The sequence below is a fragment of the Aplidium turbinatum genome, chromosome 7 (assembly GCF_918807975.1).
Source record: "Aplidium turbinatum chromosome 7, kaAplTurb1.1, whole genome shotgun sequence".
Taxonomy (NCBI): domain Eukaryota; kingdom Metazoa; phylum Chordata; class Ascidiacea; order Aplousobranchia; family Polyclinidae; genus Aplidium; species Aplidium turbinatum.
This window is the reverse complement of record NC_137478.1, coordinates 537,888-662,241: the sequence shown is the minus strand read 5'-3', so window position 1 is coordinate 662,241 and position 124,354 is coordinate 537,888. Positions and strand designations below refer to the sequence as shown.

Below are 124,354 nucleotides of genomic sequence, written 5' to 3'. Positions count from 1 at the left end.
TGAAAATAGATATTCATTTAGGGGGTGGAGCTAATAATCATCGAGATAATTTTATTTCCAAGTATTTTATAGCTGTCATAATTTATAGCGATATTATGAGCAGTTTAAAACTTTTCAAAAAAGATTTTTGAGGGAGGCAATGGAAAGATAGTATTTCATTGATTAATACATCATATTTTATTGATTAATAAATCCCATTGTAAACCTAACAAATGCAACAATGACTTATGACAAGTAACAAATAAAACGATCGCAACAACAACAAGGAAAAAACTCGCAGCCACGTGTTGCGTAATCTTCACGTAGCTTGCTTGATGTTACGCGAGTATCATGCTTGCGACAAAAACAATCATTTTCTTCGCAATACTGCAGGCCTCGAAATTAACGGCGGTCATGTCCGCCGTCACAGAATGTGATGTCCGTGGGAAGTACCATCGAGATCGGTCATATTTGTCCGCCGAGAAATAATACAGGAACTACCATACAAATTGTCATTGCAACAATTGTTGCCAATATACAATTTCCCGCGCACTCTAGCGCATATCTAGAAAATATGGTATCCCTTAGCTTCCATTCAAGCAGGAAAACTTTCGATTTTTACGTTGCTTCAACGATTGATGACATTGAATCAGCTTAACAAAGGTGAATCCTTCGCTAAGAACCGATGGGAGTACTTTTACACTAGTTAATCACGCGCAACTTAGTTCAAGTCTTACGTCACAATGTCTAGCTTTGATCTCCGAGTAATATTGATAAGGCAAGGTTGGTTACTAAACTAGATTATACGAGTAGGCTATTACAGCAAGATGTAGCAAAATTTGTTCAGTTTTGGTATTGCAATAAGAAAAAAAAACGCCCAGGGAAAATTCACTTTCGCTCACATGACGCGCAAAAATATACCTAAAGAAAAAAGCCTAATGAAACTTTGCACAACAGAAAATAGTAGCGTTAGTGTAGAAGTTTTCAGACTCGTGCCCAGAGCATTGTGACGCAAGAAGCCACACGATCTCGTTAGGTGGAAGTTAATCAGTTATGCGGCGCTTTAACTTTTCAAGCGCACGTCGTTGGTCTGAAAGTGACTTCGCTGAAATTTTAAAAAGTCTTCTAAACCGTAGCTATAGTTCTCAAATGGTGAAGAAGTATCAAGATAAAGTGATTAAGCATGACAATCACCGCTAAAACTGGTGTGTCCGCCGTGAGACTTAATTTGTCCGCCGAGATAGCTGCTCAGACTGGACACGTTGTCCGCCGTCAACAAAAACGAATTTCGAGGCCTGTACTGTATCGGTTCACCTCTTGCTTTACGTTGACTTGAAGCGAAAACCAATGATCAATAAAAGATTTAAACGTCCGTTCAAATTACATTTATTTGCAGTAAGTAATGTAACCTAAACGGGGTGGCTGCCACCCCGCCACAGCCGTTTCGGGGTGGCGTGGCCACCCCGTAACCCCGTAAGTCGGCGCCAGTGGTCCCAACGACCCCAGTTCCGAAAAAACTTCAGCTTATCGGAAGTAAAATGGAGTAGGAAAAAGGCTTCTTTCTTATCTTCTGTAAGCAAAGAAGCTGACAAGCTGGAAGATTTGGAAAGAAAATTGCTGGGACTAGAGTTTCAATGACAAGTGACTGTGAAACTTTTGAACTCCAAACGCTTTGCAATCTCTGCCACTGGCCGCCCAAGTGTTTTTGCTCTTGAATATAGCCGACCAAGTAATTCTACATCGCACCACTTTCTAAAAACTATTCCCTGCAATAAAAGACGTCGTTGCAGACAGTGTCACAGCCAAACGCGTTTTCTTTGTGGGATGTGTGACGTTCCTCTTCATTAGCATTGCAATGAATTGTACCACAAAAACAGGCAATAATCCAAAGTAGATGTGTTCAAGGACATTGTGTTTTATTGAGTGCATTTTTTATGTACTTTTATTTACTTACTTATTTATTACTCGTATGTTTTTACGGTACACGACAACTGGGCGAGACAAAGGGGGTGATACCCACTTGGGCGAGACCAGGTGGGCGACGAGTCAAGTGGGCGACGGACCAGGTGGGCGACGAGTCAAGTGGGCGACGAGCCAAGTGGGCGACGGCCAAAGTTGGCGACGGAATCGAAAGTTTAGCCGTTCAGAAAAAATATGACTTTTAATTTTTACTTTAAAATGCAATGGTTGATTTGTAGAAGGGAAGCCATGAGAGTTCTCCCGCTGAGTTTCGGGAGCAAGTCTTTTAGGCGCTGACAATTAGGCGCTGGTCTAATTGGCGCGCACACTGTGGCGTCTGGATATTTAGGTGCGGAGCACTGTGGCGCCCGGTCATTTAGGTGCTATTCCTAGTAAAGTCTGTAGATTGTATCAGCTTGGCAGCTTGCCAGAAAATTATATCATGGCTTCCGAGAGTGAAGCTGCTTAAACCGGCAATGCCTTTCACACAAAATGTTACATGGAACAGAAAAATATATTGTTGTTTTATTGATTTATTATTGTTTTATTTGTTGTTAGTCCAGGTTTGCGTTGGTGAAAGCTTTATCAATAAATTATTCAAGCTTCCGAACATTATTGGAAGTAATCCTACGGAAGTATCCCTACGTCGTAAATCATGGCAGATCCATAGTCTTTGCCTGTCTTTTTTTGGCTACGGTTATAATATAATATTTTGTGTGAAAATCATTGCAGGTTCAAGCAGCTTCACCCATATATTTTTCTGTTTAATGTAACATTTTGTGTGAAAAAGCATTTCCGGTTTAAGCAGCTTCAGTCACGGAAGCCATGATATATTTTTCTGTTCAATATAACATTTTGTGTGAAAAGCATTCCCGGTTTAAGCAGCTTCACTCACTGAAGCCATGACCAACAACGCACACGCATTAACAAAACAATATATTTTTCTGTTCAATATAATATTTTGTGTGAAAAGCATTGCCCTACGCCCCTACCTGCCAAGCTGATGCAATCTGCAGACTTTACTAGGAATAGCACCTAAATGACCGGGTGCCACAGTGATCCGCACCTAAATATCCAGACGCCACAATGTGCACGCCTATTAGACCAGCGCCTAACTGTCAGCGCCTAAAAGACGTGGACCCTGAGTTTCACGAAGCATTAGAAGCAACATTTTCATTATTTTTTGTGTAATAGCGCTTTGCATTGTGACATCATCTTGTCACATTATTTTGCAATTTGCGGCGTCAGGGTTTATCGTGAAGCTTAAGAGAAACCTCTCAAGAAAGAGACAAACGAATGGCCAAAGAGTGGTTGAAGTCAGTTATGAACGTTCCCTAACCGTTATCAAAGCTTGTCAGTATAAAATATGACTTTTAATTTTTACTTTAAAATACAATGGTTGATTTGTGGAAGGGAAGCAATGAGAGTTCTCACGCTGAGTTTCACGAGGCATTGGAAGCAACATTTTCATTATTTTTTGTAGCCTAGTAATAGCGCTTGCTGTTTGATGTTAATTTGCATTGTGACATCATCTTGACACATTATTTTGCAATTTGCGGCGTCAGGGTTAATCGTGAAGCTTAAGAGAAACCTCTCAGAAAAGAGACAAACGAATGGCCAAAGAGTGGTTGAAGTCAGTTATGAACGTTCTCTAACCGTTATCAAAGCTTGTCAGTATAAAATATGACTTTTAATTCCTCCTTAAAATACAATGGTTGATTTGTGGAAGGGAGGCAATGAGAGTTCTCACGCTGAGTTTCACGAAGCATTGGAAGCAACATTTTCATTATTTTTTGTAGTCTAGCATAGTCTAGTAATAGCGCTTGCTGTTTGATGTTAATTTGCATTGTGACATCATCTTGACACATTATTTTGCAACACACAATCCAGTCTCTGAATATTATAAACACTTGCAGTAGGTCACTAGGTCAGCCAGTGGTGAGATCTTAACTACTAAGTAGCTGGTTTGGTAGGTACATGCATTAGACATTTGAATGTTTGTAGTGATTTTCAAGCGAAACAGAAGTTTTTGTTAGTTGTTCGAGTGTGTTATTGTTTAAAATACATCTAAAACTTACATACGAATCATTAACTACGGAGATTAGCATAAATTTGATGCTCTAAAAATAATCCATTAAAATAAAATTTTTGACAGAATATCTAAAACTAAAGTCATATTTTTCAATTTTTAGGTCATAAACAAAATGGCCCTAGTAATGACTGTCAGTCACAATGTGTTCTGTAAACTGCTGATGCGGCTACGCAGCGTCTAGACTAGAGCATTCGGATAAAAGTTTTATTGGTACTTTCACATACAACATTGTAAATGTAAGTAAATGGCAAGTCTCTATGAGACATTGGATTTTCCGCGCACATACGATTTATAACGTCAAGAACACTAATTGAGCGCTGTTTTTTTTTTCGGTCATTGACCGATTTTTTAGAAAAATGTCCGAAAAAAATATTGCCTAGCCAATTCGGTCAAAATGTGCAAACAAATATATAGTCAATTCGGCCAAGTGTTGCAAGGTTGAGTTTCGCTGATGAACGTTGAAGAAACGTTTGTCTGTTCCAACTTTTCTCAGGTAAAACACGACAATGTTTCTCAGCGAAACTTAATGTTGTAGCGAGTCAGAAAGTGCAAATTTTGGTTTGTATCAGCTACTTGAAAGGAAATATTTTCATCAGAAAAATTGACCGAAATAAATAAAAAATGACCGAATTTTTACAAGTCATTTCGGACAAATGACCAAAAAGTCTCAGCGAAAAAAAAACGTGACCGGAAGTTTTTGCAACATACTCCATCGATAATGATATTTGAAATTCTTGATGATACGTTGGTCTGAAAGATGGACAGAAGAAGTTGTGTTTGCTGGAAATAAAACACAACTTCTACTTGCTTAAGGTGAGCTTTGTCGATGTTGTTGTTACGATGGTTGTTCAAGAGCTTTTCCCGTGCCTTCCATATCCGTGAAATTTGCGCCTGTGCCACATCAAATTTTACTGCAACAACTCTCTGCGGCATTTTCCTTTCTAACTCTTTGATTACAATTAGGCTACTCTTACTACCACTCTTTGACCATTCGTTTGTTTCTTTTCTGAGGGGTTTCTCTTAAGCTTCACGATAAACCCTGACGCCGCAAATTGCAAAATAATGTGTCAAGATGATGTCACAATGCAAATTAACATCAAACAGCAAGCGCTATTACTAGACTATGCTAGACTACAAAAAATAATGAAAATGTTGCTTCCAATGCTTCGTGAGACTCAGCGTGAGAACTCTCATTGCCTCCCTTCCACAAATCAACCATTGTATTTTAAAGTAAAAATTAAAAATCATATTTTATACTGACAAGCTTTGATTAACGGTTAGGGAACGTTCATACCTGACTTCAACCACTCTTTAGACAATCGTTTGTCTCTTTTCTGAGAGGTTTCTCTTAAGCTTCACGATAAACCCTGACGCCGCGAATTGCAAAATAATGTGTCAAAAAATAATGAAAATGTTGCTTCCAATGCTTCGTGAAACTCAGCGTGAGAACTCTCATTGCCTCCCTTCCACAAATCAATCATTGTATTTTAAAGTAAAAATTAAAAGTCATATTTTTTCCGAACGGCTAAACTTTCGCTTCCGTCGCCCACTTTGGCCGTCGCTCACTTGGCTCGTCACCCACTTGGTCCGTCGCCCACTTGGCTCGTCGCCCACTTGACTCGTCACCTACCTGGTCCGTCGCCCACTTGTCTCGTCGCCCACCTGGTCTCGCCCAAATGGGTATCGCCCACTTTGTCTCGCCCAGTTGTTGTGTACCGTGTTTTTATGCCACATGATTTCGTTGTTTGCGATTGTGAATAGAAAACTATGTTTTCGCACTTGACTAAAATATGGTCTTAGATTTTTATATTTTCAGAGGAAAAATAGAAAACAGTCAAAAGAGAGACGCAGAAGACGCAAAGGAAAAGGAGTCTTAACACTCGATTAGTCAACCAATTAAAAAAAATTTATCGCTTAACCGCTGATGTTGCGTTTTTGCAACGCCTCAGCTTTTGCATAAACAAAAAAAAATTGGAATTTTTTTTACTAATTATATATCGAAACTGGAAGGGTGTTACTAACATATCAGAAAATGAAAAAAAAATAACTTCTAGAAATAGGTGCGGCGTTTAATGGGTTAACAAAACTTTATGACAATGCTTTCCAACATGAATGATCACAAATATACATGCTCGGTTTTTGTTGATCTGAGTAAAGCCTTCATTCCTTCAATACAATTGATCATGGCATACTTTTATAAAAACTTCACCATAATGGCTTGAGGGGCAAGTTTTTAAAAGTTTTAACATCTTATCTAACAAATAGAATGCAAAGTACAAAAATTAGCGGAAAGAATTCTAATTTCAATGTTGTTCAATGTGGTGTCCCACAGGATTCAATCCTTGATCCTTTGCTTTTCTTCGATATGGGAATGATCTTTCAAATTTATCCTCTTTTTCAACTACACACTTTGCTGATGATTCTCAGATAAATATCTGTCTTCTCTCCAAAAAATGTCAATAGAGAAATAGAAATAAATGATGTGTGCATGAAATCCAATAAGCTGTCATTAAATTATAGTAAAACTTCTTGTATGATTCTTTGCAATAAAGTGCAGCAGAAAATTTTAGTTTGTCAGTCAGTGGCCAAAGTATTGAAAGCAAGAAAGAAAAGTAACTATCTTAATGTAACTTTGGATGAAAGATTGCAGTGGAATAATCATAGTATTGATCTTAGAAAGCAGATTGCAAAGGTATGTGGTATAGCATTTAAGCTAAGATGTATTGCTCCATTAACAATGCTACAAACTTTATATTCTGCTTTGATTCAACCAAAATTCAACTGTACGTTTTTGTTTTTATTTACGTTTCGCATCCAAACAAAAAAAATAAAATGACCATTCAATACTCAGTTATGCACTGGGAAAGTGCAAATTCTACACTACTTACTTCAATTCAAGTGCCGACAGAACAAGTTTGTCCAATCGTGTCAATTTTTGCTAAGATCAACTATTCTTAAGCATAAATTTAATGTGCTCAGAATTAAACATATTCATTAACTTAGAGGCTGCAAAGTTCATGTACAATTATGTGCAGCAAATGCTGCCATGGGTGTTTGTTGACTGCTTTGCTTATGTAAATAAAATTCATCAGTACAGCACCTGTCGAAACAAAAGTAATAATTTTGTTGTTGTTTTGCTATATTATGTTAAGCACCGGTATTGTATTCCATGGCTTTGGTGACCTTTTGATCTTTCGCTGCCCTCCTTGCTGTGCGAATAATTGTTGTTTATTCGGCAGCAGAAAAAATAAATAAATTGAACTGCTATATAACTTAATTCATCCTCATGTACTATCTTGTATATTTAGATGCAAGCAGCATTACAAACAACGCTGAGACCGTTGAAAAAACAACAAGTATTTCTTCCTTTGCAGCTCAAAGACAATCATTATTTTCCAAATTGGGACTTCTAAGAATCACTGACATCTATACATTAAAAGCAGTCATAATGTATCAAATCACTTACAAAATAATTAGACATCTGAATTTTAATCAACATTCTATCAACATTCAACATATCAACATTCAACATTCTATCAACACTCTATCTAAAGTTCATCCTTGCAATACAAGACAGTATTCAAACAATAACCGCATTATCCTAAAATCTGCAAGTTCATCTGAAGAAAGTCTCTAACCACACATGGTCAAGTGGTATGGTTTACTTTAAAGTATCAAATGGTTTCAAGAATCTTTCACAGTGATCAAAATGAAAACAATATTGCTGACAAAACTACATACAGTTCAGTTTGTTTTTATTTCTGTCCATCATAGTAAAAAATCCGTCCAACATGTTGGATTCAGAAAAAAGGTAGAGCGACAAAATGCAAATGCTAGTATTACAGGTTAACAGCATGTACCCTAAATGGGGGTCTTAAAAATGCAGTTACATTTAACTATATATTGTCACAATGTATGCAAAATAAAATAATTCATTGCTTCATGATTAATTAATGGTGAAAACATAAAACGACATCAAACCTCCAAACAGACTCCAAACCAAGACGATCTCTATAATTATAGAGATCGCCATGCTCCAGACCAGACCCACTGGGCAGGGATGCCAGCGACAGATTTCCAATAAACTTAGATTGTGTGCTAAAAAAAAAACAGTTGAGGCAAAAAAAAACCAGGTCCAGAAAATATGTAGTAAAGCGGTTAACAAAACCTGCATGTGCTTTTAGCACCACTTGCGTTTCATATCTATTTTGCAATCGCACTATCAGGAAATGCTTTCCTACAAACATCAAGATGATTAATGTGAGTGAATGGTACATGATGCTCAGAAAAATAACCAACAAGCAATGCTTCTGCTTTGGCAATTTCAACTGACCGCATGGCTAAATTTTGTGTTAAAAAGGTACCGTGGGCTATTGATTTTCACACGAGACTGCAGCACTGTAGTTTTGTTTTGTTTTTTTCAGTCTTGCTGTGAGCTAACAACATTGATTTAATAGCATTTTTCAGTATGGCTTTGCAACATTTACAAAAACTGTTGTTTTTATTTGAAGCATCTTCTTTCATTCGCAACCAATTTTTAAATTCAGGAACTTTTAGCCAGTCCTTTTTGAATGATTGTCCATGCCACAATTTTTGCTTCTTTTTGGGTGTTTCATTTTCATCACTCATTTTTGTAAGAATACCGGTACGGTACTGTAAAAGAGTTCAGTTAATTTTATAACATTAGATCTACAGCTACCGCAAAATGACTTCGGACCTTTCCAAATTTTGAAGAAAAACTAACATTTTGTATACAATGAAACCTTTCAATAAAAACAATCAACCATTCATAAAATTTTGTCAATGTTAAAATCTTCGTCACATTTTTCACAATCTTTGCATTGTTTGTCATAATGCTTAATGTTAGCCGTATCATCTGATGTAAAACGCACAGCGACAAACTGGCGTAAATTTTGCTGTACGCAAAAAGGTCCGAAGTCATTTTGCGGTAGCTGTACAGTGTACACTAACAGTTGTATTTGAGTCTTATAGCTTAGGCAGCCTAATACCAATACCCCCGAGAAGCGTAATAAATGATGACAAATATATGTATCAATTAAAACCTGCTCACAACTCACTAGGCTACTGTATACCAGCTGGCTGTACCTCACTGACTACCGTACAATAGCTGATGCAAAAACATTACCGTACGGTACCGTATCATTTTTGTGTTGCAGTGTGGACCATTTACCAAGGATCCCAGTGCCTTAATACCGTGCAAGCTCTGTACAAAGTTGAAAACCAAAAAAACCTAGATTTACCTAAATTTGAAAAAAAAAAATTAAAACCCAGATGTGGTCAAAAAAACCCAGATCTTGGTGGAAAAACCAAGCTCTGGCATCCTTGACCCAGAGTGAAATAAAATAAACCAACCAGCTGACCAGAGTTGCCAGATTCAAATTTCAAAAGCTGCCAAATGCACTTCAAAAAACTGCCTATTAGGGGGGGAAATGTCAAATGTTATTTTAAGAGAGTAAATCAATAAAAAAATGAGTCATTGTTAGATAATGTTGTTGGATGCTTTCTTTTGATGCAAAAATAACATAGACAGTAGCCTATCTAGAAGGAACGATCCACCTGACATCAGCGGCTCTATCCACTTTTAGAATTCGTGGAGGTGATTTTTGGACAGTGGGCTAAAATGTCATTCTGTAGTCATTTCAACTTCTGGGAGACTACGCCCCTCAGACCCTCCCATTATAGTGTATCGCCTGAGAGCTTTGCCGCACTTGCTGTTGTTTCTCTGAGCAAGAAACTTTACGATAATTGCCTCTACCCAGTGATCGATTTCGAGTAATGGGTAGTACCAAATTTAAGTCATAAGTAGAGTAAACAACCGGAAACAGACATTGCCGTCGGCTGCAACGTGGGTCAGGTGTACGTCGGAAGGCGTACACCGATGCATAGCGCTCAAGTCCGCTTTCCCGCAATGCAGGATAAACCGATAAAGATATGAAAAACAAACAAACAGGATAAAGATAATAAAACAAAACAAAAAAAAACTCTGACGTCACAAGCTTCGCTTCACTGGCGCCGAGTAGGATTCTGGAATATTCCTGCATTTAATAGGATGGATGGATGGTCATTTTATTTTTGTTTGGATGCGAAACGTACATAGAACAAAAAACGTACAGTGTGCATCCAATAAGAGAGTGCGAAAGACCGTAGCCCTGAAGGCGTAGGAGGTCGTCGAGTCTGCACTCTCTCATTCAAACAGTCATACGAAAAAAAGTATTGCGTTTTTTAATAGCAAATTGACACAAAAAAGAAGGAAGGAAAAACAGAAAAAAAAATACGCAAGAAATACGCAAATACGCAACAAACGCAAGAAATACAAAAAATAATAACAATGGACATAAAGTCAGATAGTGGATGTCGTGTAACAAATACCGCGAGCTGCTGCTCTCGGAATTCAATCTAGCAATCAATTTGTAAGATGCCTAAACCGCATCGACACGTAGATCTGCCGTTGTTTTGCGTTATATGGTCGTGTGTAGAACTTGCAATGCTTGTGGCTTCGTCTTTCTAATCAAACCAGAACTCTTCTTAAGAAACGTAAACCATGATTGCACACACACACACTCACATTCTCAAAAAACGTAGGCTAGTTCTTAATTTCCGAAGTTAAGTTAAGTGTGCACACTCTGATAGCAATTCTATTCTTTGAATGTTAAGTTGATAGCCTCATGTATAACGACAGTAGGCTATGCTACACCATACTGAGTTCTGGTGGTGGAATTGTTTGTCGTTCTGGTGCTTTCATTTTTGCTGTTATTGGATTCTATTTGTAATCAAGCGTTAAGATTAAGTCAATAAACAATGCAGCTGTGAAGGACTCTACTTGCAATTTCAGTTAAAGATTAAGTCAATTAAGTCCGCCCCGATAGCTCAATTGGTTGGCGCGTCACTTCTGGAACGAAGAAGCTTCAAGATCAAGCGGCGCTGGTTCGACTCTCGGGGTGTGCGCTTGAGCACAACGCACGTTAAGGACTGCTCTCCATTCAGTGGCATCTAATGGATGGAATAGTTCCCCGGCAACAAGACTTCAACAATCGGAAACTTTACTCTGTCAATCTCGGTGACCGGGCCTGCGTCAGTGATTCAAAGCCTCTACAAGTATGCGAAACTGCCAGGATTAAGCTCTGCAAGAAGCTTTCCAAGTCCGAGGATAAAGATTCAATCAATCAATCAATCAATAAACAATGCAGCAGTGAAGACGATTTCGTGTCCCGGTCATTCTTCGCCAATTAGGCCCATGCCCAGGAATGTCGCCGTTTTGCTGACGGCTGTATATGAGCGCGCATGCTGATTAGCAGCGTCCGCTACAATAGCATTAGCTTCATTGATCATCAACGTGCACGGGATTTCCAAATCGTTTCACAAAGCATGTTTTAGAAAGGGCATTTTTGAGTAAGCAAACTAAGTTAAAACTCCACAGTGTAAAGGCCTGGCTTGTAGTTCAGGGTTGCCAAATCAAAAATTCAAAAAAGTGGTAACAGCAGAAATATTTTTTTTCAAAATTCGATCAATAAAATATCACAAAACCTTTTCAAAGTCAAATGATTGGAGGGTGATTTCGCATTGCTTACCCTCCACTCCAATGATTGGAGGGGTGATCACAGTGATCATTCCCTCACCCTCCTGGATAGAGCCCATGCCTGACATAGCCTAATACTTAAGGATGAGTAATTGAGTACCATACATTTGTACTCACTACAAAATTGACCATTGTGATTTGATCACTTTTGTCTTCACGACAGCCATGAAGAGTTTTCCAATCAACAAATGTTTCTCGGCAATCAAGTGTAGCAATAAATCAGAGCGAAAGACACATGTTTTGCCAATAATAGTCTACTAGGCTGATCAGTATCACTAATTCATGCCTCAGAGCTCTCTGCCACTAATGTGTCAAGCCTTATAAGCAAAAAACTTGATTATGGCTGTCAATTTTGCTAAGATTCACTGTCAACAAACATTTGTTTGTTACAAAAGTCTATAGGCTACGTTACATCAACAAACAATATATTGTCATTGACTTAGTCTTAAATGTTGCAATTATTTTGGCATGCCTTTAGTATCTTCTCAGTAGATGCACAGCTGCTTGCTCTGAAGCGGTGTTATGGCCTGATGCTAATAGCGCAATGCAGGTTGTCATAGCAAGGTTCATTTAACTACTATCGTTGCCAATTGTCATTTTACGGAAAACAGAGATTATTTACGATAAACAGAAGCCCTTCTACTGCCAGACGTATTGAAAGCCTTAATATCCCCTTCTCTAGATATCCCTGCTTGGTATATCTAGGTATACCTTAAAAAACTTAACAAATCAGTATCTTCACCTGAGCTTGTACTATAATAATTTGTTTATCACCCAACATTTTAAACATAGCCTACTATTTTTAAACTGTTTGCTGATATATCCACCTGTTCCGCCGTTGGGGACTTGGGTACTTTGGACTACGTTTTGTCTGACCTCTACCTTTCGACCAACCTGGAATGGGTGGCCCTTCTGGGAGCTGTTAGCTCTCGCCAGTACCGCTTTAGAAGTCACTGAGGCTCGGAAACTCTCTCACTACGTTTAAGGTAGTAGTTCGAGGAGAGAGTCAAGTCAGCCAAGCTCAACGGCTGTGAAGGCTGCAGCATGTCACCAGCTCCAATCGTCTTGGCTTGCCTTGCCATTGGATAAAGCTGATGGCTTCGTCAAATTTATGTGTGCTTGTTGAGTGTGCGCCATCAAGTCCACGTTAATCAACTCACGCACAGGCGTCTTCGCAAGACACCCAAACTGATATATTATGTAAATATTTGTTCCTTCCTCTCAACATGGCAAGTGCATGTCACGGAAGGCGACAGTGGCTTGGTTGAGATGTTTGCTCGGGTGACGTTTCGTTTTCTCGCAACATTTCTCCTTCTGATTGGTTTATCGTTGCTTAGATTTTTCCCAACTGTATGAACGCAATACGGGAAATAAATTCCTTTGTGAAACATATATGCATCTGAATTGAAATACGGTACATTTTAGTCCAATTAGGCTATCTCGCGTTCCAAGAATAATCTTTCAATTTGTTGCAAACCACCTCTTGCAAAGTCAAAGGTGGCTTTGAGCCATGTCGTCCACTCTACATCCGAGAACACAGCGCTATCATTTGTTAACATTTCTGTATTTAAATGTTTCAGAAGACAAATTGGTTGAGAGCTAATGAAATTCGAATGAACTTAAATTACTTTGTCGTCGTCAACTACAAAGGGAGGGCACCAGCAAATTGTGCGACAACAGACGATACAACGAAATACAAAGAAAGAAACAAGTATTTGTGAACCTATCAAAACCAATGCCAGTGTCCAGCTAGGGGGGAGACACCTGACCATCAAGAGGGCGTTAAACCGGCGTTACATGTTATGTAACAATGTGCAGGGCGTATCAATATAGGCTTATAAAAAGACAGGGAATGTTTCATTGCCCCAGATGTTGGAAACCCAAGTTTCATTAATGTCTCAAGACCTTTACCAGAACCTTCGAAGCATTCCTCATGACAACAACCAGACAACAAGCTGATAATCGTTCAACGATTGCTCACCCCTCCGCACATGACGTCATCATAACTATTAATGACATGACAGAACATAAAGCTTCTCATGTGATTTGATAAACTTGAAAAATTTCGACAAAACATCACTCACTTCACTGCTTTCCAAAGCAGGTAGGCTACAATAAATCAACGAGGAATGCACTGGACCATGATTAGTACCAAGATATTTTGATGATGGCGTCGTACAAATCATTAAACTTTGATAGCTGTCAATCAAGTTGATATCTCGCTGGTGTCAATCATACCGCTGTCTCGATGGCTGGGCTTTTTAGTAACTGAAGCGACTCGCCTTTTTGCATGTTCTTTTGTCACGTTTCCATTGGAAACTATCGCTTTGTATGACGTGTCTTGCGAATCTGGATGACATACGTTTGTTGAAGCGCTTTGCGCAAGGAAGCTGTCAGATAACGTTGCCCTCGGCGACGAATACGCGCGTTCACCGTCAGAATCGGAGAATAGTTTGTGGTCTTTAAGAAGAGGTTTGCCCTCGTGGGTCACAACGTCAGATTTAGCTTGGTTGGTCGTGTTCGCCAGGGAGGGGTCGCTGGCGCTTCGTTGGCTTTTGTGCAGGTTGCGATTGATTGATGCAGTCGCTGTTGCCGACGACTGGCGGCCACAGACGGTGTGGTTCCTTTCGCGTGTGCTTTCATTAAGAGGGCCGATGGTGGGGCCGAGTCTTTCAAACAAGCAGCCCACATGGGGTTCGTGAAATTGGGGGAGGGAAGGGGAATCGGGGCTATCCATCGATCGAATCCCGCTACTTGATGACTGGAGACGATGCGTTATAGATTCTGCGCGGTGGCGCTCTAGTGACCCACACACTTGACGCATACAGTCAGGATTCCTCTGAAATGAGAATTACGTCAATAAACGAATGGAATTGTTCGGCGACTGCAAATAAGACTCGATAAAAAGTCATTATTGCAGATTTTCCTTTAAGTTGATTTTGCTTTACGATGCAAAGAGAATTTGTACCACAAGTTAGAAAGAAGACAAGAGAAAGTTTTCTATTGTCCAGACAAGAAACAAACGAATGTACACAAACGTTTCACTCCAAATGACCCAACAATCCTTATTGGAGTGCTGGTACTTGCCATCTCGAACACATTGATGACGCAACAAAAACAAAGCGTCACCCACATGGAAGAATACGTCACTACTGTCGCTGGACTTCGGCTGGGGCTTATCAGGTGGGAAAACCCCTGCTTCGATAACAACCTTCCCGGACGTTCCTGGACTAGTTGTGGACCCTTGGAATTCTTTGTCTTTGAGGCAGCCATGCTTGTTCTCGTTACGATGGCCTGGAATGAAGTTTATTTTACATATTAACTGAAAGTTTTTTAAGTTCTTTAACAAAAGATTTTGGTCTTGATTTTATTGAGTTTGAGTTTGCGTCACAAAGCTGATCGATCTAAACAACCTGAGCTTGAGAATCGTCGTCGGAAACCGCCACGAGAGGTGCCAGTGATGCTTCCACTGGTCTCAATGTCGGTTTGTTTGATCCGTCGCAACAAAACCTGGAAGAAACAGATTCATCAAATGAGGAACGAAACCACCAGTCGAAGAAGCATCAAACAAAACTACTTGTCCATGCCACACTCAGGCAAACAAACTGAACACGAAGAGTTGCTGGAGGGAGATATTGTGTATCGTGAGTTAAACATCAAAATCAGCTTCTGATTGATGAGCGATACAGTGACATTTAATCAATGCCACCAGAGGTGCCATAAACACTCACATCTATGCAAAGTTGGAAGAAGATGGGCCAACCCTCATACCGAGCAGTCCGAGCTGCCCTCACAGTTTGGTGTGAATTTGATGTTTACGTAATTGAAGTGGTACCGTGAGTCCCGAGTTCGATCCCGCGTCTGGCTTCGAGGTGTCTTGGGTTGGACACTAAGCAGACCGCTCATCTGGACAGCCTTACAACCCGCTTGGGTTTGTCCGAGATTTTTCAATATGCCCTTACATGGAGTGGATGCACATAACAACTAAATTATGAGGCAAAATTACAAAGTATTTCCCGAAGATTCTTACCTGCAGCTCCTGCTTATAGCGGACATTAGTGAAAAGGTACACGATAGGGTTCAGCATCGGTTGGAGGAACGCCAGGCCAAAGGTCAACCACGTGACTAGGGTAGGTGACTTCTTGCCTGATGACGTTTCGCTCAGCACCCGGCTCTGTGTGAAACTACGCTGTTGATGAATTGACGCTATAGCACAAATAACTTAAAAGAAAAACGTGTTCAGAAGTTCATCCCTATCACAACGACAATAGTGGAGGCTGTTCATAAAGAGCCATTCTTCCATCACAATACCATGGAACAACACAACAAAATCGATCCTCGTCGCCCATAAACTATTAAGATGAAATTCACTACGTCATCTATTGTTTTGACGTCAATTCCACGTAATTTTGACGCACAATCGACGTAAACTCCTGACCGCGTGGTGGGCACGTGACGTGATCGAGCCTTGTTCTAGATTTGGAAACAATCGAGAAGCAGGAAGTAGTGGTCAGGTAGAAACTTGATTGTGGAATTTGTGGACTCGATGATCGACCATGTCCTCGAAGCGAAAGGGATCAGAGAAGAATTTGACCACTCAATGAACTTCCATTGCAACTTTTCACTGTGTTAAAACCAATGGCCACTCACCACGTATGGGAGGTAGCACACGATGAAGATGCAGCAGACAGCCATGGTTGTGATGGTAGCACTCCGGGTTCGACTCGGCGCTCGCGTCTTTCTTTGTGCCAGAGGTTTGTGCTGAAAAACAATAAAAGATTTGCAAAAGATCTTTTAAATTTCCAACTTTAATCACAAGAGTAACAGCGATCAGCTTTTGGCAGTTCCAGCAACACTCCACACTCAAATGCAGCAACACAAAACTGGGAGAAACTAGAGTAAAGTGCATCTTGATTTAAACTTCGGTTGACTATCTAAAATTATTGACGTATAACTGTATTAGTCATAATAAAGTCAATTAGGAATTGAATTAGGAACAGTTCGCAATGGGAGATAGCTGGCAACAGTTTTTTTTATTTCTGTTAATAGTTCGACGCCAATTTTATCAAAGGAGGTAACTAATTTTGTCAGATATGTAGTCATTGTAGTCTCACTACTTTCAACACAAGAAGATGGTCATTGGTTAAACATCGGTCTCGCCTCCCCGCCGCATCTTGCTCACATCTGAAGAACTTGCAGCAAAGGTGCACATCAACAAGCAAGGTATTTGAAGTGAGAGTTACTTGAAATGTTTCATCAGTCTGTACGACCGGCCTTTATTAATTAGCTGGAATAGTTAGAGGTAACTAGAGAAGCAACCAGAGAAGAACTTGGCTGACAACTAGGGTGGCTCGTTTTTGAACTTTTTTTTAAATTCTCTCGGAGTAGTGGGGAAATGGTGCTAATGAGTGAGAAAACACTCATGAAAAAATTTGAGATTCGTAACAAATTGTCTTCAGCCTCCACATGGAGCTCAAAAATCGAAAATGGGGTCAAAAATGCAATTTTTCCAAAAATATTTTTAGTTTTGGTAGATACAATATTGTTTAGACATATCTAATTTAACTAAGAAAAAAAATTGGAGTCATTTAAACCAGGGCTTCCCAAACTTTTTTGCTCCCGACCCTTTTCAATCTCCTAAAACGTTTCGCGGCCCCTTACAATTAAAACGACGAACAGTGCGAAATATACACTTGTGGTATTAATTGAAAATCTTAAATCTAACAAAAATCAAAAACAATTTTCCGTTCTTAATAACAACGAAGCCAATGGGTAGCCTACTGGAACCAAAACAAAAAGCAAACACATTTATTCATTGTGATGGGTGTGACTGCTTTCTGCAACAAAGCAACTCCAGCCGTGGCTCAGTGTTTGTTAATGCAGGTCTCAAGGGGGGTTTAATAGGTTGTTGGAACGGTAGGCGAAGTGAGAACATTTCAGATAAATCATTTTGAAATATTTGTTTCCAGATGTTCAAATTTTTGATGAACGCATTAATTTTAGATCTCAATGCAAAATATTGATGTTTTGTCCTGGGAGGGACAAATTACATTCGTTCAGTTTTTCAAGGAAATCTGACATTTGGCATAATTCCAAAAGCTAGTATAGATGTCATTGCGAAAATGGTGGACCAAGACTGAATTCTATTCTGTTAGAAAAATCACGATTTCGGCATTCAACGTTAATTGGCTAGCCATTTTAAAGCTTTGACTTTTGAAAGCCACCTCACTTCAAAATGCAGTAAAAGAGTTTTTAACTCCGATTCCATTTCACCTCTTAAACTTTCAAAAATACGGGTAGCCTATTGAGTGCGTAACTCTTAATAAATTCCTAATAACTGTCACAACATCTCGCATAGAAGTGTTAATATGCAGTACCTTGTGCAAATTGGTATACTTTCTGCGACCCCTGAAGTTCTTTACGCGTTCCCTTGGGGGTTCGCGACCCCCAGTTTGGGAAGCCCTGATTTAAACTATTCCTTCAGCTTCCTCACAGCTTCTGAAAATTTCGATTTTGCTGAAAATTTCGCATTTTTGTTTGTGGTTCGCTCTTTCAATCTCGCTGACAAAGTGCACGTCAGTGGTTCAAAGCCAGGGAAGGAACCAGCAAGTAGCCTGAGGTGAGGGGGATTTCAACCAAAAACAATGATGTGTAGGTCTACAATATACATTAATCCAACCTTGCAAATACACCGTGAATAAAGTTACATTTCCCTGTTTTAGGGGGCGAGCGCTCGATTCGCCCCCTCCGGATCAGTCACTGTTCAAACCTTCCACTAACATGCGTGCTTCCCTCAGTCCGAGGGCAAACATTCTCACAATCATTTATAAACGGAAGAGGAATTCTACGTTTATTCAACGATATTTTTCCGTTTTAAAGTTTTTTAAATAGTTGTTTTTTTAGCTTATTGATTATTGAGTTGCAGAAATCAACCGGAAAAGAAAAAAAGAACGCGCAATGACGTTCCCAACAATGAGAATAAGATTTCGTTTTCTTTTTGCACTGTGACGTCATAAATGACGTGGCTATGACTATCGTGGACTCTGCAAAGAAATGCAGCAGAAATAATTATGATCATAGTTTATTTTGCACGCATTCCGACAGCATTCTGTGGTCACGTAGGCAGCGAAGGGACGTGCAGCTTCTGAGTCAGCTGCCCCCTATTTTGGCATGCCTTTGCCTAGACACAGCCACGTGCTCTGGAGCGATATCGAACCCATATCGTTTCGAACGTCGCGGAGACGTTCTTAACCCTCAGCCATGCAGCCTTCAAGTAAAATAAAAGTAGTATTTCCGATTCTGCCAATGGAATTTTAGGGGCATGTTGTTTCAGCCACTGAGGGGGTGGTTGTAGTCCATTAGATAACCGTGAAATTGGTGGCGTGTCTAGACTGCTTCATTAGCAAGCACCAAAGTGCTTGTGAATATTTAATAACTTGTTCAGCAGTTAGTAGAATCTTCGTAAAAACGTAGAATCAACGTTAAAAAACAAGGAACTGACTGTTTCATTCTATTCAAATTACTTTTATAAGAAAAAAAAGGCGAAGTGATACAATGATAATAATTGATAACCACTTAATAATGGGCTCTCGTAACTGTGCATAAGCTATGGCGCTTGAAAGAAATCCTGGTAGTGTGTTACTGTGTTGGTGTGAAAGCAAAATGCTGGTCTACAATTCTGATGCTTAAAATCCCTTCCTGCGTTACTGTGTCTTTATAATAATAAGTGAGAATGATTGTCTTATTTGCTACAATAAGTAGGCTAAGTAGGTTTCCGTTTGTAGCCTTTTTTCCTTCTTTACTTGTGAAAACAATGCATCACTCATGGCCTACTTGCACTGAATATGAATCAACTGGAGTAGGCTAATAAGTCTTGTTAAAGGGACATAAGTCCGTCCAGTTACATCAGTGGTTACGCGCCAGGCTCAAGATCACGTGGCGCTGGTTCGACTCTCGGGGTGTGCGCTTGAGCAACGCATTTCAGGACTGCTTTCCATTCAGCGGCACCTAGTGAATGGAACAATTCCCCGGCAACAAGACTTCAACAATCGGAAACTTCACTCTGTCAATCTCGGTGACCGGGCCTGCGTCAAGAACAATGAAAATGTACGAGATCAACAAGTGACTGCTTCATAAGAAAAGAGAAAGTTTCTGTGAAATTTCAAATTTTGACTTGCTGCTTTCGGTATGTCATCAGTACATCACCATTGAAAATAACAAAACAATCTCATTGCGCCCAGCGGCGAGATGTTTAAGGGATTAATCTGAGCGTCTTTGAGCGTCTTTGTAGCGATCGACAGATGGAGAATGTTTATGCGACGAATGTCTCGGATTGTGATTAGTGACTTGACGGGTGCCACGATTAATGGAAGCTGATGACACTAGAGCTGCCATACAGCGCACGCCTTCGCGCCAACGTGTGCTTCGTCACAATTGGTTTGTTTGTTCTTATAGCGTGGCGATGACACCCTTGGGCACCCTGGACTTCAAAACAAAGATATGTGATAACTAAAGTCTATGACGTCAGTGAGGTGGGTCGTTTGTAAACAAGATGACAAAATCTCTGGGGATTCCCCAACGGGCCACGTGAAACGATCTAGCGTGTTCTGTAAACGCAGAGCCGAGAGCATCATCTTTGTCTGTTTTAGATAAAATCAGAGTTCGATTTATTTTTCACAATCAACAAACACACTGCCACCTCACAATGGACTCGGGTTGCTTTCTTGAAGGAGAAACGGAGCTAAACCCACCGAGATGGGAATGCCAGATCTACGGTGCTGTAGAACCCATGGTTACCATGGGAGATGTGATGTTCTGAGTACATACATCACAAATTGAATTGTCGACGAATGTGACGTAGATTTCGTAACAACGGACGATCACAAGTTGCAAGTGTGACGTCAACAAAATTAGCAGGTTTGGAAACTCGTATAATTTATTGATGAAGCTTTCACTACTATAAAGACTGTAATCTATATAATCACTACTGCACGACGGCTTCTTCAGTATCTTATTCAAATAGAATTGGAGGCCGACTTGTTAGTTCTAACTAAAACTTTTCTCTGTGGCGCCCTATGTGGGACTTGTTCATCACATCGCAAGTACAGAGGGGAACCACCGTATGACGTCGCATTCGAAGTCTTGTGTCGGATCAACAACAAACGAGGACAAATACAACACGAAAACTAATAAGAAAATAATCACTAATAATAATAAGTTAATGATAATTTATAGCAAGGTAATACTTAAAAGCTATCTTCTTCGTTCCGAAGTACTGTCATATGTAATAGTAAAATAATAATTATACTGAAATAGCCAAGTCATAAAAATAATGGAAATATCATAAAAATAATATCTTAAGCAATAACTGTTCAATAAAAATTGGTCGGTCAAACTCTACTCGTGTCATTGAGGGAAGCAGCATGGCTTAGAGGAGGTGTAGACTCCATGCGCCTACCGATGAGACTTGTGTAACATCGCAGCAATTGGATCAGAATGATGGTGTTGTTTATTGTGCTTGATTGCAACAACGCCCTCTCTGTGACGTAACATACGTCCAAAAGGGGGCGTTTTGGGGTTCAACCTACCTCTAGCCATGCTATCGCTTGGAGGTGGTGCTACCCTCTTGTTCTGAACCTCACCTTTTTGGAGAAGGACATGGTCGTGATCTTGGTCTGGAAGGCCACGCTGCAGACCGCCATGAAGCCCAAGGCCAGTAGGATGATGGAGTGGACGATGAGGACGTAGGCGCGGTCGACCCGGTCGTCTGACAAGAGAAAATTTGTTTGTGACGTTGACATTGTTCCCATGTGACGCACAATGGTCGCTCGTTCCCAACCTATATATAGTTGGTTGGACCTTGTAGCGTCGTCGGAAGCCGATGCGTCACTCGTGTGACTGATTGAGCAATCAAAGAGCCAATTGAGCAACGAATACCCGCCTGAACCAAACAACCAACACAGGCGACGTGCAAGACACAGGCTCGACTTTCACAAAAACTAAATTTGGAACATTTCTTCGCAATCAATGAACTTCATCGCGTGCTAGAGTTCATAACAAGAAGTTGTCTATAACAAGTTCCCTTATTTATCTTCCTCATCAACAAGGAAGTCAGAGTAGATGATTGGTCGGACCATACCCGGAGGGATAAACTGATGATCACTTAATCATCAGGAGGAAGCGGACAGAGCAGATACTGAGGAATGATGTATTGGCCGATTTTCTCTTTCACTGAACATCTTCCCGATTGAAATCATTGCGCGTTGTGGCATTTAGTTTGAAACAACGACAAGCGAATGAAGAACGTTATCGATTTAATAATAATAATATTATTTTGTTACACCTGTGATTGTGTCCAGAAGGCAAAGTCTTCTCCCACGAACCACATGGTACTCCCCCACCCCACCAAGTGGAAGAGCTGTGGCTGCCACAACAAAGAGGCAGGAAAGCGGCAAAAGCACTTTTAGCATCTGCAAGACAATAGATGAGTGATTACGTAGTAGTAAAGATTCCGATGCGGTTCTCTGATGTTTCACAGCTACTTTGGCGACTGCAACCAATGCGCTTGGTCGGTTGCAAATACTATAACAGTCAATGTGTGGTGAACCCCACGGGAATATAGATGCACGCTTCAATCTATAAATTGTTAGGGCACAATTTCCAAAATAAAAACATCTTATACCATTTGGTCGAGAACAATGGCGCATTGTATCCAACCCTCAATACGAGCAAGGAAAATAAAGACGATGACACCATTTAAAATGTTTCTTTTGTGATCAAACAAAAAATCTTTTTCTTTTCTCTCGTTTACTTTTTTTGATATCTTAAACGTCACAATGAGGATTGTTTCTGTTTTCTAAGGTGGTAACACTAAGAGTTTATCCTGCGCATGCGCAATGCACTTGCACATGACAATAAAGGAACATCACAAAGGGTTTGAGACTGGGCGACGTGAGAGGTGACTGATGACTGAATGAGTTTTCGAATGTGGATCGATGCAGACGCGATATCAAGACGACGACGACAAGTCGGCGATGGAAGCATTGATCGTTTCCGGGATGAGTTGTTGTTCTACAGCGCATGTCTCCATCTTGTCATTGTGACATCACAATAAAGCAGAAGGAACTTACAAAAATTGAATTTTCAAAGTTATTTATTTCGATCAGCGAGTCCCAACTTGTTTCGTCTGCGAACTCGTTTGTAAATTATACTTTTGAACCTTTTTATCGGGAACTCGCTTTGTGGGTCACATTCACCTGTGAACCAATGGAAACAACGACCTGATGGTGACCTCCCAAGCAAACTCCACACAGGCAACATGTTAGCCACCGACAAACATTTCCAAGCACGATATGTTACTTTGCAATAATATTTGATCTACCTTCAACCCGAGATGGCTTCTGTACTTGAATGGCTGGTACAAAGCGATGACGCGGTCAAACGCCATTAGGATGGTGATGACGGGGGACACTAGAAGGAGCGAGAGAGCCAGGAACCCCATAATTCTGCAGCAGATGTCACCCCCGAACCAATCACAGTCCCTGCTAGCCAGGGCAGGCATAACGAGAAGAAGGCCGGCCTGGAAATGAGTACTTTTGTTGATAGTTAGTTATTTAAGGTGCGAATATTCTCTTGTATAAAATCATTGCGCTCTCGTAGCTTCCACACTTGGCGACTTCTTTCATAAAAAAAAAAACTTTAATCGTTTACGTGTGAGACAAAAGCAGGTTACCACAAGTCTGCATTTTAAGTAACGAATCATACGCATAGAATTATACATCAGAATAAATAGCTACTCAGGCAATTCAGCGTTGAGCGAAGTGTGTTTTTTGAGATTCCGACTCTACTACTACTCTATGAAACCAAACTCTAATCTGACTCTGAAAAATTTCATCTTTTGAGACTCCGAATCCACTCCACTTCAAAATCAAACTAGTCAATGAGTATGACACGAAACAGAACAAGCATGCAAAAATCTTTGGCAAATTTAGTAGCCTAAATGTTTTTAGTGGCGCACAATTATAAGCAGTAGGCCTATTGCTTGTTAAGGGCATTGTTTGATTTAAGTAAAGTGCAAAGTTGCTGAACCAAACTTCAAATCTACTCCACTTCGCAAGTTTTGTAAATAAAACTCCGAATCCACATCATTTCCTGCAAATCGGGCAAACTCCGGCTCCACACCAACTCTATGCTCAACTCTAATATGCATTGATGGTTAGCTACAACTTGTGAAAATGGCCGCTGCGACAACTCAGCTACTGGTGAAGACTGTGACTCTTCATATGCGCCAGTCAACCTCGGTGACCGAGTATGATTGGTTGGAATCTCCCACAAGTTAAGAAAAACAACGACGAGCTTCAGGAAAGCCTTTCTCGGTCCAAAAATTCTAAAAATTCCGTCAAACAATACATTTCATCGTCAGCACACGTCAAACAATAAAATTCATCCTCAGTACAAGTCAAACAATAGAATTTATCGTCAGTACACGTCAAACAATAGAATTCATCGTCAGCATACGTCAAACAATGGAATTCATCGTCAGTACACGTCAAACAATGGAATTCATCGTCAGTATACGTCAAACAATAGAATTTATCGTCAGTGCACGTCAAACAATAGAATTTATCGTCAGTACACGTCAAACAATGGAATTCATCGTCAGTACACGTCAAACAATGGAATTCATCGTCAGCACACGTCAAACAATAGAACTTATTTACCTGTAAAGAGTCCGCGACATTCAAGAATCTGATGCAAAGGTATACTGGATTACTACGCCCTCTAATGGTTACCAAGGGAACGCGAAAAAGGACGATAGCTGCGAGAGCGTTGAGGATGAGAGTGAGGGAGAGGACTCCGGTGAGAGCGGTGTTTTCGAATGTCCACTTGCATCGTCCGATCGACGACGAGGCGTTCAACGCTTCACTGACGTTCCAGCTTATGTTATAAACCTTTGCTGATGTCATTGCCCTGACGTCATAATTGTGCGTCATAACTATTGCATAGAAAATTAAGAAGTCACTCTTATAAAAACATTGTCTAAAACGAAACAAAAATATTGAAGTAAACATCCTTTAATTGCAACAACGCGTTTACTACGGAGCAGCAGCTTATCCAGAGAATTGCAATTCCACTTTGAAACGAGTTGTGTCGTCATGATGACGAGTTGTGTCGTCACAATGACGAGATGAATCGTCACGATAACGAGATGTGTTGTCATGATGACAAGGTATGTCGAAAATTCGGTACTTTTTAAACCGAGTTTCGGTACCAGTACCCGGTCTGGCAACACTGATAAAAGGGAAATGTTTGTCATTTTTTAACGTAAATAAAGAGTTTTGCAGCGATTTGAGATTCAGTGATCACATTTTGGCAAATTGGATTTTCAAAATTATCATTTTAAAGAGATATAAAGTAAATTTAGCTTAGTGTTCAAAATTATATCGGCCTCAAGTTGTCAAGGCCTGAACGCCATGTGACTACTTAGTTGGGTTGGTTGGTTTTGAATCTTTATCCTCGGACTGACAATGCCTTGATTGGTTATTCCTGGTAGTTTCGCATACTTGTAGACTAGGCTCTTGACGCAGGGCCGGTTACCGAGATCAGCAGAGTGAAGTTTTCGATTGTTGAAGTGTTGTTGCCGGAGAATTATTCCATCCTCTAGATGACGCAGAATTGAGAGCAGTCCTGAAATGCGTTGCTCAAGATCACACCCCGAGAGTCGAACCAGCGCCGTATGATCTTGAAGCTTCTTCGTTCACGAAGACGTGCTAACCAACTGAGCTATCAGAGCGGACCTATGCACACAGCGCACATGTAACCCACGAAGACCTAACCAGGAACCAAGGTAGCTTAGGTAGGGATGGGCCTACAGACCAACCGAAACAAATTTGAAGAACTTGTTATTGATATAAGCTGCAGGTTACGCTAATGTGTCGTCACAAACGCATTTTCATGACGATTTCGGTGCTTTTCTCCCCATAACTTGGGATACACAAACTCTCACTGGGGGTTACCCGAAACAGAGGTACTTTGTAAATTTACCAATAATACGTAATCTCGGCAGAATAAACTTTGTTTCGAAACTACATTCGCTTAACTTACTGTTTCGAATACATCCACTTCTGAAAAGCTAGAAAACCTTAATCCAGTTCTTAACGCAATTTCTCACTTAAACTTGCTAGGACTAGGGCCTAGCCTACTGTCTAACGGAAATGCATAAAAAGATGTTCAACAATTGCAAAGTGAAATCTGATCTTTGGTGGCTTATAATACGACTAACTTAAAAAAGTCTGAAACAAAGAAATAATGAATGCTCTGTTTCTCTACGCTTGCAAGACTTTTTAGAAACAACAATGCAATCGAAAGTTCCCTTTGCAACTCAGCAATAGTAACTGCACGACGCGGTGGCAGCAACAAACGGAAAAAAAAAGAATTTTGTTTGATTATAATAAGTTATTGTTCAATGGGAATGAATGCTGCTTGATTCTTGCGGAGTTTAAAAACTCATAAACCCTGATTATAATAAGTTATTGTTCAATGGGAATGAATGCTGCTTGATTCTTGCGGAGTTTAAAAACTCATAAACCCTGTCGCTCCAGCTCCCAGCAGGGTAGTTGAGCCCGGTACCAATGAGAGCTCTCAGCCTCATGCCGCACATTCACACACTTCTAAGAAAACTGCACCATATCCAACGAATACGAAGTGATCTCTTCAAGTTCCCGTCCCCTTTGAAATGGTTAAGGGCCCCTTAAAATCATCTCGATCCCTAGTCCAAAAGTGTTCTCTGAGCACCCCTATCACTGGCCCCCAACTCTCTAACTTTTCTGTCAACAACTTTTAGAAATCTTGCAACATTTTTATGTGAATTTCTTCAGTGTCCTGTTTAAGTGTTTTTCCCAATAAAGCTGCAGATCCTTGCGCTGATCTCACTGGCACTGCAATGTAGCCTGCTGACTAAATAAAGCTTAGCTGTACTAAGAATACATTTCCGGAAAGTCATTTATTTTATCAAAATTATCAGTTAACAATTTTCTGCTGACTTCTTAGCATTCATGTTCGGATGAAAATAAACAACAAACTCCTTCGCCTTTGCACGTATCTGGTTAATGGGGGCATTGTGACGCAACAGAGTGCATTAGCAACATATGGTGGGAAGATAAGACAGAGCTGAAATTGTTCCAATCTTTCTGGGAGTCTGTTTCCTATTTGCGACCGGCCAATTGGGAATTCCCCTATTTACCTCAGAGATTTGCAGCAGCTTTACCAGCGGCTGGTTCAGAAGTTGTCGGCATTTTAGCACTATCATAACAAACCAGGCGCAACCACTGAGGTCGTTCACCTCACATTGTGCGGTCACGAATAGTTTTGTCATAAGACTTTCCCCACCATATGGATGCGCCAAGTAACGATGGAACTGCTCACAACATTTTTATAGAAATTCTTTCGAAATTGATTTCTTTCTTTTTATTGATTTTCCTGAAACTCTTCGACTTAGGGAGTACGTGTATTTTCTCACAAACCTTTTGCGTTTATTTCGCACACTGCTCATAACAACTCGTTCGTGCAAGGTGTGAATCCAATGTTTGGAATCCTAGTAAACCTTGCATGACTGATCACAGAAATTTTCGAAATGGACTTTTCTTCCATAGAATTTCAAAATAAAGCAATGTAGGCTAACAATCTTCTCGTAGGCTACCACACTAAATTTGTATCGTTGACAGCAGTGGCGGATTCAGAACGTAATTTATGGGTGGGCCTAGAAAAAATCTTGGTGGGCCTTCACCAATAATGCCACGGCGGGCCAGCACACAAAAACTTAGTGTTACCGAATATCTCTTACAAATGATGTGAAATAGTAATGGCGCAGACAATTTAGTGCCAATTGGTTGTTACAGTATTAAACATTAATATGTTTTTTTTCATGAATCTGATTTTGGGTGGGCCCACTGTCAATCTGGGTGGGCCTGTACCAATCAGGCCCACCCGGTAGATCCGCCCCTGGTTGACAGTGGGTCCAAGTAAGACTTTTCAACCTCAATCAGGGATTACTTAAATTTCTAGAGGCCAGGAATATTCCTAGAGCACCAAAAACTTTAAGAAAACACCGCCTATTTTTCGAGGTGCCATTAGGCTACCTACGGTAGTAGGGGAAGGCGGGGCAAGTTGAGCACGTTTTTTTTAATCTAATTTTTTTTCATTTTACTAACTTTTTCGAAGACTCAAGTATTGCATTTCAAACACATGTTAATAAGCCAAGTTTTAAGACAAAAACTGGTTGGTTTTATTTATTATTTTGCACTGTATTCGAGTTTAAGTAACGATTGCACAACACGCCCCGGATTATTTTTCCGGGGCAAGTTGAGCAACATATTACGGCCAGCAAAAACACAGATAATTGTAACAAATCGACTATTTTTACATTGATTAAGCTTTTCCAGACTTTGAAACTATGTAAAAATGGCTAATAGGCTACAGCATTTGTAAATGAACAAAGGCGGTTATACATGAACTTTCAGCAAAATCAAAAAAATTTGAGGCACTTTTAGCATAGTCCCAAATGGGCAGTGATGTACGAGCATACAAAAAATATTGACGCCCTCAGCGTAAACGCAAATGCTCGAAAAACCATACGCCGTATGCGTCAACGTAACTTATAAAAAAAGTTGGCGGCGTCAGCGTCAGCGCATACACTAGCGCAAACTCATTTCATTTGCTAGGTGCCATAAACATTCACACGGTATAAATCACTCGAAACAAACGAGTTTTATTTTGAATTTCCACGAAGAAACACAAGCATCTGAAAGTGTCCATCTAACATTTTGCTGCGTTTTGGTTTTAATATGTCTTTGCCCATTGAAAACATTCTTTCAACCGCAGCGCTGGAAGGTATTGGCGTGTTGTAGCAAAAAAAAATACATTAAAAAGTATGCGCAGACGCTATGCGCTAAATAACCACGAAAACTTTACGGCGTAGCCTCAAGCGACAACTATCCAAAAAGTGTGGCCGTAAGCGTTAGCGTAAACAAAAAGTCTACGCCGCAAGTCTACGGCGTAGAATTTGCGGCGTATACGTACATCTCTGCAAATAGGTATGGAGGAGGAAAAATATGCAGCTGAGCTGTTTCCCCCTGAGCTCAACCGAACATTTCCGTCCACTTTACATCCCTATATTTTGGGCTCTGCTTGGGGCTTCAAAAAGTTTTCGTATGTTGTTGAGACAAATTTTTCAAATCATCCAAGAAGCAGTTTAGTAGCTACAGCTAGTCAATGTTCCATTCACTGAATTGGCAAGGAAGAACCAGTCGCTTTTCACAACCTGCTGTTCTACCAACTGCTTTTGGTACAGATCTGTCTTCCGTTTATACGTACCGGTACAAACTATTTTGCTATTATTTTAATTCAATTCTCTGTAAAAAAAAAAAAGGTAAAAGTAAATATGTTGTTGTTGGAGCCAGGGCCTAGGATCACTTTCTGAATTAGGAGAGGGTGATTTTCAGTCAAGCGATGTGCCAAAAGCCAAATGAGTGGGGAGGGTAATTTTCTATTAATCACCCTCAATTCACCCTCAATATGTGTGTGAGGGGGCAGGGAGTGAAAACCCCATCACTCTACATCGTAGCCCCTGGTTAAAGTTTCTGGGAAGTTAAAAATTAGATCTAGGCCTAATCTGATTTGAAACCATTCGTCAGCATGAGTTCAATAAAAAACAAATAATGTTGTGCAGTTGACGGGGCAAGTTGTGCAACATCATCAATTGCACAACTTGCCCCATTCACAATATTTTCAAAAAACAAAAAATTTCAAGAAAACTAGCAAGTGTACAAAAAAATTTTAACTGCGAAAATACAACCACATCCTATGTCTACTGACCCCTACTGCTAAAGTTTGACTAGTTCTACTATGCATCCAAAAAATCAAAATTTTGTTTGCATCCGAATTTAGATCCTAAGACCTAAACATCATATATTGTTGATCAAGCCTAACCTGCCCGAAAAACTGATAACTGCAATTGACGTGGCATTATGGGTAGAATATGATAATGGCGTTAAAGATTCATTACGCTCTTTATTTCCTTTCAAACGGAGACTTGCACAGCTTTCCCCGTTGCACAGCTTGCCCCGCCTTCCCCTATGGGTGCTGGAAGACCTCATTGTTAGCCCACTTGGCCCAAATTATCCTCTTAAAGCTCTATTCAAAGCAGCTTATTGATCCTGTAGGAAAATTGTCAAAACCGGTAGTTTATTTTCCATGTCAATTGCAATGTGGGTTGAAGCAGGTTAAGTTGAGATAATTGAGGAATGGCACACTTCCACTTCCAGAAGTGCCCACGTTTCCTTTCTGAGTTCATTAGTTTTGTGGCTGGGTCATTGTCATCCCTTCAGCAGGGCAAGGTTGGTTCGTGCGTGGGGGCCGGAAGACAACAATGCACTTGGCCCGATGAGGCCAAATGTAGTTCACAGTGGCCCACCGACAGTATTTTCGATGCAACTGCGATTGTTTGGCTTGCTTGTACTAGCCAGATGCTGATGATGATCCAATCCCTGCTCAAGCAGTAAAAGTTGCTGTTTCAGCATCATTCCAATGTCGGTAACTGTTGAAGCGATGTAAAAAAAGAACTTTTCTTGACTGGATCCCAGACATGGAGTTTTACAAGCTTACATAGGTCTGCTGGTCTAGTCATGCCGAAGACTTAAAATTATTGTGTCGTTTCCAACATAACGCAGTGAGGACAAGTCGGGTAATAATGTGATGACATCGTAAACCTGATACAGAACTAAACGTGAGCCCTGTCTCTAAAAGACCTTGGTTGTAGAGCGACAATAAATACACCATAACATTCTTATTATTATTGCAAGCTTGCATGGGTCTGTTGGCTGATACCAATGCCAGTCTATTGATCTGTAGCAGAAGCCTAGATATTTTTTGTTGCAAACTGTATACCGTACGCTGCAAATAGTCAACTCTGAATAGCTTGCCCCATCTTTTGGATAAGTAAAAACGCCGCAATGCCTTGCGAACGAATTATGATAACGGTTACTTACCGACGGCATGTGCACGGTGGCAACATGACTCGAAGTCAGCGATGAGAATCTACTGTAAGATGTCACAATGAACGTTCTAGAAACACCTCTCTCATTCTCACAACGTCTTTTCAACATAATTTATTTCATCTCAATTATCCCGTATGGTTTGTTTTTTCATTCTTTTTTTTTTTTGAGCGGCTATCTTTCAATGTTTTTGCTGCACTATGTGACCTAACAATAAAATCGCAACTTTGTGGCGCTCGGCTGCTCTTTTTCGTTGATTGTTACATCACAGAAAGAGGCCACGATACAAAACCCAATCTCGCCAACACAGCTTGTCGCTGTAGGGATCCTTGCAATACGAAACAATCAGGAAGGAAGAAGCAATCTTGCTTCTTATCGTCGGATCAACGTTGTTACGACGTTAGTTTCATAATTTACATCTCAGTGAGCGACTCGTGGAGCCGCCAACCTTGCGCTGCACTGATTGTTCCTTCATGTAGGTCGATTGTTTAATGATTGTTTGAAGATTTCTTTAAGATCTTTAATGAGGGCAAAGAGTGTAACCGAAAATGTTTGAATTTAATATGTTGCTATTTTGTTAGCTCATTACATTGTTTCGATGTAAGTGGTCATCAATCATCTGTTTATGGCAGTGGTTTTGAACCGAGCTGTGGAGTCAGGCGAAAAATATACGGCTCCGACTTCCCAGTTTATAACTGACCTACTCAGGCTCCACGACTCCGACTCCATAGTTCAGTGATTCTTAATCTTTACAAGCTGAACCTCCACGATATTTCCCAAGTTTACGCTGAAACTCAATAAAACTGTAATGAACCACTTGCATCTATTTTTTAAGATATGTAAAATTATTGCTACGATACCTAATCACTTGGAATAAACTTAAGTTTATGTAAGCGACGTCTAGGATTTTACCAGCAGCATAAGCTTACCCTAGTTTACATTTCGATACATAAACTAAAAGTTGTTTATGGAAATGTATGTAGTCAACTGCTGCATTCTTCATTTGAACATGGCTAAAATAAATTGAATCTGTATAACTCAGAACTACAGCTTCGTATGACCCACTTGTCAGTTTTTATGCAAAGTGTCAATTGCAGGCAAGCTGTCAGACTTTAAGTGTTATACTGTAGTTTGGCTGAACGTTTCCTGAATTTTTAAACTTCAAAACAATTTCCTTAAATTGCGCAGTTGAACCCAGAGGGTTCGATTCAACCCAGGTTGGAGGAACCACTGGTCTATGGTGTTCTTTAAGATCGCCATTTAAAGCTTTAAACAAAGCAGACTTGAACCGTTTTCATCAAAGTTGCTTGAAGGTGAAGAAATCTGTAGCTCAAAAGGTTTCTGAATCACACTTTCAATATTTTGTTGGAAAAACTATTCCCCGCATCGATGATTCTTCATCATCTCAAACATTGCGCGCTAACAGGCGTCACTTCCAGCGGCGACAGTTTTTTTTTAAAGGAAAGTAAACAAAAGTTTCTTTTCGTTGTTGATTCTTCGAGACACTTCACTGTCTTGTTATTGTTAGGAAATAACGCAATGAGTTAGATTTTCTGCAAGTTAAAAGCTTTCTGACAAACCGTCAGAGGTTTCCAAGCTGTGCGCCTCGGTACAGGCTTGCAAGTGTGCCTCCAGAGCCTTATTTGGTTTGGTTTTGAATTTTTCTCCTCGGACTGACAAAGCCTTAAGACCAAGTTACTCCTGGTAGTTTCGCATAGGCTACTGTACGTGTAGAGGCTTTTGATGCAGGGCCGGTTACCGAGATTGACAGAGTGAAGTTTTTCGATTGTTGAAGTGTTGTTGCCAGGGAATTATTCCATCCATTGGTGCCGCTGAATGGAGAGCAGTCCTGAATACGTTGCTCAAGATCACACTCCGAGAGTCGAACCAGCGCCGCATGATCGTGAAGCTTCTTCGTTCACGAAGTCACGCGCTTACCAACTGAGCTATCGGGACGGCGGGCGAGCCTGGTGATTGACTTTGAATTGCAGACATTGAATCAATGTAAAAATGGCGAGGGTTGTAGTTTGGTTGGCGATTTAAATGTTGCAACTTTAGTACGAACCTACAAAGCGTCAAATCAGTTTAGAAAGATGCAAATTTGCTATTTTCGTGTTGCAGTAGGAAACATAATTTGTCGACAATTGACTGCGCAAAACGCTCCGAATCAAAGCTATTTGAACATAAAACCAGACACACCTTTCACATTGCAGTAGCATGTATGTTAACCTTTACCGCAGCTCTGTGCAATGAAGCGTGACGTGGAAAACAACCACGCTGGCTGCTTCATTAGCAAGCACCAAATTGCTTGTGAATATTTAATAACTTGTTTAGCAGTTAGTAGAATATTTGTAAAAACGTGAAATCAACGTTAAAAAACAAAGAACTGACTGTTATATTTTATTCAAATTACTTTTATATGAAAAACAATTAAATAAACTTGAAATTTCTTCCTGCGTTACTGCGTCTTTATAATAATAAGTGAGAATGATTGTCTTATTTGCTACAATAAATAGGCTAAGTAGGTTTCCGTTTGTAACCTTTTTTCCTTCTTTACTTGTGAAAACGGTGTATCACCCATGGCCTACCTGCACTGAATATGAATCAACTGGAGTAGGCTAATAAGTCTTGTTAAAGGGACATAACTTTAAGAATGCCATTCACCAAGCTCGTTTATTTAGCCAAATTAAACAAACTTGGAATAACAATATAGACAATGGTTATAAAATTATATCTGACATAGGCTATCACAGCCGTAGAGGAAGCGTTTTCCGTGATTTTATTGAGCTGGTCTGCCTTGCAATCAGGGCCGTAGCCCAACTGCTTCAGTTGGGGCCCGATGCAATTATGGGGCCTCCGTTTTTTCTGTGCATATTACAACGTAGATATGACGTATGTGAAGCTCGCATTAGCTACAGACCACGAAACACCGGTGTCTATCGCTGTAAATCTTTCTACAATCGGCCGCCGACAAACATTTATTGTCACCATATACCTTGTTTTGGCCGCATTTTGGGTTCAATCTCAACAGGTCAACCTATTGATCAAGACGTATGGACATAGCCTACACTTCGCATTTACCCGAACTCATCAAATAAATCTGGATTTCCGTAAAAGTGTGTTGATTACTTTAGGTTTGGAATCGAAACTACTACTACTAAAAACTACTCGAAAAAGCTACGTTTTAATTTTTTTTCAACTACAGAAAGATTTCAATAATTTGTTTGTTTAGGCTACCCAGTTTCATATAAGCTACTCAGTGAATTTTACATGGGGTCCAGTAATAGGCTAGCCTGATCGTAAAGTAGTTTGTTTTCCACGTCACGGTTCATTGGTTGGCTGGGGGAAAGGTCTATTCACTGACATAGCCTACATGGAATAAACGAAAGGTTCTATCATGCACACTTTTTCAATATAACACCAACTGCTTCGATAAAAAGCAAGTAAAAGAAATATTTCAAAAAAAAACAGTGACATAGTAAGTCAATGTGTCGCGATAGCTTGAAAAATTTTTGGTGTGCCGTAGTCCAAAAAAAAAAAAAGGTGAAAAGCACTGACTGCGGTGTATGGCACGCTGGACCATTTGAAGGGGCAATAATGAAATATGTCTTGTTGAAAAACCAAAAAATTACTCGTCACACAAAAGTTTCACTTGATCTTCAAGAAAATAGACTGAAAGTATTATAAACTATATCTGCATCTGTTTGTTTACGTCAGACAAATCTATACCCTATTATAAACAGATTTTAAAAACAACAAAGCAACCAAGCTGCCAGTATTGAAAAATTGTACGCATTTTCAATGCACATGCCGACTGCCTGCAAACAATCGCTTACAGTTCAAAATTGTTTAAAACTTATCAAACGTAGACACACAACCTAAACTTAACCTGCTTGGCTTCTGAGGGTCCAAATGGTCTGACATCGCGATCTGACGTCACTATCGCGGTTAGCAATGAAGTGAGAAGCCGCTAATCCATAGAAGAGTTGGCTGAGCTTTGACAATAAAAGTTCGCGCGTCTGTGGCGTTGATGAGTTGAAACAGAACCAAGACAAAAGATTTTGCGTCAAAACTAAAGGACCTTATAGTGGGTGTCTCTGCTTACAGTCTCTCAAGATCACGCGGTGCAAGTTCGACTCTCGGGGTGTGCGCTTGAGCAACGCATTTCAAGACTGCTCTCCATTCAGCGGCACCTAATGAATGGAATAATTCCGCGGCAACAAGATTTCAACAATCGGAAACTTTACTCTGTTAATCTCGGTAACCGGCCCTGCGATAAAAGCATCTACAAGTATGCGAAATTACCAGGAATAACGTATCAAGGCTATTTCATCCCAGGATAAGGATTCAAAACCAAACTAAACCTGTCTGCTCCGATGCTCAGTTGGGTAAGCGCCTGTCTTTACGAACAAAGAAGCGGTAAGATCACGCAGATCAAGCAGCACTGGTTCGACTCTTGAGGTGTGCGTTTGAGCAACACATTTCAGGTCTGCTATTCAGTGGCACCTAGTGGATGGAATAATTGCCCGCCAACAATACACTAATAATCGAAAACTTTACTTTGTCAATCTGGGTGACCGAACCAGCGTCAGTGGTTCAAAGCATTTACAAGTAGGCCTATGCGAAACTACCAGGTTTAGGCTGAGCTTTCAAAAAAACTTTCTCAATCCGAGGATATAGATTCAATCAGTAGAACATATATTTTTGTCTCGAAAAATCTTAGTTGGTTCCTTAGATGGCTATGACCAAGACCCATTGAGAAGACAATGATTCAGTTTCGCTAACCCAGGGGTGGGCAAACGTTTTATCTCGAGGGCCGCTTTTAGAATCTGAATTTGTTTGAGGTCCGCACTATAGTAGGCCTAGGCCTATAATTAAGATTATAAGCCAAAACATCCATAAATCTAAAATAGTCAAAACACAAGCTTTTATTTAATTTTAAAATGATCAAAGAAATGAAGATTTCATATATTAGCCTACATAAAAGATATACAAAATGTTTGTCTCGATTATGAGGGATATCTTGCCATCCCTGTCAATTATTTATTAGAATTCAACCCACATTAAGATCACACGTTGCCAGACGCACTTTGAGTAAATTAAACAGAAAACAACGTTGAGCGAATTAACATATTCAGAAAAACTGTCGCAATCGTCGCTCCTTTCTCTACCAAAAGTCTTGGCCCTGGTCCAAGACTAAAACGAAAAAGAAATGTTAGGCATGCAAGATGGTTGAGCACACAAATGACACGATACACATTGCTAAAACTGCACGCCATTAAAGAAAACAATGTGGCTGGGAAAACAAATCACTACAATGCGATAAAAAACTATAATTTATCTTTATCAAGATGAAATAAAAGAAGAAAAAGTTAAATAAAATCATTGTAGTAATTAAAATTTTCAAACAATTTTATTATTACTTTTTAATATAGGCTAGTTGCTCCAGGCTTTCGCGAGCCGCACAGAAAATTGTCTCTTGGGTTGTAGTTTTCCCACTTCTGTGTGCAACAATGACAAATAATGCAACAATGCGACTTATTTCAGTTTCAAAACAATTTATAAAATCAAGAAATTGTTCTTCAATTCTAAAACCACACATGCTCGATCATCAGTGTTCATGCACCGCAAGCAAAACTTTATTCGTTCTTGACTGCTTTGTCAAGGGCGCCGGAAGCGGGGGCGGATGGCCCCTGCCCTCAATTTTTCTGTTGATGGAGAGGCAGGGGGCAATGGTTTCCTTTTAAAGGTGCACTGCAACGAAAATACATGGCTTTTGTATTTGTAGATCTTTCTGAAATAAAACGTCTTTCAACAATTTTTTTTATTTTTTGTGTTACCATTAATTAAAAAAAACCTAAAAAAATTTTTTGATTTGAATGATTCTAATTGGTCAAAAATTTTGATGATGTCATTTTCCGGCAACGCCGTATCCAAGGTCTATTGTTTTGCGTACAAACACAAGGAACAAATCGCGTAGGCTACCGAAACAGCGAACAATCTTGTGCTAAGGGAGTTTTTACGCCCTTAAAATGGTGGCTTCTTGTATGGCTCCCGGTTGTACTAACCGGGGAATCGTCAAAGGGGTATGCTTTCATCGTTTACCTCTGAATAATGACGACAAGCTGAAGAAATGGATCTCGGCGATGAAATTCAAAGACCCACCTGTAAACAAGCACTGCCGTGTGTGCACCAATCATTTTCTGGCCAGCGATTACCAACGTGATCTACAGGCAGAGCTACAAAGCACCAAGCCCAGACACCTGCTCATCCCTGAAGCTGTTTCTTCTGTCTTTGATTTTTCAAGATATGTGAAAGCCACTGTCAATGCAGTACCCACAAAACTCGATCGACCTAGGTAGGCTACAGGTCTATGAGTACGATCGGGCGTTTGGATCGAATAGCAAAGCAAGAAAACAAGAATTTGAAACAGGTCAATAGGACAGTAAAACATTGGCAGGGTAGGCAACTCTGAATACATAAGCTACTTTTAGTTGATATAAACCACTTGGTTTAAGCAAATTATTTTCCTGCATTTTTTTCAATGCAAATTTTCCATCCGACTGCTGTCCGAACTGGTGTTGTCAGAGCACGAATCAGAATGATGTTCTTCGCTGTCAAGTCGCCGTCTTCTTGGTTCAAAGAGAAATCCTTGTCTAGTTTTAGACATCTTGTTTGTGCTGATCTTCTATTACTCAATATACAATGACTTATGCGACGTTTCTAAGGCAAATGCGTGAAGCTGTTTACTTGGCTGCCCGCCGATGATGTCACAAGACACATAGCGTCATCAGGTGGCCGATTTTCATTTGGTTATATCTCCCAAACAAAAAGGTAGGCTATATCAAAAAAATTTTTGAAAAATGTAATACTTAAACACTAAAGAATCACCAAAAAAATTTTAATTTTTCATTTCAGGTCCCCTTTAAGGTCATGTAAGCTACTGCACATTTTGCGATATAACAACTTCTGCTATTCTCTTTTAGCCTAATTGTAATTTTTCATTTTTGCCTCAACATAATATTTACGACACAAAATTCTGCAACACAGTAGGTTACATCATTATAACATAGCATGATGTCCTTCTTTGTATACCGGACACTTGTATCATTACTCGATAGTGAGCTGATAGATGAGCAATATCGCTATATCTTATCTTAAAAGTTTAAAAAAAATTGGCCCTTTAGCCAGGGGCGCCGGAAGCGGGGGGCAGGGGGGGCGGGGGGGGGGGGGCAATTTGTCTGCAGATGGAGGGGCAGGGGGGGCAATGGTGCCTTTTTAAAGTTATGTAAGCTACTGCACATTTTGCAATATAACAATTTCTGCTATTCGCTTTTAGCCTATTTATTATCTTTCATTTTTGCCTCAAAATAATATTTACGGCACAAAATTTTGCAACTGCAACACAGTACAGGCCTTAAAACTCGTTTTTTTTCGGCAGCCATCGTGGCCTACCGGGAGCTCCTTCTTGGCGGCCAAATCTGCGTGCTTGGAGGCCAAAATAAAAATAACGATAGCACAAGTAAATAAAATTAAACTTGCAACAATGCTAAAATGATCACTTAGCGTTGTTGAAGTCTGGGCCTGGGCGACGTCCTACAATAGAATCGTTGCACCACGCAGTAACTGCTTTATCGGGATTGTAATCCAGTACTGCAGGACCATCTAACGACACTCGCACGAGTGTCTCCAATGTGGCTTATTTTAAAGAAGTTCGCCACTCCCCTAGAATTCGTTTTAGCAACGAAAAACAACGTTCGACATATTGTGTTGACGATGACGGCAAGGTAATAAAATAAGTATTTCAATGATGTGAAGGACATTACTAAAAGAAGCATAATTTTTGCAAAATAGCCTAACTCAGGGTTTCCCAAACTTTTTTGGGCCACGGACCACTATTTGTGAATCTGTTTATCGCGAACCCCCAATACAAGGGCTAAAATGAATAAAACCGAATTTTGTTTATTTAAAAAACTGACAACATCAAAGGGACCGATGGGATTGCTTCTTATTTGTATAAGTGATCAATTCTCGGAGTTATTTGTGAAGGGCAAACTCGTAAGTCAGGGTCCACGAAAAGTCTGGACCTGTATTTTGTCTTCATGTTGGTAAGAGCTGAAAATGCTGTCTCACACATGTAGGTCGTGGAAAAAGGCAATAAAATTTTAGTGGCCTTTTGAGATAGCAATGGGTATTCCTCCACAACACTCAACCAGAAAGATGCAATAGCTGTTTGATTGAAACTAAGCATTAAATTTCGATCAGATGATAATTCGGCTAATTCTTCTTTTTCGCGTCCTGACAGATCAGTCTTTGTAACAACAAAAGGGTTTAAAATCCAGTCAAAATTCTCATATATCTCTTTTAAAAAGTACTTCTTGAAATGTGCAGAAAGCAATTCCAAATGTTGTGTAACGTCAGAGAAAATCAAATCTGTATTAATTAAGGATTTGTTGGTAGACTAATGTAGTCACACAGAACAGGAAACATATCCACAACATTATCATTTATCCTTGTTTTCCATTTGTTGAGTTACTTTATGAATGCGTTATTTTGTTTTGAGTAAGTAAAATGTTCACATTTCTTCCCTGAAGTGACAAGTTCAATTGGTTTAGAAGGTTAAAAATGCCTGCCATGTAGGCTATGCAAGTTTCCCAAGCCAAATCTCATCGGATAGCCTACTAGTGAAGCCAAATCAGCATTGTGCGCTTGCAGGAAAACTGAAAGCTCCTCTCGCAGTTCCAATACGCGTTCTACAAGTAGTCCAGTTTTAATCAGGTGATGTCCCCGTTACCGAAGGTGGCCAGATTCACCTCCAAGTGCCGCAATCGCCTTCACACCCTACCTCCACATCAATCTGTCTAACGCGTCCTCTCTTGTCAAGCCCACCTTGCTGCTTTCTTCCTCAACTTGCCTTTTCCACGTTTTCTTGGGTCTCCTTGTTTTCTACGACCCTCCACTTGCAACTCCAGCGCTCTTCTCAAAACATCATCTTCATCCCTTCTCAAAAACATGCCCATACCACCCCACACCAACAAGTTAAATGAGAATGTTGAATACGAGAATTTTTCGTAAACAACTTTTAAACTGCAACGAAGGTGCAACAACTAAACAAGTAAGATTTATGATAGGCCTACTGGATAGCAAAAGCTTTCGAAATCATTTAAGTTGTAAAGAACTGCGGCGATTATCTTTGACAGGGTACGTACTGTACAACGTATATGTATGACTTTCTAATTTCTAGTTATATCGCCACGGACCACCTGTGCAGTCGTTGCGGACCACCAGTGGTCCGCGGACCACAGTTTGGGAAACTCTGCTCTGGCCTAACTTATGATCAAAAAATGTTTTCCCCTCGGATGTCAACTAACCTAGTTCTCCTTTTTAACAACGATTCAATGTCCGACAACATCGAATCGACATAAAAACGACAATATTGCCAGCCGAGGTAAATTAGCACTTCGGATTAAGATTTTGTTAAAATAAGCGTCGGGAATTACAAACAAGACTTACAGCGCTGGTGATCGCAGATGGATACCGTATATTCCATCAATAACAGATATTCCCGCACAATGCAACAGTGGCGATTATGACGCGCTGACCTAATTCTGCGTCACTCTTTGATACTACATATTTTCGACATTTAATCCACGATCATTCTATTGCGAAATTAAATAATCGGCTAGACCGGCGGCAAAACTTGGCCGACTGAGGAAGTAGCACCGGCGGTCATTCAAGCACTACTTAGCGGCCATGGCCGCCGGCTGCTTTAAAGCTTAACAGTAGGTTACATCATTATAACATAGCATGTTGGCCTTCTTTGTATACCGGACACTTGTATCATTACTCGATAGCCTACATAGTGAGCTGAAGGATTAGCATTATCGCTATATCTTAACTTGAAACTTGAAAAAAATTGGCCCTTTAGTAAACAAAAGTGCCCTTTTTTTATAGTCTTGCCCCCCCAGTCAAAAATCGTTCCGGCGCCCCTGCGGCTTTAGCAACAAAAGTGCCCTGTTATCATAAACCTGCCCTTCCTCCAGTCAAAAATTGTTCCGGCGCCCCTGGCTTCATCCAGGCTACAAGCGATAAAGCTATTGTGATAAAGTCAATGTGATTAATAGGGCGATTTTTTTGTAACCTAAAAAACACAAAAAAGTGACTTTAATTTTGCAAAAAAATAACCAAAAAGTAACTTTATTCAACAAAAACAAGAAAGCGAAAGAAATGGCAGTATTTCAACATAAAAAGCATCTAAATTAGTTTCAATTTGTACTCAAATCAGAGCTACAAATTCAAACTACGCAATGTAGGGTACTGTTTTACATTCTCTGGCAGGAAGTTTTTGTCAATCAAACGCTTTAGTTGTTGCAAGGAAAACAATAATTGGTTAAATATAGTTAACACAATTTGTTTTATCGAATAAATTAAGTTTAGGCCTGGTTAGAAATTTAGTTAGAAATAAAAAAAAATAGTTAATGAGTTTTCGGGAATACACGCTATAGCCTACGAACAAGCATGCTGGGCTCGTGCAAACCTAAAATCCGTAGCCTACCAGAGTAGAAGATATATCTAAAGTCTTGGCATTACATAGAATGTAAATTCATTTCTCCAGTAGCAATGAAGATAAATAAATACGGGAATTAGGCAAAAAGTATGCAAAATAAAGTGACCTAACAAATGCAAAGTAATCTAAAAACACAAAAAGTGACTTTTGGTAACTTTATAACTTATTAAATATTGACCCCACAACCATGAAATTTTGTTTCTAGGCCTACATTTCTTTTGTTAATTGGTACAACTAAAAAAAAGTAACTTTAGTGACAAAAAATCGCCCTAGTGATTAAACATTCAAGCAGGACTCGGGTAAAAAGTTGATGAAGCAAGCAAGTGATGTTTCTATTTCGTTATTTTCTAATCCAGAAGCAATAGTCTAGAATAGCACATTGTGGCATAGGCCTATATGCTTATGCTATCGGTAGCCTATGCAGAAAATTTGCAAATAGAAAAAAAAAAATTGAGGTGAAATAGAAAAGTTTTATAATGAAATGGAATGAAGAAAATCGCAGGATGGCAAATGGAAAGAACGTATAGCGGACAGAAGATAACTTAACTTATCCGTCCATACCTAGCTGCAATATTAAGTCTACAGCGACATTTCGTGCGCAACAATGTGGCAGAAATGATCCGAGAACGAGGTCTGAATTTCTTTATTACATATAGCCTAAGTTATGATTTTATTGTCACCACATAACTTAAAAAATTGCAATCGTCTTTCCACAACAGAACATAATTCAAATCATAACTTCAACCCAGGAAACTGCGCACTGAACGTTGACTGACGGAGCCAGAAGTAATATCACTACTGTACCAAAATCATATTATGGTGAGCTGCACCAAAATCAGGTGCAAAAAAATACTCTCTACACTAAAAATCTGTTTGTTGAATTGAAGGCCAGAACGCGATATACATAGTCGTTGAGGCATCCAGCATCTGTAGGCTATAACGTTGAAGAGACGAAAAACCACGTATAGGCTTATATATGTGATTGAAACTGCCGTTTGCAAGAATGCGTTTAGCAAAGAATGCGTGTTACAAAGATCAGCTAAAAGTCTCCCTCAATCATGCAAACATTGGTCTGGATTCATGAGAACAACTTGCTAGTGACAGATCACTCTGGAGAAAAAGAACTAGGAAAGGTCTTGAAATTTTCGAAAAAAAAAAAAAGGATACGAAAAGCCCAAAAAAAACGAAACACTAGAAAAGAAAAGCTAAAACTACCACGCCCCCCACCCTCCATACAATGTGCCTTTTGCCCACGTCTTTTCCATCATAGACTTGGCCTCCAAAGCCACATATGACATCACCATCTAAAGCCAAATTCGATATGAAGACAAACCAATGCTCGGACACGAGCTGGAGCCGACGACGACGATTGGCATGCGAATTCTTGAGACACGCAAATTCCTAATCACGCTTCAGAATCCTGAAGCACAACTGCACAATTACTTGAGTTCCTGGGTAGCGTTAATAATCATTCGCTATCTCCGCTTGCAGCAGATTGCGCATCAACATGGGTTACTTGACAGGGTTCCATGTGATTTTATGAGCCGTACCGTCCTGCTTCCATGCTGGCTCAAGGCAGATTGGAAGAGGGTGATATGTCACCAGATTATTACCCGATTTATCCTCACTGCGTTATGCAAGAAAGAACACAATCGGTAGGCCTACCCTTTTTAAAGTCTTTTGTATCACCCGACCTGGAATCGAACCCAGGGCTACCAGCACCAGATCCGAAGACAACAACCACTGAGCCACGGGTGCTGGTTGACTGACTTGGGTAGCGTTACATATATGCAAAAGAACGACAATTTCACGACGGTAACAAACGTTGAAAATACCTAAGCAGAAACGCAGGGCGCTACAAACGTCTTCCAGCCAGCTGCTTCCATAATGGCATATCATTGAGTTTTTTTACTGAGACATAGCGCATTGCTCTGGAGCGGTGTCAAACCTGTGTCTTTTCAAATGTTGCACAGGCGTTCTTGTCACTGGGCTAGGCAGCCAACATCATGCAAGTAATTCTACCTTTTTCTCGACCTTTGCTATGTTGACGTGTATTGTTTTTGATATGATGGTCAGAAATAAAAAAACAACTGAACTTAACTGAACATTGCAATTGATCGATTTTGTTTATTGTGTTAGTTTGACGGACGCTGATACAAATAGTTTTGATTGTGATGATAGATGTGTAAAACATAGGATCACCCTTTTGGAAAACAATTCAATTCAATTTATTTTTTGCTGCTGGCGCAAACATGTACAAAACGGCAAAGTAGCCTAAACACACGAATTTGACATCAACAAAAGGGAAAGATGGCAAAACCCAAAAGTTTAAAATATAGCCTACATCGATAAAACAGTGTTACCACTATCTTAAAATTGCACAGCCACCAAACCTAGAAGCGAAATAGAAAAAAAAACTTTATTTTTTGGGAAAATAGTCCTACAATTACAATTAACACTTATGTAGCGGACGCGGTAGTTAGCACGCGCGCTCATATGCAGCTGTCCGTGCTGACGGCGACATTCCTGGGCAGAACCGAGATCAGAACTGGCGAGAAATGACCAGGACACGATAGTCTTCTTCACTGTCTTATCTTTTGACTGGCTCGACGGAATAATACTTGACACAAAATAGAATTCTTTAAGACTGCGTTGTTTATTAACTTGACCACTAGTTCCAGAAGAACAGAAATCCAAACATAGCAAAAAGAAAACACCGAACTATTGACAATCCCACTACTGAAATACTAGCATGCTGGCGTACTACATTAGGAACTTCATCACAACAAAAAGAACTTCAACTTTGGGGAAAAGAAACTTCGTTTACGACTGCACCTTGATAACAAATAGAATAATAGCGAGTCTGAGTTGAATAATACAATTTGGGTAGAGAGGTAACTCTTTTAAACCACAAACAGACACCTAACTAAGCAACAACACTACATTTAAGATTATAAAAACAAAAAACAACAAGCGAACGTTTTCGGCTAAAGGGCTATATGACTAGCCGAAATCGTTCGCTTGTTGTTTTTTGTTTTTATAATGTTAAATGTAGTGTTGTTGCTTAGTTATGTCTGTTTACTGAGTTGAATAATCCTCGAATCGTCTTGAACAGTATAGTAAAGTATAGTAAAGTCTAATATAGCAGTCTCGTCTAGTATCGTCTAGTACAGGGCTTCTCAAACTATGGGTCGCGACCCCAAATGGGGTCGCGTAATGAAATTTTGGGGTCGTAATGAAATAGTTTAATTTAGTCTAGTGCCGGTAGGTTGTAGTCTTACTGTAGCGATCCATTATTTCATCATATAAATTCCCTTTCTTTAACTAAAATGAACCATTTCAAACCATGCGTAATTTCCTAAAGAATTGTAAATTTCCATTTAATCTGCTCCCGAAGTCAATAAGAAAAAGGGAACTGATGATTATAAAATGGTTTGTTCGTCCTTTGACGAGAGCTCTATCAAATCGGACGAGCTCACACGAAACCAGCTCTATCAAATCGGACGAGCTCACACGAAACCAGCTCTATCAAATTGGACTAGCTCACATCAAACCAGCCCAGTTAGACCAGTTCAGCTCTCAGAAAACATTAAATTGATTGTTTAGCTAAAAATGTAATGATTTGTAATAATGTTTCCCTGTTCCGTAATTTCAATAATGTTTCCCTGTTCTGTAATTTCACTATTCTGTAATGTATAAATTCAAATTGTGTTAGAGACCTACAATATTATATGAACACCTTCTGATAACTTAAAATTATAATTCGAATAACAATTGTGTGGAAATTATTTCATGGAGTCAGATAGCCAAACTAGATAAATTAGATAGATAGAAATTTCATCAGGCAGTTAGACAGCCTACATCTTAATTCAACTTATAAACAAACCATTCTCATACTTAAATAACCTAAATAATATATAACCACATTACCATGATGTCGATTGACCGCAACCGTCGGTGTGAAATGTCGAACATAAAATATAACCAATCGTAACAATTGATGCAAATTGTTACGCTATCATTGCTGTAACGTGCTGACCAAAAGCAACCTTATGGTCGCATAATGATTTCAGAGTAGCCTAGCAACTAGTTTCTGAAGGAACCTAGACTAAAGTTTAAAGTAGTTAGGCTACAAGATTAATTGACTATGGATCAGTGGTTACTGGTTAAGTTCCGTAGATTCATGAGGTAACAATGGGAGCACAAAGAAAACAATAGTAAGAGAATTATAAAAATGTAAAGGTGTTCCCATGCTTGATTCAAGTGTTGGGTATAAGAAGATAAGGTTCCCATTGTACTAAGCCTTCGGCACTAAGGAGAGTAGGGTGGCCAGTTCCTTTCTCTCGGCCGCCTTTACTTCGGCAACTACGCCCACCCAATTTATTACACCCTGGGTAGAGATGAGCGGTGTTTTTTCAACAACCAGCGGTGTTTTTTCAACAAGAGAATTATAAAGTAAGCTAAAAAGAACCGAAACAAATTGAGACAAAAGAACTAACCTCGTTTTAATGTCATTAACGTGGATGTCCTCATAATGGGGTCGCACAGAAATATATTTTTCAAAATGGGGTCGCAGAACAAAAAAGTTTGAGAAGCCCTGGACTCTAGTATAGCAGTCTCGTCTAGTATAGTAAGTATCGTCTAGTGTAGAATCATGGTTGCAGTTACTTAAAAAGAACTCTAGTTTAAATTGGAGAGGCGCATCCACAGGCATTGCCAATTCTACATGCGATCATCTAACGTAATACAACGGTGGATTCACTAGTCGATGAAATACAGTGGTACTGCAATTCAGACACAATGCAAAGATTGATTACAAGACTGCATTCCGAAAGTACGCGATATTTGTTGATTGGGAAGGAAGATTCTGGAATACGACATGACGTCACAGTGACGCGCGTTGCGTCAGAAAAAATTAGCTCTCGGGCGCCACACTTACAAGTGCAAGGGCGATTAAACTTTTTAACACAAAAAAAAATCCAACAGGTGACAAGTTTCCTGAACTTTCGCTTTGTGAGTCATCAAAAGCATCTAAAAGTGATGTTATAAGAGACTCAGCAAGGCAAAATTACAGAAAACCGGCTCAGAGTGACCGCACAAATTCAGAAAAACTAATTAATGTATTGATAAAACTATCTCTTTCTCTAAAGTACATTCTTTAGCTTATTTGACTTTTTAATGGTGTAGTTTGTGCATTCCTTTATCAATTTTGAAATTATTTCTAACTTTTTATACACGCTTTGATGACATAGACATCTTATTATAACTAGACCGCGCATCGTCACTTCTCTCGTTTACGATTTTTGAAGAAAGCAGGTTCAGACGTCAGCCATTATTAGTGTACCTATTCCGCGCGTTTGCCAATGCTTTTGTAGGGACCCGTAATGAATTTTCATTGTTTTGAATTCAATTCAATTCATTTTTCCTTGTCAGAATGAAAAAGAAATGATATTGTGAAAAAGAAATACAGGAACAAAACCAACAAAAGGAAAAGGTGGCAAAACTATAATGGTTTGTTTAAGACGTGCATGAAAGGATCTAATATTGCGGTATATGAATCGATAAATAGGCCTATACAGTAGTTAAGCACGGCCACCAAACCTGATACTTTAAAACAAGTAGAAGTAGATGAATTAATTAGTTAAGAATCAGTCGCCTCCTCGTTCCTGAAACAACTGGAGCGCCAATTCTTAAAGCAATGAGAACACGACTGAACACAACTTAACTTTCTACAAAATGTAATTCTCCTATAATTATTTGCGTTTCTTAAAAAACTCAGTTGTTGTGAACAAATAATTGACAAAACAAATAGTTTTCTATGCAACAACACAACCGCAGCTTTTACCAGGATTCTGTTCAATAGAGATTGATGGCTTTCGATTTTCTCCGTTGTAGCAAAACGTTGCATTATGACGTAAATTCGTGTGATTTCATCAACAATAACTTTTAAAGAAATAGCTTCAGTTTCAAGTTGCTGTGAAATAACAACTAATAAATATCTCCGCAATTCACCTAGTATGACGAAATCTTTATATGATTTCACCTTTGCTGTTCTATAATCGCAAACATATTGTTGGAATTTGTTAATTTTAAATTACGTAATTGCTTCCTTTTTTTTTGTTTTGAAAGTGCTTTATATACCTCCGCACAAACAAGTTTTACATATAATATAGTAGGCCGTTTTGTCAGTTTACAAAAAAGCTGCAATTTCGTACATTGCTGGTTATGCTGCCAAAATGTGCGCAAAGATAACGTTATGTGCAAGGTGCCGCTTTGAACTGAGTTCACACACTTTACCTGTTCAACCCAGCTTCTTATCGTTTAAAGATAGAAGTGGACTTTTTAAACCTTCTTTCAGTGTTGTATATATTTGTGAGGAAACTGAATTATGCATTAAACGGTTACTAACTACCACAGCTGGGAGATTACCTCTTTGTCCAGGCATTGTGGAAGCTATTGCGGTAGCTGTGCTTGGAAATATAAATCATTCCAAGATATTTACTAATCTCACGGATCATGTGTGTGAATGCACCGTTACCGATAATCACATTTTTACGCTAGTCAAAACTGTGTCCAAATGTTATTTAAAAATTAGGTTTTACCACATTGGTAAGGAAACCTGCAAGCAAATACAAGGCAAATTGGTTCGTAAAACGCTTAACAAAACAGTGGTTTTCAAACACCAATAAACCACTTCCTTTCGACATCACATCAGTATTGGTGAATATTTAATTTGTTTTGATTTTGTTGAGCTATAGGCCTACGTTATAGCCGCTATAATATAGCGTATCATTCGCTTAGGTTTGATGTAATAAACTGTTTGTTGCTATTTTTACAATAGGCTAATCATCAGCTCAGCTGTAACGCCAAATTGAATACGGTAAGAGTTCTGCTGAACTGCTGCATTCAGTGTATCGTATACGTGCTCTCGCATCGCAGTGTTTATGCTTTATATTATAGACTGTATGTATAATTCTGTGCAATTTAACACATGCTTTTATTCATTTCATAGATGAATAAAACCTCTATTACACCAAAGTTCTAAATTATAGTTAACAAGTTAGTTTTCTGCAGAAGCGCAACCAGCTCAGAAATGTTATCGTTAACAGCGCAGCTTTCACGCGAGTTTGAGACACTAACAATGGCCGCCGCCTTTTTTCAATTTCTTCAATCGAAATACGAGAAGCGCAGTCTAGTTATAATAAGATGTCTGTGTTTGATGATCACACGAAGTAATGTTTCCATGTTAAAAAACAAGATTACCATGTAAGTACGTTGCATGGGTGAAGTGTGTGACACTGTATTGCTGTATGCTCTTGTAAGTCAGTCTACTTTCATAAGTGTAATATATCAAAAGCAAAATATATATGGAAAATAGCTGATAACATTGTGATCTGAAACTTTTGAGAAATAGATTTGAGCAAGCCAACCTCAACTTGCCTTGTGTAGAATAAATTTCCATTATGAAGTCTGGCTTAAATTTCATAGGCCTACTATCAATGTGTTACACCAAAACCTGATTATAGTTCAGGTAAATAAAGAAATTATGTTGTACATGTTCAAATTTGTTTTAAAGATTTTAGTTAATTTGACTGGTTACGGTACCTTTTTTAATCTACAGATATAATTTTTACCTTATAATTTTGATAAGGTGGTAACTGGGAAGATGCCTCCCAAGAAAAATCAAAAAGCAAGCAATAAAACTGAACAAAAGAAAAAGGACAAAATAATTGAGGTCAGTTGAAAGATTTTAGTAGGTATGTCTAATTTATGGTCTGACGATCAACCAACGAGTAACAATGAAGTTTCTTGTTGATATTAATGGCTGTGCTGTACGGTATCTAAGCAATTACGGTACTTCATTACGCCAAACCAGAGTTTCTCAAACTGTGTGTCATTTCAATTAATTGATTGATTGAATTTTTATCTTTGTACTGAAAAAGCTTCTTCGAGAGCTTGAATCGAGCAGTTTCGCATACTTGTAGAGACTGAGATTGACAGAGTGAAGTTTCTGATTGTTGTATTGTCAGCGAGGAATTATTACATCTATTAGGTGCTGCTAAACGGAGAGCAGTTCTTATAATCAGAGATGTATGTATACGTCGCAAATTCTACGCCGTAGACTTGCGGCGTAGAATTTTTGTTTGCGCTAACGCTTACAGCCACATTTTTTTGGATACCGGTAGTTGTCGCTTGAGGCTACGCCGTAAAGTTTTCGCAGTTTTTTAACGCATAGCGTCAACGCATAGCGTCAACGCATACTTTTTAATGTCTTTTTTTGCTACAACACGCCAATACCTTCTAGCGCTGCAGTTGAAAGAATGTTTTCAATGGGCAAAGACATATTGAAACCAAAACGCAGCAAAATGTCAGATGAACACTTTCAGATGCTTGTGTTTCTTTGTGGAAATTTAAAACAAAACTTGTTTGTTTCGAGTGGTTTATACCGTGTGAATGTTTGTCACCTAGCAAACAAAATGAGTTTACGCTAGTGTATGCGCTGACGCCGCCAACTTTTTTTACAAGTTACGTTGACGCATACGGCGTATGGTTTTTCGAACGTTTGCGTTTACGCTGACGGCGTCAATATTTTTTGTATGTGCGTAGCCCGTACATCACTGCTTATAATACGTTGCTCAAGCGCATACCCCGAGAGTCGAACCAGCGCCACCTGATCTTGAAGCTTTATTGTTTATGAAGCCACGTGCTATCCAACTGAGCTGTTGGAGCGGACTTTTTTTTAAGAGTGTAGCACCATGATTCAATTTTGTATCAACTCTATTGCGATAATAAAATACTTACCAATATTATTATAAGCCGACATGTGCAATTGAATTCATTCTTATGAAACTAACTATTGTGATTTAACAGTTCAGTTTATTTTGAGAAAAATATGAACACTATATATAATATAAAGGCAGTGGCTATTTGACCGGCTCCGGTCTTTGAATCTGAAACACTATTTGACCGGTCATGACGTCACTACATAAGCACTTTTTTCTTTCAAAGCAAAAGACGATAAGCGGGTTAAGTTTTAAATTCAACACGTTTTCTTCAACTGAGTCCGTGGCCCATACGTAACGTCTCGGGCTGCCACTTTAGAGGGAATGAGTTCGATACTATCCGGAAGCGTTCTGTTTTTTTTTTTGTTTTTTTTAACTACAAAAGGATACAAACTGATATGAATGAATCAACAAGTGAATAAAAAAGTTTCAAAACGAATTAAAAAAGTTTTTTCTAGTCTTTATTTTTAACAAATTCCTTTCATTTCTTAGCACAAATTCTCTGAAAAAATCACACCTTCTAATAGGCTGTAAGATTACGTTTCGCTGAAGTCCAAAGTTAAAAATTAAATCCAGTCTCATTGTCGCACAACAATCAGTCAAGTTTCAAATCATCATCTCAACCAACCCTTCAAGACAACTTTCCACTTTCAAAAATTTAGTTAAAAAAAAAAAAGTAAGAACGCTTCCGGATAGAATCGAACTCATTCCCTCTAGAAGGGCAGCCGGAGACGTTACGTATGCGCCACGGATTCAGTTGAAAAAAACGTGTTGAATTTAAAACTTAAGGCGCTTATCGTCTTTTACTTTGAAAGAGAAAAAGAAAAAAGTGCTTATGTAGTGACGTCATGACCGGTCAAATAGTGTTTCAGATTCAAAGACCGGAGCCGGTCAAATAGCCACTGCCTAATATAAACGACGACCTTTTAGAGTACATGCATAAAAGTGAGACAAAGTCCAATTTAAAATTCTTTTGTTGCATTTTTCCAGTTATAAATTCTTATGTTGCATATCGCGCGATTTCGGGTATTTAACCCTCTTCAGTACAACTTTTATCAACAGCATAGTACAGTAAAATTTGTGTTCAGAGCCTTTCAAGAACCATGATATTGCGATTGTTATGTTGTTCACAAGAGAGACTATTTTCTTGCTGGAACTTTTATTGTTTTGTATTTGAGCACAATCGATAGCCCACAGAGTGATATTCTTACAAGCACTCAAGCAGCAGCAAGCCATGTGTGCTAATCACTGAAATTCTATTTTTAGGATAAAACATTTGGATTAAAGAACAAGAAAGGAAGCAAGCAGCAGAAGTTTGTGAAGCACGTCAACCAGCAGGTGAAGCAAGGAGGAGATCCCATTGCCAGGAAGAATGAGCAATTGAAGTTGGAGGAGAAAAAGAAGAAGGAGTTAGAGAAGAAAAAACAAGCGGAAATTGATGGATTGTTTAAACCTGTCGTTATTCAGAAAGTTGCAAAAGGTATGAATTCACACACACACAGCTTGGTATGATATACAACTTCCAATTGAGGCGTGGTTGCCATGTGAGTCTGTAGTATTTGGTAGATCAGTAACAAAAGAAGGTTAGTGATAAAAAGATACAAAAGAACGTTTTTAACCATCCCTAGATGGGATGCAATGAAAAACGGTTGAAAACAATTGCTGCAAGAAATGAACCAGCATCTCCAAGGAATGTAAACATTTAGTAAAAACGAAATTATTAAAGCAAAAGCCAATAAAACAAGAAAAACTAAAATCATGATTGTTGTTTGTAACTGTTTAAAGCAGTGTTTCTCAACCTTTTTTGGCCCAACGCCCCCTTCATGAACTGGCAAAATTTTACCGCCCCCCCCCCCCCCCCCCCCTAACAAAAACGATTAATTACGAAAAGCGAATATAAAACAATAGATACTATTAATACTAAAAAAAAGTGCTCATTGCCAAGCAAAAAGCCAAGCAGAGCGAATTACATCAAATATAGGCTATAACCATGCTCTAAAACCCTTACAGCCTGTTTTACCCTAAAAGGTGGATCATCAGAGGGTCCTTATTCAAATAGAATTCTATTTCTATTAGAATATAAGGACCTTCTGATGATTCCCCTGCTTGGGTGAAACAGGCTGTAAGGGTTTTAGAGACTAGTAACTATATTTGATAAAAAGCAAAGATATATTTGCAAACATGAAAGCAGTATAGGCCTACTGGTAGTCAGTGTGAACCTTGGGCTTGGTGAGAAAGTGCCAGTTTTTTCACATCCGTTGTAAAGCCAGTGAGAAACATTCGAAGATCACCTCTTATGACAAGTGGGTTTCTCTGGTATGTAGCAGAACAACACAGCTGAATCCCTTTTCCACCATGAGGTAGGAAATGCTACCACGAAGATACGAGCTTTTTGACGAAATCGTTACGCTGGGCGGTAGATGGGTTAAAGAATGCCTCCTAATAATCAAAACGCCCCCCTTAAGCCGAGGTAATCATACCGCCCCCCCCGAAAAATCAAAACGCCCCCTAGGGGGGCGGTACCGCCCCCGTTGAGAACCACTGGTTTAAAGTGAGGAATAAATTGGCTAAAGACTAGCTATTAATCATCAAAATATGCAGAAAAACATGAAAAATATTCTTCAGAAAAAATTTTTCACCGATTTTTTATTTTGTCTGCCGGGCACGAAAATTTGGCCGCTGGGAAGGCTCTGGTAGGCCACGCTTGGTCGCCGGAAAAACAAACGAGCTTAGAGGCCTGCTGTAGCATAACTATCTACTTTTTAGCTAAATATATGGACTCGTAATGAAGTGTTTATGAAGTGAACTGGCTGAAGATGCCGCCACCAATCAACGATGGTGTCTAATTTACAGTTGTCGATGTGCTCAGGTGTTGACCCAAAGTCCGTGCTGTGTGCCTTTTTCAAGCAGGGATTGTGCCAGAAGGGAGACAAGTGCAAGTTCTCTCATGACTTGAACATTGAGAGGAAAGGAGAGAAGAGGAGCATGTACGCGGATGGTCGGGATGAAGATCTGGAGAATGGTAGGTGCTAGGATTTAGCTCTTCATCTTATGGATTGATTCATCATCATCATAATCCATCGTCGGTTTGTTCCCCACTAGTGGGGGTGGCCGATTGTTTCCGCGCAGCAATTGTCTTAATCCCTTTTCTCCATTTCACCCTGTCCCTTGCATCTTCCTCCTTCAGTCCGACTTTTTTAAACTCATCCTTCACTTGTTGTTTCCACGTTCTTCCTGGACGACCGCGTTTCCTCTTCCCATCTACCTTTAGATCTAGTGCCTTTCTAAGAAAACTTCCTTCCTCCCTCCTTATCACATGTCCATACCATCTTACTCCATTTGCCCTTGCCAGTTGGTCCATGGTCTCTCTCATCTCTAGCATATCCAACAATTCTTCAGTCCTTTTTTCCCTTCTCGTTTTCACCCCACACATTGCTCTCACCATTGACCTTTCCGTTCTTCTCAGGATTGCCAGTTCACTCTCTCTCAATACCCATGTCTCGCTACCATATAGCATTGCAGGCCGCACACAGCTCCGATATACTTTTCCTTTCATCCTTAGTGAAAATTTTCTGCCATGCAACATTTCCCCACATTCCCTGAACTTTGCCCAGCCCAATCTTGCCCTTGTTGTCACCGCTGCTTCACATCCACCACTTCCATTTATCCGATCACCCAGATAACAGAAGTCTGTCACTGTTTCGATGCCATGGCAGAACTCATCATCATGGCCTTCCACTTCATTCCTTCCTTTACTGCATTTCCCACAAACAAAACACTTCGCCAATCTTGTTGCGGCTCTCTTGACATTAGCACATCTTGCATGTACCCACTTTCCACATTCCTTGCATTGCATTGAATTTCTCATCACTCTCTTGCCACATATTCCACAGGGATCTACTTTGCTCTCAACAACTGTTCCTTCTGCTCCACTCACCATCACTTTTGTTTTTTCAAGATTCACCTTCATACCCTTGGTTTCAAATGCTTCTTTCCATTTCTCAAACTTTCTCTCCATTCCCTCCATACTATTACTTGTCAAGACCAGGTCGTCTGCATACAAAATTTCACTCAATAAGCCCTCCCTCACTCCTTCAGTTACAACGTCAACCACAATAGCAAATATCAGAGGTGACAAAACTGATCCCTGGTGTACACCAACCTTCACAGAAAACTCGTTTGAATAATTTGATCCAACTCTCACTTTTGTTCTTGCATCCTCATACATAGACATCACAGCTCTCACTAATACCTCCGGTATACCTCTTTTCCTCATTGCCCATTCCATCACTTTCCTTGGTACTCTGTCAAATGCCTTTTCTAAGTCGACGAAACACATATATAGTTTTCTCTGCTTCATCATCATAATCCATCGTCGGTTTGTTCCCCACTAGTGGGGGTGGCCGATTGTTTCCGCGCAGCAATTGTCTTAATCCCTTTTCTCCATTTCACCCTGTCCCTTGCATCTTCCTCCTTCAGTCCGACTTTTTTAAACTCATCCTTCACTTGTTGTTTCCACGTTCTTCCTGGACGACCGCGTTTCCTCTTCCCATCTACCTTTAGATCTAGTGCCTTTCTAAGAAAACTTCCTTCCTCCCTCCTTATCACATGTCCATACCATCTTACTCCATTTGCCCTTGCCAGTTGGTCCATGGTCTCTCTCATCTCTAGCATATCCAACAATTCTTCAGTCCTTTTTTCCCTTCTCGTTTTCACCCCACACATTGCTCTCACCATTGACCTTTCCGTTCTTCTCAGGATTGCCAGTTCACTCTCTCTCAATACCCATGTCTCGCTACCATATAGCATTGCAGGCCGCACACAGCTCCGATATACTTTTCCTTTCATCCTTAGTGAAAATTTTCTGCCATGCAACATTTCCCCACATTCCCTGAACTTTGCCCAGCCCAATCTTGCCCTTGTTGTCACCGCTGCTTCACATCCACCACTTCCATTTATCCGATCACCCAGATAACAGAAGTCTGTCACTGTTTCGATGCCATGGCAGAACTCATCATCATGGCCTTCCACTTCATTCCTTCCTTTACTGCATTTCCCACAAACAAAACACTTCGCCAATCTTGTTGCGGCTCTCTTGACATTAGCACATCTTGCATGTACCCACTTTCCACATTCCTTGCATTGCATTGAATTTCTCATCACTCTCTTGCCACATATTCCACAGGGATCTACTTTGCTCTCAACAACTGTTCCTTCTGCTCCACTCACCATCACTTTTGTTTTTTCAAGATTCACCTTCATACCCTTGGTTTCAAATGCTTCTTTCCATTTCTCAAACTTTCTCTCCATTCCCTCCATACTATTACTTGTCAAGACCAGGTCGTCTGCATACAAAATTTCACTCAATAAGCCCTCCCTCACTCCTTCAGTTACAACGTCAACCACAATAGCAAATATCAGAGGTGACAAAACTGATCCCTGGTGTACACCAACCTTCACAGAAAACTCGTTTGAATAATTTGATCCAACTCTCACTTTTGTTCTTGCATCCTCATACATAGACATCACAGCTCTCACTAATACCTCCGGTATACCTCTTTTCCTCATTGCCCATTCCATCACTTTCCTTGGTACTCTGTCAAATGCCTTTTCTAAGTCGACGAAACACATATATAGTTTTCTTTGCTTCATCATCATAATCCATCGTCGGTTTGTTCCCCACTAGTGGGGGTGGCCGATTGTTTCCGCGCAGCAATTGTCTTAATCCCTTTTCTCCATTTCACCCTGTCCCTTGCATCTTCCTCCTTCAGTCCGACTTTTTTAAACTCATCCTTCACTTGTTGTTTCCACGTTCTTCCTGGACGACCGCGTTTCCTCTTCCCATCTACCTTTAGATCTAGTGCCTTTCTAAGAAAACTTCCTTCCTCCCTCCTTATCACATGTCCATACCATCTTACTCCATTTGCCCTTGCCAGTTGGTCCATGGTCTCTCTCATCTCTAGCATATCCAACAATTCTTCAGTCCTTTTTTCCCTTCTCGTTTTCACCCCACACATTGCTCTCACCATTGACCTTTCCGTTCTTCTCAGGATTGCCAGTTCACTCTCTCTCAATACCCATGTCTCGCTACCATATAGCATTGCAGGCCGCACACAGCTCCGATATACTTTTCCTTTCATCCTTAGTGAAAATTTTCTGCCATGCAACATTTCCCCACATTCCCTGAACTTTGCCCAGCCCAATCTTGCCCTTGTTGTCACCGCTGCTTCACATCCACCACTTCCATTTATCCGATCACCCAGATAACAGAAGTCTGTCACTGTTTCGATGCCATGGCAGAACTCATCATCATGGCCTTCCACTTCATTCCTTCCTTTACTGCATTTCCCACAAACAAAACACTTCGCCAATCTTGTTGCGGCTCTCTTGACATTAGCACATCTTGCATGTACCCACTTTCCACATTCCTTGCATTGCATTGAATTTCTCATCACTCTCTTGCCACATATTCCACAGGGATCTACTTTGCTCTCAACAACTGTTCCTTCTGCTCCACTCACCATCACTTTTGTTTTTTCAAGATTCACCTTCATACCCTTGGTTTCAAATGCTTCTTTCCATTTCTCAAACTTTCTCTCCATTCCCTCCATACTATTACTTGTCAAGACCAGGTCGTCTGCATACAAAATTTCACTCAATAAGCCCTCCCTCACTCCTTCAGTTACAACGTCAACCACAATAGCAAATATCAGAGGTGACAAAACTGATCCCTGGTGTACACCAACCTTCACAGAAAACTCGTTTGAATAATTTGATCCAACTCTCACTTTTGTTCTTGCATCCTCATACATAGACATCACAGCTCTCACTAATACCTCCGGTATACCTCTTTTCCTCATTGCCCATTCCATTACTTCCCTTGGTACTCTGTCAAATGCCTTCTCTAAGTCGACGAAACACATATATAGTTTTCTCTGCTTCTCTCGGTATTCCTCCTGCATTCTTCTCAATATAAACAGAGCATCCACTGTACCTTTTCCTGGCATAAATCCAAACTGCATATCATTTAATTTCACCAATGTTCTTAACCTCTTTTCTAGTATTCGCTCCACAATTTTCATTCCATGCTCTAGTAGTTTTACACCTCTATATGCACTGCAACTTCTCACATCCCCTTTTCTCTTGAACAGTGGAACAACAATACTATGCTTCCACTCCTCCGGCATTCCCTCTCCATCTAATACCCTTTGGCTAAGTTGTAGCATTACTTCAATTCCCAACTCTCCACTTGCTTTTATCATCTCTACGCTCACTTCTGATGGACCAGCTGCTTTATGCAGTTTCATTTGTCCCATTGCCTCCACCACTTCATCACGAGTAACCTTTCCCACTGGACCCTCCACCAGATCAACCTCTGTCATATGATCCCATACATTCTCCTTATTCATAACATTTTCCATATGTTCCTTCCACACTTCTCCTCTGCTTTCCGGGCTGAAATGCAACTTCCCATCTCCACTCCTTATACATCTTCCCCCTACAATATCTTTCCCATCCCTTTTCATTTGCTTTATGAGTCTGAATACTTTGTTTTGGCTTTCCCCCATTTTATTAAGTTCCTCCTCAGCAAAATTGGATTGTTCATTAAGTTAAACTTTGTAGGTGGCTGTCACCTGGAATTGGAATCTATAACATCTCAAAGCAACGTCGTTCACGAATTGGGGTTGTATTGAGTTGAATTAGATTAGTTTTAGTTATGTTGTTATTAGTTGTTATGTTGAATTAGATCCTGTAATTAATTGAATTACAGAAGTTGAATTAGATTAGTTTCATTTATTGCCTAGGCATTTGATGCATTGCGACTTTGTTTCCTGCAGACACAATGGACAAGTGGGACGAGGACAAACTAAAGACGGTTGTTGAGAAGAAGCACGGCGCAACCAACAAGCAACGAACCAAGACAGACATTGTAGGATTGTCTACAAGATTTTATTGATCTCTGTGTGAACTGAAATGTAATTTAGAGCAGGGATGCTTCTTACTTGAAGATGCTCCTGGCCGAGGTTTCGCTCGCTTACTTCCACTGTCTTGTTAAGTAATCTTATTCTTTTCAAGGTGTTGATGAATTGTACTTTCTCGCAGGTGTGCAAGTTCTTTATCCAAGCGATCGAGGACAAGAAGTACGGATGGTTCTGGAGCTGTCCTAATGGCGGCCACAACTGCATGTACAGGTGGGTAGTCCCCTGAGAGGTATGTTTGTACCCGATAAATGTTTCAAAGACCATGAACACCCAGCTCTGGAGAAGCCATTGCTTGATACTATACTTTGTCAATCTTGTGATTTCCTAAAATGTTTGAAGTAGACATAGATGCCACGCTCATCATTTGTTTGTTCCGGTGATCATGTTGTTGTTCGTAAATTTATTTTATAGGCCAAGTTTTTATGGTGCACGGTCGTTTGGTCGACAGACATTTGGTCGACAGGACGTTTGGTCGACAAGACATTTGGTCGACAGGACGTTAGGTCGACAGAACGATTCATTTTTGGGTTAGGGTTAGGGTTAGAGTCAGGGTTAGATTAGGGTTATGGTTAGTTAACTAACCCTAACCCTAAAATAAATCGGTCTGTCGACCTAACGTCCTGTCGACCAAACGTCCTGTCGACCAAATGTCTGTCGACCAAACGTCCTGTCGACAAACGTCATGTATTGAAGTCTTTTGCATTGTTTGAGCCAGTGATGGGTTTCAAGCGTTTGATGCGAGGTGATTGGCCGCTGTTGGCGACTTCTCACAATGGCCTACCTGACCATGGGCAACACTGTTAATTTTCTTACACAGACACGCTCTGCCTCCCGGGTTTGTTCTGAAGAGTGATAGGAAGAAGATGGATGAACAGAAGGATCAAATCTCCATCGAGGACCTCATCGAGAAGGAGCGAGCCGCTCTCGGGAGCAAAGTAACCAAGGTAACGCCTCATGGATTCCTCCTGGAGCAGTCTTGTGTTAACCAGGAGCGTGGATGCGGTTTCTATGGTTCCAGATCCCATTTCCTTATGAAGACCGCGCACGACTTTTGTAACCAAACAAACCACGACAGTGCACGGGCTTGCGCCGGACTTCTACACTTCGACCCATGTTTCAAGTGGTTGGCAATACAGTAGAAATATTATTCATTCTTTGGCATTGGACCATCAGTGAGATCACATCGTGTTAGTTTCTTGTTCGCCTAAGTTGTGATTTTCATCTCCATGAGACTATCCGTCGCCCTCAATCGGAGAGTTTGCGCTTAAATTAGTATTTGTCATGCCTCCAGGTGACGCTGGAGAGCTTCCTCGCTTGGAAGAAGCGGAAGAAAGCTGAGAAGTTGAAGAACATGAAAGCGAAGAAGGATAAGAGGCAGAAGGACTTCAAGTCTGGGAAGTTGTTTGGGGTAAGTTGTGCTAACGTGACGTCACTGCCTGGCTATATGCTCCGTGCGCGGATGAATATATGTGACCATGCTGAACTTACGTTGTCCTAGCAACCAATTAACGTTGCTGTCATGACAACAGGTGAGCGGTCGCGAAGTTTTTGAATTCCAACCTGACTTGGCTGGTGAGGATGACGCAGACGCTGATGACACCAGGTATGACTTATCTTCACTTTGTTGACGTCTCAGTTATAGCCAGGTTTCTTAATCTGACGCATTGCCATGACATAATAAACCATTGTTTAATAATAATCTTGTTTGTTACCATAGCTACGGCGTGCGTGAAGAAGAGGAAGATGATGTCCGAGGAGTGTCTACCGCCATGTTTGTTCCAGAAGAGGTTGATGCATCAGGAACGCAAGGGTCTTCCTCCAGATTAAACGATCCAGGTAGGAAAACGATTCCAGGGTTGTCTCCGTCTCACTCATCTCACTGTATGACGTCATTATGCTTTCCATCACCAGGATCGTCAACGTCGCAAGCCACCCTCGCGAGTAACCCGGATGTGAACGGCACTTCTCCGGATGTTGATGACGTACCTGTCGATGAAAACCTGTTTACGGAAGATTTAGATTTGGACGATCTGGATGCAGAGATGGATGGGTTGGATGTCTAACCCGTATCTTCCTGGGGGAAATTGCATCTAATTTGCATCAATCGACGTAGCTTGATGCAAAATAAATGACATTTCCTCTGGGGTGGTCTATCGCTGTTTACGCCACAATGCATGCTCTACTGTTTCTATCGTTGCTATGGACACACAATGTCGGATCCGATGACGTCACATCATACATTAGTTTAACATGACATCACGACGACGCAGCTTGTGCGTCATCACTCATCTTGGAAACCGTCGGGAATTGAACACCGGCAGTGGCCGCAGTTGGAATCGAATCAGCCACAAACCAAATTGTCCTTGTAACTTCCACTGGGTAACTCCCTGAATTGAGAGCCACGTTCTTTGTTTTAATGTTTCACAAGGGGGATCCCCGTTATCACGACAACCCCAGCGCGGTCCCAAATATTTAACGTAAGGTCTCAGGGGTGGTCAGTTCACTGTAATTTGAGATGAACTTTGAAACATTTTGTTTCAAGCGTCGGTAACTTGTTACTTCTCTCAACAACATGGTTCAAGTCCAACCACTTTAGATCTTTGATGACGTGTCTGTTTGTTTCGGGGTGACACGATGCTACGACTAAGAGGTTTTAATCGAACTGGCTTCAACTAGTAGTTACGTATGTATTACGCAAGAGTGGCAACAATGACGTTGTGCTCTGTCCTGATTGGTCAAGCTCACTAGCCCCTGTTACTGGATTCATGTCAGGGTTGCCTAGTGGAGATTTTAATTTTGTGTCAAAACTCTACTCCTCGTAAACTGCAACACGATTACTTTATTGACGTCATCGTCACGTGACATGTTTTAAAATGAATTTATAACAAAGTTCTCTCTGATCGCCGACCGCTGTTTAGCGTTGAGGCCCGGACCTGTACTTCAAGGTAGGGCTCTTCTGAACATTTTATGGCGCTGCAACTTAACCTCTGACCGCTAGAGAGCGTGTGCGCGTAGCAGCTGTGATAAATTTTTATTTAAATTGTCTCTGGTGATGTTGCAATTATACCCGCTAAGTACATGTGAGGGTGCACACTTACTTGTGAGGGGTTTCTTGCCCTCAGAGAAAAATGTGAAGACTCACACCTTGTATTTGCACAAATTCGTCAAATTATGACTGAACTTGTAACAATTGAAGTTGAAGAGGGGTTCATGGCCAAGTATCCCCCTGGATCCTCTACTGATTACTGGGTTTACACAGCAAACAAACGCTCGGGAGCGATCTCGTTGCATTCGATGCAAAAAAGTAAATTTATATTGGTTTATCACCACAGGGTGGCGCAAAAGTACAGGAAATCGTTATTGTTTTTATCAAGTTTTGAGCTGAGGCTGACATCTGATCGGAAACACCTCCTCATTATGCTGGCCCACGCAGAGAAAGAAACCTTTTATTTCGTCTGTAGCGAGAATAGCACGGTACAATTATACACAATACGAATAAAATAGCAATCGAGGTACCACAACAGACAGGAAACAGCGAAAGACGATATCAGTCATTGAGTCAGCTGCTTCCCTGTTCTTAATGTGACAGATGTCAAGCATCGGCAAATTACGTTAAACCAAGATAGGCTGATCAGTAAAAATAAAAGAAGTCGTGTGCTGCTGTGATCCTCAAGCAGACCTGATTGCCATGACGTAAGCTTCGAATCTGCTAAGTTCTGTGGGTAACAAGTTAAAAGAGCTAAAAACTTTTTACAGTAGTTTGTGAGGACTCGTGATTTCTGTTGCTTGGCGTTCTGGTTGCTGAGGAGGGTCGGGAGTGAGTTGTTCTGTAGTCGCGCAAACATTACCGTTGATAGGAGGTAGCCTACTTTTAGACCCGAAAACCATCGCAATTTCTTTAAATATATTGTTTTGTGCGCCGTGAATCTCATTGGTGCAGGGCCCAACTTCTCTCAACTGCCTTGCTCGCAAACATAGCCTACACAGTAAAACTTCATCACAAAAATTCATAAAACGTTTTCGTTTTATCAGAAATTCTGAATCTGCAATAAAATCTTCGATTACTTTTTATGTATTTGAAAAGAATGGTCATAAACTCGAGTGTTTTGTTTTATAGTTGGAGGTAGCTGGCCAAACTACAACCTTGGCGTGTTTTAAAGATGTTTACCAAGATTTAATGACTGTCAGTGCGCGCGACTTCACTGCTGCGCCAGCTTTGTTGTAGGCCTACTCATAGTCAATAGTCATTCCACAGAATCTAACCAGGAAGTACATGCTTTAATTGCTGGAAATCGAATATTAGTTTCGGTTGTTTATTGGCAAACAAAGTTACTCGTTACGTCACAATTAAGGAAGTGAAGAGGGCAGAACTTTTTTCACTTTGGCGAAATAGCAGATTTGAGGGTTAGACTGTACTGTTTGCAACGAAGAGTTTGGTCTTGTGAAGTTGGAAACAGCAGTGAAGCTAATCTGGCACGCGTGTGGGTTGCCGCGGTATCGCAAAAGCAATTTGCGAAGGGTAGCTATGTTGCGGCTTGCTATAAGTTTGCTGTTGACCAGCTTTTGTTGTGGGACTTTATTGGGGCATTTGAAACCGCTTGGTGGCCATAAATCTCCAACAGTTGTCACCCCAGAGCTCCATCAAGGTAAGTCATGTCCTAGTTTGTTGGAAAGCTTTGTATCATGAAGAATAGAGAATGGTTCTCTATGGTTCAACAAAGCAAACTCTCTACCAAAGCTTTGTATCATGAGATGAGTAGGCCGTTTTTTTTAATTCAATCCACATCACTTGCCATTAAGTTGTACATGTGTGCTTATATTTATTTATGTTCTATTTTTTGCTAGTTGTTTTTTGGGTTTTGTGGCCGTGCTAATTACTGAGGTATAGCCTACTACATAATTTACTATTCAGGCACGTTTTAACTCTTTTAAGGTTTTGCCACCTTTTCCCGTTCATTAACGTGCTGGTAGGTCTATAGCCTATCGACTATTGTAGTTAGTAGTTTCTTCGTCCCGGACGTGTAAATGAAGAAAAATAAAATGGTAATTATAATGAATGCATGTTTTTCAGACTCTTCTGATGATCCGTTAAAGGTGAAACAGGCTGTTAAGGTTTCAGATAGTAATAACTATATTTGATTTAATTCGCTCTGCTTTGCTTTTTTGCTTAGCATTGAGCACTTTTTGTAGTATTAATAGTTTTTATTGTTTTTAAATGATAAATATATATTTTACTCATTTCAAGTTTTGACTTTTTTATATTTTGACTCATTTCATTCGAAACAGCAGGCAAACTGTTGATTTGCTTTTAGATGAACTGCATGTTGTCCGTGGTTACAACACGGTTCGTCGATGCAGAAACACTTTTTGAAAACTGGCTTAAAAATCACGAGCTGAACGTATGAAAGTGAAATGCGAAACTACTGTCATCGCTACATCAACAAACCCCTCCATGATGTCACAATCAACAAATGTACAACTTCAATCTATGTTTTCTTTTTGTAGTTCCTCAGCCTCTGGAATTCTATGAGGAGTTTGTAAAGCCTCGTATCCCGGTTGTTCTCCGAGGAGCAGCTCTTCCGTCTGCTGCCACATCACGTTGGGACACGACAACACTGACGAGCGAATACGGAGATCTGGTGGTGAGAGTAGAGGCCAAGTGAGTGTTGTGCTCTTGCGCAGTTGTGACGCGCCATTGCAGCTTCGCGTTTGAGCTAAAAGTTGATTGATCATCATCATGACTTGAAGCAATCATCCCGTTCATGGATTGAACCATAACTTTCTTCCAGGGCCGAATCGAGCGAAAGAATTCCTGTCACCGACATCGGTTTCGGGCGGTCCACGCTTCGACACTTTGCCTCCATCTACCGGAAGAAAGATATTTACATCATTTCACAGATTCCGCGCGCTATGGAGAAAGATGTAGCGATTCCTCCGTGTCTCAGATGCGGAAACTTTGCCAGAAGCATCCAGGTGAGGCTACGTTGGTGGGTGATTGTTGTAAACGTAGAAAAGTTGACAATAATTTCCGGTTTTGTGCATTCTCTGTTTGATTATCAAGTTGATGACTGGTCATGATGTGTTGCAGGATGTGCATATGTTCATCGTCGGTCCAGGAGGAAAAACTCTTCTCCATCGAGATCCATACAGCAACATCCACTGTGTCTTCAACGGGACAAAGGACTGGATTCTGATAGGAGATGAATACGTTAGAAATATGAATAATGATATTAAATGCTATAAGTTCATATTTGCTGTGATAAGATAATAAATGAATACCTCCCTCAAGCAACCATCATCTGAGTTTAACAAAATAGCACAGCACAAGCTGGTCTGTACTTCCACTAAAACTCATGAACAGCAATATGTTTGATATTTGTTAAACCGGCCGCCACAGCTCAACAACAACATTCTAAGGAAATCGATCATACGAAGCGTGATAAATGCGCGGCACGTATGAACAAATTTAATGTAGAACCCACAACCAATACGGGGCGCGTCTGCAAAGGTTGTTTGCTTGAACTGGTGGAGGGATTAGGCTACTGCAGAGGCCGAGCGACTTTGGCTTGAAAGTCAAACTTCCATCTGGATGCAATTTCAAATGTTTGCATGACCAGGCAGCGTTGTTAAGTCACACTAATGATATTAGTTGCCATGAACTGGGATAGGATGTGGGTCTGAAAGTTGCCACCACCGGTGAAAGCGCCTCCAGCGATTGTTCTGTAATAATAATTCACTGAAATGACGTGCGATAGATTAATTAAAAATTAATCGAGATCATTGCTAATTATATCACAGTATGCATTGTCCAATATCCACAGTATGCATTGTCGGAGTGTTCCCAGAGGTGTAGTGGCGGAGCGGTGATCTAGCATGCTCCAGGCAGTACTGCACCACGAGTGTTGCCAGAGTGTAGTGTTTGTGGGAACTTATATTTTGTTTTCAACCCACAGCAAAAGCATCTTTATCAAAGCGATTCCTCCGTGGATGAGTTTGGAGGATATTCGGATGTAGATGTGGATTCGGTTGATTTGGAAAAGTATCCTGAAGTCCAAAAGATTAACTACTCCCTGGTGACCATTGATGGAGGAGACTGTCTTTTTGTGCCCGGAGGTAAAGGGACCGTTCAATCTTTGAACTCATCTTCTCACGTTTTGTTGAACAGCATGAGAAAGAAAAGTTACCTTTTAGTTTCAGATTGTTTCAGTCTTCACAAGTTTAATGCAACTTTAGGAGCCGCAGGTTATTTGTCTTTTCGCTTTTTTATGTAGATTGTTAGAAGATTGTTAAAGAGCTTGAGAGCTATGAATGTTGCCAGCTGTTGATACTTTTGTGAATGGTACACAAAAAATTGTTGCAAAATAAATTTCTCGTCACTTTCACAATGGTAGGCTACTAGCTTTTTGAGGGGAACTGTTGTTTTTAGTCTCATTTCAGTTTAATATTTCAATATTTTGAAACGGAAACATTAATTTTCCTCTCACAACCACGACAGGTTATTGGCATCAGGTTCGGGTCAAAGGTCAATACAACACTGCAGTCTCGATTTGGTTCACACGGAACTTCAGGAGTTCTGAGCAGGATTGGACCAACTGCGGCGGAGGACCGCACGACTTCGCCCCCATGTCTGAGGTCGACATCTTGTGGAGGTTCTCAGGGGGAAATACGTCGTTCTCTCAGGGTCACGTGGATATTTACGTGTTGAGGTGAGTGACGTTGTTTTAAGTTAAAGCATTGAAGGCCCTCCAACGTCAGCCTCTTCACCCCCACCGGTTAAGACCCCCCAACCAACATTGAAGACCCCCAACGTCAGCCTCCACCCTCTTCACCCCACCGTGATAACTCGTCGGCAACATTGGTTTAACTTTGAACCGAATCTTCAACTCTCAGTCGTGGTGACGAACACTGGTCAGGTGGTTGGAAGCTCCCTCAGGTTGCTTCAAACAGAACTCGACACTGTCGAAAATATGCGGATTTTATAACAGAAGTTTATAAGATGTTAAAAGAATATTTATGCTCTAAGTCCTTTTTAAGGACATTTTCCTGACCCATTGAATGACCTTCATATCAGGTTTTGTGACGTCATAATTATCTTAGATCTGTTCTGCTTTCTACCGCGGACGCGGGAAACATGATCTCACTTCCTTGGTTCTGCCGGGAGTTGGTTGATCGAGATGGGAAGCAACGCTGTCACCTAGTGGTGAAGAAGGTTGGTTGTCCGAAAATAAATCAGGGTTGCCCTATGATTCAAAGAAAATGAAGGGGTGTACCAGCAAACATCTATAGGATTGGCCCATGATACTAGAGAAGGATCCACAAAGCATACAAACTGATATGAATGAATCAACAAGTGAATAAAAAATAACAGTTAACCTCTCAAGTACATGTAGCTCCACACAAAGTGAAATTTCCATGCCTTTTGACTTTTTTTTATTTCTTTAAAAGTAATGTCTAAAAAGACATTATTAAAAGATAACTACGGACAGTAGTACTAAAGCGGAGGCCATCTTAATCTTGCCCCAATTTAAAATTATAGGGTTGACTTATTTTCAGCTCAAACAAATCTAGTCTGCCTCTTGCTTCCGTGGAAAATGAAATAACATGCAGTGTTTGAACTTGGTTTGAAAGGTTACAATTTACAATGCTATGTGGGCGCCGCGGCCCTGTTGTTGATTATTTGACCTATTTTTAGTGATCTGTCCTCACACAGAAGTTATTTACCAACGTTTGCTGTTTCTGTCCATGAGACATGAATTAACTTTCTTAACAGCTAATAATAGCTGATCGGATGCTGAATTCTTTTTAGTTGTATATTTTGTAGTGGTTCTCTTCTAAACATCGAGTTTTTGTTTTACGTTAAATTATTATTCTGCTTTGAGGCGGCCTTTCATATCCGAATGAGATAAATTATCATCATGCTTCCAACGCGGCATGGAGTCCTCTTCCATGCAAAGGATGACGTAGACGCTGATTATATCGAATCCAGTTCGACTCTCTGCCCTGGCAGAGTCATCCACTTTACAATTTCACTTTTAGATTAAGTCCGTTCTAAAGAGCGACGATGACGTGGTCCACGCGGATGACGTCAAAGCGTTGACCGTCGAGCAGTTAAAAACTATTGTTGACGTTATCGTTCCTCTTGACGAAGCGAACACGTCCGATTACGAATACAGCGTCATCGAAAGCAGTGACGTCAGGTAAGAAACTGTTTACCAGGAATTACGTGATTGCTACGTCATTCGAATCTAGCGTCATCTTGATTTCACTGGCTTAGTGTGGTAGGATTCCTTTTTGGAACTGTTTTCCTATCTTGCTCTTCATGACGTTCATTACATACTAGCCAGGCCTGCGAAGTAGGGCGAAGAGTATGCGACTCCAACTTCTCGATTTATAACTGGCCGACTCCGGCTTTAGTGTTGCTAGGTTTTGAGGGTTGCCAGACGTTTTTAATTTTTCTTTTTTTAATTTAATTTCACTGGTGATCGCTATTGAAACGGCGACTTTCGTAAAAACTGAAAAGAACAAACAATTCTATTTTCTAGTGATGTTTTAGAGCTCAATATCGAAAACAAGAAACAATATTTTGAAAAAGATGGTAAGCAAAAATTTTAGTGTTTATCGTTCTGTATCAAGCCAGGGTCGGCTTTTTTTTAAAGACTCCGACTCCGGACTTGCCAAAAACCTTCCGACTCCACAGCCCTGCTAAAACTGATGCCTCCTTCCACCAAGACTCAACATCTCTTTGTTCATTTTTCCCAACAAATTCTGTGCACTTAATATGTACAAACCGAGGGTGGGCAATTATACGGCTCGGATTTTCAATTAATTGTTAAAATATATGACCAAAAGTGTGCCAGTGAATCTGTATTCTCGCAATATCTAACACAGCCATAACAATGCCATCGTTAGCATCGCGCGCGATAGTTACAACATAACTAGGCTACCATAACAATGCCATAGTTTGCATTTCCAAAACACTGACAAGAACAAATATTTCTATTTTCTGATAAAGTTTTAGAACGTAATATGGAGAACAAGAAACAATATTTAAACAAAACTACAAACAAAAATTGAATTGTTTATCGTTTTTTATCAAGTCGGAGTCGGCTTTTTTATTCAAAGACTCCATTTCCGTACTCGCCAAAAACCCTCCGACTCCACAGCCCTGGTTTTAATACCGACCATCAGTGCTGTTGGCAAGCATTACGGCCTCACACAGCAACTCACAGTCAATTCAATGCTAGTTGCTCATCCAGCTATTTCATACCCAAGTGTTTGCCACCCTTCAATTTCCTTGTTATTGTTTTTATACTGTGAGAACTTCATGGCATTCATGTTTCAACTTGCCCTGACTTGTCTGTGAGCTTTCATCGATGAAACAACTCTCCATTGTTTGTTCAGGGAGCTGCTTCAGGAGTTGAGCGCCGATGGAGACATTTCTGAAGACGTGTTCATCCAAAAGTACATGGAAGAGCTTGGTGGGAGCGAGGCGGTGGCGAGGGAGGTGACTCATTGTTCAACGTTGTGACGTAACAAATTAAGCATGCGAACACCTTTATTTTGCAACGCACCACAGGAAGGGTTGAGCGCTTTATCTTCAATCTATTAGCACAATCAAGCGACGTGGGTTCAAATACGGGCCACTGCGCTCCCACTGAGTAGCTGCAGGCAACCACGTTGATTTCAACAAACTTTAACCCCTAGCGGCCACACTTGTTGGAGGGAAACCCCCTGTCCCCCTTGAGTAACTTTTTTTATTTCACAAAGCGCGAATTATAATTTTTTCTCTCTATAATTTTTGAAAGTTTGTGCTTGAAACTACACCACGTCATCACTGCACCCCCAGCAGCGTTCTTAAATCATACCCAAGTTCGAATCCCAGTTAAAACTTTCCTTCTAATATCAGGGAAAGTTGTGCCCCACACACACTGTCGGTATGAGCGCGGTATCCTTAGACTTCATATTTAATGACATTCAACACAACAGTTATCATTATTATTATTAAGTTATTATTTTGTAGAAAAGAATCATTTGCACAATGCGACCTTATGCTTTGAAAACGCTGACAGAGCATAATGGGGATTAACTTTTTATGATACAATTTTGGTAAAAAGGTGACTTTCTTCAACCATAAACAGATGAAACCAAGCAACCACACGGCATTTAACATAATATATTAAACTGAACATAAACTATCTACGAACGTTTTCGGCCATACACATGTTAGCCCTTTTCAAGTAACGAAAAAATAACTGATTTTACATCTAACTTACATTGAAATAAATAACTGATCTTCACACTAAATTGAAAACGAAATGCATAAGAATGAAACGGCAAAGCAGAGGAGAAAGGCACATCACATGGCGGTTAATTCCGCGAGGCAAACACGCATCATATGATGAATTAAGAAACCGCCATGTGATGTGCCTTTCTCCTCTGCTTTGCCGTTTCATTCTTATGCATTTCGTTTTCAATTTAGTGTGAAGATTAGTTATTTATTTCAATGTAGATGCAAAATCAGTTATTTTTTCGTTACTTGAAAAGGGCTAACATGTGTATGGCCGAAAACGTTCGTAGATAGTTTATGTTCAGTTTAATATATTATGTTAAATGCCGTGTGGTTGCTTGGTTTCATCTGTTTATAACTTTTGTGAATTTTCCAATATTCTGGTTAAAGACATTACCCAACATGGCACTTAAATTAAGCGAAAATCCAGAATTTCTGTGGTTCAAAGCTTCTGCAAATACGTAAAACTGCCAGAATCGAATTCCCAAAGAACTTTCTCAATAATTAACACGAGAGGGCATTTGAAATGATGGTATGATCCACTCTTATGTGACGTCACACTTTGTTTCAGATTTTCAACAAATTGGATTCAAGTCGTCGCGGTATCGTCACACCGATTGATGTAAAAGACAATGTAGAACTCGCTGTAGCGAAATTCACCAACGCACCGAGGCACAACCCGAGCACGGAGAGACTGTGGCTACGTCATTTGCGCGAGAAAGACGAGTTGTAGAAGATCACTTTCCTCCAAACTATTTATCCAACTCCGGAACCTCATCTCCCACCGAGGACTTTCCGCTCTTGTCGCACGCGCGAACCATTGGTGACATCACAGCAAAGCGAGAGGATGGCATACCTCAGTGATCGAACCAGGGTCTCTTGCTGATAGCGCGCAAAAACACGTTCTCGGTACACGGTTTAACTTCATGGGCAACGATAAAATATTTTCAAAGCGTCAAGCGCACATGCAACTACATACGAGATTTTCAATTGAATGAACTTATTTTAAGTGTGGCCAGATGATCTTGTTTAAAATTTCATGCAGAAGTGTAATTTTACAATAGCTATAATTAATCTGTAACGTACCGTAACAATAATGCGTTTGTGTGCCAGTTTTGAACAGACAAACTTCGGAATTTCAAATAGCAGTTGTGTTTAAAAAAATGGCAACACTTTTTTAATGGTAACGTAACCCAGTTGGGAATCCCGTTCTTCTGAATGGGAGAAATTTTAAATAAAACTTCAGAAAAGTGAAACTAATGAACGCGGAGGTTCTGCCCCGAAGTCATCGTTGACTGAAGCAGAACACGAACAACGTCACTAGAACAATGATAATATGAAGAAAGGCGACAGAATACAATTGAACTGTGCAGCACCGGTTTGTTTGCTCGTAAAATAAGGCCCAACCATTCCAGACCACCGCGAAAGGTCTTCTCGAAGTCTGCAGGCGGCCACACAGATGCTACAATGTTTGCATTTCAGAAAGGCTATGACCGCATGGTGGCTGTTGAGGATCGAGTTGCATTGTCTCGGCCGCGATTCGATTGTCCTCCAACAATCGACTATTTGTGCTTCGTCGTTTCCTTCTGGGCATCTCCCAGCTTCCGCACTCCTGCCTGGAGTCGGTTCATTGCTCGGACCGCGTTGATCGAGCGCTGCAATCATTGACAGTCGTTCAGCTCTTTCAAACAAGACTCCACTTATGGAGGTCACTCCTGATCAAGGCCACAAGCTGTTTACTTTATTGGGAATGTTTTAAAATGATGTCAAAGTTTACCTACGTAATAATAGTTTTGCGAAAAGTGGGAATTTTTTCCTTTGACTGAGAAAGCCTCTTTTAGAGCGTATTACTGGTAGTTTCGCATACTTGTAGAGGCTTTGAACCATCACTGACACAGACCCGGTCACAAAGATTAACAGAATGAAGTTACCGATTGGTGAAATGTTGTTGTCTATGAATTATTCCATTCACTAAGTGCTTGCTGAATGGAAAATTGTCCTTGAAGTGTGCTGCTCAAGCGAACACCCCGAGAGTCGAACCAGCGTTGCTTGATCTTGTTTCTTTGCAATGTCTGGCACTTAACCAACCAAAGTATTGGAGCGAGGTAATACCGTTGATCTTAGGTTGTTGCCCTACTTGGGGCATCATGAGTTCTCTGTATAACTCACCATCCATTTCCTTCTGGCTACAAACTTCTTAAGGTTGGTGATGGCGACCGCCAGGCTCTTCCTGTGCTGCATAGACGGCTTCTTTATGTCCGAGAGGAGCCAGGGATGCTGCAAGCACTCATCGCATGATGGTCGTTGCCTAAATCAGAAAACGTAAATCACTTGTTATTGAAAAACTGGAAAAGATGCAGATTGGAGGTAACCATGGAAACCGAGGGAAACCACCCTCTGGAAAGCCAGACGTAGGCCTAAATGTCGTCCACCTATTGTGACTTGAACAGATGAGAAATTATTTCCCAAAAGATCAGCAACATTCGAACAGCGTCATAAAGCATTTAGTGGCTTTCCGGGGTCTGTCTTGCACAATAATCGAGTTGTTACCAGATGCCCTTTGTAAATGAAAATTTGTTGTTAACATATCAAATTTTATGGGAAAGAAAAGTAAATATAGAACCAAGCAACCACACGGCATTTAACATAATACATTAAACTGAATATAAACTATAAGTAAATATAGTTTGGTAGAAATCAGACTTTATTGGTGATTATTCCTCGTACAACATTGCTCATGAACCATTAAACCATATATCGATCGTGGCTTGAATTGGTACGAGCTCTGAGAAGCTATTTGAAGCATGACTATTGACTATTTGTCCAACTTGTGGAAAGAAGTTGATCAAAGTTTTAAATAAGTTGTGAAACAATGTTGTTTCAATAAACAACAATCAACAGCATCGAGGTTTTACAAATGCTTCATATTCTCATATGAAAATATATGTAGCATAGGGTTGCCATACCGTCCGGAAAATTCCGGATATGTCCGGAATTTAGTGTTAAATTTTGCGTCCGGGAGGAATTTTAAAAAATGCTCAAATGTCCGGAATTTTATGATGGGCGTTTTGGGGGAATTAGAAAATTTTTTTCTAAAAAATTCGCTCAGCCAGCTCATTTCACTACATCTGCAATCGTACTGTGCAACACTGCCATTTTTTTTATTACGAGGTTGTACGGAATTATGATGGAAGAGAGCGTTTTCCTTATCAATGATGTTTACCACTTAGAACTTTCTGGAGCTTTGGAACTTTCTTGAACTTATTGACTGTTGTGCTGAATCAGAATTGGTTAGATATAGATCACATGCTGCGAAAATTACTAGAACATTCCAACAGTCTATAAAAGCAGGCGATTTCGCACATATAATCAGAGATTTACTTGAAATGTCATAGAGGAGGAAGCCTAGTGAATTTTTGCTATAGAATCCTTGACTAATTCTAATGGCTAATAGTTCGGTAGCGCATATTATGGTCTCATGAAAATAGTCATCCACTGTCCGGAATTTTGCTTTTTCAAATATGGTAACCCTAATGTAGCAGTTATGCTAACCCATCGCTTCTACACCTTTCCCGATCGCTGAAAAGCCCAAAATCACAGCCAGCACTTAACCATGCAAATAACTTAACCATACAATAAATTAACCTTAAACTAAAAAAAAAATTAACCTTAACCAACCACGCAAGCAACCCTATTGAAAAAACCACCAAAGCAGTGGTAGAAATCAAGAAAGCCATTGCTCAGTGTACGTGTACTGCTCAGTGTACTGCTCAGTGCACACGACTTTCTGGCAGCCACGGGTGATCCAGTAAGTATCCTCAGAGGGGCGGTTTCAACAAAACACACGGTGGGTAGGTCTACAGTAATCCAACCTTGCAAATACACCTTCATCAACATCATCCTTCACTGGGTTCGCCACTGCCAGCCTCTGGACACACTAGTAAACAGTGGTGCCATGTGACGTGGTGTGGACAAGCAGTGGTGCCATGTGACGTGGTGTGGATAAACAGTAGTGCCATGCGACGTGGTGTGGATAAACAGTGGTGCCATGCGGCGTGGTGTGGATAAACAGTGGTGCCATGTGACGTGGTGTGGATAAACAGTGGTGCCATGTGACGTGGTGTGGACAAACAGTGGTGCCATGTGACGTGGTGTGGACAAACAGTGGTGCCATATGACGTGGTGTGGATAAACAGTGGTGCCATATGACGTGATGTGGACAAGCAGTGGTGCCATGTGACGTGGTGTGGATAAACAGTGGTGCCATGTGACGTGGTGTGGATAAACAGTGGTGCCATGCGACGTGGCGTGGACAAGCAGTGGTGCCATGTGACGTGGTGTGGACAAACAGTGGTGCCATGTGACGTGGTGTGGACAAGCAGTGGTGCCATGTGACGTGGTGTGGATAAACAGTGGTGCCATATGACGTGGTGTGGACAAGCAGTGGTGCCATGTGACGTGGTGTGGATAAACAGTAGTGCCATGTGACGTGGTGTGGACAAGCAGTGGTGCCATGTGACGTGGTGTGGACAAGCAGTGGTGCCATATGACGTGGTGTGGATAAACAGTGGTGCCATGTGACGCGGTGTGGACAAGTAGTGGTGCCATGCGACGTGGTGTGGACAAGCAAAAAAAGGAAATAAATATTTTCCACTTGATTTTATGGCAAATAACTTTTTTTATTAAATTGAAGAAAGCATTGAGAATCCAAAACTTTAAAAATCACATTCCAGCAAGTCTTCTGCCATAATGTCAATTCATCTTCCCTGATAAGTTATTGTCATTACTAATACATTCAGGTGAAATCGCTTATTCTTTCCGATACTGAACCCCTTGTATAGCAAATGAAATAAAATGCCTTAGATATAATCCAAACGAAAATGCAAAGAACTAACATCAATTGTTCAAGAGGATGTTGCATGGATTGCGTCTTTCAAATTGAGAAATTGGACATACCATCTATTGCACAGTCAGTTAATGGGGAAATAAAATTGAACCATTCTCAGTTTGAGATTAACCAATGAATGGTCAGTGATAATGGGAAACCATCGACAGAAGATGGACAGGCAAATCCAAAAAGATGTATTTGGGTTCAAATGATGAGTTGAACGACTTTGGAACGACTGGTTTGCTCTCCTCTGATGCATTAGAGTTGTGTACTGAACACCCAAAGCAATTACCTACGAAAAGTCATCATTTCAACGTCTCTGTGCATGGAAATGATGTGAAAACACAAAGTGCTGCTAATTGAGATTACACAAACTCTCTGGGGGCAGGTTGGGTGGCCTGTCTCATCCGAGCGTTGTTATTCAACGCAATAATAACATTTGAAAACAGAAAAAAAAACATTCTGGCAGTACCTCCCTGTTCATGTACAACCTGAGTGAAAATGTTTAGATTCTCGTTTCTATTGATTGCTCGTGTTTAACGCTTCACACAGAGTCGCACTTAATTGTGATGTCATGTTTTCCCATCCCCACACGAAGCGTTCAACGCGCATCGTTCCCATCGCCATCACATGTTAATTTAGTGTTTTTACAACAGTTTCAGCTTACATAGCTTTATTTATGACGCAACAAACCGCTCACCTCTCCCTGCGCGCGAGCATCTTTGTAATAAAATCCTTTGCTTTGTCTGTGACCTCATCAAAGCAATCTTCGTCAAAGTCAACGTCGCAAGCGGTCACGTTGGAAAGAGTCTCTTGTTCAGTTTCACCCATAAAAGGGGAAAGTCCCGATAATCTAAAGAAATTACATAATTATCACACAGCATCTTATCAGCATCATACAACATTTTATTATCATCACTAGAATGTTATTGTAATCACTCAGCATCTTATAATTACCGTATAACATCATATTACCATCACGCAGCATGGTATGATCATCACGCAGCATCTTATTATCATCAAACAACACCTTATTATTATCACGCAACACCTTATTAATATCATACAGACTCTTATTATCATCACGCAAAATTCTATTATCATCACGCAACATTTTATTATCATCACGCAACATTTTATTATCATCACGCAGCATTTTATTATCATCACGCAGCATTTTATTATCATCACGCAGCATTTCATTATCATCACGCAGCATTTCATTATCATACAATTTTGGTAAAGAGGTGACTTTCTTCAACCAAAGGCAGATACAACCAAGCAACCACACGACATTTAATAACATACAATTAGAGTGAACATAAACTATAAACTACGAACGTTTTCGGCTTTACGTACACATGTTACTTGAAAAGGGCTAACATGTGTATGGCCGAAAACGTTCGTAGTTTATAGTTTATGTTCACTTTAATGTATTATGTTAAATGCCGTGTGGTTGCTTGGTTGTATCATTTTATCATTATCACGCAACAGCTTATTTCCATTACGCAACATCTTATTATCATCACTCGGCATCTTATTATCATCGCGCAGAATATTATTATCATCGCACAGAATATTTTTAGCACCACACATTTGCAAATCTTCCAGAACACTCACAGCACGTATGTGATGATCCCGATGCTCCACACGTCTGTGCCCTTTCCCAAGGGGTCAAAGTTCACAACTTCGGGGGCGACAAACTCTGGGGTTCCAAACATGATCTTGAGAGGGGTATTCGGGGTGTAGCGACGCGCGAACCCGAAGTCGATGATCTTGATATGGTCGAGACTGTCCGGGCTAAGACAGAGGATGTTCTCTGGCTGGAGAGAGAAAGCATGAAGATTCAAATGAGTCCATGTCAAAATATGACGGCTCGTGCTGACGATTTAAATAAACTTGATTTAAGGTCAAGCAAACCATTCTTTGTGTTAAAATTCAAGCGTGCCATTAAAATACTCAGACACGTTCGCTCGGTGGGTGTTGAACCGACAACCTTTCGAACATGAGTCTGTTTCATTCACAGATTAAAAAGTTCAGTTCAATTGAATCAAGTTTGCTGTGTTCAACCTGAAAGTACCTTCAAGTCTAAGTGAAGAATGTCAACGGAGTGCATGTAACTGACAGCCTCACATATCTGTCGTATATAGGTGATGGCCAATTCCTCTGTCAGGTCAAATGCGTCGTCTGCGATACGGTCGAACAGCTCTCCGCCCGTCACCCTTTGTGATGCGAGCAAACGTTTTAATCACAAAAAGCGGTTTCATTTATCAACTTGTAGCAAACATCATATGAGATAACCACAGAAAATTAACTTAGGAACAAACTTCACAAATTTTAATAAAATTTCTGTTTGAGATTCAATTGACGTCACTTACAGTTCCAATACGAGCGTGACGTCATTCTTGCCAAAGATTGCGTCATAAAGATGCAACAGCTTCGGATGCTTCAGTTCGTTCATGATTTCGATTTCGAGTTCGAAATCTTTTCGTTGGCTCGGGCGTCGGCACGCGCAATGCTTCGCGGCGAATTTCTTTTCTCCATTTTTCTCCTCCACAAGATAAACCTTCCCGAATCTTCCGCTGCAGAACAATGGGGTCAAATGATGAATGAGTGAAGACTTGCACAAGCAAAGTGAGATGCTTCAAGTCTTCTTTGTTTCCCATGATGTCGAACTTATGAACGTGGCTTGCGTCAGAGAAGCTCATGATGAACAATCAAACATCTCCAAGACGATATTTTCTCATCACTCCAGTGATGATTGCCATTACGACCAGTGCTTGGTGACATCAAGTGGCGAAATTCTGCAGTCAAGCGGTGGCTGCTCGACTAGAAGACCTTCCAGGTCACTTCGCAGCCACCCGTTGCAGTATCCACAAATTCTACGTGATCGAATGTTTTATTTGACTTTGCTTAATGAATGTGTGTATTTATACTCGCAACACAATAAACGCCAATCAATCAAATTATTAAAGACATTTACTCTGCTAGATGACCAAGTTATCAAGCAACCAATATTTCTATGAAACGATTGACTTCAGCAGGTGAGAAGTGACACGGTGTTGGACATTGTAAATGTAAATAACTTCCATTCTAATGTCACCGCGATTACATTGTCACGTCAAATAGATAAGTTTAGTTAAGCAAGGTGTGGGCTTATGCATTGTTAGTATCAATGGCCTTTGTCCAGTCACGACAATTTAACCACGTAAGAGAAGACGGCTCGCGCTCAATCGAACATTCACAACAACGACAAAGAATGAAATTAAAACAAAAGTTTATTCTATCAAGGTTGTTGGAACAGTTATAAAAAAAAAAACTTATCTGGAACAATTTAATGAAAAGGTGGAAACTATAACTATGGATGGATCATTCCAAATTAAACTTGGGATACCTATCCATCTCAGCCCCTAGATAAATGGTGCGAGGAAGCAATTGAAAGAAGGTTATCGTTACCAGGGGGTGAAGGCGCATCAACCGATGGTTGAACCAAACTGTGTAAATTATTGCTCCTTCAAACTACAGTACTTTTAAAACAAAACAATGTTACGACTTCTTACCTCCCGAGTGGGTCCTTGACGTCGTATAGATCCTCCAGCATCACATCAGATCTGTGCTTCACCACCTTGTGCTTGAACGCAACTGCTGGAAGATTTTCGGCTCTAGAAGCTGCAAGTATGACGTCATATACGATCAAATACTCGGTTTTGTAATTCGATGTTGAAACAAACAGAACTACTCGATCTATTGATTGATCATGAAACAACTTAACAGAACGTACAGTGATTAGGTGAGGGGGTAAAACTTTAAACTGCAAAAATATATAAATAATGTTTCTCAGTTGCCCTCGAAATCCTCAATTCCTCTGAAAGGGACCAGGTTTACGCAAAAGCTCCTTCAGTGGCCGACAACGACCTCCGACGCAACAGCTTCACAACTAACAACTTCTCCAAGTGGTTGCAGACACGAGCGAAAAGCGTCAAAACCTGATTGTTCGTCTGCTTTGATCCAACCTGTGGAATGTCGCTCTATTGTCATCGCTGGAACGCGATTGTCGACATTAACGCTACGTCTAATGACGTTGTTTCTACTTCACAAACCCTTTGCTGCCATTCTGATGCAAACCCATACGTCACTATCAAAATTTTATATTTTATTACAACACAAATAAAACTTTTATTCTTTTGTTCATGCAACCAACGTCACGCATCATTAAGCAGAGCTGTTTGTTTTGTGATGATGTTGTCACAACCAACCGCACTGTACGTAATTCATTTTTCTCTGGTTGTCTTCCGACGTTGAACGACTCTGCATATTGCAATTTGGATTTGAGTACCGGGATCCTGGTTTCGGAAATTCTCAGAATTTGGTGATTTTTCAATTTTCGTTTTCCCTGTTTTTTCGTGTAAAAATTCCTGGTTTTTGGTTTAATATAATAGAAGCCGATTCCAAGCCACGATAAGGCAAGAGATGAAATTACTAGAAGCTACTGGACAAAAACCAAGCAAACTGGAGCAGCCTTTCAATGCTTTAGTGAGCAACCCACCAACTTCAGTACAAGCAGAAGGAACATTTCTGCACCAGGATTGTTTGACACGAAGCTGCGATCACGGCTAAGTGACACATCTATTAATGCCCCGTGATTTTAACCAAGTCATTCCAGGAAAAATAAACCTAACAAGCTTGGATGTATTTTTCGTTTTGTTAATTCGATGTACTACGCCACGTTGTTTGTATTTTCATGTTGTCTATTTGCTTTTATCAGTAGTCTACCTGTAAAACCTCAAACGGCCGTGTATCCCAGTTTCCACATTGTATTTACTGTGTAAGCCATTTCTGGTCTTTACATGTCTGGTCTGGCTAAGCAGTTCCGTTGGGAGGATAATTTGGGCCCGGTACCAATTACTTCTATGGAAAACGCAATATATCCAAGAGATAGATGGTGGTTTTTCAAGTTCCCGTTGGAAAGATTACAGGCCCCTAAAATCCCCCCGGGCTGTGGTCTAACAGTACTCCGTGGGCCCTTTTGTCAACGTTGGGGCATGTAGGCCTATTCACTGCTAGATTAAAGATAGAACGCAAATTGAACAACACTGCATTCATTTCTCCACACCACTTTGATGCTGAGCTACAAAGTGAATAGTTTCTATATTTCAACCCGATCGAGAGTTAAAACTCAATCTAGCCTCCACGAAAACGCGCGTTCTAAGCGTGTGGCCAACTCATACTGTGCTGATGATGATGATGGCGTGTGAGCGATCTTTCCAGGCTAGATTGGAGGGCAGGAAATCTTCAGCCACTCGGCAGTCTCGTCGTCCAGGATTCTCAGACCATGCGTACCGTGTGGAGGCCGGTGGGTTAGGCAGTGGTGGATGACATGGTCTGCGGTCTGTTCCGTGGCACCACACTCGCATTCTGATGAAGGAGCCAGGCCCCATTTGTGCATGTCCGAACGAAAGCGGCCGACGCCAGTTCGCAGGCGGTTAAGCCTGACCCACGCAAGCCTTGCGAGGGACATCCCTGGTGGACGGGGATCGGCGTTGGGTATGAAGTCACGGAGCGTGGGGGTGTGATTTTGCCACTCCGTGTTCCACATGTGGTTCGTCCAGTGTGCCGCACTTAAACTAAGTTCTTCTGCGTTCTTAAGGAGTTGTTGTGCGGCAGGCACAAAGGGGCGTCTTGATTTCAAGCGCTGCTTTATAGGTGGTGGTCTCTTGAGTGTTGCATGGAGGAGATGGTCGGGGTCCAAAGCGCGGCGAGCGAGAGAAATCGTGGCTCCTTTACGGCGTAGCTCAGCGGGTTGGATGCCTGCTAGGATGGGTAGGCAGTCCGTTGGAGTGGGACGCAGGCATCCAGTCACAGTACGCAGTGCGTCGTTAATGGCGGTATCAATCTGGTGGGTGTGAGAACTACGACACCAGACCGGCGCGCAGTACTCAGCGGTGGAATGAACAAGGGCTAGGGTAGCTGTACGAAGAGTTTTAGCACCAGCTCCCCAGCCGGAACCCGCCAATCGCCTCAAAAGTGCGACGCGTGTAGATAGTTTTTTGCGCAGTGACTTTAAGTGCCGGCGGTACGTGAGTGACCTGTCCAGGGTTATGCCGAGGTATGTAGGTTCGGCACAGTAGGGCAGGCGTTCCCCATCAATCTTGATGTTTATCTCACGCTGTGCCTCCCGGTTGTTAAGGTGGAAGGCCGCCGACACTGTCTTTGGCTTGCTGAGCTGTAGCTTCCATTTCTGGAGGTATGCTGATAGTGTTTGCATGTCTTGGCTGAGGTTCCTCTCCGCTGACTGCCAGTTTCCTGCTGAGTGCAGGAGTGCCAGGTCGTCTGCGTAAGCATACTTCCTGGAGGTGGTGGGGGGCAAGTCGTAGGTGTATATGTTGAACAGGAGAGGAGCCAAGACTGAGCCCTGTGGGACGCCGTTTTTAAGTCGGCGTAGTCTGCTTCGACGACCGCTACCGGTTGTGAGGGTAAAACTGCGGTTTTGCACAAGTTCCATCATCATATGGACCATGTGTCTGTCAGAGAGCAGACGGAGTAACTTGCAGGTAAGGCCGCTATGCCATACGGTGTCATAGGCAGCCGTGAGATCAACAAACACGGCGCCAGCCTTCTTCTTAGCCGAGAAGCTGTCCTCAATGTCTTGGGTCATAAGTGTGACCTGATCTACGGTTGATCGTCCGTGTCGGAAACCAGCTTGTTCACGGGGGAGCTGCGGATCTATTATTGGTTCGACACGGGCGTAGATGAGTCTCTCGAGGATCTTGAAGGGGATGCAGAGCAGTGAGATTGGACGGTAACTCTTCGGGTCCCCTGGGGGCTTCTTCGGCTTAGGGACTGCAACCACAAGGGCTCTTCTCCAGATTCTGGGAATTCTCAGGTGGCGCAAACAGCAGGAAAGGAAGTCTTTTAACCAGGACTTTAAGGAGGCAGCAGCATGGAGTATCAACTCCGGGCATAGGTGGTCAGGGCCCGGGGCTTTACCTGGCTTTATGTGCTGGAGGGCGGCGGAAAATTCTTCCGAGGTGAACTCACACGAGATGTTGTCCCCGTCTGGGGTTGTTACCCTCCAGAGGTCCGTCATTTCTTGCAAGACGGATCTATCAGATTCACGGTCTCTCGATTTGTATTTCCCGTTCTCCACAAGTTGTGAGGCGATGGAGTTTGCTGAAACGGGACATTGTTGACGAGAGGCACGTGATCTGCCAGTTAGGTTGTTCAGTGTACTCCATGCTATGCGGCTGGAGTGCGTGAAGTCGATTGATTCAACGGCTTCTGTCCAGCGCTCCTTCCTCTTTAAGTCCAGCCTTGCCAGCAGAGCTGTGGCTGAGCTGTTGGTGTCATTGCCCTGAGGGGCGTGGAGGAAGTCGGAGTAGAGGCTTTCGCACTCCTTATCCCAGCACGGTATGTAGGTCTTTCGTCGGCCGCGGGGGATGGATTGTTTTGCCGCTGATGTTATTGCATCACAAAAGTCCTGGTAGGCTTCTTCCACGTTGTTGGTGTGAGGGGATGGGAGATACTGTGTGGCTTCATTGGTGAGGAGGCTATAGTACTCCCAGTTAGCCATTCTGAAGTTCCATCGATTAACAGGCTTGCTCGGGACAGGCTGTGCTGAAGAATCCCGTTTTTTTCCAGGATTGGGTTAAATTTTTTCCGGCTTTCCAAAATTCTTTCAAAACCGGTAATTCGGAATCTCTAATTGCAACTATTGTGACGTCAGAAATTAAACTTATTTAAACATGAACGACGTCACCTGAGCGATGAATTCTTGCCACTTGGCGTCGCAATTGTACTGATCTTGAGGGTAGGCACTTTAACATAGGACAGTTTTCCTTGCGAATCATCTGATTTCAGTCATGTGACTCAGCACGTGATATTCTGACTGATCTACTCGAAAGATTTTTGATACAAAGAAAATTAAGTGAATGTATCGCCACAAGCAGCGTGGGCTAATGGGTTAAGGTTAGGGCAAGGGAATTTTTTCAGTCGTTTTGATTGCGTAGGTTCGATTCCCACCCTCTGCTAATACTCTTTTTTCTTCTGCAACTGAACTGAGTGCAAGAAGGATCTTAATGACTGTAATCAGTTAAGTTTATAAGGAAAATTGTCCTACCTTTCTTGCTGGTAGCTGGTTCGCACGGAAAACTGTCCTAAGTGCCCTATGTTAAAGTGCCTACCGATCTTGAAAGTTAATGAAAGAATAAAACTCATTGGTTTTAGTCAAAAATTAAATTTAACTTGAATACTTTTCAATCTTCTATCAGCGATCAAGATCTTTACAGTTTGCTGAAGACGACTGTGGACTGAAGCCTTGGAATCTCGAATAAGCATCTCCTGTATTGGGTTTTTCGCCATTGACTGTGGAACTTTGCAAAGCTGCAAATTGCGGTTTTAGCCAATGGGCTATGAGGCTCCCTCGATGTCTGACTCACTAACTGAGGACTACACTTTCAATTGCTACATCTGGTACAAAGTAAATGTTCAAATGGCCTCGTGGTTACCAGGACAACCAACCTCATTATTTTTTTCGTCTCATGAGTGAGCTGCTTTGGCTTCTTGGAAGGAAACTATGGTAGTAGTAGCCTAAATAATGATGGAAAAATCGTCATTAAGGTTATGTGATTGCATCACAACAACGTACCTGAGCCAGCCATGACGTCATAAGCAGTTGGTGCAGCAATGAAAGACCTACTTGTTCAAGCGACTCAGTTAGAGAAGTGACGTAATCAATTAACAAGCCCAGTTAAAGGAAGCATATGACGTCACAAACTGCGATAGAAAACTTGAGGTTAATTTAATAAGATCAATGAATACCCAGCCAACCTATCAGTCCTTTATGTTTATTGCATTGATTCAACGCTCGCAGACGTTGGATCAATGCAAACGGGTGATTTCCTGGCTGAGTGAAAAGCGAGTGGTGTCTTCACACAAGCGAGGATCTCGCGCTAGTTAAAATGTCAGTTTATGCAAATGCGACGCAACAGCCACCACTGTTGATCTTTGTTATACGAGCGATCAACTAATGACGGGATATTACCATAGCAACATTGATCAAATAATATAAGATTTAGAAGCGAGATTCAAAAGTTGTTCATTTGCTTGTTTTCCTGCTTAGCCTTCTGTACCTCTGCCACAGCTGTTCGCTTGGCAGCCAAACATGCGCAGTAGCAGAAAGTAACATGTGCAGCCTAATCAACCTCCCACATTCATCCGAACTGCCCCTATCGGATAATTCTTTGCTTAGGCTAATGTTTCGACAAATAGTTGCCTGCGGCTCGCGTTGGAACACCAGCGACCTGTCCATTGCTGCGTCACAATGATGCAGATGATGCGCGTTTGTATCGAGTCGCTTCAACCGCTTCAGGAAGCCGAATACAAACTGTCAATCAGCGCAGCGCTTCCATGGGGCCTTTCAATTGAGCCAACCTCTCGATGAAACAATGTCAATTTACGTTGAATAAACGAGAACTATGTTCCGCTTTATCGTGGTCGCATTCATCTCGCGCAGATGAGAAAGTCCTCGCTTTGAAGCACGGCTGTGCATCTGTGACGTCACACACTGCATCGCGCGCCCCTGGGGAGGAGGCTAATGATTCCCAGCGCAACCAGTGCTCATGTGGGGTTGGACAGTTGCATATTGCAGCTCGTGACCCCTCGAAGGAACATGGCCAATGACTTCTAGCGACAACAATCCATGGACCGTGTCAATATTAAGCTCAATGCCGATCAACTTGTTACGGAACAATGCATCAGCAGATGTAATCAACTAAATGACAACTGGGAAGCGACGTAACATTGCGTCATATAACCGTCGAACTAACCGATGTCTTGGACGCGGTTTACTGTATATGGTTGACTGTGGTTTAATTTGATGTTATTTTGACGTTGCAACCACAGTAGCAGCGGCAACACAAAAATAATTTAAAATACAACAAAATCAAAAAATGAACAAAAGATTGTGCAGGCAGCAACAAAGGCGGCATCTCGTGGCAGGCTAAGCGCAACAATGCAGAGGACAAAGGAAAAAAAATTATAACTATGACGTCACATTGACAGAACGATGTCACGAGAAGAGATTATTGTGGATTTTTCTGAGGATTTTGTTGGCTTCTTTGATGTAATGACATCATAGATTTTGCGTGATGAAGATTAGATCCACCCATCACCACCACGAGTGCTGATCATCTTGCGGATGCATTCTGCTCGCATGATGAAAAGACGCGCACGAGATTGTAATCACGTCACAATGACAATAGTATTTCACTTCGGCTTCTAAACGAGCTGTGGTCAATAGCACTTTTGCAATCAAAGATCACTTTATGTGTAGTTTGAAGACCATTTAGTACTAATAATGTGAAAACTTGATGTGCTAAAAAACAAACGAGCGCAGATTCGGAGTCACATGGCGCTATGTTGCGATATTTCTGTGTCTTCATGTTAATTTTTGTTTTGTGATTCCAAACCATAAATGGAGAGGTCAAAGGTCAAAGTTCATATGTGGATGCTTCCTCTCTCTATCAAGCTGAGTTCGGAGGGACAATAGGAACCCTGCTTCACGCTGCTGGCCGTTGTTGCCGGGGGTGGCTGGGGGCAGGCGGGCCAGTAAGGCCAGTCGACTCAACGCACGAACCGCATGGGCAGTTTTCTAAAAACAAATATGATCTTGTAATTCATTCTTAGATTCCCAGTTGGCAACCCTGAAGCTTCTGTTGTTAATCAGTAGTCAAACCTGGCTGCCTCTTATGTACAGTTTCAATAGAAACATTGGGAATGCTTGACAACAGGCAAGCTGGAGGAATTTCAATGATCGCCAGTGTGTATAGGGTTGTTTACACTAACATCAGAAAACTAACAATTGGAAACTTCACTCTATCAATCTCGGTGACCGGGCCTGCGTCAGTGATTCAAAGCCTCTACAAGTATGCGAAACTGCCAGGAATAAGCTCTCAAAGAAGCTTTACCAGTCCGAGGATAAAGATTCAATCAATCAATGAATATGGTGGTTCGCATCACATCAAAATCCAGACAGAACATAAGCCAGTGTCACAATCCCCACTGTCCACGTCATCACCCACGCGATTACCTGCCACTTCCTCTTTGTCAGGAACCTTTTCAAGTTTTTCGTATCCAGTTTCGAGGTTGACATCTTATCCGTGTCTTTCTTCAACCACCGGTGATTCATCGCCTTGTCCACTGTGAATCTCGCCCTGTGACGACATTATATCATGCTACGTCGTTCTGACGTCATTGCGTGTGATTTGTATTGATGTTTCAACAGTGATCAATTACAACATCTCCACATTTACCTGGCCGGAGCTCATGTTTGCTTTATTACCATTGTGACGCAATGATTGATGTCGTTGGCGATTGTTGGTCAATCGCTTTGTTGTCATTTGTTTCTTTAATGACCTTGAGTGGGTGAGGACAGCGCCAGTCTCCGATTCGAGAGGAAGTTTTGTTTATAAACGTCGCAACAATATGACATACAAACACGTATATGGCGTTAGGAGTTGGTCTTACTTGAGCGATTTGACGAGCAACTTGGAGATGAAGTCTTTGGCGTCATCCGATATCTGGTCGAATGCTTCATCCTCAAAGTCCCATTGGACAGCCGTGATGTTGGAGAGAGTCTCTGAATCCACATCACCGGAGAACGGGGAAAGTCCAGACAACCTGAAATGACGAGATTGAGAACCCAACCTCGGAGTGTACCGCCCAACACAGCTTACGTCACATCCTGTCTGTGACGCAATGATCTCACCAGAGGAACCGAATTAGATCAAACCCGAAACAATCTCAACTATCTCGGGCGTATGCAGTCGAACGGATATAAACGGTTACACTTTAAAGGAAATATTTCACTTGAAAACATGTTTGAAATCACTCATGCCTGACAGCTGATGAGTGGACAAACAAAGTGACGTCATCACAGCGTAACAATACAAAGCAGAAAAGAGTGACTCACAATATGTAGCAGATGACACCAACGCTCCACATGTCTGTTTGAAAGCCGATTACGTCGTAATTAATGACCTCGGGGGCAACAAATTCTGGTGTTCCAAACATAACCTGCCAAACAATGTAATGAATGACGTCATATTTATACCTTGCAAAGCAACGTCATGCAACCACTCTACTACGTCATAGACCATATACGGACCCTGATTGGTTCGTTAGGATTGAACTTTCTAGCCAATCCGAAGTCGATCAGCTTGACCTTTGTTCCAGTCTTGTTGATGCACATGATGTTTTCCGGCTTCAAGTCCAGATGGACGATCTGTGGAGGAGGAAGATGGTTAGATTCCTCGTTCGATCTCAGGAAAAGCCAATGCTAGAATTCGAGATTACGATCTCGCTCACTTCCGCTTTCACAACCAAACTAAGCCACTATGCTAAGCATACGTCACAGGCACACAATGACGTACCGAGTTGTCATGCATGAACTTGACTCCGGCGCATATCTGCCGCATGTACTTGATGCAGGCTGCTTCTGTAAACTCAAAGTCCTCATCTATGACCTTCTCGAACAGCTCTCCTCCTGCCACCCTGGAGGAAGAAGCTAGGTAAGTAGCTGGTATGTTCACAGTGAGTGGAACAATCTTATCAGCCAGAATGAGAGGCAATGGGAATGCTAATGAGCACTGTGCCCCTGTTCCAGGGATCGGGCAGTTACCTGCTGTCTTCTCGTTTTAGAAGCTCTCTTGTTCAGAAAATAACAAATTTCAAAGTTTGGTAGGATAAAAAAATATTTATCTTTTTTGAGCCCCTTGGAAGGGACGTCCCCCTCTCTAACTGTGAAACTGACAAGGAATTTGTATGCACACGTGGCTGATGGGTCGGTTTCAAGGCAAGTCGTTTGTGTCAAACTATCTACAGAGGTGCATGACTTAACATAGACAGGACTATGTCACCATGACACCAACTTATAACGTCATTAGTGCGAAGACGACTTACAGGTCCATCACCATGGTAACTTCTCTTTCGTGTTGATACGCATCAATGAGCTGGACTAGCTTGGGATGACGTAATTGATTCATTATCTCGATCTCCATGGCGACGGCCTCCCTGTCCTTGGCCTTAAGCGCCCTCATTATCTTGGCGGCGTATTGCTTCCCGGTCTGTCGGTGGATGACGCGATGGACCTTCCCGAACCTTCCCCTAAACGTGGCGGGTACGTCAGCAAGTGTCAAAGTGTGATGCAACAATGGAACAACGCGAACTGAAGTTAATTGTTTCACAAACGCAGAAAAATACATCAATGTCGAAAATCTCTAACGGCGCTTTGCTAAAGAAAGCTCGTCAATGCCATAATTTTTAACTTCAGCCACAAAAGATCGATTATCTTCCAGAAAGAAGCCACAATCAACTCACTGCCCAAGCTTTTCTTTCGTTTCATATTTCGATGAAAACTTCACTTCCTTGATAGAGACTGGTTCGTACTTGTAGAAGTTTGCTTCATCTGAACCAACAAGGTGGGAAGCATTTATAGCGACCACTAATTATATTATTAGGCAATTCCTATCGTTTGATGGTGGACGTCATCGATAATGCAACGATTAGAACTGTTGCCGCGGTGGTCGCGATCCGGAGAGGGAACCGCGACCTCCAGAAGTAAACACCGACAAACCAACAATGCATCATTTCAATTCGTAGATGAAACTGATTAAATTCGAAAAACAATCTAGAATGAAAAAATGACGTCATAAAATGATGGTGATGACGTAACTTGCCTTCGTCATCAGTCGATTCGTTTCCATTTTCGACAACTACCAGGTAGCGCACAGGAGCAGACTGTCGGCCGGGCTTGCTCGATCCGTGTTTGTTCCTCGCCGACACCCTGTTACGTCACAGCAAGTATTGTTGCAATAATGTTCAAGTTTTATAATATGAAACGAATCACTGGTTTGATCAATTGAAACGATCAAGATGCTCAGCGATCAGCGATGCTCCAGAGCAAACATAAACTAGTTGTTACCATGGCGACACAATTTCAAGCCCATCCTCAAACTGTCAAAGTGATGACAGATCTTACATCGGTGATCCAAAGCAACTACAGTTATCATATGAAACAGCCAATCACTGTTAAGCGCCATCAACTTTTTGAATGTTGGTCATGCTCTTAGAGGTACACAAGTGGATCGAGAAACATCAGTTCAAACCTCGCTCCGTGCATTCTTAAAACAATTTTGTGAAAAATTAAAGAATTATTATCTTGACGTCACATCTTACCTGAACTTGTAGGAGGCGTTCTGCTTGAGTGAGTCAATGGTATGCGAAGTGTGATTGGTCGAAACTACTTTGCTCCAGCGAGTCCGGCCTCTGGTGTTGGAATCGGGCAGCTGATGATGGAAATGAAACATGTTACTTTGAGCAATACATTGAGTTTCGCTTTTAGTAGCATGATCGTTGCTTACTTCACAATGTAGCAATTCGCTATTACCACAGCGAACTCGCAGCATCAGGCTAAAACAGCTCGTTAAAATCTACATTGTGAAGTATGTTACTTTGAGTTGGTTGTAAGGGTGGTTAGGTCGTTGGCCAAGAAGATTTAGCTTAGACCAAGACTTTGCTTTGAAATGTTTCCTTGTGGTTGACTTCCATGTCGAGAACCTCAGTTTTTTTTTACAATCAAAAACAAGTGTTCTTCACTTATATGATATAGACGCGCCACTCCACGATTTTCCTGCTGTTTTTACTGAATGCAAAGTTTCAACTTCGTTGGTTCTTTCTTGAAAGTTACAATTTCCTGTTTCTGTTTGAACAAGGATATCACCAACTGCATCATACCCAGTAACCACGCTGCGTTATCGGTTCAAACTGCCAAGTTAAGTTTACAACCTCTCAAGTTCTAGGATAGACATTTCCTAAATCAAGACCTCGTCCTGAGCTCAACTGCATAAACGGGCGTTTCTCGCTTTGCATTGTAGGCCTAACAGCAGTTGTTTAGGTTACACCACACGCTGATTATAACATAATCAATTGTGCAAAGTCTGCACCGCTAAAACCCCCCTAAATTTGTGAAGCTACCTGAGTCATCTCCAGCAGGTAGCCCTCAACAGCACTTCCCCCATCATCATCGCTCCCATGCCAAGATACCACCAACCCATGTCCACTCACTTCCGCGTGTGGCTTCCCTGGAGGATCAGGAGCACCTAAGGAAAAACATGACATTTTCTAGGAGAATGATCAGGAAACATTTATCATCTTAAAGGGCGGGAGGTTTACAAAATGTTCAGGAAGCAATCACATTGATTTTGCAATAAGAACCTGCACATTTCACTTCCCCAGGGTAACCCTGGTTGATTGCGAGGCCGATTGCTAAGAGCGCTGGCACGACGTTCGAAAGGTTGTCGGTTCGACACCAGTCTAGAGCACAAAGCTGTATTTTTGGCATACAGGCGATGACGTAGGACAAGAAACCTGCTCCTTCGCCTTCTGGTTCACTCAACGTTAATCTCCACCAACCAGGCTCTATGTTAAACCGAGTTGGTGGTCGCGTTACTTCCCAGGACCTTCCTTATAGGAGCATAGGGGAGATGTCGTGGCTTTCCTTCAGTCAATAAAAATTCAAATGAGATTTAATGGATCATGCAACAAAGAAGCAGTGACACCAAGCGTTCAATATTGCCAATAGAGATTTATCACAAGATAGGATAAAAGACAATGGTTCACAAAGCACCCCTTTTCCCAGTGACAGTAGGGCACTCCCCCAAGTGGGGTACTCACCCACGACCGATACGCTGATCAAGAGCTGGTCCTCCCCGGTCGAGTTCGACACTTGTAGCGCGTAACATCCGGAGTCGTCGCGCTCGCTCTTCGGTATCGTCAGTGTTGACGTGTTTGATGACGTTTCAATCTGGCATCGCTGGTTCTGCTTAACCTATGACGTCAATAGCGTTAATCTATGACACAATAGACGAGGACAGAAACATCTCAAGAGTTCTTTATGAACGTGCAAATTTATGTCTATTCCAGAAGAAATAATTAATAGCTTTTCATTTACATTTTCTTTCAAATACAAACCTATTGTTACACAGTCTGTGGAAGAATATGTAAAATGTCAAAAATAAATAAATTAAAATACAATTTTATAGGCGAGTACATTATAAAGCAAGAAAGTGCGTAAGAAAGAAAGTGCGGATCTCAACATAAAGTATGGCACAAGAACTCAAACGACTTTTTGACCTCTCACCTCTCCCTGACCTTTTCTCCAAACAACTTTCAGTGGTGGGGTTCCCCCTATAGTGCATGACAAGCTGATGGGATTTCCTTTTACCACCACCAAGTTTTTGGGTCCATCTTCAATTGTGGCAGGACAAGGAAGATTCTTCAAACTTTGTTCCTTGATGTCGATTGGTTTGCCACCCACCTCCTTTGCTCGCCCTGGGGAATAACCCACTTGTTATACTGCCAGAAAGAAACGTTAAAAAGCGTTGTATTTACAAAATTGTCTTTGATGTTTGCGCTTGTCTGTTAACAAGAGGGTCAGAAACGATTTTACTCCAGCATTTGCTCTTCTCTCCTGTCCATTCATCTTTAAGCTTCCAGGTGAGAAGATTAATTATGTTACTTTCATCTTTCTTTGAGGTTTTGGTACCGAGGCTTTATTCGTTTGCCACTCTAGTCTAGAGGATAGTTTGACAAGTCTACACTGAGAAGCTACTGGAAAGCAACCAAACTTTGACGTCATCATCAAGGTACTTAGAGTCTTAGACCGTCTGCTATATTGGTGGACGGAGGATGTAGTTGTTTACTGATGTACCGGGAACCACATATTTACAGCGTTGTATGCACAACTTCTGTTGTTCCATTTTCCATAATATACATCTTGCTACTCAACGTTTGAGGAATAGAAGAGCAGTTGAAACTTTGATCATTGAATGTCAAGATCTATGTGAGCACCGGGGTGTGCTGGGATTCGAATTATGCCGCCAGGAAACAGCGTCATTAGATTTATTGAAGTATATTATGAAGTGTGTTCGATGAAGTACAGTTAGTAGATAGATTGTGTGGAGTTATCCTGCCATTTTCTCTGTTTGTTTCAAACTTGTTCAACCACAGCAACAGAACCAGACGTTTACCGACACGTAGCTGATATCACGCAGCCTAATTCTTTCATATAAGTTTGTCTGCCAGGCATGGAGGAACCACGTGGGCCTCGGCCCACCCACTTTTGAAAAACAAATTTCTTTGAAAAGGTAGCGAAAACGGCAAATCAGAGAGAGAGTTCCAAAAAAATGTCTTCACTCATTTGGTACACACTATAGTTTGATTATCTTTGATAGCTCAATGATGAAATCTAATCTTTAAACTTTTCTGTTGAGCTCACTATTGATGGGCAGCACGTGTGGGTGTGGTTGCGTGCGGTTGGTGGACCAATCTATTAATCAATACACTTATTCTCTATGGTTAAAACAATGATCATTACATATGCAGTTATGCACGTACTGTATAATGCTGCAGATTATTACTCCAAAGTGGTATTATAACTGTGTGTGTATTAACTATTATTGCCTTTTTATTTGTGTGTACATCGCCATATTTTGTACAGCGCTATGGATCAATTTAACAATGTTGTAATTTTTTGGCCCAATCGAGCCCAAACACGGAAAATTTTCGCTTGGTGGCGCGGAAGGCAATTATGAAAACACAATGTATAAATGATTTAAAGTATTAGGAATGCAACAATGTTATGGGGGGTCTGGGGGGCTTCGCTCCCAGAAGTTGAATTAACTTTGACTGCTGTGCCTCTGAGCCCACCTACTTTTAAATGGTTCCTCCATGCCTGTTGTCTGCCAATGAGTTTTCAGTTAAAACCCAAAATTCACATTCTATTTGAGATGGCCACACATTGCTCGTGTCTCCAGTGAGATTTGAACCTGCGTGAGCAAGGACCTTGCACCGATCGCGCATGAATATTACCCGCACAGTCTGCTGAATGAAAGGGTTCCAGCGTGATTTTGAAAGATGTGACGCTTTGCAGATTCTTCTGCGTAACGCGTCATAGATTCTCGTATCGTTTCACGCGTCCATCCCATCAGGGAGGTCTTAAAGTGATTCCGTTCCTCGGAGTTCGCCTGATTTTATTCATTTGGACGCGTCTGCTCTTGGTGGAAAATTTCAATCTAACCAACAGGAAGGCAGCTGGCCTTTGTGTCCCCCAAGGGATGTATAGATGCAAATTTTACAGCAATTTTTATCAAGCAATAAGTAAAATGACAAGCTGTGATCGAAAAACATAAAACTTTTTCAGTACAGCTCTATCCTCTTTGATTTGCATAACAAACAACTTTGTGACGAATTAACACGTCACCATTAGAAATGGATGACAGGCTGTTCAGCTGCCAAGCAACTTCGTGCTCTGTGAAACGAAATGTTAGCACGCTCCTCAGCGAACTGTTGGCGAAAGATGCCTATTTCTCCACAGGCATTGGTTGGAAATATTTAGCATGACGTCGCTTGAGTATGTCACTGTCATTTAAAATAAGTAACATGAAAGTTACTTATTACTGAAGCTTTTATCAATAAATGCAAATCTATCACGTTTTAATTGCGACAAAACTTTTCTCTTATAATCACCAATTGACAGTGTAATCATTGATCAACAAATGCAACGCTGTGTGCCCCTGATTGTTCTTGATGACTTTCGTGACTCATCGCTGTTCGGGGACCCGAGTCGTCTTCGGCGCTAATTATTTTTAGGGTTTTCACAACGCATCGCGGTGGGGCGCGAAAAAACATCATCAAACTTTCTCGCCAACTAAGCTGCCGCCTTCTCGCAACAGTGACCTGGTGATGTCAGAGCGCCTCGTTCGAGAATATTCTATGGTGTAACTTAAACGCGCGCGACCTGCCTTGTGGAAGCCACCTACGTACTTGGCCTCTACAACATCGCCTATAGGAACCTTCCGATACGTCTTCAACCATTCCTCGCTTTAACGTTGAATCAACGTTTCTGAACGTAATAACAATCGCAACTCACTGATCCTCTGCCTTGCCGCCGTAGCTCGCCTGCCAGCAACCACAACGTTGTAAGGTGCATGTGCTTTATTGATGTCACCGGGCGATATAAGCGACTTATACACAAGCTATTCACACGAAATATTGCGGGGGGGCCGCTGTAGGGGTCATCGAGTCCACAAAACTGACCAGAGCTACGGCGGTTGACAGGGACGGGGTGCATGACATCACTCACCGTCACCAATCACTGTGACGTCGCAAGAGCATGTCGTGGTGCCGTGCTCATTGGTTGCGGTGCATGTGTACTTTCCTTGGTCGTCGGGAAAGCTCTCGGTAATTGATAGCCGGCAGGTGTCGCCTGAGAGGAAAAATTCAAAATAATTTAAACAGCAAGACACGTCATCACTGTATCCTAGCAACCGATCATGAACGCGTCGATCAAATTTCAACTAAATAATTTCAGGACGGACAGGTCTACCCACCCTCATAAGAAATGACGATTTCTGCTTCTGCTGTAATTTCTTCCTCTTCCAGGTGCCACGTCACTTCCGGTCGGGGATCTCCCATCACGTGACATTCGAGGGTGAATGGCTCTCCATCGTTGACCTGCGCAGAATGATTTGATTAACTTCAGAAGCAGCTTTGTTGTCTCACAGACGATCGCGTCATGTAATTACCAGTCTATTAGTTGTCAATCACGATAGAGAAGTTGATCCTCCACTTTTATCGCTAAGAGACAAATCAATAACGCATCACAATGGTTGAAGATGATACAATGTTAAACGCATCTCTGGCAGACGAAGCTGAATGCACACACAGTAGCTCTTACAGTGAAGCACATGGAACATCATCGTACCTCTAGATCTTTCAATGGTTGGGAAAATTCTGGTTTGCTCCATGATGGAATCTCTTCTTCCGGTTCTTCATCTCCGTTTTGTTGGACTTTCCTCTCCGGAACAACGGAAGATGGTCCACGATGACGCGATCTCTTCGTGGCCACGGTTGTGTGATCAGACTCCTTCTTCCATTTGGCTTTAGGAATATTGGCAAACGTCACACCCTCTTCTTCTTCCCTAGGTAGCTCCGGATCTCCTTCCTTCTTAGGAGAGAGTAAGTTCCGGAAGTCCACTTGTTCGGGACGCTTCAACTGAACGCACAAAACAAGAGAAGTTTATGAAGAGGAAGCAATGACGAATAAGCTTCCAAACCAAAAGGAAAGTTTCTTTTATCAACAGAAGATTCAACTAGGATTCTAAAGACACTGCAGTAATGATGAAAGTCGTCATATCTATGAACCCACTTTGATGTCATCCTCCCTGTAGGCCTTTGTCACCACCTTGGACTTGATAGTTTCCGAGCGAAAGTCCTTTTGTTCCGCGCGCATTGTCTTCAGATCATCTTGTCCTAGCGCCTTTGTCTTCACTTTGGTCTTTAATGCTTCATCCCGGAAGTCCAACTGTTCGGTTCCTTTAGCTCTCAACGTGTCCTGGGTCACAACTTTCGTGTCTGTAATGAATTGCAACAAACAAAGAAGGTGATTTAGCTGATGAGAAGCAAAACCTTTGAGACAGTCTCACGCCATATTCCCAGAGGAGAAAGGTCTACTCATGAGAAAGTGTCAATAATAATAAAGAACACTGACCCAAAAATCTTAAAACATGTGGATAAGTTCACCATCAGAGCAATCTAATATTTTCTCTACAACTTTTAAAGTTTTCTGAAGAGCCTGGCAGCCATGAAAACCACTCAGGGATGCAGAGTTAAGATATTATTGCAGAGGAAGAAGAACCCAGACAGCAAATCGGTCATTTTTTATATTATTAACTTTCTGTCTAGGAAGTGGCGGAACGTTTCCTTCTCTTGAAGCAAACTTAAACAACTTACCAACTTTCCTGACAAGATTTGATCTGAAGTCTTTCTGTTCCGCTTTCTTCAACTTCCTCTCTTCTTCTGTTAGTGCTTTTGTTTTCACTGATGTTGACAAGACTTCCTTGTATGCAATCCCTGTCTCCTCGCTGGAATACAAGAACAATGGATGGATGCCGAGGTCATATTATGACACACAAAGCTTGTCATTGGGTAGAGATGCTGCGAGCACTTCCATGGACGCGGTAGATCGATTATATTGCAAGGCAACGGTGGATCTCAGTGATGTCATAGAGAAAGTTACCTGGCATCCTCTGATCCGCTGGAGGACAAAGCTCTTCTTCCCAGATCTTTGTCGGTGGATGGGCTGCGGAGAACGGACCGGAAGTCAACCTAGAAACCAGAAAAACATTTTGTTAATATAATTAATTCTTTATCACAGGGATTGTCTGAGTGACTCAAAGTAGTGAGTTCGACACCGACCAAGCATTCACTCACCGACTCATCGCTAGGGGCGCCTTTATTAGAGTTTGTCTTTGTCAGAGGAGGGTTTTTACGAAGCACATCCCGAAAGTCCTTCTTCCCTTCTTGTTTCTTTGCGTCGCTCACGATCAACGATACAGTGCACGTGACGTCACCAAGCAGGTTCCTGCGTGTACCATAATTACGTCATACCACCAACAAATGGCCTCATATGCATCCAACTGGCGCGAAGCATGATGTGGTTAAGCAACCAAGTATGTAACTTCAACCAGACAATAAATAATTGTCCTACAAAAGTCGTTAGCCTGCAGGGGGTTCGAACCTGCAACACACGGAGTATCTCCCTGCATCTTGTGGAGCGACTTGTGGGATCTCCAAAGAGTATGTGTAGTTGTTTGAAGCATCCCCTTTCGTGATGTGGACCCGGGTCAGGTCTTGGATGGGCTGATTACTGGAAGAAACAAACAATATTAGAAAGGCATCAATCCTCTTCAACAAGACGTGACAGAAAGGTGCAGATCTATATATTCTACTCTCTTTGTCACCTGGGGAACAGTGTTACCAAACGACCCTAAAGAACGTGGCAAAGCATGCGACGCGTCAAAGGTGTTCTTCATCGTTGTTATTATGCTTGAGGCTTATAACTACTGTATGAGGTCCATGCGGATCGAAGATATGAACATGATGGAAACAAGAAATGAGAATGCTCTGAATGATGTGTAAAAAATCTTGAAGAGTAAAATTAGAAATGAAAGTATTCAGGAGATGACAGAAGTAGAAAGAATCAGTGAGTTTATTAGAAACCAACGTTGGCGATGGTATGGGCACGTGGAACGTATGTCTGATAAGGCTCCAATAATGGCAAAAAAAACATTTCCGTCCAGGGAAAGAAAATCGGGAGACTAAAAAAGAGGTGGATAGAGTTGGTGAGAGGAGACATCAGTGCATGCAACCTGGATAGAATCAACCCCAACAACAGATGGTTGCAAAATGGCTGCAAAAATTGGCGGACCCTTGCTAACGGGAACAACCGCCAGGACTCATCTACCAAAGAAGAAACAAATGGATGAACAAGAGGTCGGTACAAAATTGTCTGTTCGGCAACTGACTATGGAAGGGACGGGGGTCTTTCTGTCAAGAATAAAAAGCTTGCCCCATTCTTCATCTTATGAGCAAGTCATTGAGTATTTGTGATAGGTGATGCTTCCTATGACAACTTACCAGAACATCCACTCTACCGTGGGAGGAGGATCACCATCCACCCTGCAGGAAAATACAGCTCTTCCTCCTGCGTTCATGTTGATCGGTTTCGGCTTCATCAGAAAAGTAGGGGCGTCCCCTTCGATTTCTAGAAAATAAACAATTGAACCCTGGGCAGTCGCCATGGATTGTTACACCATGGGTCTCGGGGAACACTGGTCTTGATCACACATCAAACTAACAAGTGGGTCCACGTCCCACCTCATGGGCAACAACCTCGACTGGTTGGCTAAAACTTGTTAGAAATCCTGCTGCCTTGCAGGAAATACTTTTTAAGTAAAGGCTAGGCCTACCGCCAATAACTGTGGTTAGCGTCAGGAAGGGCATCCGGCTGGAAAATCTATGCTCCAAAATATTATTTAAATGCAGCAATCGGCCACCCCCACTAGTGGGGAACAAACCGACGATGTATTATGATGATGATGATGAAACAAACAAACGCGTCAGAAAGAAAAGTGGATGGGATGTCGTGTCCAACTGATGAGATTTATGGAGTATTTATCCCCTGTTGGTGCATCTTTGGAAACATTGACACAGGCCTGGACACCAAGGCTGGCAGAGTGAAGCTTGCACATGTAATGCAAATCATTTACCAAGTTTAGAAAAATAGAGATTTATCTTTGAAATCTTGGCTGAACATTGCGCACACGCCGATAGTTAGAGCACGTGATGATGACATTGCGTCATACACGAAAGCCGATGACGCGATCATGGATTCACTTTCCTCACCTTCCACCGAGAGTATGCAGCTTGACTTCGCTTCTCCTCCATCGTTCTTCACTAAGCACGAGTATGTCCCTCCGTCTTCTGGGAAAACCTCAGTGAAGAAGAGAGTTCTCACGTCTCCTTCCGATTCTAACCGGAAGTCGTCGCTGGCTTCGATCTCATCGTCCTCAAGGAACCATCTAGCAGTGGGATTTCCTGTGTGCAATAATTTCAATGCTGATCAACAAGAGATGCTGTTGAGTTGACTATTAGTATCCTCTACGCGACGCAAACGATTCTGTGAAGCCCTCGTAAATTTTATGAGCATTGTTGATAAGAAACTTTGAAAGATTAACAGCGAACACTTTTGTTCCTTGTGAGCGAACACAGATGGCGTACCTGAGACGCGGCAGGAGAGCGAGAAGTCCGTGCTTCCATCCTGGACTGTGCAATCTTTCAGTTCCTCCATAAACTTCGGAGGAGATGATGATGATGATGTTGTCACCACGTCAATTGAAGCTGAACATGAACAAATAATGAACGTGAGAAGTTCTGTAATCCAACCTCACATAAAGCTGAGTGAGGTTGTCGCGGCACACTGTGCCGGGAAAGGTACCAGCCACCGCGCCACACCGCTATTGCAACATTGTGATTGTGTCACAAACGCACTAGTTCGATATTTGTATGTGACGTTATCAAGGGATGAGCGGGTGAGATGACTCACCTTTGGCTAGTTCCTGCTTGCGTTGGAGGGATGACGATTTCTTCTTCGGGACCTTCGGGGGAGCTGCAGGAAGTAGGGAACATGTCAAAGAATATGTTGAGTTTGTTGCAATATTTTATTAGCAACCACGTGAAAACGATATTACACAATTGACTAAAATAGCTTCAAATTATTAATTTGATTCAATGTGAGTGTTCTGAGTATCCCTTCACATAAACAAGCATCCGCACCATCGATGGAAACTTTGCATGAACACATGACTCGTTTGTGGATGTTCTCAGCGATGCAAGTGTAGACCCCTTCGTCCTCGGGGAGGGCTTCTGTCAGCAATAACTCAGCGTTTCCGTCGTCCAAATATTTAATTTCCGCATCAACGATTTCTTCACCGTCCAGCAACCAGGTGATCTGTGTGGGAAGTTGTTTAGTTGAGGATGAGGAATATTCAAGACCAGCATCCCGAGAGACAAGTTGGTTATAGCATCACTTTGTATCTCTTGAACGAATGTAAAAAAATAAAATAAAAACATAAATTCTTTGATTGCTTTCTCCTCCTAGTCCGGCATAGGAGGATGCGTTGGGAAGAAGATGTCATCCTCACCTTGGGACGAGGGTTTCCCGTGACCTGGCATCGAAGTACGATGTCCTGTGCCTCCTTGACAGTCTTATCCTCCAGGAGCACCGGGAAAGATGGCTCCTTTTTCATGGTGAGCGGCTCGATCTTTTGGGCAGCTGGAAGAAACAAAGATGCTTAGATGTTCTGGCAGCGTTTCCCATCCTTCGGATAACTTTTCACAACGTCATTTCGAGAAATATCATCTTGTACTGTGATGAAATTATCGATGCTTACGTCATAGGTTGCGCGACTGCAAGTTCTCGATGGATTCAGATGACCGATAATTACAAGCTAGCTTCGCGGTCGCCAAACGGACGTCACATTGTTCAACGTCATAATTATAAGCCTGGTGGACAATCTAAATTAGTTGTGAGCTCCATCGAGTCACCTTTAACTTACCGTTGACAGTGACTTGGCACGATGTGTCTGCCTTCCCGGCACAGTTGAAAGCCACACATCGGTACCGACCAGAATCTTCTGGCATCGCGTCCTCCAAGACCATGGTCGCGACGCCATCTTTAAATCGCGCGTCGCCGTCTTCTGATTCCATCTTCTGCCCATCTACCTCCCACGTCACTTCTGGTACAGGCACGCCGCTGATGTGGCACTCGAGACTGAACACAATCACCCCATTAGACACATTGTTGTGTCATAATCACTAAAACATAAAGTAAAACTCACTGAAGATCCTGTCCATCTCCCAAGGCGATGTCTTGAAGCTTCTTGCTAAAAGTCGGCGCCTGATTGGTCGATTGTTCTGTGGTGTCGTCTTTAGACAAATACGTAACAATGCAAACCGACTCGGCCTCTCCTGATAGATTCCGTGCGACACAAACATATTTCCCCGCCTCTCTTGGCCCAGCCTTCCTGATTCTCACAGCTGCCACTCCTGTAAAGGAACAAACTCATCATACCTTCAAGTGAATGACATCAACATAAAAGGCGGATGGCGTCCGCAATCAATCACTAGCCAACTACAATTTCAAATATGATCTCATGAAATGTGTTCCCGTCTGACAAGCAGGGTGGTGATGACGTTGCAATTACGCAGCAATGACGTACCATCCTCGTATGACGTTTCAGTGCTGAGCACGCTGAGCGACCTCCCATCTCGCGTCCAGGACACGCGCGGTTGAGGATGTCCAGCGACCTTGCATTGGAAGAAAGCTTCATTCCCGTCCACGATTTCCAGGGATGGGGGGAGGAGAGTTTCGAAAGAGGGGGCGACCCGTTTCGCTGCAAACGACAACACATCAGCCACAAAGAATCAAAGAAGCTCAGATCTAACCAACCTCCGATCAGAGCACTCACATCTGACGTACACTCGCGCCTCGTGCGTCGCCTTTCCTGCGTAGTTCGATAGTGCGCATCTAATATGGCCACCATGGTTTGACGTCACTGGATGAATGGATATCTGTGCCTTTCCGTCCTGTGCGATAAAAAAACACGTCACAACGGAATCATTATGACGCGTCAAACAATGTTGCAATCACGAAGTGGCGAAAGATGTTTCCACGGTTGCTTTCCATTGGCCAACATCTATGCGGCACTCACGAAGCGCCCTGACCTGAAACGTCGATTTTCCATTTTCCACTTTTTTGTCGTTCACAGTCCACGTCACTTCCGGCTCGGGATACCCGAGGACGTCACATTCCAACGTCAGTTCCTCTCCCTCTTGTATTCGAATATATTCATCAAATGTGGATCCGAACTTGGGGGCGGATGGAGGAGGAGATTTCTTGTCCGGCTTTGCAGCTGAAGAGAAAATTAAGATGAAGACAACACGTTACAACTCTTGATGGCTCGGTCGATAATATTTAAGTTTGTTAACAAAGCGTCAAAGCCAACCGACCATACACACTCCGAGAATAAATTTCCATTTTAACTTCAGAACCACGCTTCAGAGGAAGCTCTCAATCCGAGGAACGATATTTGCTTTTATCAATCTCACTTTTTGAGCACTCCAAATGACATAAACCAACATTCAATGAATGCAACCACTGTAGTAGCTTTACCTTTGACATTGACTTGACACTTGGTGGTGGCTCTCCCCTCGCTGTTGACAGCCAGGCAAGTGTACCCCCCAGTGTCGTCACTGGTGGCATGCTCCAAAGTGAGGGCCGCCACCCCATCATGGTAGGATATCTCCAAACCGTCTTCCGGCTCCACAACCTAAACGTCATTGTTGGGTCATCACCTGCGTCAACGATCCTCTTTTGAGAAGAAATCCTTTAAGCAACAACGTCATTACCTCGTCATTGAACATCCACTCCACTGAAGGTTCTGGAATCCCAGTCACCATGCAACGCAAGCATACGTCATCCCCATCGATCGATGTGACGTCAGAGAGTGGCGCGGTGAACTCAGGGGGGATTTCCCTTCGTTTCTCTGGAACATAAATATCGTGGAAGGAATGATCCAGTGGCATCGAGTCCACGACAATGACTTGTCGCATAGAGCATTATTGTTTGCCTCATTGTTAGCCTACTTTAAGTTTTCGTCGGACAATCATAAAGGTTCCAATTGACTGACCTTTAACCCTGACGCGACAAGCCACGGAGTCTTCTCCAACGTTATTCAACGCGTTGCACATGTACTGGCCGCTGCTTGATGGCGCCACCTTGTGGAGGACCAACCTGCACGAGAATCAAATTGATGAAATATAAACAGAAGCAATCTCGTCAAGTGGAAGTGAAAACTTGGGTAAGATGAAGCAAGTCCTCCAGCTCACCTGGCCAGATTGTTGTGAAATGAAATGTCTCCTCTCGTTATCTCCTCCCCATCCAAGGACCACACTATCTCAGGGGTGGGCACCCCCTCCACCTCAGCTTCGAGAGTAAGTGTTTCACCCTCCGATGCTCTGACGTCAGCAGGAACGCGAATAAAACGTGGGCGAACCTCAACCCGTTTCGCTGGAAACAACAAAGTGCCATCGTTGTTCACTAAAGATTAGGCTACCACCTAAAAGTTGGAATACTGCAAACATACATTGTAAAAGCAATTGCGAAAAGAAGTGTTTGCAAATTAGTCCAAGTCATTGACCAACAAGTCTACGTCATCACATCGAGTGGTGACGTCATGAGCCTCACCTTTGACGGTGACCCGGCTGCTGCACTGCACGACTCCGGCGTCATTACGCGCCTTGCAAATGTACTCTCCCGCGTGCTGGGGGTGCACATCCCGCAAACGGAGTCTGGCCACTCCGTTCCTGAACGAGGTGAAGACTTCATCTTCGTCGATACCAACCTCCAACCCGTTCCGGAGCCATGCAAGTTTGGGATCAGGATCTCCGGATACTTCACACTGCAGGAGAAGTTCTTCACCTGAAGAAAGCGTGAACGAATTATTAACATCATAAAGACGAGGGATATGCCGACGACCTGTTGCTCATTATGGCACAAAACAAAGTCGAGTACAATAAACTATCAAACAAACATTTCGTCAGATACAACAATTGATCTTCATCAAGGTCCTACCTTCAAGGACTTGAGTGCTGGAGAGTCTTCGTAGGAATGTTGGAGCGACGACGTTGGGTCGTCTCCGACCAGACCGACCGCTCGGCCGGTAATCGTCAGCATCGGCTTCGTGGCGATCGCGCAACGTGTTCGATCGCGACGTTGACGTTCGCGAATATGACGACAACGATGACGTAGGCGATTCTTTGACGTCCGTTTTGCGATGGGAGGATGCAGTGAAGTCGGATGAAGGTTTGCGATCGTCGTCTGACGTCACACTGCTGGTCGCGCTACCGGATTTGTTGTTGACGATGCTGTCGTCCAAGCGCGAAATGTTGTTATTGCCGTTTGTGTTCGCGTGCTGTGAGGTGATCTTCGAGGAGGCACGAGATGTGTACTCTGTAGTCCCTGCAATGTAGTTGGTGTGCAGGCGATTAAATAAAATAGCATCTAATTTGGTTAATTGCACGTGCGGTCAATGCACTGTTACATCATGATGTTGCTTATGCTTCATTATGTCGTCTAACATGCGTCGTCATAGAAGCACCTGTGACTGTGACTTCAATCGCGGCGGTTTGCTTCCCGAGCGAGTTGCGGGCGGTAACCGCGTATTTTCCCGCGTCCTCAGGTCCGCACTGATCGATCTCCAGGAAGTAATCGTTGCCGTCTATCCTGGTCCGGATGTGTCCGTCTGTCTTGTCCTCATCCACAAGCTCTCCTCCCTTCTCCCACGTGACAGTGGGCTTGGGGTGGCCCAGCAGGGTGCACTTCAAGCACAAACTGGGGAGGAAGAATTAATGTCGGAATCTTATGCAAACCAGTATGAAAACACAAGTAGAATTCTATGTCCATACATGGTTCAAATAGCAAAGAAAGAAAGACAAGTGCGTAATGTCATTGTTACTTGTACAAATTTCTTTTGTGGCTAAAGAGAGAAAAATGTGCGCAGACAAAACAAAAGGTTTAATTTCAGAAAATAATAAACAGCTTTTACATTTTACGACATTTGAAACTTTGATAACAACTAGATTTGCAGAATCAATAAACGCAACCACGAACTACTGCGCTGTCCAGATCTGGAACAAGCATGACATTCGAAGAAGGGCGCGATGCAACAGATTTTCAGTGGGACGCAAAGACAAACTTACAAAACAATGAGAGGCAGATGTTGAAGAAAAGAATTACCGAGAAGAAGTTCTGAACTTTCCCAAGGATACAAACATCCCAGGACAGCAGAAGGAAGAAAAAGACAAGTCTGAAGAAGCAAAACAAAAATAAAAGAAGATCATTCGATGATTAAACTTTCTCGCTTTCAATGCAAGGTGGGGACGTTTAAAAAAACAAGTTGAAATTAGAAACTTACTTTTCTCCTGCTGCTACCGTCTGTGACTTTGGCCTCAAGATAAACCCAGGTCCTCTTCTTCTTGGAGGAGCTCCTCCTCTTCCAGGAGTTGATTTACCTCCAGATCCCCAAGGCGATGAGTTTCCAGTAACCGGCCTTGACGAGGCCGCCCTTCCCATTTTGGGGGACAATGATGGGGAACTAAGGGCCGAAGCATTGGGGCTGCTATGTGAGGAACTACCGTATCCACGGGACGACATGTCTGCAACATATCAGCAAAAAACTAAAACCCGGTTGGAAGCAGATGTACTGCAGGTCGTTCAAGACATGAGCTTTCTTACTATGCCAAACTATCATTCCTTATAACAATTTTCTTGTTGCACTACGCCAGCTCGCGTGTCGTTTTTTCACTGATTTAATGTCTGCAGACGTTGAATCAATATAAAAAGGCTGGTTTGCTGTATGAGGTATGCGCAACCTGTTATTTTATTCTACGCTGAAGTTGTATCGAAGGCAAGTTGCCAACGACGTCACGTGGGAAAGCAACTTCCGGAAGTACTTGGTAGAAATCTTCTCACAATGTTTCATTTCCGATATCACAAAATAACGAGGTTGCTAATGGCAACATGACGTACCTTGCACGTGTAATTGTCCAGACCGGGACTCGGATCCGACGTGGTTGGATGCGTTTAGTGTGTACACTCCGCTATCTGTGTTCTCTACTCGTGATATGATTAGACTGTGTGTTCCATATACTTCCATAATACGCACACGACTTGAAGCTGTCACAATCTTGCCATCCTGAAACACGATTGTAATACTTGTTACGTCATACAACCGTCACGCAAACCGCGTCACAATGAGGTCACGTAAGAGACATCAACGAAGCTTCAAATTGGTGAGTTGTGTCATTTAATTGTAGGTTCGCCACAACTCGGGCGATTAAGGAGAAAATAAAAATCAGAAAAACACCAGAACTTTTATAGTTTGGCGACTGCATACCTAAATAAATGTAGAAAACAAAGTCAATGCACTCAGTCGCACAACTACCGAGTTAGCTAAACATGTTATTTTGATTCAACGATTGGTGTCGAAAGCCAGGTAGATGTTTAGGTCGGGGCGAAGGATGTCAAGCGGCAGCATTGTATGCAGACGTGGAACGAATTAGAACATTGCAAGTTCTCAATGAAATGCTAAATACGTGAATGCTGCTGCTTTGGTTTCTGCCACCTCCTAAATTTATACAAAGCAGCTTGGTGTTCCTCCTATTTTGTTATAAGTTTTGCTCAGCTAAACATTATTGCTTCCATTACTTTGGCATGCCATAAAGTGTCTTTGCCGAGACACAGCCGCGTGGAGCGGTGCCGAACCGACGTTCTTTCGAACGTCGCGAAAGTGGTCTCAATCTCACCATTAGGACACGCAGTCTACTCACCAAGTTATTGCGTCATGTGTAAAAGTTTAAATTGATAAATTACTTTTAAAAAGGAAGCATGACAAAAGGCTTCGATTCTAGTAGTCCGGCAGATGAGATTTTTTAGTTAGAGCATTAGAAATTAGATCATGGTGTATGCAATAGCATCCCTTCAATGAAATTAAACTGTTAAAAGTTTAAAATTTTGAAAATATGTCCAAGTTGCAACTTCGACCTTTCAATTCGTAAAATTTCAAAAATCCTGGCAATTCAAAGTGGTTGTAACTTGTAAGTACTAAGTACGATGCAATATACATTGTTCCAACTCGCCCCACCTTATACGTTTTTCTGCAAAATAAAGTAACGGAGGAAGTTCAATTTAACACATTCCCTGCCAAAGAGGTCATCTTGACCCTTCGGCTTCTATCCCTTGCACCTCTGACTATAGTCACCGTACGGTGCACAAGCGGCAAGTAACACGCGCAGCAAACACAACACATTGGTGGGTTGATCATACGCCTTGATGACGTTGGGATCCCACAATTGAGAAAGCTTCTGTGTTTCGTCACAAAGTATGAGCAAACACCGACTAAGTGGCAAGTCACGCTTGGCTGATCACACCAGGATAAGTCCATAGACATCTTTAAGTTTTGCGAGCGCAAAAAGGCGACTTCGCGCAGTAAAACTCGTAAAACAAGATTCAGTCTGTTTACCTTGAACAAGAAGGGCAAGATTTGTAAACAACACTAAACAGATCCTGTGTATACAAAAACAAAGATTGTTGCGGCAAAACTTCGCACAGTCACTTTGCAAGACAATCCGACTAAGACAAAATTAAATACCGTACGTCTATATCGTCCCTCCGCTTATTTGTGACTATCCTTTCTCAACAATGTTTTGTGTCTAAGACTTCCTGCCTTGAAACAACGTGAAAGTGACATCATCGAGCGCTTTATGATGTCACAAACCTAGCTAATTGTGCAGGTGACGCCACAAACGTTTGTGTGAAATTATGTTGTTGCTTTAACTCGTTAAAAAATGAAATATATTTTTAAATAATCGCGCAAACAATGAAAAAAACAAGACAGGTTTCGACTAGCAGATTTCCTGTTTATTCACTTGTTTAAATATTCTAATTTACTGTCACTCTCAACAACTTGTCGAAGTCTACAATGCTGCGAAACTTTCCCGGTCCAATAAACCGTTTTTATCACTCAGCTGTAACTTTATAAGTTTTTTAAGCAACGACTTCAACTCAGGCTGGAATAGGATGGCCTAGTTTAAAAGACAAGCAATTCACACCCAACTACTAAGTGCTCGTCTCGATGACGTCTGAAACGATTCGCCGAGGTCGATATTTGGGCGACGCAACATTCCATCACGACTTAAGTAAACTTAAGCTGGAGATTTTCGTTTTTCTTAACAATTCTCTCAATAACACAAATAGCTTCTTATGTTTGTAACGCTGTAGAACTCAAACAATCCATAATGAAATAAGTTGACATTTCGACGACACCAGAAACTTGATGCTAGCGAAACCCTCGTCATGTTTATCTCAAATCCGATCAAAAGATTGAAAATCAATGGCATCGCAGATGATAATATCTCTCTCACTCGCAGATGACAATATCTCTCTCACTCGCAGATGACAATATCTCTCTCACAACTTATTCTCAACTCTGTTGCACCAAACATTTTGCTTCACTGTTTTTTTTTTTCGAACTTCTTCTCAAATAAAATTGTCGGTACAAGGCCTGCATTGATGTCGTCACAATTATCTCATGAGATCTCGCAACAATCAAGTTGAGAGTAGGTTCCTCCTTTCAAGAGTGGTTCAACCACCACCTCCCAACACCGATGCTTCTGGCGTTCGAGATTCTTCTCGCTCACTTTCTAGCTTTTGTTGCGTCACAAGTGATGGAAATGCTATCAGTCCGTCTTCAAGCAACTTCAAATTTGGTCACTGGCTCGCGATGCCGCGATGGCTTGTGGTTCACTCGACGACGATTCTCTCGACCGCCTTCGACTAAATTTTAAACTTTCTTTGCTATTTTCGCCGTTTCTGTCACGCTTGGATGCACTCCAGGCATCCACCGCTCCTTATAAGGAAGTCACCAGCTCGAACTGGTTGACTCACCCGGAGAGATGTTTCTCCAAACTCGCCATTGTCTGACGTCGATTCCACGTTAATCTGCAAGTCAGCTGACTGGTGGGGACACATTATTCTTGCATCGATTCAACACTAGACCGACGATGGCAACAGTGCTGCCATTGCATGAACCAACGCTGTTGATGTGAATTCTTATTGCACTGATTAGGAAAAGTAGGAAGAAAGAAGAAGCGATAAAGTTATAGCTTCATGCTCTTTAGTCTTCCGACTTCTGGTGTTGCGAAATGACAAATCCATGATCTTAGGATGCAACTTTGCGATTGCATAAAAATTACTTTAATCCTGGCCAAAGCTTTATTGGAACATATCACAGAGATACCACATCCAGCTGATTTTATTTATTGCTTCGAGAATTTATTTTCCAGCAACCAACTTTTGCTTCCACAGCAAGACAAGATCTTAAACTTAATGTTGTAAAAGCTGAACTTGGATTTTATCGATCGGTCCATTTAAATTAAGAGCTCCTCCCTCACAGTTGATGGTGAGGGGGCTGTGGTCACCTTCCCAATCGTAGCATGAATCAATGTGAACACTTATATAATGAAGACAAATAATTATTTTGAAGCTTGGCAAAATTTTTCTTTTGCTAAACCAGACGAGTGTTGTTTAAAAGAGAACAATATTCATGCCACCAAGTATCGTTGGAATTTTGTAATCTCTTGTTTGGACAATAATTCATCTTCGCGATGCGCGGTTGGGAGAAGGCTTTGTTTAAAAACACTTCCTTTGTTGCGACATAATAATTGCTGGGACCACCAGTTGGCAAGAGCCAACGTGCTGGGAAGTAAGCTGAAAATTATTCACATGCTATCAAGACTGACGTCTTTGAAAGAAGCAACAAAACTAAGCATTATCACGTCAACAATAAACGACTCACAAGTTACAAACTTCTAGGGAAAGTTTTCGATTTTGACATCAAAACTATTGCAAAGTTTCCAAAACTAGAAAATTTGTCGCAAATGAAAGCTTCGAAAGACATCATTGTCAACGTCATAATAACGTGGCAGAAGATCTTCGATTCCTGGGAAAGTCAACAAGTCTGCTCTGAACAAACAAAATCACTTATGAAGCAAATACTTAAGTCGGTTTCTCTCAGCAGAACCAGCCTCAAACAATCAAATTTCCTGGCAAGGTTCACTCCCTGCAGATGCGTTGTTGACTCGATAATAAAGTTTCATCAGCATTTTGAAAAGTAACAACTATAAAACTATTATTTTTACATCGACCTGACCCTGACCCACAGAACTGCCGCTTCAATTCAACCCATTGACAGAAACTAACGCGAACCTATCACCCTTAGTTCTCGCCTGGCGTTGTTCTCAATTCGCTGAGGTTCGATTTTACTTTCTAAGGTTTGGCTTGAGGCAAACTAGTTAAAACCTCTGCAAACACGCGGCCTTCCACAGCTGCGTGGGTAAATACATTCCATTGATTTACCACTAACGCTCACTTCACTGTGACGTAACAGTATTACGCTGGTAAGAAAATAAAAAAATGGCATATATTAAGAATTCTTTCATAATTTCGCAGTTACAGCGACATTAGCCGATATTGACTTATGAGCTGGTGATTGGCAACAATAAGATAACAGAGTCAATTCTGCAAAAGCTTTCTACTCAAAAATAAACAGCAAGACATTCTCGATCAAGTGGCCTCATTGTGATATTCGCTTCCACAAAGATCAGCGGCGTCTGAATCGACAGAATGGGGATATAATAGCGTAAACTCACCTTCAGAATGGGGCTTGTCCAAAACACGGGTTCAAGCGGCCAACCCATTTGGGACGATGAATGTTCCTGCTTGTCCATCCACAACCATGACCTGGTACCTACTAAAGCCGCGTCGCTAATTCCAGCTTTAAGTTGCGATACCAACAACCTAGCACCGAAACCACTTTGCTCACAATAATCTGACTTTTCTAAACGTTAAATTGAAGTAAAAATTAAAAATCACCTGACTATCAAACTAAACCATTAAGTGTCGGCTCTGAGCGCTATCAATGGCGATATGACTTCCCTAGACTAGAACCTCAACCTATCCGAGCAAAAGTAAACAAATCGTTTGACAGAACTATTCGCTCCTTCGATGCGACAAGTCATGCGCAGTCATTGTTCGCTCATAGAGCCAGCCAGTGCAGCCACATGAATATCATTTTCTGTAACTGGAGACTAATCTGCGACATCTCATCCAGCTAACCTAAGCCACATTACCCAGGTTATGGCGCTTAATCGCGGCCAGCGCGATAAATCGAGTTTGTGAGGATTGAATCACAGAACGAGGGTGACTTCCGGCGCGGTTGGCTTTGTTTGTGTCACTTTGGCGCTCGTGAACGTTGAATCAACGAAAGAGTAAAATTCTGCAAGTTCGCGGTGGATTGTCGTTGACTTCGCGATCCAGCGAGCGCACGAGAGCTCGTCCATTCATAGTCAGTGATGCATTCCTCGAACCTGTCCAAAGTTCTGCTTCCTCAAGCACGACACATACAAACACACAACAATTTAATCATTGTGCTATCACAATGGTATCAGATAGACTAGACATCACAATAACGTTTAGCAAGTGTCATAATCTCACCATTGTCCTTGAAAACTGCATCTTTAATGCTATATGATTACGTAACAAAAAAAGATTCCAGCCACAGTACATTAGATCAACGTTAGATGAGTTGTTATTGACGAACATCAAGTATACAAAGTTAAGGTCTGGCGTAACGTGACAATCCATAGATTCAATGCACGGGTGTCCGTGCTATTGTTGAGACACAAACGTAGCCACTGATTAAGGTGACGAGATAGTTCGTCAAAAGGAAGAGCTCATCAGACCCCTGCAACTCAGAGTAGCCCTCCAAGTGGACTCCAACAACTTTCACAACCTCTTCAAACAAATCATCAACTAGGACAATCAGCAACGTAATAAACGAAAAACTGACATCATGAACACTAGTTCAACCTTCAACAACAATGGAATTGAATGTCATAATGCAATACGTCACAATATGAGCATGCGACAGTGATGCAACTGATGCATGCGTCAGTGCTAAGTTATTCATTGCAAGTTGGAAATGTTCTTCATGTATTCGACAATGTTTAAAACGCAACAATACAAACTGATGATGTCATGCTCAGTGCTAGTGATGATGCAACGATGACGTGCAACGGGACGTTATTGTGATATTTACCTTTGTCCATGTGGTGGCAGGCGTAGGTTTTCCTTCAACTTTGCATTCAAAGATGGCTTTTTCTCCTGGCCAGGCCTCACAGGAACTAAGGGGCTGCGTGAAGGTCGGGGGCTGGTCTGTTGGGGTTTGTGAGTTTCCTTTTGTTGAAAACAATCAGACAATTTAGAGGTTGTCACTGAGAGAGCGACATTTGTCACAATTATTTCGGGACTCCCCACCTGTCAATCTGAGCTCCACCGAGCAGGACGCTTTCCCGCAGCTATTAGCCGCCACGCATCGATAAGTTCCTGCGTCTGCGAAACGAAGCTTCTGGATTTCCAACCACGACTTCCCGGAAGTTGTTCCCACGCTTACGCGGTCAGATGGGTGAAGCTCAACGGAGTCCTGCAATGACAAGTACGTGTTCAAAGACTAACTTCCGGTGCAATTAACGCGGTGAGGTCAACATAACAGTCTAACGGAGACTGAGCGATCTGTCGAGCTTCCTTGATGGCAACGTGATCCAGAGAGAAAAGACTCATGATTTTTGCCTCACGCTACGATAAGTGAGAACATCACGTCATGAACACTTCACGTCATAAACACGTGAGATAAAACAAGGTTAGCGTTATCATCGGTTACACAATAAAGTCGACGAGGGGTAGGAGCCAGACAAAGTGGATCCGGTCACCAAACAGTCGACAGAGAAGACCGCCATAGCGGAAAGACAATCGAGCGTTGCATCAACTGCTGCTAGTGACGGAACGCCTCCACCTCCTTGGGTGCTCACTTCAGGTCACAAATATTTTCTGTGACGTCACAAGGCGTCAATTTGTTAACAAAAGAGTGAACCAGAAGACACTATCCATACATGGGTGGAAACGATCCTTGTTGTTCCTGAGGTGTTGTTCCAGCGATGCAACGTATATTCTAGATGGCGTCATTGCAACGTCAATTATATTACCGGAACGCTCTTGCCAAATAAGGAAGAGTTTGTTGTCTCGCGTGCATGCTCGTGCGTCACAAACGCGATGACGAAAGTGGTTGCTAGCTGAAGACAAACCGAAGCTCATGTTGATTGTTGTGCAAAAATATTGTTGGATTTCAAAATAGCACAAGGTGGAGACGTTCCAAGCAACTGGTCATTCGATGAATGCGAAAGTAAAAACGAATCAACTTTCAAAGCTTCACTGATGTTTCACGCACCATCATGATGCGCATGTAGGGTTTTTACAACCCTACACGCATCTTCAGAATTTCCTCACCAGGCTTCTCCCTACACGTCGTGAGAGTTTCCGTGCTTCAGCAACCCCTAGAGCCCTGAGCGACTAACATGTTTATCAAACATCGAAGACAAATAGCAGAGGTAATAGCAAAAGAAAGACTTACTTGACAAAGAGTTGGAATCTGCATCGAAAGCTCACAACATGTTGGCGCGCAGAACAAGCCAGTTGATGAAACAAGTCTGTGATACAAAGCGCCTTTGTATTCGTTTTCAGACGATTATGAGGCAATCATGCGATGTAGCGTCGGTAGATGCTACGGCATTGTGACTGAAGAGATCGGATGATTTGCATGCAGCGACCGGGGAAGGTATGACAGGTATGTTAAGTAATAGGCGCCTGCGAGCAATTTGAAAGAATCCATTATGCCAGACTGACGTCAACAATCGTCACAATGCTGCAGCTTCGCGATGAGCAAACATTTAAACATTTGAAACGCTGAAAATACAATAAGATGATTGTCTATCGAAGAGTCCCCTGTTTGACACCTCAGGAGCTGGACAACTGCATAGTCTGTGGGGGGTGTTTAAGCAGAGCATATTTGAAAGGATTGGTATTTCGGTAATTTTATTCATTACGTCGATCGTCCAAGCATTTGGAACTCAAGCCAAATCTTCTTTCATCCACTCTTGAGAAGAGAAAGATCTCCAACTCCAATACATAGGTGACCTCTACTACATCCGAAAGTCTGAGTTCAACTCCAGCCCGGTCGCCAGCGAGATGCAAAATACATTCTCATCTGTTTGACGCAGTTGCTCGTCGAATTAAAGCTAAGATGTCGAATTCAAGTGAATACACTGTTCGATGGTAAACGTTAGCTGTTAGAAAGCAAACACCACTGTTCGATGGTAAACTGCTTCATTTTCTCAACGTTGATTCAACGCAAATGTTGTCACATGGTTCCCTAGGTCAGATGAAGATTGAAATGTCTATTGAACTTCACGGTTCAATGATTCGTATTGAAGCAGCCAACATCACAATCACGTTACGTCATGATTGACCTATGGAACCCCAACTCATTTAGATGACTTCAAAATACGGTTGCTTGAACGTTGGACAACGTTGCACCAACGCAACCTTCCAGATCACGATTGTGCATGGTTGGTCAACCTAAGCTCTCATTGGTCAACCAAGATGACGTCACAAAACCAAAAGGGTAGATAATAATTTGGCCAAGTTCAGTGCGACCAGCCAACCATGACATGACGCCAGCGAGTCACCACAACGTCAATATTACATCGCTTGACGTTCCAATCAAGTTCAACCTTCAGCTTCGCCCCATGTCCAAGTTTTGTTGACGCGACAACATGATGAGATGTTTTGAAGTTTCGTTAATTGAAACATGAAGCAGCAGACCGTGACGAAGTGGCTGCATGGTCGCTGTGATGGTTGCACAACAATATCAGGACGTTTGTTCAACGTAACATGACGCTTTGTTCGCTCACAAGCTATGGCCACCACGCAGTGCTATTGTTTTCCTCCCAATGTTCGCTGCTTCTTGTTATCTGTTATGTTACATCTGCAATTAGAATTTGCATTGCGCTGTATGTTGTCGCAGGGAATGTCACTTCAATAAAATAAAAGTCGTTGATCAAAGTGTCAGCTTTGTCGGAAAGCCTCTATCATTGTTTCAGAGAAGATGAAGATGTTAAAGTTTATCCCCCTAAAGCTAGGAGGTAGTCATTGCAAGAATCGATTGTTTGTTATAAGAGCATGGTTCACCAAAGACTTAAAAGCATTGTCTGTCCAATGAAGACCTGACCTCATTGTTTTGGCCGTCTGATATCGCGGCTGGCTGCACAGGCAGGAAAGTGTTATAAATTCTTTAAAAGATTTTTATAACCAAACAGACAAAATAGCAGCTTTTAAATGATAAGACGAACAAGTTTGTCAGAAGTTGGGCGTCGAGGTTGGAATGTTGGAACAAAAATTCTCAACTGAATCATCTTCAAAAAAAATGTTGATCTTTGCTCAAAGCATGTTTACGTCGATTAGACGAAATAAAACGTAACTTCGAAGCAATATCTGCGGATCGGTGATTAAACTAGCTTGGCACATTTTTGAGGCAAACCGCTGAAGATAAGCCAACATAGCGAACAACGCCTCGGGCTGTGGCGCGCGACGCTTCGATGCAGCTGAGGAAACTCATTACTGAGTCGCGGCAACGTCGCGCGATGTTGGATTATTATCAATTGATGACGACAAAACAGTGTTTTGAAAGAATTTACAAATCGCTTGACTTGATCAAAACTTTCATTTATTAAATAGCTTGATAAAGAGGGGTCATACGAGAGGGTGCCACACATTAAACACAACTCCCTCAACAACACTAGAGCAACTAGTATGACGTCAACAACGTGTGACCAGTTGGTTTAAAAAAATATCGAATAATTACAGGGCAATATTTCTCTCCCTCTATCTACTTGTGTTCACCTGGAGCAAGCAGGTCGGGAGGAAAAATGAAAGATACGCCACAAGACAATGTTGTGTATGTTAATGCTCATTATCATGACATCACGAAGTGCCAACGATCTTCATTATAGCAGCACATTACACATGAGGCTCAACCTAAGGCGCAAGGCCGATAAGCAACTAAGCTCTCGTTATTCAAGATTGGAACAATTTTTCAGCAACTGCTGAATTGATTGTAAGGAATCTTTATCTTCGGACTAAGAAAGCTTCTTCTTCGGACTAAGAAAGCTTCTTCTTCCGACTGAGAAAGATTCTTCCCCGGACTGAGAAAGCTTCTTGCAGAGCTTAATCCTGGTACTTTCGCATACTTGTAGAGGCGTTGAATCACTGACGCAGGGCCGGTCACCGAGATTGACAGAGTGAAGTTTCTGATTGTTGAAATGTTGTTGTCTGTGAATTGTTTCATTCACTAGGTGCCGCTGAATGGTAAGCTGTCCTTGAAGTGTGTTGCTCAAGCGCACACCCCGAGAGTCGAACCACTGTTGCTTGATCTTGTTTCTTCGTCGTTCAAGAACGGCATGTTCGTGGCTCATTTACTCAAGTTGAAACATGTATTTGCCTAGTTGCCGCCAAAACAAACGTCACACAAGTTCATAGTGAAGTCACCAAGCGTCGACAATGAACAAATAGTGTCCAGTAATTTATTGGGGAGCTGTGTTGCTATGACTACACACTTATGTTTATTGCTGATACGTCAGGGGCAGTTCAGTTCGCAATAAATTATCATGTGTGTGACGTCAGTGCTTTTGCGATTACTTTGTGATGTTGTATCAGTGGCATTTAAAGCAAAAGCGACGTAATGAAAGAAACACAAGACAACACAACATCTTCACAAATTCACAAAATTGAATTGTAAAAAAAAGTAATGTCTGGTAAACAATCTCATTGTAGATTTAGCGTTTTAAGATTCAATACAAATCCACATATTGTGCTGGTGGGATAATGTGTAGACTGAACCAAGATTACCAACAAATTGTTCTAGAAGTCATTTACGTGATACTTAGGGGTCATGGAAGCATGTTGAGGTGTGTTTGTGTATAGCGCCTCAAGTGGATGGCTTGACAATGACGCTCGTAAGAGACGAAACCATCAAAGGAATGTATCTGACTTGAGGCAAAGCTGAGATGTCTCAAGCCCTTTCGCAGGTGATCAGCGTCATGAACGCGAATTTTATTCTTCAGAGAAGTCGACACAAACGGGGGCTTATTAGCAGATCAGCAATTCTGTGAAAACAAGACTTCGTCGAAACCCTTTAGAAGATATGAGGAGCGATAACCTGTTGATTTTTTTTGATGATCGGGTGCGAAAAATCGACGCTTCTCATACGACGACGAGCAAGTCAATGGAAACTTCGATTTCTTGCTCACTACAGTATTGTTCGAATTAATTGAAACTGTCAAGAAAACAGGCTGAATTTGTGTATGTTTGGTTTATTGTGATAATTTAACAGATGTATATAGTTTAATACTCAATGTGGCCTCCACCTTCTTTCAATATTGCACGAACACGGTTTGGCATGGATTCGAATAGATTTTTGTAGTTTTCTGCAATTTTTGGGTCCCAAAACCACACCTGAATGATGGCCTCCATGAGCTTCCTTATGATGGTGCAGTTCTTCTTGCGTAATCGTGCCTTGATTATGCTCCACAAATTTTTGGTAGGATGCATGGTGCAAGGTCTTGCTGAAAAATGCCCCCACCTTCTGGAAATGCTCTTTGCAGGTCTGGGATAACTTTTTTTGTGATCACATCGATATATGGTTCAGAATTCATCATTCCTCCCACTGGAAACAGTGATCCAACACCACTGTGGCTAAAACTTACCCAGAACATCTTTTTGGGGATGTTTTTACACATTGATTGACAAGGTAGGGCTTCAGCGTCTCTCCAACATTCCTTCTCACAAACCTCGCATGATGCCATTCTTCTAGAAAAACCAATAACTTTTTGAATAAAACAAGATTACTGTGTTAAATTGGCCTGGCAATTCTCCGGATTTAAATCCTGTCGAAAATTTGTGGAGCATAATCAAGGCACGATTACGCAAGAAGGACTGCACCACCACCAGGAAGCTCATGGAGGCCATCATTCAGGTGTGGTTTCGGGTCCCAAAAATTGCAGAAAACTGCAAAAAAATAATGGAATCCATGCCAAACCGTGTTCGTGGAATATTGAATGAAGGTAGAGGCCACATTGAGTATTAAACCATACACATTTGTTAAATTATCACAATAAACCAAACATACACAAATTCAGCCTGTTTTCTTGACAGTTTCAATTAATTCGAACAATACTGCAGTGTACATGCTTGACGAAATACGTTGTCCCTCATCAGGCATTCTGACATCATAATGTAAACGTCTACAGTTGTGAAAGTTATCGTTCTTAAATCAACAATGAAACACTGAACCAAACACCACAAAATCCTTCCCATGGTAGGAGCTTAATATTTGAATCTTTTTCTTGGCCACCGATCCCGCTCGATCACAAGTGCTGACGTCACCCAGTTGAATAACTCTGCAAACTTCTTGGCAATGGAATTTTGAAACGTCGTAACGTTGAAATTTTACGTTGAATCTACGTAACGTTTTACATTGGAGCTAGAAAATGTTGAACCTCTTGACAAAAGGGGTGGGGGGAACTTAAAGGGGGGAATCGGATCAGAGAAAATCAATTCAATCCAAAGTTGGACCCTCCCGTCTCATTGCGGCCTGGATTGAAGCTTTCTCGTTGGAAGTAATTGGCGAGAGCTTTGTTTGTTCACGTTCCATCCTCAACATTGCTTCATCACAAAGCCCGACAAGTCACCCGCCTCTCAATGCCCGTCCATTGTTTAGTCTTCACGTCACAATATTCCACTATGATAACATTGTTTGAAACTAACGAATCAACTTGGCGGCAACCAACAAAGCCATTGTTGATCACGTGATCAAAAATGATAACAATTGCCGCAGTGATGACGTATAGATCGATGCACTGGTGTCGTCTGATATTCCACTGAAAGTGATGAAAACTTTGTTGAACTTTGAAAACCTGGCAAGCTATCGATCTCAATCGCTGATGATCTGAATTTCAACCGAATTCTTGACAGAAGCTGATTTGTTGAAACAGCTGAATATAGAAAAAGCTTCATTACTTATCGGGCTGTTCAGTGTGTTCTAAAGTGGTTGTAATGTTTAACGTTCATCCGAGGAATCGTTGACCAGAATTTACAAAAAAAAAAATTTAAAGTCAAAAATGAAATATCGGAACAAATTTGTAGGAGGGGATTAACGCATAAGCTCGAAGATTGTGTTAATATGTCCTTGCAGTCATTTCTAACAAATCAACCAAGTGTCGTTTTGGGGAACTCGCACAACCCGAATGTCCTGGGTGAGTTTTGAACCCATTGTTGTTTGTTTAATTATTTTTACAAAAAAAAATGATTAAATTTCCCTCTTCGTAGCAAATTGTCCATTTAAACGAACCGGATCCCAAACAGCAAAGTGCAAGTACATTCCTCAACGCGCCACACCATTGTCTACCTCGCGCGGAATTTTCATCTTATTCTGTATTTTTAGATGCTTGGATGTGTTTTAACGTTTTTTTGGCGTCAAGTTCAGTTCTTCCTGTAATTTTTTGTTTGCAATCAATCCTTCAAATTCCACTTTTGCGTTAACGGCAACTCCGCAAAGAGAATAAAAGAAACAACATTTCATGAAGCGTAACGGAATGTGATTCATAATGGGCGTTCCGGTTGAAGGTACGCGTGTTCTGATTGGATTAAACATTACCCAAAGACGTCAATCAAGCTGCAAGGCAATTCAAGACAAATAAAGTGCAACATCTCCCGAGATTGAAGAATCACCAAGTGACGTATTGTCCTGTCCTTCATCAGGTACGTCATAAAAATGTGGCAATTCGAAAATGTTTTCTCACTGAGGTTTCTTAGATTGTCATATTCGTCTAGGCGTAACCAGTCTCTTCAATAATATCTCTTCGGTTTTTTCACTTCAAAGACCTTTTGCCTTACCGGTACGAAGGGATTCCACTGCTGCCGCTGGCAAAGCATCAGATCCCTGGCAAAGCATGCATAGGGTCTCAACCCTTTAGTGGGGCGGACAGGGGATTCCCAAATCTTGTACCATTGCTTCATGGCATCAAGCAGAAACAATCATCCCATCAGTCTCCTTTGGCTTGTGGGCCTGCGACATCATTGGGGCCAGCATTGCACCTGGCATGATTGGTTCTAAAAGAGCTTTGTGAAAAATCGCAACAAAAATACTAAAAAGAATTGCTTGCACCCCACAATGTTGTAGATTCGACAGAAGTCTTAGAATGGGCCATGAATATTGGGTTGGATATCACCTCTTTACCGCCATTTAGCGGAATAAATATTGTAAAAGACATTGCTGTGATGCTTAACCCTGTTGTATTTGTTGTGTTTCCCCTGTCTTTGGTACAAAAAAGCAAACTCTCTCACGAAACAATAATTCTATATACTCACTTCAGTCCTATATCTTGTCTCTCGCCAGCCGAGTGCAGCACGAATTGACAGCGATAGACACGTGTTTTGTCCATGAAGTGCTCAGCACTTAACCTTATGCTGATAGTTAGGTTGATCCCTCATACATCTTGTTCGATCATTATGAAAATAAATCTCTTTCTCTGATGGTCATAGGTTTGTATTGTCATGACACCACTATGATTCAACAAACAGTCTTCAATCCAGTTGCATGATGGCTCACCTTGTACCACGTAAAGTTCGGCGGAGGGTTCCCAGACACGTAACAATCAAACATCGCGCTTCCCCCTTCTGCGGCAGTGCACGATCGGGGCTTGCTGATGAACTGAGGCGATTGCGCTTTGTGTCCGTTAGTGACGTCACGTTCGACGTCAAACACTGTGGAAATATAATTCTTGAATTGTGACGTCACAAGTGACCGCGCTGAATCCTCTGATAAAATAGAATTTAAACAAATCTTCCACAAAAAAATATATAGCATCGAGAAAACATCGTTCAAATTATGGTAGACCGTGATTGAGTAAAACCGCCTAAACTTCTCAGTCCTTAAGTCTTTACAGTTGTTTGTGGTTGTAATGGCTGGCAACCTATCTCTTGCAAACTTCAACAGGAAACCCACGACCGCGTTGTAGTTATGTCCCGATGCTAAACAATTGAAGGGCGGACACTAACTGACCACCCCTAGGGTTGTAACTTACCATCGGTCACTGATGACGAATATCCTTCGCTGTCGGTGGTTGGCGGACATGAGGTTGATGATGACGAAACTAGGCTGTGTTTACGTGACGATGACGTGTTACTGGATGATCGCATGACGTTTTCATTGCTGCCAGATAAATTTGTGCTGAAAACGGAAAAGTATGAGTCATTTTAAAAGAGGAAAAACCAACAAAACAAACGCAGCAGTGGTTCTCAATCTTTCAGCACTGCCGGACCGGTAAAAATATAAAAGTCCTTTTGCGAACCGGTAATCAAAGTCTCGATAACTCGGTTATTTTGTAAAATTTATCAAAGCCGAAGAACTATGAACTTCTACAAACTTTGCCATCACAAAGTTAATATCTGGCAACACTGCTGCTGACAACAAACGAGCCAAGAAAGGAAAACTTACACGTCTTCTTTCGATATTGTGGAAATATCCGATGAGACTACTTCCGGGACACGTGACTGGTGTTGATGATTAGATGTCATTCTGTTTCTTGTAGCATCTGGACAACAACAGAAAGAAAACTTCACCATCGATGTTCTCAGATGTACCAGTGAATATAAGTTTAAAAGCTCAGTTGGTTAAACGTCCAACTTTGTGAGCGCCTTAAAAGTTCCACAATCCACAATCAATCAGTTATTTCACATTTGCAGCAACAATTTTGCTATTTATAAACCCAAGAAATAGTTTGCTTTGTTGAACCACAGACAGCCAAAACGAAGTAACTTTAGCGGGTTTAACTTTATGTATTACACACAAAAATATATAAAATAATTAAAAAAAATAAACTCTAACATTTTGGACACGTGCTTGTGTCCTCATCAGGAATTTCAAATCTGCAATATACATAAAATAAAAATTATTTACTGGTAGTCAGATTTATCTTATAGTTTTCATTTTGTGCATATTGCAGATTTATAATTCCTGATGAGGACACAAGTAGCCTACGTGTCGAAAACGTTTGAGTTTATTTTATTTTAATTATGTTGTATTTTTTGTGTGTAATACATAAAGTTAAACCAGTTAAAATAACTTTGTCTTGTCTGTCTATGGTTTATCAAATAGATGATGTCGACAAAGCTGCCGAAGCCTCTGGATGAGTCTCTCAATTAACAAAACCAAAACAGCCATAATGACAATGCGTGGGAGCTGACAATTTGAGGATATAGAGAGTCCTAAAGATCAGTTGGACGGAGACGCACGAATAAATAGATGAAAGATAAGATCGAAAGCTGGCAAACATCAAGAAAGGAAGATCCTCAAATATGGCCATTTGAAAAGAAGAGAAGATGTTTTGGTTTTCGCTACTGTCGAAGGAGAAGCTTGTGGAAAGGTCCTGGATGAAGAAGACGAAGAGAGTGAACAATATGCTCGATTGGAGAAGTGGATTCGACCGGGCAAGAAAAGCTGCTCTGAAGAGAAATGCCTACGGCCCTCCATGAGGTTATGGTCTGCTGAACTGACGTCATAAAGAATAGAGTATAATTGTTCTGCTTCTCAAACTTTGTGGGCTGAATATTTTAGTCCCAAAGCTGTCGCTTACTTTGAGTTTACAATTGCTCCACAGAGACGTGACTACTCTTTACCAAAGGTAACTAAGTGACCTCACATTCAGAGCAATATGACATCACTCCTACATCTAAACTACGGCAATATTTACACCGTTCTCCCTGCCAGCTCTTTTGCTTGCAGAGCTCACAACCTCAAGAAAACTAGCGATTACTTCTCAACTGGACGTTATGCGATGAATAGCAGAAAAGTAAAAAAATTGATTGCTTAGGATAAAGTCTTTCAATCATCAAAATTAAGTTGAGTATGATGCAACAAAGAAAAAGCTTCTTCCTTTTTTGTACTCACCGCTGCAGAGATCAACTTTATCTCGACATCGCACTTCCCCACACAAGGCGACGTCGAGCTTGGGTTTATGACCTGATCTACTCTTATTGTCATTATCGCGCATTGGCGCGATGCAGGTTCTAAGCCACCGCATCCCGCCACAATTGCACGACATCCTCTAGAATCCTTTTAACAATCTGCGATGACATGAAACGTGATATAACGTTGCAACAACGTCTTACGTTCCTGTACGCTTAATGAAGAGGACAACTCGGAGGAAGCGCCTCCTTTGTGGAATCCCACGATCCTGCAAAGGAGGCTTTATGTCGTCAGGTGATCTCATAACCTTTTCCTTGTCTTATTTCAATACATCACAACAAGTGTGACAACAGCATTGTGACATTTCAATTGAAACGCCACAAAGCGACAACCAGCCAATCTACTTGGCTCCCCTAGTGAGACGCATCCGCAACCTCACGCTACAACACATAACTGGGATCCGCTACGTCATGAAAACATTGTGGTCTGCTGTTATGACGCAGCGTTTGCCTACTTGTGATGTCACAGATTCATAACTCATCGACAAACTTTTCTGACTACGACCGATGCACGGTGTTACATCTCTTGAAACCAACCACTTTTGACATTCACACAACGTCTCTCTGATGACATCTTGCAGTTACATCACTGCTTCAACTTCAGAAAAATAAAACGTAACTTATTCAACAATTGCTTTTCAACCAGCTAGCAGGAGAACCTCTGCAATTGCAATTGTGCTTTTTGTGGGGTATCGGCGTCATAATGACTTGTACCGCTTCGTTGGTGACGATACGCTTGGTTGGTTCCATGTTTGCAATCTGATGACGGTGGCGATGAAACAAAAGATCATTATGACGTCATAGCGGCTTTTTAGATCACTTTGCATCTGCGTTTCCGATGGATGCGCGGAAAACGCTAATGTCGTTTGTTGCAAATTGCGAATTGCAATCTGTTAATTTGTCTACTTTTATCCGCATGCAAATATGCCGCCGAGGCTAATCCGGCTATTCCTTAATTCATTCAAATGGTGAAAGAAACTCAGCAATCAGAGCGAGCGATTGCAGTAAAGTCTGAGAACTTGAAACAACACGACCTAAAATAAAACCGTATGAGATAGCAAACTCGAACTAGCCTACACGTTGGTGAGTACAATGACTGTATTGTTATGCCTTTGTGTTTGTCACCTGTGTTGTTATTAAAAGAACACATTGGTTTCAAGAACGACCGGGCGACGACCGTCCACTGCAAGCTATTAGTTTCAATAACAAATTAATTTTAATATTAAATCGCCGGCGTTATCTGTTAATCTCAATAATGGAACATTTGGTGTTTTCTTATTATTGAAATGGAAACATGATCAATCATGCATGAGAAGCTCGTATTTCCGTCACGCATCAATACCTTCAAGGTCACTGCAAGGTCAAGCTTCAAAGTGATAATTTCTGCTTCATTGTTGTTTTTATGCGAAACGCTTTAAGACAATGAATCATCCGGATTGTGCAAGTAGCGCAACTACAAACAACTCATTATGAGCAAATCGTCTTTCGTTGGGCAGCTAACGGTTGAAACATGAGCGATAAATAAGTTGCTTGCTAATTGTTGGGTTTGCTTTGAACAAGCGCGATTTTGCGCCCACTGAAGACGACGTTAGATGGCAGTATAGTATCACAATATTCTTGGGGCACGTTGATTTTTGATGACGCGATGAATTGAACGTCTCGTGACTAACTTTCATTTGACGACAATGATTATCATGAAGCCACAAAATGTGAGGTTATATTAATTATATTAATGATCAAAGCAAATGAATGAATTTAACTGCGCCACACTTTTGGTTAAAGTTTTCAATTTCACAGGTTTCACACACGTTTTAGAGTGTCACATGAGCTATGAATGTAATGCAGATTTGTCACACACGGCCAATTGTGTTGTTAGTGTTTGTTTTTTATCTTTTCATTTCCCAAATGTTTGAGCTACTTTCTATCATCGGTAAATCTAATTGTTTGAATCGATTGTTCATTCATCCTCACAAATTGCATCACCTCCTCCGTTGCTTGTCAGATACGACAATTGCTTTGATGACGTCACCACTGCATCTCGTGCTCCACAGCGAGATGAGGCTCGGTCGAGAGGAGGAAGATGGATAACTTTCTCTTGAAGCGAAAGTCTAATCGCATGGTCGATAAGCGCATGACGTCATAATTTACGTACGCGTAAATGCTTTAATCTGTGACATCACAAACACGTCATACTGCCCAAAGAGATTTGAGGTAAATCCGGTAGCTCAGCCAACAGTTATAGCGACTGGATGATCTTCTTCTGCTTAAGCGCTTCCTCAGTGACGTCATAACTAGATATAAACACGCTGCGCCAACATAATGTTTGTCAAGTGATTCCGTATCACGAAACGTAAATCAACCTGACAGTGACGTAACAGTACAAAGGCCGATTTCACGATTTGACGGATCGCCATGTTTGTTTGAGTACAGCGAGACTGGTGAGTCGCCAAGCAGAGGTTATGATGAAATTGTCATCGGACATCGCCAACGACCATGTGAGCATGGGAGGTTTAAACCTATAGAATGTCTATTGGCGTCAAGATCCCCCGAAGACGCGATTCCATAGCGCGGGGCAAGATAGTTGTGACTGGAAACAGAAGTGAAAAAGAAAAGAAAATCACTGACATTGTGACGATTTCAGGAAATCAAGGGATACACTTGTTGCTTGAAAGTTATGAAAAACAAACAAATTATTTTAACTTTGGCTTACAATGGCATCATTTGAAAAGTTTAGTAACGCCTTAAACTTCATGACGCTCTTTTGAGTACAATTAATCTGAAAGACGTTTAAAACTAGCCAAGAAAAAGTTTGGTCATAATAATGAAGGAAAATAAGCATTTATTTCAATATACGTAGGTTGTTTTAAGATAATTTATGTCGCATCAATATTTGAATTTCTCAGCTGCTACTAAAACAATTACAAAAATTATATTGAAGGAAATTGAAACGTTGCAACAAATGTGGCGTCCACAGCAGCGGCTGACCTGCGCGTTGCGTCGATTCAGACGCGATTCCGCGGACAGTGAGAAGGCCCATGCAAGACTCTCTCCCCAGCCTGTTGACGATGGTGCACCGGTATGCTCCACTATCCTCCGGGGTTGCCCCATCAACCACTAGAGT

General features: G+C 41.5%; 5 protein-coding genes across 7 annotated transcripts; 2 read left to right on the top strand and 3 right to left on the bottom strand.

Moving 5' to 3' along the window:
* Positions 1-13,184: 13,184 nt before the first annotated feature.
* On the bottom strand, positions 13,185-24,619 carry LOC145774458 (uncharacterized). The gene is made up of 9 exons (XM_082585712.1): positions 24,347-24,619; positions 23,008-23,205; positions 21,970-22,096; positions 21,269-21,393; positions 16,278-16,388; positions 15,658-15,801; positions 15,041-15,137; positions 14,761-14,921; positions 13,185-14,466 (listed from the first exon to the last, which is right to left on the bottom strand). Exons 1-9 carry the CDS (start codon positions 24,617-24,619, stop codon positions 13,834-13,836), a joined length of 1,869 nt encoding a protein of 622 aa, XP_082441838.1. The 3' UTR covers positions 13,185-13,833.
* A 23,735-nt stretch (positions 24,620-48,354) lies between these two features.
* On the top strand, positions 48,355-61,051 carry LOC145774798 (zinc finger CCCH domain-containing protein 15-like). 3 transcript variants are annotated; one of them, XM_082586110.1, is made up of 11 exons: positions 48,461-48,509; positions 48,865-48,978; positions 51,293-51,506; positions 52,896-53,048; positions 57,865-57,956; positions 58,130-58,218; positions 58,826-58,952; positions 59,300-59,416; positions 59,538-59,611; positions 59,726-59,844; positions 59,920-61,051. In XM_082586110.1, exons 2-11 carry the CDS (start codon positions 48,910-48,912, stop codon positions 60,069-60,071), a joined length of 1,206 nt encoding a protein of 401 aa, XP_082442236.1. In that variant the 5' UTR covers positions 48,461-48,509; positions 48,865-48,909; the 3' UTR covers positions 60,072-61,051. The 3 variants fall into 3 exon arrangements, with proteins under 3 accessions (XP_082442235.1, XP_082442234.1, XP_082442236.1); XM_082586109.1 differs by having other exon boundaries at positions 48,355-48,509; positions 48,895-48,978; positions 59,726-61,051; XM_082586108.1 differs by having other exon boundaries at positions 48,454-48,509; positions 59,726-61,051.
* Positions 61,052-62,120: 1,069 nt separating this feature from the next.
* On the top strand, positions 62,121-70,645 carry LOC145774796 (tRNA wybutosine-synthesizing protein 5-like). The gene is made up of 10 exons (XM_082586107.1): positions 62,121-62,654; positions 63,514-63,667; positions 63,798-63,981; positions 64,097-64,216; positions 64,962-65,121; positions 65,504-65,714; positions 66,106-66,217; positions 67,045-67,205; positions 68,410-68,512; positions 69,867-70,645. The coding sequence occupies exons 1-10, from the start codon at positions 62,534-62,536 to the stop codon at positions 70,026-70,028; spliced, it is 1,488 nt and encodes a 495-aa protein (XP_082442233.1). The 5' UTR covers positions 62,121-62,533; the 3' UTR covers positions 70,029-70,645.
* Positions 70,646-70,752: 107 nt separating this feature from the next.
* On the bottom strand, positions 70,753-82,957 carry LOC145774799 (myosin light chain kinase, smooth muscle-like). The gene is made up of 8 exons (XM_082586111.1): positions 82,828-82,957; positions 77,744-77,852; positions 76,562-76,765; positions 76,264-76,405; positions 75,804-76,006; positions 74,884-75,036; positions 71,465-71,603; positions 70,753-70,950 (listed from the first exon to the last, which is right to left on the bottom strand). Exons 1-8 carry the CDS (start codon positions 82,838-82,840, stop codon positions 70,858-70,860), a joined length of 1,056 nt encoding a protein of 351 aa, XP_082442237.1. The 5' UTR covers positions 82,841-82,957; the 3' UTR covers positions 70,753-70,857.
* Positions 82,958-84,033: 1,076 nt separating this feature from the next.
* LOC145774795 (myosin light chain kinase, smooth muscle-like) lies at positions 84,034-121,271 on the bottom strand. Its single transcript, XM_082586106.1, is given in 47 exon segments — positions 84,034-84,831; positions 85,270-85,393; positions 85,707-85,859; positions 86,152-86,255; positions 86,347-86,463; positions 86,612-86,732; positions 87,141-87,344; positions 87,558-87,645; positions 87,917-88,023; positions 88,416-88,525; positions 89,214-89,338; positions 89,913-90,066; positions 90,379-90,563; positions 93,361-93,504; positions 93,629-93,752; positions 94,003-94,293; positions 94,447-94,643; positions 95,031-95,161; positions 95,317-95,405; positions 95,511-95,661; positions 95,818-95,946; positions 96,717-96,843; positions 97,485-97,672; positions 97,850-97,979; positions 98,185-98,247; positions 98,415-98,589; positions 98,783-98,902; positions 99,186-99,411; positions 99,479-99,686; positions 99,860-100,033; positions 100,109-100,226; positions 100,365-100,552; positions 100,813-100,969; positions 101,049-101,185; positions 101,330-101,433; positions 101,529-101,709; positions 101,887-102,120; positions 102,274-102,660; positions 102,800-103,032; positions 103,616-103,856; positions 104,230-104,395; positions 110,357-110,493; positions 110,575-110,740; positions 118,817-118,971; positions 119,292-119,437; positions 119,705-119,801; positions 121,157-121,271. Coding segments are annotated over 47 exon segments (7,377 nt in total). The 5' UTR covers positions 121,260-121,271; the 3' UTR covers positions 84,034-84,663.
* Between the last annotated feature and the right edge of the window lie 3,083 nt (positions 121,272-124,354).

Bases quoted from the DNA above. Each gene is read 5' to 3' on its own strand.
- LOC145774799 (XM_082586111.1), bottom strand. The intron at 75,037-75,803 runs GTGAGTGTTCTG...TAATTTCTTTAG, and splicing joins GGGATCATCACATACGTGCT to ATTATCGGGACTTTCCCCTT. The intron at 70,951-71,464 runs GTGAGTTATACA...CAATGATTGCAG, and splicing joins TAGCCAGAAGGAAATGGATG to CGCTCGATCAACGCGGTCCG.
- LOC145774796 (XM_082586107.1), top strand. From the start codon at position 62,534: ATGTTGCGGCTTGCTATAAGTTTGCTGTTGACCAGCTTTTGTTGTGGG. The intron at 63,982-64,096 runs GTGAGGCTACGT...GATGTGTTGCAG, and splicing joins ACTTTGCCAGAAGCATCCAG to GATGTGCATATGTTCATCGT. The intron at 67,206-68,409 runs GTAAGAAACTGT...TTGTTTGTTCAG, and splicing joins ATCGAAAGCAGTGACGTCAG to GGAGCTGCTTCAGGAGTTGA.
- LOC145774458 (XM_082585712.1), bottom strand. From the start codon at position 24,619: ATGACGCACAATTATGACGTCAGGGCAATGACATCAGCAAAGGTTTAT. The intron at 16,389-21,268 runs GTGAGGTTCAGA...ATTGTTTTTCAG, and splicing joins CCATGTCCTTCTCCAAAAAG to CACAAACCTCTGGCACAAAG. The intron at 14,467-14,760 runs GTGGGTGACGCT...TTCTCATTTCAG, and splicing joins GTAGTGACGTATTCTTCCAT to AGGAATCCTGACTGTATGCG.
- LOC145774798 (XM_082586109.1), top strand. From the start codon at position 48,910: ATGCCTCCCAAGAAAAATCAAAAAGCAAGCAATAAAACTGAACAAAAG. The intron at 51,507-52,895 runs GTATGAATTCAC...CGATGTGCTCAG, and splicing joins TATTCAGAAAGTTGCAAAAG to GTGTTGACCCAAAGTCCGTG. The intron at 58,219-58,825 runs GTGGGTAGTCCC...TTTCTTACACAG, and splicing joins GGCCACAACTGCATGTACAG to ACACGCTCTGCCTCCCGGGT.